Source organism: Fundulus heteroclitus, chromosome 20 (assembly GCF_011125445.2).
Source record: "Fundulus heteroclitus isolate FHET01 chromosome 20, MU-UCD_Fhet_4.1, whole genome shotgun sequence".
Taxonomy (NCBI): domain Eukaryota; kingdom Metazoa; phylum Chordata; class Actinopteri; order Cyprinodontiformes; family Fundulidae; genus Fundulus; species Fundulus heteroclitus.
In genome coordinates this window covers 21,439,400-21,542,564 of record NC_046380.1, presented here as the reverse complement: position 1 = coordinate 21,542,564, position 103,165 = coordinate 21,439,400, and the positions used below count along the sequence as shown (strand labels likewise).

At 38.5% G+C, this 103,165-nt stretch overlaps 3 protein-coding genes across 12 annotated transcripts in view; 1 reads left to right on the top strand and 2 right to left on the bottom strand.

Moving 5' to 3' along the window:
• Positions 1-8,663: 8,663 nt before the first annotated feature.
• Positions 8,664-22,910, top strand: il17rc (interleukin 17 receptor C). Of its 3 annotated transcripts, none has more exons than XM_012849620.3 (15): positions 8,664-8,817; positions 9,427-9,746; positions 11,180-11,402; positions 12,895-13,016; positions 13,114-13,222; positions 13,416-13,460; positions 13,544-13,662; positions 17,667-17,723; positions 17,816-17,876; positions 17,981-18,210; positions 18,552-18,605; positions 18,699-18,750; positions 18,914-19,009; positions 19,516-19,554; positions 19,641-22,910. In XM_012849620.3, the coding sequence occupies exons 2-15, from the start codon at positions 9,639-9,641 to the stop codon at positions 20,156-20,158; spliced, it is 1,833 nt and encodes a 610-aa protein (XP_012705074.2). In that variant the 5' UTR covers positions 8,664-8,817; positions 9,427-9,638; the 3' UTR covers positions 20,159-22,910. The 3 variants fall into 3 exon arrangements, with proteins under 3 accessions (XP_012705074.2, XP_012705076.2, XP_036008012.1); XM_012849622.3 differs by lacking the exon at positions 8,664-8,817 and adding an exon at positions 8,981-9,151; XM_036152119.1 differs by lacking the exon at positions 8,664-8,817 and having other exon boundaries at positions 9,681-9,746; positions 11,307-11,402.
• A 1,700-nt stretch (positions 22,911-24,610) lies between these two features.
• Positions 24,611-88,641, bottom strand: erc2 (ELKS/RAB6-interacting/CAST family member 2). 7 transcript variants are annotated; one of them, XM_036152115.1, is made up of 22 exons: positions 88,499-88,641; positions 80,263-81,075; positions 71,419-71,442; positions 66,636-67,070; positions 66,287-66,361; positions 62,247-62,402; positions 59,163-59,330; positions 57,791-57,958; positions 52,315-52,452; positions 50,743-50,883; positions 50,401-50,541; positions 45,886-45,921; positions 43,377-43,582; positions 40,484-40,606; positions 36,428-36,439; positions 36,028-36,151; positions 34,489-34,649; positions 32,622-32,769; positions 31,223-31,822; positions 30,380-30,441; positions 30,055-30,280; positions 24,611-29,202 (listed from the first exon to the last, which is right to left on the bottom strand). In XM_036152115.1, the coding sequence occupies exons 2-20, from the start codon at positions 80,932-80,934 to the stop codon at positions 30,415-30,417; spliced, it is 3,555 nt and encodes a 1,184-aa protein (XP_036008008.1). In that variant the 5' UTR covers positions 80,935-81,075; positions 88,499-88,641; the 3' UTR covers positions 24,611-29,202; positions 30,055-30,280; positions 30,380-30,414. The 7 variants fall into 7 exon arrangements, with proteins under 7 accessions (XP_036008008.1, XP_036008011.1, XP_012705067.2 ...); XM_036152118.1 differs by having other exon boundaries at positions 80,263-80,575; XM_012849613.3 differs by lacking the exon at positions 36,428-36,439.
• A 12,929-nt stretch (positions 88,642-101,570) lies between these two features.
• Positions 101,571-103,165, bottom strand: part of bsnb (bassoon (presynaptic cytomatrix protein) b) — a 140,859-nt gene continuing 139,264 nt past the window's right edge. For both annotated transcript variants that reach the window (XR_004933603.1, XR_004933604.1), the window contains exon 12: positions 101,571-103,165. This exon is cut by the window's right edge and continues 1,622 nt beyond it. The gene's annotated coding sequence lies outside the window, so the exon portion shown is untranslated.

Genomic DNA, 103,165 nt, shown 5'->3' with positions numbered 1-103,165 from the left:
TGGCCATGTTTTTTTTTTCATTCTTACAAATGACAAGGTACTGGAGGGAGGAGACTTATTAAAAAGCGGATAATTTTAGCACATTCCGAGTCTATTGGATTTCAAAAGACAGCTGAATCTGCTCTTATGGATCATGGAGGCCAGTGGGTTTGGTTGGTGTGCGACCGAAAAAGGTACGGTCTGATGATAAATGGAGAACCACAATCCAAGAAAACACAATGTGTATATTTCATCAACAGTTTTATAAAAAGGTGAAATTTGGAAATATACTTTTATGTTTATCTAATTATTTGCTTAGTTGTAATGAATAGAATTCTGTGTTAGATTTTTAAACAATGAGTTACGGACCTTTGCTCTTAAGATTGTTTAGCATTGATTTGTGGAGGACATGCACTGTGTGGACAAGGACACACTCTTGTCAAAATAAACTCTCTTACTGATTCCTTGTTTCCGTGGTTGCCCTTATTTCAGAGTCAATCCTCTTTCACTACGACGACTATATTAAAAATAACTTAACAACCTCAGGAGTTAAAAAATATATACATACTAAAATAAAACAAAAAGTCCCTTTCAGTTTAACAAATGAATCAACTCTTTGACAGAATTTGTTGGTGACCAAAGATGCGAAGATCCCAGCAATCCAAATGCATCGAAAAACTATTTTACATTCCCCGCCACTCTGAGAGAGCTCTGTGTTGCTTTAATGTTATTGTGTCAGAGATACAACAGGAATACTGCTAGAAGCTTGATAAGACAATCTTAGTGCATTTTTTTTTGTTCTTACCTAGGAATTTACCTAGGAGTGAATGTCTCTTCAAAAGGCCTTTGTATGCTCTCATGATGCCGTTTCAAATTGGAAACCTTTATCATAACTATGGTGTCCTGGCCAATCCAACGCAATGTTATGCTGCTGGATGGGGAGAGAATCACTACAGTGTTTTCTGTTCATTTGCAATTTTCCCTGTACACTTGCCATTTTGTTCCAATCAAGGCTCCTACTGCCAGTGAAGTATCAATTAGCAAACCACTCCAAAAGTAAAAAAAAAAAGTCCCAGTCACACCAGAGCAGTTATTTGAGAGTGTGATAGGCTGTTAGCACATTGTTGGCATGAAAATGATTGTCCATTTGCTCTGTTACGTAGAATGTGAACGTGGTGAAAATAAATCACAGCTTGGGAGCCGTAAAAAAGTGGCTTATAGGCCAGATGCGAACTGCAGGCCGCCTGTTAAATGCAGTTTGACTTTATTGTTTTATGAAGATTTTATATCTCTCCCTGTTTTTATGGATGATAATTCAGATTACAAAGTAGATGAAGTATCATAGATCAAGATCCCTGATCAAAATAGGATACAAAGGATTGCCTGCTCACACAGAAAGACTTCTTGTCATGTAACTGAATTTCTGTACATAAAACTATAAACAAATTTGTTTCATTGGTTGTCAAAGTGGGTATGAAACCCAAGGTGGGTGCCACTTACATATGGTCCACATTGGATATTACTGATGCAGCTTTGTCATGGGCATCGAGAAAACATTGTTAAACTAGGAATTGTCAAAGACGTGATCAGCATCCAAAGATGAGACTCTGTTGTGACTTTTTTTCTACTCTAGTGTTACAGTGACGATGCGAGGTCAGGAAATAGAGGTCATGGTGGAAGACATGCAAGTAGCTGTCTTAGTTCATCAGAGAGAAGGCAAGAAATGTCTCTGGCTTGTTTTAAGAAAGGCCAGTAATATTGATGGGATTATAGGTGAGTAAAGTATGTGTTTACATTTCATTTAATTTGTTTACATATTAAAATACAATTCAACAACTGTTATTTGACTGTACCCTATCATTTTGCCTCTGGTGGTGTGGTCACTAGCATGTGATCTGCATAATCAAGAAGGCACTTACCCCAAAAAAGTTTTTACTAACTGTTCTGCTCATTTTATAGACGCAAATTGTTTCTCTGTTACGAGGCAATTGTTTTATTTTGAATTACATTTACAAAGGCATGGCAGTGAAAATAAAGAATATTTAAAATATAACATAAATGTGATATGAGTATTCAGATTAAAAAAAGAAAAGTTATGTAAACATAAAAAGAAACTGTACAATTGTGAATTCACTGTGATTAAAGCCAAAACATATCTAGTTTCTTGACTTTTACTCGTCCTGTAGATGGCATCATGGTTCTATTTAATATACATGTATGTTCACAGTCAGAATTGTGGCTTATCTTCTTTAAAAGTACATTATGCAGTGCAATGAGAATTTGGCGTAAAAAGGTTAGTACCATGAATAACTAAATGATATTTATGCATCAAACACTGTATTTATCTTATCAGAAGTAAAGCTACCAATAATCAACCATAATCATTGAGATTTCATTGCAGACTTTGAGCTTTTTGTGTTATAATATATATAAAAAAAACACTCTAGTCAATATTGAAGGACTATATTAAAACTACTTACTACTAGAATCAAAGATCAATCTATCAGTAATCACAATAATACAATTTAACAATTAATTACGAAACATAAAACAACAACAAAAAAAACAAACATTAAATGTAATGACCTAAAAGAGAAATACCCATTAGAAATGAGCATAAACATATTTTTTTAGTTTTATTAGCTGTTCCAGGGTCTAATTTTCCTAATAGTTGTATTGTTCTCTCTTTTACAAATGTAAACATAAATAGTTATTCCATGTTCTAACAGCTTGACCACCACCAAAACGCCATAGTAAACCTGATAAGAGAACTTCTTACCTCTAAAATCAGACTGTTGCATTGTTTTCTGTTTTCAGACCAACTTTAAACCTCTGCAGTTGCAGGTTCCACACTCATTTTTGGTGTTACCAATGAAGAACATCTCAGTACACCAATCTTTTTCAAACAGGAAAGTCACCCTCAGACTGGCCAGTGGTCTGTCTTGGAATGTGTCGTTGGTAACTACACTCAAAATAATCTCGCTTTATAAGTTGGGGGTCGTCTCTTCAGCAGGCACATAGGGGCAACACAAAAACAACACCTGCGGAAGCTTCAAAGTAATGAAAAATATATATTCTTCTCTGATCCAGTATTATACATACAGGTCCCTGAAATTACCCGCTATGATGTCATGAGGTGAGCTGGTGCAGAGACAACAGCCTGATCCTTAACGTGGAGAAGACAAAGGAGATCGTCGATGACTTCAGGAAGAACTGGCGGTGGTGAGCAGCACCAAATTCCTGGGGTTGCACATCACAGACAACCTCACCTGGCCTGTGAACACTACGGCACAGGTCAAGAGGGCACAGAGGCGTTTGTACATCCTGTGGAGGATGTGGAGAGCCTACCTGCCCCCGCCCATCCCCAAGATCTTCTACAGAAGCACCATAGAGAGCATTTTGACCAGCTGTCTCTCTGTGTGGTGTGGAGGCTGCAGTGCCTCCGACTGTAAGAACGTGAGGAGAGTGGTGAGGACAGCAGAGAGGATCATTGGGGCTCCTCTTCCCTCCATTAAGGACATTTCATCCAAGCACTGCATATCCCGAGCCCGTAACATCATCAGGGACCCCTCACACCCCACCATGGACTGTTCTCCCTGCTGCCCTCTGGGAAGAGGTTATGCAGCGTCTGCTGCATGTCCACCAGGTTCTGCAACACCTTTTTCCCGATTGCCATCAGACTGTTGAACTGCTGAACTCTAAACTGGGCTCTTCATCACACATGCACAGAACTGAACTTTATGGCCATTTTGCATTTATATTTTGCACAGCCAACATTACTGAAATTTTATAATCCATTTAAATTTAAAAGTACACAACTGAACATTTACTGCATTTTTGCACCATTATTATCTTGCACTGCCAGCATTGAACTTTTCCATTGAATGCCTTTTTTTGCACCATTATTTTTGCACTATAAACATGGTTGTCCATTCTTCTGTACACCTTTTCAGAAACTGTTTTCTCCTGCACTGTACATTCTTATCACTGCTGCACTTTATATTGTAATGTTATCTTATTACAATTACAATCTCATTATATTGTCATAAGGTGTATGCAACCAAATTTTGTTTGATTTTGTATGCACTCTGTGCATACAAAATGACAATAAAGTTTGTCTAAGTCATCAGGTGCTGACCACATTAGCAATTTTCAATCTAATATAAGATGAAATTAAAATAATTGTTGATTAGCTTTAATTCAATTAAAGCTAATCAACAATTATTTTCTTGACTGTGATTTCTCCCATGTGGAGTGAAATTGTTAAATAATGCATCTGGAGCAACACATTAAGTACTTTTCTTTCATGCCAATACATTTTGGGCAAGTTCATACTTCCAACTCAGTGGGAACTACTAAACATTGTGAACATCCTGTACAGGAGAGTTAATTCTGCAATAATTCAAAGGATGGGCCAACATCATTTAAACCCTATATAGTGAGAAAAAGTTTTCTCTCAAGTCCAAATGTGTCTAAAGGCTGATGACCAAATACTTTTTACAATATAAAATACCCCCCTAATTCTGTTGGCTCAGTGACAGGTCATCCTGCTAGTCACCTTATGTCTCATCCCCTGCTTTTTTTTTTAAATGTTTTCCCCTTCTGTGTTCTCTGCAGTCTTCCATGTCTTTTTTCCTGGGTCATCATTAAAATATCTATTTTGACATGAATAGATATGTGCATCCACCAAAACAATCTTTGTGAGATTCCAGTTAAAATGTACCTCTTCCACATTTGAGAAGTTGTTTGCATGTCTTGATCCAAATTAAATGTACCTTTTCCTCATTCTTTTGGAGCTCCACTGATTGCAATGTTCCCTTTTGCATTGCACTCCTAGCTTTTACTGAGTGATATTGATCTGTTGGAACATCCCCAGAGAAGTTTCTCATTCTTCATATGTGCATATTTTAAGATTAACAAGAAAGGCTAAAAAGTCGTTGATTTTTTTAAATTATCTGAAGGAAGTATACTAAAGTAAATCTATAAAAGAAACAGCTTAAAAACAACAGCTCGAACCATAGCACACCAGTAACTGCCACAATTGTTGATAAAGTCCGCAATACAGTCAATGTTGAGGCTTCTGTGTTATTTACACTGGGTATCCTACAGTTTTCTTCTGAGATACACTTCATCAATGTTGAGCACCTACATATTTAAAGAATGCATACAATTTAACCCTTAACCACAAGCAGCAAACAGGCTGTCAATCCATGCTGTAGATCAAAAGTGAAACCAAAGGCAAGTTTCCGAGAACATGTCATGTTTGTTCTGAATGACAGCAGAACCCTCAGGTACTTATATCTCTATGTCTGAGAGACATTTAAACAATGAGGTGTTTGAGCAATACCTCACCATGCTCCTCAAACATGTTTTTGTCTCCACTCCCCTCTTAGCTTTGAGGAAATACAAAGTGTCAAATTTCTTAGAACAATTTTCTGAAGTCACAAACACACCCTTTCATTTCCACGGAATTTAGTGTAACTGGGAGGAGAAAGGAAAACTATACATGGTTTTTAAGTTGTTTTTTAATAAAAACAAAGTGAAATGTGTTGTGTGCAAATCATGTTCAGCTGCCATTGGTCCAGTACTCTTAAAATTAAAAGCAGATGTCGCCTAAGTAGTAAACAGAATCCCTATGAGTGTGGTTACATTTCACAGATTTCACAGTTACAGATGGTCTTTGAAGACCTCAGATGTTTGTTAGAGAAAATTAGTAAATCATCATAAAGCCCAAATGCTACAGCAGACAGTTCAGGAATGATGAAATATAAGGCAGAATTATGTTATAAAAATATTGCAAGCTTAGAATATCTGAAGTTGCACCATTCAACCCATCACCTGAACATGGAAAGAGTAACCATGAACTAGGGCTGGACATTGTGGCCAAAACTTTTGTCATAATATATTTAATTATTTTGGTTGATACAATATAATTACGATATCGATATAAACAAAATACAAGCTTCAGACAGACTGCCAAGAATACCCACAACAGATGCTTGTACAAACTTAGGACAATTGTTTTGGTATGTTTATAAAACTCCTCCAATATAACGTTTTAAAAATGCAACGCATAAAACTACATAAAACCCAGAAGCCCAGTCAGTGACAAATGCTGTAATCATAGACCATAATGTGTATTCAAGTATCAGAAATGTCATATCACCTTTATTGAATAAGGTTATATTGCGATATATAACCTTATTCAAGCTACGAAGAATGTGCTATTTTCAATTCTGACCTTTTCTGACCTTTTCTGAACAGTTGCAAGAAGAAACATGCTACTGAAAGAAAGGCAAAAGAAGTCAAAACTTTACACATACAGACAGAGCAAAAGAATGATTTAGATCAATATATTCATGTGTTGGAAAGGCCCAGATCAAAATCTAATGGAGGTCTGAGACACCTTTCTTTGGTGCCAGACACCCTGATCTTAAATTTTAATAATAAAAATGTATTTCTTTACTATTTTACATGTCAGCTGAAGTAATTTTAAAAAAATCACCTAGATTAGGCAAAGAAACATCCCTGCATTGCAGTTTCCTTGTGGGTTGAGGAGCAGCAGAAACTCAGGTCTTTTCCGACATGACTCAATTGCATATCAGCCACCTATAGACTTAGACTTACTTAGACTTAGACAACTTTATTGTCATTTTGTATGTACAGAGTGCATACAGAACAAAACTTTGTTGCATACAGCTTACGACTGTAATGAGATTGCAGTTGGAATACGATAACATTACAATATAAAGTGCAGCAGTGATCAGAATATAACAATGCAGGAGAAAACACTGTGCAAAACAATGTGCAGAAGAATGTTCAACCATGTTTATGGTGCAAAAATAATGGTGCAAAAGGCATTAATATGAAAAAGTTTGGTGCAGTGCAAAATAATGATGCAGATGTGATGCAGAGTCCAGTTAGAGTTCAACAGTCTGATGGTAATGGGGAAAAAGCTGTTGCAGAACCTGGTGGACCTGCAGCGGATGCTGTGAAGCCTCTTCCCAGAGGGCAGCAGGGAAAACAGTCCATGGCGGGGGTATGAGGGGTCACTAATGATGTTACGGGCTCAGGACACGCAGTACTGGGATGAAATGTCCTTAATGGAGGGAAGAGCAGCCCCTATGGTCCTCTCCGCTGTCCTCACCACTCTCCTCACATTCTTCCAGTCGGAGGCGCTGCAGCCTCCACACCACACAGAGAGACAGCTGGTCAGAATGCTCTCTATGGTGCTTCTGTAGAAGGCCTTGAGGATTGGCTGGGGCCGGTGGGCTCTCCTCATCCTTCGCAGGAAGTACAAGCTCTTCTGTGCCCTCTTGACCAGTGATGTGGTGTTCACAGACCAGATGAGCTTGTCTGTTATATGCAACCCAGGAATTTGGTGCTGCTGACCACCTCCACAACTGAGTTGTTGATGAGCAGTGGAGCATGGCGAGGCTGGTTCTTCCTGAAGTCAACGATGATCTCCTTCGTCTTCTCCACGTTCAGGATCAGGCTGTTGTCTGAAGTCTGAACTGAAGTCCAGGAAGGAGGAGATGGTGTCCTCAGTGGAGCGGTTCTGCTGGTAGGCAAACTGGAACGGGTTAAATGTTGGAGGAAGTCTGGAGGCGATTTGTTCTTTTACCAGCCTTTCAAAGCACTTCATCATAATGGGAGTCATTCAATGAGGTGACTTGGGTTTTTTTGGGCACCGGAATGATGGAGGCAGACTTAAAGCATGCTGGCACTGTGGCTTGGTCCAGCAAGGTGTTAAAAATCTCTGTGAAGACACCAGCCAGGTGACCTGCACATTCCCTGAACACTCGCCCAGGTATGTTGTCGGAGCCTGGGGCCTTCCGCGGTTTGACTCTTCCCAGAGTCTTCAACACATTGGGGCGGCTTTCACTGCTGGAGTGCTGTTTAGTGCATCCAACATCCAACATCTGTAATTGTAATGAATTGAAAGGGTTTCTACCTTATTTTATCAGACTTGTTGTGAGTAAGATCCAACACTATTATAACATTTAAAAAGTTGGCCTATATTATGTACATGTTACCTTTGCTCTCCATAGCTGTACAGTGACTGGTTAGATCACTGGGAGATATTTTTATGGAGGGAGTTGGACTTAACCAACTCGGATGTATAGGAAAGTGGGACAGAGATTTAGCAGTTATTTCTATTTATTTTGTGCTTGCTACTTAAAAAGTACAATAAGCTTGAACAGAAACTGAATTTTCTGAACTACAAGGTGTGATCAGATTACAGAGTAGAGAAATAAACAGCTTTTTTATTAAGATCTCCAGTGAAATGTTGGACAAACAGAAGCAGTTTGGTGATAGAGGAAGTGTTTGTTCTGCATAATGTCATTTGTTGCTCTGGGTAGTTTAAACACAGACCTTACCTTAAAGATGAAAATTACAGTGATCATTTGGAAGAATTCAATTCTCAACAACCTGGTATCACTGTATTAACCACCCCCCCCCCCCCCCCCAACCAACCACACACACACCCCATTGTCCTCCTACATGAAACTTCTAGACATCATAACAGAATAATAGTTTGCTTGGGCACATTTCCCAAGTGTAGAATATTGTTTTGAGTTTGATGCAAAGTGGTCAAACCAGTTGAGCTCCTCCAGGAGGTGTGTGCCGCTGTGCAATCTTCGGCACCCTCCCCACTCAGTGAACTGCCTGGTGAATTAGGGTCAAAGGTATGTGGCTTGTTAAGAATCAGGAAGATAAACGTGTTTGTCAAGAGACAGTTTACAGAGAGAGAAGATAATATGCCATCCCCTGTCCGCAAACCGCCATTGAGAAGCCAATTTCTGGAATGCGTCTTTTGGTACAGAGAAACTAAAGGTAGGATTCTATTGTTTACTGTTAAAGAGGCTTGTGGACTTTTACCCATGTAACCCATCGCGGTTACTCTGTAATGATAAAGACTCCAAACAGGAAGTTTCAGGATTAGGTGAGGCTCAATCAGAGACAGGTACACAAAAAGGAGAGAGAGAGAGGACGAGAAAGAGGTGGGAGAGAAAAGAGGCAGGGCATATCCTGAGTCAGGACACTGACGTTCTCTGTGGTGCAAGTTTTGTGTGAGTCATGAACTCGCTGGATCCTTTTACAAGGTGTAATAAGTTTGACAGGCTGTGGAAATAAAAAGCTCTGCGTAACTTATCATGGATTTAACACGGTAAGTAAACAAGAACATATTTAAACAAGATAACTTTTCTTTTATGAAAAGAGTTTAACATATAATTTTTTTTTAATCTTTATTCTCTTGTTTTTCCCATTTCTGCTTGTTGTTGGGATGATCTGTAAGCGTTTCAAGCGTATAAATAAACTAAGGTGGATGAACTGTAAACTTCATAAATGACACGTTATTTTAGAACAGCTTGTTAACCTTATCTTTGTGTGTGATAAAGTTAAAGTAACTGAGTTGCCTAATATGTCCCTCTTTTTTACCAGGCCGTAAACAGAGGTGAAACTCAGGAAACAAGCTAAGCCTGTTTGTTTCAGTTCACTGGCTCCATAGCAACTTGTGCCACGATAACAGCAAGTTAATCTCTTACCAAGAAAAAAAGAACAATATCACAAGGAGAGCATTAATGCACCTGCCTAACTAGGCTGCTGGAAAACAGAAAAAATGCTCTAGGACTTCTACGGAGCTCCAATAAGCAATGTTTTTCCCCAAATGGACCTTTTGGTGGATCTTTACCATTCTGTGCTCTTCAGCCTGCGGTTTGGAGTTCATAGAATCTAACAGCGATGCAGTCATTTGCCCACAGGTATTGTATGGCGTACAACTTGGATACTCTCAAAATGACATTCTCTTAGCAGCATTAAGTGCTGTTTTCCATGCCGTCTTTCACTTTTTAATTTCCTTTTACTGTTTGCATAGCCTTCTCTGCCTTTTAATATCCCTTGTCAAAGATTACATGTTTGATTCTCAAAATTTAATCAAAAACTGATCATGAGATATGACCATCTGGCAGCTTGTTGTTAACCTGACTCGCCAGATGGATTTCGTTCCACAGAGCTCCACACATCCGTCTGTGATTGATCCATTGGAGATGTATTTCAGAAGGAGGGGCCTAATCAAAAAACCTTGAATATGATTGGATAAACCACTTGTCCGTCATCTTTACCGACGTGCTACTTCAACCGCTCACATCAAAACCAAACCGTGAATCTTGCGAGAGCGACGCAGAGAAAACCAAAACAGAACAGCCGCCATCATGGATATAGCACGATGTCAGTAAATGGCCAGTGTCGGTGTTCTTTTAAAAAATTACCCTTACTATAAGGCACATTAAATATTCTTCACATATCAATCCGCCCCTCTGCAGACACACATACTACCGTAGCAGGAGAGCTATCCGTCTCTGTCGGGAGGACACCTGTCAGCGGGTTTCTGCGAGCAGAACTAAAATTGGCTCATAATCCTGCTGAACTGACTGCACAAATGAAGTTTAGAGGTGTAATTTCTCACCTAAAATCGCCTCAAAATAACTTTTTGTGATCAATTAAGGTTATGAAATTGATAGTTTTGTAAACTCGTCTCCTTACGTGCAGTAAGAAAATGGTCCACCTCAAGCGTGGACTTTGAGGTGGACCATTTTCTTACTGCACGCAACCCCGCCCCTTCAACAAGCCCTGAGAAAGCAGAGAAGTACTGGATTGGTTGGGGGACCAAAGCCCCAGGAAAGTAAAGTAAATTAAATTAGTTGAATAAATGTGTATGGAATCGCAACCCATGATTTGCAAAGCCACAGGCTTCTCAAAGGCCCCAGACGTTTGAGTGGCAATGGAAAAGGGGCTATTGTTGCGGCTTCCTTCCTCGTTGCGAGCCGCCATTGTTGTCTGAATCCAAACAGCCGCTTCTCTGTTATGTCATATCTACGAAAATTCCACCCGGCAATCCTGATTGGCTGGTCCTTTTTATGTGCTATTGAAATCCCTCCCATGGCAGCAAGTCCAGATGGACGTGTGGAGCTCAGCAGAACTACATCCTTCTGGCGATGGGTGTAGCTTGTTGCAGCACTGTTAGTGTATGTATGGCAGCTGTGGCTACTAACATAGCTCACCACCGTGAAGGTGTGAATGAATGATCGTAGTGTAAAGCATTTTGGGATTTATTTAGATAAAATAAATATTTGCTGTCTGTTTAGCTCTTACAGCAAAGTAAAACATGTCTTACTTTCAATTGTCTTTTTCCAAGGCATTCACTGACTGCACCATCGAAGATGCTATGTACAATGGAGAGGACACCATGGACATTTCATTTGAACCCTCTTTCAGCCTCTGCTGTAAGACCAAAAGTGATTGTGCCCTCTGTCTTGTGGTAGAGTCAGAGGTCAGCATCCCAGTGGATAATGAGGTGGAAAAGGAAAGTCACTCTGGCACTGACGAGGAAGAGGACGAGTACACGAGAAATGAAAAATGTAAGATCTTTTTACTTGATTAATGTACTTCTGTTTATTCTGAACAGGGTAAATTTTTCCTTTTAAAACAAATATAAATTCTTTATTCTTGATTCTTACTATAATTATACAATAATAATTATTATCATTATAAGAATAATGAGAATATGCTATATATTGCTTTTCTATACAAAGTATGTTAATCTGGATTACTATTTATTTAGATTACTATTTGCCTAATGCTTTTAAAGTTTGTTGAATGTTTCCAATGCATTACAGAGGCATTTCTAAACAAAGATTCTAAACACATTAACATGAAAAGCAGGCATAAATCCAGATAAGGCAATTTAAACATAAATAGTACAAAGCTGTAAAAATTGAGCTTTCAACAGGCAAAAATAATAACACACAAACACTTTAAAATCCGTTTTTTCTTTGTTTGGGACCGTTGAGATGTGAGAATGAGATACAGACAGTCTGTCTCCATAAATGGAATGAAATTAGGCAATACACAGCTACTTCAGTTACACATGTGAAAGGAGTGTTGCATCATTCTAAGGGTGACAGTACAAAGTTTATATGTCTTACTTATTTGAAGACAAAAGAAGGTGCATCCATTTATCCCTATGTCTATCTTGTATGGATAATGACAACTTGCACAAAAACAGAATGATCTATTTCTTATAGGATCCCCTCAGTCATAATCATCCCTGGAAGAGATGTGTGAAAGCATTGCTTTTAGGTCTTACTTACTGACCATTCACAGGACTTTAAATTATAGCTACATTCACAAATCTTAACTTATGACAGGGTAGCACTGGCATAAAACCAACAACCTTCTGGTTGCAAGATGCCTTCTCTACCCACTGAGTCACAGTCACCCCACAAGTCTTATGACATATTCTTAAAATTATTGCAGTACCTGTTTAGCATCAAGTGGCCCAGAAGGCTTAAATTATTTGAAGCCACAAATGTTGCAAAAACAGGTACACACCTGTTTTTGCAACACTTATATAGGTATATACATATATATATATATATATATATATATATATATATATATATATATATATATATATATATATATATATATATATATATATATATATATATATATATATATAATTTTAATGTAATTAAAGGAGTGGTTTCTATTACTGGTTCTTAGAAGCCAGTAATAAAGGACGCTGTCCTAAATGGTTTAGGTGTGTGCCTGGTTTTGCAACATTTGTGGCTTCAATTAATTTAAGCCTTCTGAGCCACGTGATGCTAAACAGGTACTGCAATCATTTAGATCAGGGTTGCTGGAGCAAAAACACATCTACAACATCAGGGACAGTGGGCTCTAGGGAGTAGGAAGGAGAACTACTGGAGTGACTTCTAAAGCTAAAGTGAAGCTTTTAGAAGTGATAAGATGCCAGTTTCATGACAGCTTTTTTTTTGCGTAGATGAGTCATTACAGTCTCAGTCCTTTCATAGCCTCACCAGTGCTGCAATTTTTCTGTTGTAACAGCTTCTATGACAGTATGTTACCAGCATGTAGCCAGCAATTTACCCATGTGCAAGAAGGTGGAGTTTACAGTGAATTACACAACTCTTGAACTCAACTATACAACTCACCAGAGCAAGAACAAGGTACTGTAAATTTCCATGCACTCTGTAACACTGATAAGTGTCTGCTCCCTTCCAAGCACCTCATTCCATATTTATTTCATGTGTTTGATCTTAACAGATTTCTATAGTGATCACAGAGGTGTTTCACTTCAGCAGCCAAATAGATGTCTATCCCAACAAATTAAATTTCCAAAGGCAAAGACTTGTTGCACCTTCAAAAGAGGATGGTAATAACTTTTTTGTTTCCACTTACATTTAACATTGAAAGAAACATCTCACATTTCTGCTGCAGAAACAGTTAGTCCATGACAATGATTGGAAGGGCATTTCTTTACCAAGAAGCTTCAGTTAGCATAGCATTTTAAACAACAGGTCACTACATGTACAGCTATATATCATACACATTCCTGTTTTCCACAGCGTGTTCCCAGGAACTCCAGCCGCAAAATATACCTATGTGTCCAGGTAAAAAAAGAACAATCATACACGTGTCAAACTGAGGGCTTTTTGATGCAATGTTGTTTTTTTTTTTCCTTTCTATTTTTCAGTGTCTGCATTCAAATTTATTCCAGTTTACAAGGAGGATTATATAGAGCTGCAGATCGTGGGCAACACTGAAATCCATACCTCGCTATGTGTCAAATACGAAAAGAATGGACACTGCCGGGTTAGTCCTACCTCCGTGAATTAGTGCAGATACAGAATGAATTGTCTTTGGGTGTATAAATGTAAAAATCTATTCATATGCAACAAGTAAAACATGGAAAACACTGACAGTAAAAGTAATAGTCAGCAAATATTTGCAATAATATACTTGGAAACAGTGCTTTAAGTGGACAAGAGTAAGTGCTGGTACTCCCCTTTTCTGGGGGGGGGGGGGGGGAAAAAGAAATAAATAAAATGTTAAAAGCACATTATTATATATAGGCAATACAAAAAGATTGACTCAAGAAAAAGATGGACATCTCTCTGGTCTCTCCTGTGGTACCACCCTCCATAATCCCAATATTTAATTAAGTAGTGAAAAATGGTAACTATGCTACATGTGATACTTGTAAAAGCATATTCCCAACCCCAGTAAAAAAAAATCAAAAATTTCCATCAACATGGGCAGGGATACACAGCAAAGCTTTTCAGGATGGGGGGAGAGCAGTAGCAAGCTTGATTCGCCATGTTGAATCATGGAGCCTGAGCAGAGTTACACTGGTAGTTACGCCACGATTCGGTTTTTTGAGGTGGAGGATTATCACCCCTTCGTTACCAGAGGCTGAGGAAGTCTTGGTGGAGCCCAGCAGGCCAGAGCCTTATTAGTTTGAGCTGCTGGTTCTAGGCAATGACTCAGCAATGTCCAAAGCCGGTGCTGTCGAGGCATTGGAGGACAGGATTTATTTCCTGGTTTGTAATCCAGGTGAGATTGCCGACAACTTTGCTCATGAATAATTCATTTGCAATGCGGAAACCAAGTGCGGTTGGCCTCCTCTTGGCTTTCCTTGCTCTGACTGACTTCAGGCGGCCAGGTTTCAGGACAAGGCAGCAGGTGTCTGCTTGTGAGACAGTTCTATGGCAAGACAAATAACATTTAACCGCTAAACTGGACGTTAATGATTGATATCTGCAACATAATTTTGCTTGTTGTGGATATATTATCTTAAATCAAACTTCATAGTAGTCACAGTAACATTACGACAAGTTAAAATTACATTACAAATATCTATAATGGTAATCCAGGATAATAAAAATTTACTGATTAAACGTTATAATGTTATTTCTCCAAATTACGTCACAAGCAATTTCGATCCAATAGCAATAAGTATTCGAAATTCAATGCAAGACCACCGTTTAACCCTAGGAGTGACGATTCTAGACACAAATGCGGGATTTCAACAAATGTGCACTAATTTGTCAAAAATAATGACCAGGATTTGTAGACAGTACTATAAAAAACCAATGTTAACAGTTTCTTGGCAAAAAAAAATGTTGATTTGGAGGTGAGTTACCGTTTAACCTTTTAAACACATCAGGCCCGATTCCAGCACTAGCAGAGCCACGCCTATTTTATCACGCTTTAAAAGTAGTCATGTTTTTTTTTTCCTAAATACCTCCAAGGAGGAAGCTTTAATGCTCATAAAACAAGTTCCTATTTGTTTCATAATAGAGCATTTTAAACACATAAAATGGCATTTTGTGACTCCCAGAAAAACGCTTCACTGCGCAGCCATTCTTAACTCCACTTCCATCCAAAGGTCAGTATCGATAAAAACTAGAGTACTACCTTTTAAACAAGATACAGTGCGTCTCTCTCCCAAATGTGCTAGGTTTGTAATCCCTGTGCAACAAAGCTTTTCTCACTCTCTGCTGCTGTGTGCACAGCGACGTAAAGGCAGTCTGTCACAAGATGCAGCTGTGACCAATTAACAATATGACTTTCTGCAGCGCTGTTTATTTTCTTCTCCCTCAACGTCTATCGCCATAGCAATGCAGAGGACTGAACAGATCGTTTTAGAAGTTTCTTAAAAATATTTGAATCATCAACACAGGGTACCTCTTAATACCAAAGGTTTTTTTCATCTGCAGAATGAGTCCTCCAATGGAAATCAGCCCTTTTATTTGACCTGCTTCCCTTTTATAAGGTGAAAAACACATTTGGAACAGTTTTGGCGTGTTTGGATTAATTGTGCCAAAATCACAGGCCAGTTTAGCACATAGAACCTTTGTGAAAAAAATATGCTTTAGTTAATTCAGTCCAGATTTACTGCAGCTATAGTCAAGATGTGGATATACAAAGTCTGAGGCTTCTACTATATTTTCATAAGGGTTTTCATGTAGTTTTGCGATGTCTATTTTAAAAATATTTAGGTGAGGCTAAGAAAATTGGATTTTTCTTTGGTTAAAACACCTGCAAATCAGACATAGTGACCTTTGTAATTGTGGTTCCACTTGAAAAATATCCTTTATTGTCTTAGTGTCATGCTAAACATTTTTTTACATTTACGCTTTATAAATTTGAAGCTGTACGTGATTTATATCAGATATATAATTTTAAGTGGAAATTGCTCCTAAAACCATCTGGGTTTAAAGGGTTAAAAAGGTCACAAGTTGATGAATGGAAAAAAAGTTGTCAACAGGAATGTTGAAAAAAACTTGCAAAAATAACTTTTTTCGACTGTTTAGTCAAAAAAAGGAACAAATCATCATTCACATGCAGTTTTTCCACTAAATCAACAGTAAAGATGTTTGAACAAATGAAAAACGTGAACGATTATAAATGCAAAAGTAATAAAGACAGGAAAATTAGGGTTAACCCTAACCCTCCACACAATATTTGTACTCAGGGCCCCAAAATGTTAAGCGCCACCCCTGTTCTTACCGAGGCGCTCGTGAGGCAGCAAGTTCCCTGTAGGATGCATTAATGCCAGTTGCGTTCGACCTCCCTTTTGTTGTGTAGTAAAGGACTGTTCTGACTTATTATTCAATTCTGCTGCAGTTCAGGTAAAAAAAAAAAACAAGTCCTGGTTCGCTGAGGGGTAAAATATAGAAGTGCCAGTACTGCATACCGGTGCATACCTGCCCACTCAAAGCACTGCTTGGAAAGAACAAAAACAGGCAAATGTTTGATATATTAAGTCAGGTTTGTTAAACAATGAGCAGAATAACACCACTAAAGTAAAAGATTTCAAGCAAAATGTTTATAATGTTTAGATGTATTTACATTTTAAGTGTTGCCTTCTTTGTTCACTTTCATTACAAAATTACAATAATTTAATCCTTTTATTATATATATATATATATATATATATATATATATATATATATATATATATATATATAAAACATTGTGACTTGACAAAGCAAGGTCAGTCTCTGAGAAGCTTTTATTTCACTGCCTTTCAATGTTGTGCATTTTTCAGTGAAATTGTCAAACACCTAGAAAGTCACAATAACACATGTTTAAGGCTCTTTAAAATTACCAAGCTGTTTAAGAATAATCTGGATCTATGTTTGTTAAAAATTTGAGGGGTTTGATACTTATTTGTTGTTGATGTTTTGCAAATTGAGTCCTGTCAGTGGTTTTAACCGACATCTTTGACAAAAGAATGACAAAAATCAAGGGGTCTTGAGAGGTTTACACCTTTCAGGCATCTATCAGTTGTGTCAGCCCCGGTGAGCACACCAAGTAAATTTACTGCAAACGTTGCAGTCAGCACCAGGTACTGAGCTACAGAGTAACACAGCTGCATGAGTTGCATACACATTTTGATCTTCTCTGCTTGATTTAATTTATCAACTCTAGTGCCTACCAAAATTATTAATACCATGCCGTCAAGCTTCATTGTATTTCATTGATGAAGATGTTTATAATTGTGTTGTGGAAGGAACAATGTGAAAAGTGTGGCTTGCATGTTTATTCAGCTCCCTGAGTCAACACACTATAGAGCTTCTTTCTGCTATTGCAGCTGCAAAACTCGTGACCTGTTATCTAGAACCTAAAAGCTCAGGCTCAGATAGACTGGAATGACAGAATCTGTGAACATCAAGTATAATTACTACTGATTATACATTGTGAATAATATGAATGGGCCTAAAATAATCATCATTAAATTATGTATGCCCATTGAAGCCCAGACTACACTAACAACTTTAATTATCATACCATGTTCTTTTTTTCCACAGAGACTGACCCAGACCACCATCCCTTTGTATTCTGTGGCCCACTGCATGTGTATACAGGTGCTTCCACTTTCCTACCTAAAAGAGGAAATATCCACACTTGTTCTTCTGATGGATGCAATGACATGCTTTGGTGTATTTCTGATCTTTAGGCATGGGATGAGAGTGATGAAAAATCCATCCGCTCTCAAAGTTGCCCCTTTGAAAGAACTGGTAATATATTTTTCTCATAGAAATGTGTCTCATTTCCTTAACAACATTAGACTGGAGAGGGTAAATCAGCTGTAATGTATTCAATATCAATTACTTTTTTTAAGGGTTACCATCTCATTTACAAAACCCTACGTGGAAGAATGTCTCGGTGAATGTGCGTCTGGCTCAACTGAACGACGGGAGCGCAGTTCTTTTATGGAACCTTACTGCCCCCTGCAGGCTGGATGGTGAAGTGTCGCTCCATGGGAAACCAGGCATTCCCAAAGGAGGAAATGAGCGCAAGCAAAGGTTTGCTGCTGTAAACCAGTGGAAACAAAACAGCGAGGACCTTTGGGTAAGAACAACTTTTAAATACATGTATAGTGCTGCAATTTTCTGTATTTATTTGTCTTTCTTGAGAATACAACATATTTTGCCCCAAAAGTAGACCTAATTACGTTCTGCTTTTTCTATCATTCAAGTGGAGTTTTAGGCTAAATTGGTTAAATACTTGTAGTACTATTTTTATAAAATTCTGATGGCAATTAGATGGTTACAGGATCCTCTGCACCATTTGTTGTATACTTCCTGAATCATCATATTTTAAACAAGTGGTAATCTTGTACTGTAAACAAAGCTTTGGAGCATTGTTGAAGTGCAGAGCATCAGCAATAATTTATCACTATATTCCTTTAGGAAAGACAAGGTGCATTTCAAAATGTTGATGAAAGGATTTCCCAGTGTGTGATGGTAAAGTATTTGTGAAAGCTCTTTAATCAAGTATCTGTTAATACAGCACACTTGTTAAATTACGATTATTAACTGTTTTATTTATATGTGCAGGTGAAAATAAATGGAACACATCAGAAATTTGGTCCATTCTGCGCTGTTGACAGTAAGTTGGGAAAGGTTTACAGTTAGAACTGTTGGTTTTGGTTACAAAACGTTTTCTTTTTTTTCTTTTTTTTTTTTTTTTTTTTTACATAAAATATAGCCTAACATTTGTTAATGGAACATTTTGTAAAGAGGTTTATTTTCTCTCTCTCTCTCTTTTCCAGATGGCAGATGGCACTGGACTCTTCTAGTTGTTGGCATTATGCTGCTTGTTTGTCTCACTACCCTAATGATTTATTTCCTTCGTGATTATGTCAAGAGTAAGTTTTCAACTTTTTTTTATCCCTCCTCTGCTGTACTTTCTGGTTCCTCTTCATATTGTTAAATTGGCTTGATAAACTCACTTCTTGAGGATATTCACATCTTTTAAATGTACATTGTTAAGAACAATCTGCAGAGATCAGAGGTGGTTAAATCTTGCATTCAGAAAGTAAAAACCATGCCTGGTTTTGTGTTTTTACTCTGCCCACTTCTGGCAGAAACATAAATGAGAAAGACAGTGCAAAGTCTAATTTACCCATAATGCATAGCAATTTATAACCAGTTCCTGATAAAACACTGATTGATTGCTAGTTAGAATTTTACCACAAGCACATTCCACAAAAGCTCCTTTCATTCTCCCCATAAACTATGTCATGTTTATTGGATCCTAAATTCTATTTGCCTCATAGCGTTTGAAACTTAAAATATAAGAAATATAAATATTGAATCAGTGAATTTGTTAAGCTGTCTGATATATTTACTTTACACACTCTTCTTTTTATAGAATGGGTGTGGAGCTGGCGACATGGTGGATTTGTAAAGAGTAAGTATATATCTTCCCTTGCAAAAACCTTGAATTTATAATGAATCAGAACATCTTTGAATTTAGTTTTCTTTCTCATTCTCAAGTTGGTAGGAAGGGTCATGTGGTGCTGCTTAGCCCCCCAGATGTGGATAACACGGTTTCGGAGATGGTTTGTCAGCTGGGCTCCCAGCTTTGTTGCCAAGGCTTCAGTGTGTCCGTGGACCAGTGGTGCAGGAAGGATCAATGCACAATGGGACCTCTGCCATGGCTCTACTCCCAACTGCAGAAGCTGGACAATATGGGTGGTCGAGTTGTACTGGTTATAACCCAGAAAGCCTTGCAAAAAACAGAAGAGTGGACCCTCCTGAATAACGATGGCGAAGTAAGGGAACCACAGCTGATGAGGTCGCCTTATTCAGATCTATTTACGGCCTTGTTGTTCATTATATATGCCCACAAGAAGCTGGGTAGGGCGGCCCAACGCTTTGTTCTGGTGAAAGTTGACTCCCACCAAACACAGAGTCACATCAGAGACAACAGACTTCCAGAGCTGCTTCAGGGGCTCCCTCTGTTTCTTCTCCCCTCTCAGGCCCAATCGTTCACAGCTGAGCTGACTGTATAGCGACAACGATGGGGTCAAGGGAAAAGACAAGCAAAGGTTTGAAGAGGAATATCTGAAGTAGATGGAAGATTTGAAAATCATTTTGCTAAAAAAAAAAACATTTAAAAACCTACAGATGTCATATTTAACTACTGCTGTAAGGTGGACATGAAGGGCATGTTCACCTGGACTGCGTATCACAAAGAAGAAGATCTTTAAGCACTGAGATTGGTAATTGAAGAAATACATCAGAATTTTACAAATGAGGTTCTACTAATACGTTTTAAGGATATGATATCTTCCCTCCATTGTATACCTCCCTTGGTTTCCTCATTTAATATAAAGCCAGCCTGGCCCCAATGCCAAAGCATGTGGTTAGTCCGACAGGGTCCAACTACAAAGCCGACTTTTGGCATCTTACAACTCAACTCAAATCTTTAAACTTTTTGTAACTGCAGTTTCATGAATCTTTAAAATCACCCTCATATTTGCATTGACCAGTTATTTACAAGAAAGCTAATGATTATTCAACCAGGAAGTGAAGGTTGGAGGCAGTACACCACAAATAATTTTCCTGTGAAGAAAGGGTACAAAGCAAAGTTTATTTATTTTATTTTATTTCGGTTCAAATAGTTGATTCATTATGGAGAAATGAAAGTGGTGTAAAAGGAGCATTCAGTATAATATTTATGCTTTTTGCTCTGCTTTACTTTTATATAAGACAGTTAATCTGACTGGAATGCTTCACGTTTTGTTTTTATTAAGTTTAGCACTGGACGATCTATGGTGGCACACGGCATCCTACTTTCAATGATAACCCTTTAACATAACTTATCTTCAAGTCCTGAACTGTGCCTTTAATAATATTTTTAGGGTCAGTAAATATTATAAAAAAGTCTGTGTTGGTATTGCTGTCAACCCTTTGCTAAAAATCAGAAATATTTTTTTTCTAAATAGGTAAAGTGCGACGATCATAACTAAACTTAAATAGTGATACGTATAAATATGAATTATAAAACAATGAACATTGTAACTTATCAAATCTGTTTTTATTGTAAATAAATTGTAAGGACATTATTTTACTCATTTACATGAGTCAGTAGGAATGAAAGCTATAAGTTTATCTGATGACATTTTTTTAGATAAACATGAATTTATTATCAGTTTACATTTAAGCGGTACAACTTTTAACTTTTAAACCTACACCCTTGGTTCATGTGCAGTATATGAACTAGGGAAACTAAATAAACTGAAGACATGGATGCACTTTTACCAGTGCAAGAAGGTAGAGCTTATTGGTTCAGCAAAGTGTCAGTTTACCAGGCTACGGTGAACTTGTAAAATATATTTTACAACAATCCAGGGCGGTGATGTTTGTACAGTTGGCTGCTAGCCACAGGCCCCACTTGGGTTTTTTCGTTCTAGTTTGCAGGCAAATAGAGTGTCGGGTGTCAGAAGCCCTTCTGTTAGATTGTATTGATGACATGTGCAACAAGAACGTAAACAGACGCAGTTCTCTAAAGTTTGTTTTTAAATCCACTTTTTATTGGCTGCATATGCTCTGTCACTATTAGTTTTACAGCAAGTTTTTTATTTTTTTATTGAGAAATTTAAACCAAGACATCATCTGAAAGATACTTGTTTATAGGCTTACTCAGTTTAAGAGTCTCTTTTTAAGCATACATATTTTTCATCCAGTTTCAAAGAAGTACCAAAGACTACTGATTTGTATTATTTTGTGGAGCTTTGAGGTAAAAGTAAATGCACAGTTTTATTGTTTACAGGTACTGTGTTACCACAGACAATATTTAGAGTGGTATAATTATATTTAAGACCTACCGGTACTTTGTAAGTAAAACTCTCCAAAAGGAAAGTGTTGAGGAAGCCTGCAATGGCTTGAAGTATTTGTATATTTTACACAGTGTTGATATTGATTGACTTTATGTACTTAATTACCTATAGTCATGGTAAAAAGAAGGTACACTTTCTGCCTAGACAGTATTTACAGTCATATTCAATAAATTGTATTATTGAAAAGTTTGTTTACTTGAAGAACTTGAATCACCAATTGAAACACATTACACACAACAGAATGCATATTCTAATTTATTGAATATGACTTTAAATATGAAACACATATGCATAACCATGGGCCCAATCAATGACCCCATTTATTTGTTTAGACATGTTTAATACTGGACATTGTTGGGTTAAAAGATCTTTATATGTCTTTATGTCTTGTTCAGTTTGAACTGATTTTCCTGACACCCACCTAAGACCTTCATAGTTTGTCCAACTGGTCCTTCTGATATTTTTTAATCAGACCAAGTATTGTCATAAATGATCTCTTTGGGCTCATATGCACTTGGTGGCTGGGTATTCATTTTGGGGTTTTCACAATGAAATCTAACCTCCGCTGTACAAAATATAAAATAAATAAGAAAATGGTGGAAAAAACAAGTTCACACTAATATACAAAAATATGTATTCAAAGGTAATTTTTTACATGACTGTATATGCAACTTTGAAATAGAAAAGTAACATCAGATGTAAAAATACAGGAAAATGTTATGTTAAGTGATAAGACTGAACAAGAAGTATATTACAAAAACAGTCATATGATCCTTTATGTCAATTAGAAATGATATCATATTTTATTGACCTTGTATTAAGACTGTATTAAAGGTAAATCCTGTTTTTACAATCCAGCGGTACTCTGCTGAGTGGATGCATTTGTTTCCCCAATTCTTAATAAACCCTAATTAGAAACTGTCATGCATAAGTAGCTATCGACTTAACGCACTGACTGTGTCATGGTTTTCAGATGTTTTGCCCACATGCAGATACGAACGGGAGACCAAACACAGTTTTAAGATGTTTATTTAAGAAAAGTGCAGACAACAAGGACAAGGCTGCAAGTAGCCTAGGCGAGGACTGTACGTCGAAGCGGGATCATAGAAATCAGTCACTGATGCTTCTTCATAAAGTGCTTTACCTGCTTTTATAGGAGGACGTCCCTACTGTCTTGGCCCATCAGTGCAACTTTTGTCTTCAAGACCTTTTAGAGCTGAGTCGAGTGTCCCGGTGACCCAGCCAGCGTCTCTTCTCTTTCTTCTCTAACCCCCAGTCAGTCGAGGCACATGTCCGATCACACTGAGACTGTTCTGCTGAAGGTTTTCCTTCCTGTTAAAGGGGAGTTTTCCTCTCCACTGTCGCTTCATGCATGCTCAGTGTGAGGGACTGCTGCAAAGCCATCAACAATGCAGACGACTGTCCACTGTGGCTCTACTCTCTTTCATGAAGAGAGAATGCTGCTTGTCAAAACTTGATGCAGTGTGCTGGGTTTTTGAGATAGGAAACTTTTTGACCAATCTGTATGATTTCATTGAATTTGACGTTGTAAAGTGCCTTGAAATGGCATGTGTTGTGAATTGGCGCTATATAAATAAAATTGAATTAAATTCATGAGTTTATTAATATTATCTGTGTACAGATATTCATTGCTATGTTATGTCTATGCACTTCAATGACTTGTTGAATATAGATTATATTTAGAGAAATTGCTGACAAGCCTTTGGCAGTCTAAGGAGCTAAGTTAAGGATGCAGTCATTGCATTTCAATGTAGTGAAGCCGTTGCTCTGTGGATTACAGAGAATCTCTTCCTTCTCACACTACTGACTGCATGTACAGACCAACCAGCAGATTTTCACATAAAGTACGGAGAATGCCAGCCATGTTCTTTTTTTTCCCCTGGGAGAAACTTTCTAGTCACATTACCGGATTACAAGCCAATGTAAGTGAATAGGTTAAATGATATTTAGAATTGAAACCTTTGACAAGTCACATTTTGACAATACAATTTCCCCCTATGGACCAATGTGGCTATTGTACGTTTTTCCGTGAGACTGGGTTGCTCTTCAACAAAGGGGATTGTGTCTTAGACACATTTCTGAAAGGGCATTAATGCTCCAAATCAGTACAAGGAAGCAGTAACATTTTACAATATTTTGTTGAGACACATGTCAAACTGATTTTGGATGCTGCTCATTTTCAGCTCGTTGCACTTTTTCAGGTACAATCAGAATCAGAATCAGATTCTGAATCTGGACAGACTGACAGAAGAACTTTCCCTGCAACAATTTGTAACCATGTTTGACACATTTTATTCCTGATTTGATAGTCAGCGATAACTTTGGCACAGTTTAGTGGAATGAAATGTGGATCTGTGTCTCGAAAGAGAAATCTCTAGCAGGATGAATGATTTGTTTAATTTACTGTCATAAGCTTTTATATTTCAAAACCTTTAAAATAAAATAGTCAGAACCCCTACGGTAAAGATGAGACAGATGAGATTTATAGAGTTGTTATGCTTTTTAAATACCCCATAATTGCCAAAAGAAATAAACTGATACGCAATTATGTATAAAATGGGTCAAACTGAATTTAAATCGGACTAGTAAATCACCAACAAAGACAGAAAGAAAGTCACCTTTATTTGATGGATATAAACAAGCTGGCCAACACTCAATAGTATTATTCTGATACAGCACAGACAATAGCAAACTGGGGCACTAAGGACAGCCTCCTATTGTTCAAAAAAGCAAACAAAACATTACATAGTATCCATGCGTCATTCTAAACTCGCCCACTTTTTTTTTTGTAATGACTGGCTGATAAAGTTCTCTTTTTTGTAAATAAATTAGTCTCTTTTGCATTATTAACACTTACACACACCCTGTTATCTGCAATCACACACATACACACACACATACACACACACATACACACACACACGCACACACACACTCTACTGGCTTTTTTCTGAATACATTTACACCAGCAACATCCACACATCTGAAAAAAAAAAACATGCTGCACTCTCACAAAACTGCACAGGCTGTCTACTAAGGGGACACAGTAAGTGAGACATACATCACTCTCCAACACAATGTCACACCGTCACAATGCGGATGCAAGTAATGGATGAGGACTGAACTGCATTGGCTCGCGTTCACACAGATGATCATTCAGCATGCTGGACACACATTGAATCTTGCTCATAGGTCTGTTACTGTACAGCTCAAAATGTTTTACTATACAAATAGTACTGTCTCCAACTGGTATTTTTAAATAAGTGTAAATCATAGAAAAAATAAAGTTCAACTTAAATACAAACTGAATGATTAAAAAAAGTAAAAACTCGACATTTGCTTTGTTGAATAAAAATATTTCTGGCATTGGTCACAGTGATTTGTTCAATCAAACAGTTTCAGCAACAAAAGAAAAAAAAACCTGTTTAGAGCAAACAAACAGAAAAAAAAAGTATGATTGGCTTTTCGTAGTTCTTTTGAAGGCCTTTTAAAAATGACTGGTGAATCTACACAGCTGCTTCTAGGCACAAATAAAGAATTGCCTTTTAGTTTTTAATCTGAGCACAGGAAACAATCCCCCCGACTTTCAAGTTCTGCATGTCCTCAGCTTTTAACAATAATTTCTTCAGATATTTTTTTGACACAACAATAGAGAAATCACTGCATAGAATACAGTAGATTAAACATACACCCTCACCTTATGTTGGCACATAATGTAAAAATCAGCATGGATGGGCACAATTAAAATGTTCAATGTTGTTTGCCATTTAAATCATATACGCTATATCATGGTAGGAAAACTCCCTACTTCAAGTATTCAGTATATAAGGACCTGAAAATGGAGGATTAGTACTCCACCCCCTGATGGTGAAGTGAGAGGATTTATGCTCCTCTGTCTGTTTGCGCGTTTTTTCCTAACAATAAAAAAGTCCTTTATATCAACATTTGTAAACAGAAACAACATATTTTATAACCTGTTGGTTCTTCTTCAGTGACAGGAGCTGCGTCTGTGGGAATCACACGTCTATAAAATAAAGAGTGGATCAACTTGGTTTGAGAAGATTCAGGCGAGATGGAGACACGTTTGTTTATAACACCCAACACAGACACCAGGAAGGTCAAGGAAAGAGGAGGGCATTAGTAACAGTCAGCTTCATTTTCTCATAATACTGTAACAACGTGATAGTTTTTCTACCTAAATCAGCTGTCACGGTCACGCACACATCACCACTTCAGTTCACATGACGACGGCAACAAATATACATAGGAGAAATGCATCCAGACAGAGTCACTGAAACCTCTCCTTGGAGGAAATTGTGATAGTCCTCATTTACAAGTGCAAGCTTCTGCCTGCTGAGCGCAGCAGAAGTAATCTCACTGCTACCCGTGAGAGCTACAAAAAATAAAAATACTTTTCTTTGTTTAAAGTTGTCACCACAGGATTGGTGGTCTTCAACTGAGTTGATTTAATGTTAAAGAAATTGTTAGGGATTATTTAAACACAATTCTGAACATTTGTTATCAGCAGTCGGATCTCAGTGTGCTCTCTTCCTTTTACAAATTACCTTTTTTTTTTGGTTTTTGGTTGCATAAAATTCATTGCAGATCAACAAATCTTACTATCAAATGAGAGAAACGTGAATCAATACAAAATGCTATTTTCAAATGTTAATTTCACTTATCACGTCAAATGATTACAGGGGAGAAAAAAAAGCTGTTCAGTTCAATATGCACCTTTTCGAAAAGCCATTGGCAGAAAAGTAAAAAACAAAACAAAAAAATAAATACTTGACCAAACTTCTTGTAAGAGTTGGGTCAGTCCCATCTTACAACCATGCTAATCTCAAAAAATGTATCACTGGTTCATGTAAGCACTGTTGTATAAACATTTAAATCACTGCCAGTTCAGTACCCACCTCAAGGGCAATGGTTTGCCCATGAAGCTTTGAAATCATGTGAAAACTAGATGAAACAATATAATTTTACTACTGAATCATGAACAGAAAGTTTGGCTAAACTTTATTATGTATAAAATTAGTTCTAGATTTACAGAGCTTCCCCTGGAAAAATCCTTTTGTCTCACACTTTTGGTATATTATACGTTATATTGATATTCATATTTTTTTAAGGGTCTTGCCAAAATTTCTTCTACAAATAGTTGTGTCTGTCCGCTTGCATCTAACACATTATATTTCATATGAAATACAATCATTAATGATCCTCAGGACAACACAACCTGCTGCATAAATAACCACAGACTTTTGCATAAAATATTGTTTAATATAGAAGCAATAACAACGCAAAAGTTCATAATATAGTGTTCACATTTTGAGATCCAAGTTATTCTGAGTGAAACGTTGTGGAACTGGACCCCGTCTGAGTTGTGATTTTGACTCTCCACTGGGAAACAACGTCCTTTGGTCCAAACTGAGATTATTTGGTCGGCAATGTATTGCAGATAAGCATCCGACTGCTGATATCAAATCCACAGAACCCCTTGTCAAAAATTCCCAACTCTCCCTTTAAAGGAATGTAATATTGACGTCTTTTCTAGACGGCTAGATAAATTTGGGTACACTTTCCCATAAACTACTGCTCTGAAGCTTATTCAATAATAATTTGTCTTCTTTTTAACTGGGCGGGTCTGTTTTTTTCAGACAGGGAATGTTAAATTGCTGCTGAAGGCTTTTATCACAGAGTATAAATCTGAGGAACATCTCATCATTCAACACTCTTAAATAAAATATCTCTGACCTCCAGCCAGTTAGAAAAATAACCATAAAAGAAAAAACATATAGTATATCTTATTAGTTTGAAACATTTTTATGACCACATATAGACACACTCTATAGATTTCTCTCTATATGTATAATATATGCATATCTATCTTATGTGTACAGATTTTACGAGGCACAGGCACCCTTATTGAGAAGGAGAAAACAAGTCACTATGTGTGGGGAGGTCACACGGGCTACTGCTGGAAGAATATGAAGGAGTAGGGAGAGGGCTTATAGAGGAACTGGAGTGTTACTGGAACCACATATGCGAAGAAAACGTCTACTTTGCTTCACAGTCTTTTCTTAGGGCTAATATTAGCCATATTTCTTGAGAAAATGTTTGATCGTTGTTCACCGAATCACCCCCGAAACCTGTATATACAAAGCAGTCTTGTACTGTTGATCATGAAGCCCATTGTGGGACCAAGTCCCTCTACTGTAAAAGGACAAAAAGATGCTCTAGTTAGATCTTCTGACACCATTTAGTTTGAGCACCAGCAGAAGCACCATTAGTGAAAGTTCCTGCTAAAACAGAGGAGGTGCATAGTTGCATAAAATCAAAAGAATCCAATGAATATCTTCTGACCACTCTCTTGGCAGCTCTGATTGGCCAAATACAATTTAAATTGATTTAAATATACATGGAAAAATAAAGATGCATTATCTCTATATTGATATCTGCATAGACTGATTTCTTTCTACTATGTCTCACTTAAATGAGGTAATGTGAAGAAAAAATAAATGCTGACAAGAGCCACCACTTTGAGGCTAAAACTAGACCCCAAAAAATCAGATGTTTGTGTGCAGTGAAGGAAACACTGCGGGGAAAGTCACTCAAGGTGCTTCATAAGTCAACAAAAAAGTGCTTCCTTGTGCCAAGAAAAAATGGCAACAGAAAACCTAAAGTGACTTAAATGTGTTGTTGACATGCTTGTCAAGATAGACATCATCAGAGGAAGAAATGCCTAACATGTGACCAGTGCTTTATGATAAATACAACTTCTATAGATGAAAAAAACAACAACTTAAAAGACAGTCTGAGGGTTGTTAGGGATAAGTGGAGGGGCCAGATGTCACTAGGTGAGTCACGAGGGCCGTGAGGATGAGAGTTAGACCTAGGAGCCAGTCAGAGCTTGTGGTCAGCCAGCAAGACAGCAACCATTCCAAAACAGTCAAAGCATGTTGTCTGATGGAAAACAAAACGTTACTGGCAGAATCATGAGTTTTCTGCTGCGAGGACGAAGAGGGGTCATTCAGCAGGTGATGGACAGGTGAGGTGACCTCGGTGACACCTTTGCTGCAGGTTTGCCATGGTAGTCATGTCTGTTAAAGCAGCCGTTTGTCTTCTGTGTCCCCATCAGCACATCATTTTAGGTCATTTGTGAACATTGTGGAGGATGGTCTTCCTCACCTCACCTTGTGAGGAACATAAAAAAAAAGTATGTAAGTAAGTCAATGTTTTTAATCACACAATATGGTCAAAACCATTGAAGTAATCAACACGTGCAAGGAAAATAAAATGATTTACTCAAAGTTATGTCAAGTGGAACAGCGCTGGAAATAACATCATGTGCATATGGCATAGAAAGCCATGTTATAGTTGAAACCTGTCAGTGCTTAGAAAGTAACCATGCACTCTATCAGTGCAAATGATCATCAGCTGGTTTTGTCCCAACTAATGGCCTATAGAAAGGTTTCTCATTACCAAGATGCCACACCAGGAGCATCTCATTGTGGGCGTAAGCAAGGAGTTCTTTAAATCTTTACAATGCCATGGTTGTAAATTATATAGGGATATTTCTAAACTTCTGAACGTTCCAGTAAACATAGGGTCATTATCCAGTATAATACACTCTAGTGTATTACTCCATTAAGTAAAAATATTCTTGAAAATAATCTAAAGATTACAGTTTCAGCATGAAAATAATACCAAACAAACAGCCAAGAAAACTGTCAGGTGGTTTCCAAAAAGGAAAATAAAGCTAGCAAGAATGTCCAGTCAGTGTCTCAGATCTATATTTGAATGAAAACATATTAAAATAACTTAAGGTGAGAGCACATAGAAGAAGGTTCTCAGAATGTTCTGGTTTTGATGATATGTTGTGAGAAAGAATGCACAAAAATCACACTTGAATGGGTAGCTGCCAACATCTGGTTTAAAATTCTGCCAATGGCTCATTAGAAAAAAAATATTTGCTGGGAAAGACACGGACATGTTCAGTACTTATTGTTTATTCTCACAAGAATGCTGTAGCAGATTTGAATTACCTGTTCAGTTGTCAGTCTCCATGCAGTACCTGAAAACCTGAGTAACTCCTCCTGTTCTTCAAAAAGAAAAACAAAATAAAAGAACAGAAAAAGAGACAGACAGAAAGAAAAAACAAACATAAAGGCCCCACTGCTCAGAAGTACAGATTCACTGAAGGTGATAAATGTTTGGGGGGTGTTTCAACATTTTAGGATGGCCATACTCCTCCAGTAGTGACTGAATCTCCTATATGAGAGAAATATTGAGATATGATAGTCAAAGTCATGATGTTGTTCAGTTTGTTGCATGCGTGTTGTGAACAGCTTGATAAAGGCATTGTCTTACCCCTCAAAACAACATTAGCGCTTTGGTTGTCTCAGCTATGCCCAAATGCCCTCCTCGTCATCCTGTTGCGTAAAAAGAAAAATGGGCTGGATTAATTTACCACAAGGTTGGTTCTGTTGACTTTGATGTTACCGTACTTCTTTGTTTTTTTCTAAGGAAGCCTCAGTTAGGGAGCAAAATATTTTATATATTATTTATATATTATAGATGCTGATTTGACCCACATTCAATGCAAAGTATTCATCGGCCAGCTTATGTGTTACCCACAAACATCAATGTATTGTAATAGGATTTTCTGTGCTAGACCAACACAAAGTAATTTTTAATTGTGAAGTAGAAGGGAAATGATACATTGTTTTCAAAATAGTGTAAAGTAAAAATCTGAAAAGTGTGGGGTGCATTTGTATTTAGCGGAGAGGATCCAAAAGATCATTGTTCTTTTGGTGCACCTACATCAAGACTTTTAAGGGAATATCTCTGTGTGAGCTTTGCACATCTAAAGACTAAAATTGTTCTTACTCTTTCTTTGAAAAACAACTCAAGCTCAGTCAGATTGTATAGTCACAAATACTCAGCTGTATTCAGGTCTGAACATTGACCTGGCGAGTCTTACATGCTTTAATCCTGACCATTCCCTTGTAAGTCTGGCTACATGTCTAGGGTTGTTTTCTTGCTGGAAATTGAATCGATTCAAGTCACAAGTCTTTTATAGCCAGTTAAACTATATCTTTCAGAATATTTGTTTTTGGTGGGGCTGGGGTCCGTTTCTAATCTTGATAACCGCTTTGTGTTGAGAAGCATTCTATAAATGGTGCTATAAATAAAGTTTACTGGCTTACTGACCTGGTCTGGAGAGGGACGGTGACCGGCATGTGGTGGTCCTCGGGCCGGGCCTCCGCGATGATGGGGTGATGGGTGGCGAGGATGCTGGGCATGGTGAGGATGTTGGGGATGCTGAGGGTGCTGAGGATGAGGATGCTGTGGGTGTGGTCCCTGTGGGGGAGGACCATGTGGATGCTGGGGGTGAGGGTGCTGTGGAGTCGGATGTCCATGTGGGTGCTGTGGCACATGCTGGGGGTGTTGTTGGTGGGGGTGCTGTGGTTGAGGGGGGCGTGGATGCTGTTGGTGTTGAGGAAGTGGTTGAGGATGCTGAGGGTGCTGTGGGTGCTGTGGGTGTTGTTGGTGTTGTGGGTGCTGAGGGTACTGGGGCTGTGGTTGTTGTGGATGTGGGGGCTGTGGCTGGGCTTGTGGGTGTTGTAGGTGCTGTGGATGTTGAGCGTGGGGGGCGTGTGGATAAGGAGACTGCTGAGCATGGGGAGGATGGGGGTACTGGGGCTGTGGCTGAGGCTGGGCATGTGTCGGCTGTGGCTGGTGATGAGGGGCATGTTGATGATACTGTTCATCCTCATAGTTGTCAGCTATCAACTTCATTCTGCTTTGTGTCTGTAACAAGAAAACAATATTACATCATTAGTTGCTGTTTGAAAATGCCATCCCTTAACATCAAGAAGTAAAAACTAGCACAAAAACCTACGTTTATAAGATAATGTACGTCCAACAGAGAAAACAAGGTTGCAAAATGTGCTACAATCTGGGTCTGGGTCAAAGTTACTCTTTTCAAACACCAGTAATAATAATAATAATAATAATAATAATAATAATAATAATAATAATAATAATAATAATAATAATACATGTTTTTTGTAACCGCATTGGAAACTGTTTCCCTTACTCCTAGCCGTTTTCCTGTAAACCTTGTCATATATGTATCATTATTAATTATTAACCTTGTGCAAATATTACACATCATAAATTTTATTATCAATGTAAATAAAGATATGCAAAAGCAGCCCTAGGCTTCTCTTCGATAATGCAGAGCAGCAGAAATATTCTCTCTCCGACACAAAATTATAGCATTTTAGCGCTGGGAACTGGCCTCTCAAACGAAGACTTTTCACCTTATATGAACAAGATTACATGAAATAACTATTTTGTAACACAACATGGCTCAGGGTATTTGCAACTCTGCACATTTTAATCATTAGCAAGATTCAAGAATCTTGGATTGCCTTAAAATAACCCTTAAGAGGCTGAATGGGCATTGAGTTGGATGATTTCAGTCCCACCAGTCAGTGTAACACTTAAGAAAGAACAAAGTTTGCTCCTAAAAAGAGCTTGTGGAGCAAGTTAATCCATTTGTTTTACAATGCTTCAAATGAGCTAGCTGTGCAGTGGTACTAACATGTTGTTTGAGTTGGTGCATTAGTTTGTCCCGCTCTCTTTTCAAGGCCAGCACCTCGTCCTGGGTCTTCTTTTTGTTGGAAGCAGACAGTTCCAGCAATGCAATATTGGCGTCTTTCTCACTAATGGCCGCCAGCAGAGCTTGTTGTCTGAAAAAAAAAAAGTTCCCATACATGTAGCCTATTAAAACCTGAATACAACGTATAACATTTGTCAAACTGAAAACTGCTACAAAACGTTTTAACTACATTTGTGGCAAATCCTGTTCATATCCAACACTGGTCCACTACTACCTGTGGGTAGTAGTGGAACAGTGTAATACAGCCTCAAAATTGAAGGGGCTGACAAATGCTCCAGGAGTCTTTTGAAAAGTCTTGTTTAGTAATATTGTAGCTTAATTAGTGTTTGTAGCTTATGTGTTACTGTAGTCTCCATTTAATGTAACACACTTGTGTGATCCTACTAGAAAACATAAAATGTATTTATTCATTATTAGTTTCTTACATATACCAGTTACATTAGGTAGTGCAAATGAAACCCTAGACAGCAATTATTTTATTCTATAATACTTCAAAATATGTTATTTATTAATGTGCAAGAAGACTGTTCAAGCTGCAAAGATAACAATCCTAACCATGCTGTGAGTTTTTTTTTAGGTCTGCAGACATAATCTGCTAAAGTTTTACAAGGATGCATCAGAATTTTTATCATGATAATTGTTTTGATAAGTGATGATAAAAAAATCAAATAACGTCCTTTCGCTTTAGCGGAAAACAGTGAGGTTTTCCACTATTAAACACACATAGACCTAGAAATGTCTTCAGTTTCAGATTAGAAGTCTTGTTGTTGTTGTTTTTTTATCGTTTTTGGATAAATCATATTGCTTTTTCCGCCTCTGAATAAGGATAATCTTAGGACACCACAGAACAAATACTTAAAATGATCTGTATTTGTTTACTGTGCTTCCAAGGAGCTGTCCAAAAAAAGGTTAAAAAATAAAATAACTTGACTTCTATTCTGAAGCAAAAGGGAAGACAAAATAAGAAATGCTAGGTCTAAAGAAATATCTACAGCAAACGAACAGTATCTGAAAGTCATGCTTTTAAAACTTCTTGTAAACTATTGTTGTGAATTCGCCTCCAACTATGCATGCACTCTAGTCATGCTGGTTAATGCATACTCTACACATATCTAAGACCACTGCAGCCAGTTGCCGTAATTCTGCAATCAGAATGATGCTCTGTTTTGCCTAACCTTCCAAATTTGCATGCTAAATATCTTAATTTAATATCAATTGCATGTGTTATATTTAAATGAATGATTTCTTCTTCATTTAGCACTAGCTTGACAGAAAAAACAAAAAAAAAAAAACATAACATACTTATGTAGTCACTGTAAATAAAGTAAAGCTGTAAGAGTTTATGAAAAAGTAGAAGAAAAAAAAAACACTCCAGCAAGGGACCTCTCAAGCATGGCTTGAGAGGTCAATCCTCCTTTAGCTAATCCTATGTGCTAAACATTAGCTATTTGGAAATCCCCTTATGGGTACTAAATACTGTTTTTGTCTGTCTGTATTTTCTCTAGTATTTTTTTATAGATTCAGCTAAAGAAAACAGAGCATAATTTAACTGACAACTTGTACATTTAAAATACAATAGATTATTTGCTAAGCTGTCTGTCCTGTTGAGCCAAGACTGGTTAATAGAGTAAATTTGGGAGCTCCCTTAAGTTTTTAACTTCGAGTTAAGTGGTTAGAGTAATTTAATTGAGTGTTCTGAGTTATCTTTGTAGTTAAAAATACAATAAATGAAATTGTATTTGAAATTTATTAGCCAAAGTGAAACTGTCAAGTTAGCAACAATACTGACTTCATTTCAAGGATCTCCTCCAGCTGCTTCCTGCGCTCTTGTCTCATGTTAGTGAGATGGGTGTCCCTCTCCTGTAAAGACTGCTGTGTGGAGGAGAGACGCTGCTTGGTGGCATCTAGCTCCTGCCTCGTCCTTTCCAGCGTGCTCATCAGCTCCTCCAGCTGACAGATAGCATTACATTGGGGTAAACAGAAAACACACAATGACTTAGTGCAAACACAGGAAGAGCTGCTGAGAAGTGGGCATAGACATACTCTATATATGAGTTTTAAAGGGGTGTCCAACTCCAACTCCCTCAGGGGCCGGTGTCTTCCAAGTTTTAGATTTGCCCCTGCTCCAACACATCTGATTTAAATGACTGAATTTCCTCCTCAGTATGTAATCGAGGTTTGCATTGGCCTACTAACTAAGCACTCATTGAGTCTGGTTTAGTTGAACAAGGACAACATCTAAAACATGTGTGTCGCTGGCCCTTGAGGACCGACATTGGACGCCACTGTTCAAAAGGCTCATTTGAAATGTTCATTTTCAAGGTGGAATGATTATACAGCAGCAACTTCAATGATGTTTAAAAAAGCAGAAGTGGATGCATCATTTCCAAAATGACGTGAAAGTTCTCCAGTCTTCACAGGTCACAATTACAGATAGTGTCCAAAATGTTTATACATACAAACCCATTTATATGTTTATAAATGTACCCAGTAGGTTTCAGAGAAAACACAAAAATGTTTTGTATCCATCAGGCTCCTGGCATAGTTTATTTAAATTGGTTTATTTACTTGTATTGACCCTTATTTTAAGAATATTCCTTAAATGATCAAAGGTCTTAAAAACCTCATTTTGACTCTGTCAAAGACACCACATGTGATTGTGGCCAAATAGCTTAATCTTCGTCTTGTCTGACCATTAAATCTTTGCTAAAAATAAATTTAACCTGTCCACATGGGCAGCTGCAGATTCCAGTTGAGCTTGAAGATGTGTTTTAGAGCAGACACTTCTTTCGAGATAGGGATGATCTCAGTCTATGTTATTGGTAAACTTTATGTGGACAGTGGTAGTGGTGTCCCAACAATTTCCAATTTATAATAGTCTCAATCTTGTTAATTATTTCTTGCCTATCTTTCTCTAGTCATGGACATACAGTAGTATGGACTGTGTTTTTTAGGAAACCAACCAGTTAAAATAATCTCTGCAAATTCTGCCATCAAGAGTGATTAAATATCTAACAAGAACTGTGCCAGAAGCTTGTTGATGGAAACAAAAATATGGTTTCCCTGACACCTGTTGGGGTCTTTAATCCAAACCATAGCAGCATGTATGTACATATTTAAGCTTCTTTTGATTAGAGTAAATTCACAATTCAAACTTGTGCACCCATATTTTGCCATTTAAAATCCTTGAAGTTGTTGACAACATAACCATCACACCCCGTATAAGGGATGTTTATGCCAACTCCGAGTGTATTTAAATTTCTCAATGATATTGTGGGTATTCACCAATCAGAGCTAACTGTTTCAGAAAAATAAATGAAATCCTAACCTTTAGGTGGTGACCACCTTCTAAAGAGCCTTCCTTACGGGGATCTTGTCCTAAGCCTTTCTTGTCCCCTTGGAGTCCCAGTTTGATGTTGGAGCCCTTCTTGGTCTGATCTTTACCTCCTTGCCTGTAATACCACACAATTTTAGAACTTCTGTGTACCAAAACAGCAAGCAAATCAAATCTAAGGGAAGCTAAGATGTGAGAAGGGCACATTACACAAAGAACAACAATGAGTACAAACGGAAAAAAATTGTCAGTCATGAGATCAGTAACAACGCATGAGTAATCCCACATGAACTGAGCCTCATATCATTGTTGAGGGGGCTGAAAGGTTTCAGTGCAGATGTTTGGATCAACATCGGTAGAGATGGATAACGAGGGGAGCAGGGAAATGTCTTACCTGGGAGCTAAACTGCAGATAGGTAGATTTAAAGGTAGAAGACAATAGGATTAAGGACATGTGAAGAAAACGTTGGAAGCAGGACAAAACACACAGAAGAAAACTAAAAGAAAAACATCCTTGGAAGATCACGTTGTGGTATAATCATCCAACAACATTACAGACACGCCGCTTATATACTGACGCAGCTTTAACAGGATGCACTTTCTCTGAACAACATGGAGCGCTGTGCATCTGCTGCCAAGCCTAGGAGTGGCAGACATGCAGTCAGTCAGGCAAAATCTTAGCCGGGCAAAAGATGAGGACGCAAAAGGGAGGCAGGGAAGGAAGGAAAGCTGATAACAGTTTGAGTAGGTGACAGAGTTTGGAAGAGCATTAGTTGAAAATGCAGGAGATTCATTAATAGAGCAGACTTGATCGGACTCGGGCCAGATCCAACAAAGTACAGCACCCCACACTGAGGGTGCAGCTTTTGTCATGCAGAACACTTTGCTGAGTGTTGTCTTCAGGGTCTATTAGGGTTAGCTAGAAAGGGCAGCTGGGGCAGACTGCGAGGTAGAAACTGGGAAAGAGAGAAGACGTTAGGTGAAGTTATTTTGATGAAAATGTCAATGGAAAGATGCAAGCGTCCCAGAATCGAACAAACAGAGACAAACATATAGTTTAAATGAAAAGGGATCAAATGTGCCCATAGGAAAGGGATGTCTAACATCTGAGGACATACTGTTTACAAAAGCATGAACAGACAGCCACCAAAACAAATATAATAAGAAATGGCGTGTGTGTGTGTGTGCACGTTTATCTTTGTGTATGTGTGCGTGTTGTTGTCCACGCCTATTCAACATGGTACATGAGTAGGGAAAGGATGTGCAGTGAAATCAATCTAAATGAAGATTAAAAGCTGCTGAAACAATCACACCATTGCCTTGTGCACACAGTGCCTTGCAAGAGTATTCAGTCCACATAACTTTATTCACATTTTGTCAAACCGCCTCCACAAACTTCATATTCTTTTTTTGTAGTGAATACCTGCGAAGTGGATTAACATATATACCTGATCTTATCTTTTAGTTTTACCCAATCAAAACTATGGCAAAGTATGACATGCATATGCATTCAGCCCCAATTACTCTGATACCCCTGAATAAATCTAGTGCAACTGATCTCATAATTCATATAATTAGGAAGTTAAGTTCCTGTGTGAAGTTTAATCTCAGTACATGTACAGCTACTGGGTAGGTCTGTTATAGGCTGCAAAAGAATTAAGAGTGGAGTGGAGGTTCACATTCAGCCAGAGCTAGGATGAAATGGACAGCTTTGTGAATCACATTTAAAATCTAGAACACCGTTGTACAAATGGTGTTTACCAATACACTAGAAGATGTGTCTCTATATGTGCTAAGCTGGTAGAGACAAACCCCAAAGGAACTGGAGTTAAACTACCAAAGAACTATCAAATATAATTTAAATAAGATACGCTCAAGTTTGAGGTGGCTAAGTGACAAAATGTGGAAATGTTTAAGACATGACAATAACAAACATAAGCATTTTTAATCAACATATTAATAATTGTTGGTCCCATAAATTGTAAAATGTGGTATCCGTGATCTGTAAAATGTGACTTTACTGTTCATCATTGCATATTCAAGCAAATAAATAAAACAAACAGAAAAATAAAGTAGCATTTGCTACTCAGTAAATCAAAGGAACACCACAACATGTTCCTGCCTAAATATACAGATTATTATATATGCACAATCCTGTGCAAATGTCTTTAGTCATCCATCTTTTCAGCTTGGTGCCAAGGAGCCAAACTTTCCTGTATTTATTTCATGTGTTCTTGATCAATAGTTCTTCAGGCTTTCTGGGGGTCTCACTATTTCAGTCAACAAAGGCAGCACCATTTTCAGTGAAAGTTTATTTCTTTATTTGTTAAGTGACTTAAGGTGCTCATAATTTTACTCCTCTTCCTTTTGTACTTTTGCACATTTGATCATTTAGATTTTTTCAGGGATGAAAATGACTATGCATATATCCTATGCATATATTTTAATCTACATTGAGGATGATTAATACCTTTGACAATAACTGACTTAAAGTACCATATTTTTTGGACTATAAGGTGTACTTATAATCCTTAAATTTTCTCAAAAATTAATGGTGTACCTTATAATCCTTGTGTGGCTTATATATGGTTACCGTTGTGCTTACTGACCGATTTTATGTGGTAAAGTGCGCTCAAAAATCTGTTAAAATGTGTAAGTACGACTTTGGTAAACAACGAAGCCGCTTTGCTCAATGGATATTCGGAGCATTACGGTACACTGTGTCACTACCTGATCGGACCCTTTAGCAGTCTACAAGACTGCCTGACTGTAAAGTGGAAACTTAAAGCGGGTTCATGTAAAGGCCCTCACATACTCGGATGTAGTTCACTCTGCGGAGGTCTCGAGGTGGACTCTGTGTGGACTCCACGCATTCAGTTATGCGTTACACTATAAACTTTGCGGTGGCAAGAAGTCTTTACATCGAACTGCTTTATATGTGACACCAAGCTTGATACACTGAGCTGCTCCAAGCAGGCGGTCACAAGGATGCGCAGCATCACAGTCCCTCTCTGTTCTCACTGACAGATATGAGGTGGGAGTCTGCTGGAAAAGAAACGGCTCTAGGTGCTCAGCTAAATAATCACACATTTTACTATCTGTTCCGCCACTTCGTCCCACTGGCAAAAAGTCTGGGAATTGTAGGAATTTGTCATAAGAGATGTAGGCAACAGTATGCTTGACTATGAAGGGTCAAACATCCGCGGAGAGTCAGTGCGGAGTTCACCAAGATCACAGTAAATGCGCAGTACGCCCGAGTATGTGGGGTCCTTTAGGCAGCCTGCGCCCGGAGTACGCACTAGCAACAATAAACCTAGTACGTTATTTCAATATAAAACTTACGTTTATTTTGACCTAATGTTAGAAACAGAGCAGTGTAGTCCAACTACTTTGTCCTCCTGACAGAGACAGATAGCTCTCTCTCTCTCAGGAGAGAGCTGTGTACGTGAAGGGATGGAGTTATATTACACACTTGGGAAGAATATTTAGTGTGCTTTATAATCTGGTGCACTTTATATAAGACAAAGACCCACACAGATAGGTTAATTCACTGTGCGCCTTATAATATGGTGCGCTTATGGTCTGAAAAATACAGTAATTTTCTGTATAGTACTTAAAGTCTACTGCAGGGATCATGTATGTCATATTTCATCCCTTTAATGGCAAGATCAGAGCCATAATCAGTGGAAATGCAGTGTAATCTTCAGAAAATCAAAAAGTATTAAAGAAAGGTCTTAAAGTCAAGGGAAGAACCAATGTTGTGTCTGCACATAACAGACAACTGTGTAATGACCAAATCTTAAACTTCATCCTTAGGAATTTTGCTAGAAGCAGTCTGTCACAAAGATTACATTTGTTCCAATTTCTTTGGTTTACCGGTAATAACACCCCATTTCGACAAACACAAAATATAACCTAAATGAGCAAATAGCACCCAGAATTTTTGACCACTTTAAGCTTAAAGAACTATTGGTCAAGATCACTCTTTCAAAAGAGAAATGCAAGAAAACCTGGGTCCTTAGGAGGAAAATAGGAATACATTAGAGATGGTTTTGTTCTTTTGCACAGGAAAATGCATCTTTAGCAATTAACTTTTGAACAAAAAAAAATGAACATGCAACATTTTACATGTCATGCACACCTCAAACAAACACATGCTCCATAACTAAGGTCCAAACTGATAAAATGCAATCAAAGAACAGATGCAGATAGTCGTTGAGAAATAAACAAAATTAACGGATCCAGGAGTCTTTGTATCATGTGCAGGAGAGAGTAATGAAAACATGGACATTAAACAAGCCTGCCACTGCGATACAAAGAGCTGTGCACCCTACAGAGAGCAGAGAGAACCAGGCCAATGGGTAAAACCAGATGCAGTTGGAGCAGTTGCAGTCCAAGATTTTAAATCAGGCAGCCGAGCTGAGTTGAAGTGCCAGGACAGAGCACTCACTTTCCCAGGAAATCCCACACCATGCCCCCTATCTGCTGAGGGGCGGCAGACACAGAAGGGAGCGGGTCAGGGGGAGCTCTCCCACCAGAACGAGGAGTATGGCGAGGGGCAGTGGATGGGGGGCTTTTAAAAAATTATTTAGAAAAGGAGGGCACAAGATATTTGCAAAAGAGGTGAAGGACAGATTGAAAATTAAGAATCAAATTTGTGAATGGATTAGGACGGAATTAACAGAGGTCAAGGTTGACCGATGATGGGAGGTAAAGATAGAGACAGAGGGAATACAGGAAGAAAAAAGTGGGTAAGAAAGGCAAAAAAGAACAAGAAAACTCAGTTAATCACATTTGGTGAAATACTTAACAAAGATGTCAACTGAATGGGCACTATCACTTATATGTAACATGTATCTTATCTAAATAATGAGTATGTGGCAGGAGAGAAGAGGAAGTCGCAGCAGGTATGTGTAGGTCTCAGAACATTCAACCAATGTAGATTTTTGAAGTTGCCCCACTCCATCAGCTAAACAACAAGTAAAGAACAATTTTAGTAAAAACTTTTCAAATATCCCATCTAAATACTGCACAAATACCAGACTGAAAAAAACACATTTACAGAAATCAATAAATCATGTGACAGGAGGGCTTCTAGTCTTTCCAAATAATGACAGAAACTGATTTTTCAAAGTCAAAGCCTAAAAAAGCCTATCTTATTCTGAAATGTATCACATGTAAACACTGCCATGTTGTGGTAGCATCCTTCTTTGGTGTGTCAGTTGTTACAAAAGGAAGAAGTCTCGGTTAACCCTCACTGATACCGTTTTCAGTATCAGTGAAGGGTTTAATATAAGTCAAAAGAAACATAAAAAGTGTAAGCTTCTAGGAAGCAACATGTACTTTCAGCAGGTAGGTTGTACATTCGGGCTGCCACAATGGCAAAATAAGTGTTTGTTTAAAATAATGAGCTGAACCTACTGCAGCAAAGTTGCTGTGTTATTCTTTTTAGAACTTATATTTCAGGTAATGTGGAAAATTTTCAACGGATCACTGACTGGCCCGGTACCAGGCCGAGAGGCGAGTGCTCATTTTTCGCATTCTTAAAAAGTAATTAAAACATGCTCATATTTTTATTCCTAAATCCCTTGACGGAGGAGGCTTTAATATTTCTAAAACATTTTTGCAGAAATATTTTTTTTTCTACATATACTATTGGATTTACAGCATTTTGAATACAGAAGATGCCATTTAAAGGTCTAACAAACATGGCGGACTCTTCTGAAAAAAATGCTTCAGGAGACAGATATGTTCTTGCTCCGTCCCTCGTGACTGGTATCCTTGGAAACAAGAGAGTTGCACCTTTCCAATAACCCATTGCAAATCTTTTTTCTGGTTATAAAAGTGGTAGTCACTTTTAACCTATTCAAGTGACCTATTAGTAACTTTGCCTTATAGTGCTAATTGCTACTACAAGCCGTTGAGGATTAAAATTAAAATGTATAAAATTTCAAATCCGCAATCATTTTTGCCACGGTGGAGCAGTTGTTAGCACTGCCTTGCAGCCGGAAGACCCTGGATCCAAACCTCAGCCTGGGACCCTTCTGAGTAGAGTTTGCATGTACTCCCAATGCATGAAGTTTTCCTCTCCAGGTCTGGTATCCTTGGAAGCTAAAGAGCCATACCTTTCCAACAACCTATCACAGGTTTTTGTCCGACGTTGTCAGGTGACACAATTTACATACGGAATGGAGGTTATAAAAAAAGGCTTCTGGAAAACAAGGCTTCTGTTTTTTCTTGGAACCTTGCAACAATTTTTTTATTCAAATGTACATTGTGTTGTGTGTGTGTGTGTGTGTGTGTGTGTGTGTGTGTGTGTGTGTGTGTGTGTGTGTGTGTGTGTGTGTGTGTGTGGTTGAAGGACAATCAAGTCTTTCTAAGTCTCTCTACAGTCCAGAAAAATGGAAATTAAGTTAATTGATAATTTCAGATCGAAATCTTTGTCATCGCAGTACATTCCAACAACATTTTTTCCACTTTTCCTCAGGGAGCAATGGGCAGTTTACAGTACCTGGGGAGCAATCTGGGGCTAAAGGTCTTGCTCAGGGAGTAAGGGAGTCTTTGGGGTTTAAACTGGGTACTTGCGGCCTTTTCAGTATGCAAGTGCACTGCTCTAACCACTAGGCCACCATGAGTGTTTGTGTGTGGCCCTGTTAAGGATCTGTGACTTGTCCAGAGTGCAGCCCGCCTCTAAACCAATGACTAATGGAGATCAACACCAGTACACCTAAACCCTACCACCCACCCCAGTCCTGAAGCAGACCAAGTACACACACCATGGTGGGCTCTCCCCAGGATAACAGCCCACAACATTGACCAGCAAATAAAAGAAGCTGTCCAAGAACAATAAGTTTGAAAAGCGAGACTCTGTGGCCTTTATCAGGCATTCAAACAAGTCCAACTCCATTCACGAACTTCAAGAATCAGAAGATGACTATCCTTGAGCAAACGGCTGGAACATAAGCATGGGCAAGTGGAACTAAATAGATTATAGCTTGATGTTAAAAACGCACCGATTACAAACAAACTCCACTGTGCCACAAAACCCAATAATTTGCAAATAAAAACTTCCACAATAACCAAATTATGAAAGCAAACAAGGTTACAGAGGGAGAATGGACAGAACAAACACAGAGGTAGAAAAAACAAGTGGCGTAGAGGATAAAACAGGAATAAAAACTAACTTTGCTTTCATTGAATAGGGTGATACAGATAATGGCAGCTAGATTTTCTTTGTATTTAATAAGATTGTCACAGATTATTAATATCAATTTTTGTACACTAAATCCTTGGTAACTGGTATGAGAGATGACGAACCCTACATAGTCAGAAATGTTACTCACCTTTCCAGCTCGGCAATCTTCTTGTCCTTGTCATTCTTCTCGGTCTCCACCTCTCGCAGGATGTCCAGGAGCCTCTCCACCTCCGACTGAGCCTTGCTTGCCTCGTCTTTGTAGTAGCTCACTTCCTTTTCCAGCAGCTTTACTCGGTCCACATAATCCGGGTTTCCTCGGGAACCTGAGTGTTGCTGCTCCACCTCATGAGCCTTCTGCATCCATGTAACAAGGACAGATACACAGAATTAGTTAATATTAACTTGCAATCAGAGCCATGAAAAGCAACTCACAGTGTTGTCCTGTGCTTTGTAGTCTTGTGGTAGATCCGTCTCTGTCTCCCTGTCTTTGTGAATGCAGTGTAATGCTAAGTAGAGTAAACATTGTGAACCAGGCCATCATTACTGGTGCTGGCTCATTAGCTTTAACAGAGCTATTATGTAGCTCTATAAATATGTCCCTCTGAGATTCCCAGTCATCTCACACTTAGTATGCAGAGTGCAGGACAGTGTTTGTTTGTCTTAAGTCTCAACAGAATAATAAAAATCAGTAAAAAAATCATGAAAGGAAGGAATAATCAAAATCAAGACTCTGTTTTGGCCATAAAAGACAAATCTCCTCACTACTTAAAATGAATTTTCCATTTGATTTACTACAAAGATACAAATCACCCTTGGGACACAAACAAACCCACGTAAGGTGCAAAGGTTTTACAGAGCCATCCGCCAAAACACAGCAGCGATCTCCACCCACGGCTCGTACAAACGCTACCAGCACCACACTGATAAAAACGAGAAGCGCCGCAACAATAACAACATGCAACAAAACATGCAAACCCAACAAAGCTGAAACAGTGTTTGCATTTCTCAATTGACTGTGCGCAGAAAGAGAAGCAAGAGCAGTTTAGCGCTAACATTTTCAGCATGTGGAACAACATTAAAGTGGGTTGAAAACAGAATTATGGCATTATTTTTCAGCTATAACCCTTAACTAGTGCCAGGCTAGTGTGCCTTGCAAAGCTATTTACAGCCCCTTAAAGTTTTTTCTCCATTTTGTCTCATTGTAACGACTAACCTTGCTATATTTAGTCAGATTTTATGTAACAGACAAACACAAAGTAATATATAATTGCAGATAATAGATAATCTGCTGAAAGGTAAACCTCTGCCACAGTCTCAAGTTGTTTTCTAGCCTCTCAAAGTTTTTTCTCTAGAACTGCTCTGTATTTAGGTCCACCCCTCTTCTACCTTTACCAGCTTCCAAGTCCCCGATGAACAAAATCCCCACAGCATGATATTATCCTCACCATCATTCATTATTGGGATGTTGTGTTCAGAGTGATATGCAGTTTTAGTTTTCCACTATGTAAAACAAAACGTTCAAGTCTGGTGTTGTCTGATCAGTATCAGAATATCAGTTTCACTTTATAATCGGTTATAGTCGGTTCATGCAGAATCTCTGGTGCCACACTAACCCCTCATAATTTCAAAAAAACATTTGAGTAATTTATGCTTTAATTTGTTATATTTTTGAGGGTGCTAAGTACCTTGCAGTACTCAATTCCGTCATTTTCCCATTTCTCTTGCCCACTCTTCAAAATGGAAAGATAAGAGGTTATGCCATTCAAGCGGGGCAGATTTGTGTTGATATTCATTGTTTAGGTTTTGTGTACTAGAAAATACTTTCTTACCTACACTTCATAATCTTAAGAGGTATGGAAATATTTGAAAGATCTAAAGTGACTGGAATTGTGACAAACAAGGTTGGACAATGAGACATGTTTAACTTGCCAACACTCACAACCAGGAAGAGGGTAAGGGAAATAAAACAATAACAAAAAAAATTCAAACCCATCTTCAGCAAGGGTGGCAACAGCAGTGGACAGTGCTAGAAAATATCCCACGAGTCTCTTTATTGTGGCTTGCTGCTCTCAAACAGTAGCCAAATTGTTGCGTTTTTATGACGCTCCTCGGGCTGTTTTGATTCTGTTAAATGCAACTTCGAACGCTTTCAAACATCTGCAGTGCCGAATGTTCTAGCTTGAATTTTGCTGAAGCTTACTGTTGTTGGAATAATCACGATTATAAAAAATGAGTTATAACTCACAACTAAATTAACACTTAGGTTTGAACAAAAAATGCAATAAATCCTAATAAATGTTCTTGAGTAATGTGGCAACAATGTAAATTTAAGCTGACAAAAATACAAACGATTCTCACTGTGTCACACGATTTTCACACATATACACACACACACATATACACACACACACACACACACACACACACACACACACACACATACATCAATCACGGCACAAGGACATTGCACAGGACTCTCAGTTTAGTTTGAAGCTCGTAATATCCGTACAGTGCAAATGGGCAACATGCATGCCGATGGGGGAAAGCAGTGCCTGTGCTTGGTCTCGCCATGATCACCATCTAGCATATTTCAAAGAACTTCTCAGTGTCCTCATGCTTTCAAAATGTGCGCCTCAGGCCTCAGGAGAGGGACTTACAGGATTGTTCATGTGACTGAATAGCTGCTCAGCTTGCTACATTGCCAACAGAGGGGGGTCGAGAAAGGGACATTAGAAAGGAGGGGTGAGGGGGGATTCAGGGAGAGTTAAGTGTTAGGGCTTAGTTTGAGCCAGAGCAGATAACAGTAGGATCAGACATAATAAAGGTTTGTGGCACAGAAAGACAGTTTCAGCACTGTACGTCTTGGTAAAGGTTAACAGCAGCCAAAACACTGACAACAGAGGCTGGGATGATCTGTGGATTATGGAGACAAAGAAGATGGAGGGACACCCTGTTCTGTGTAACACTGGAGCAAAGTATGGCAGCTTGAAGCAGAGGAGGAAACAGTGAAGGCAGCCAGGATCCTAAAGAGCTGTGATTTATATAGCGCTGGGTTGTTTCTTGTTCAGACAAGCTTTCAGTGACTTTTTCTTAACTCTCCCAAAAAAGAATTAACGTATCATACTCTAGCAGAGTTTTAAAATGTTAGACATCGTATTAAACCCACAGCAACTGTCAAATCAAGGTTATTTGTTTCTGGTATATTTGCAAAGGAGAAAGAAAAATATTTTAAGTTGTGTTCTTTAAAGGCATACTATGCAACATTTTTCAGTTAATTAATGTGTTCCATACCGATTTGGATGATTAAATGAGTCATTTCAGGTCGAACAAAGGTTTTCTCGGCCGCCCTGGGGGTCTGTGGGGGAAATACCGCACTTGCAATTGCAAGAGCTCACGGCCCGCACCCACAGAAGTCTCGCTTTACGGCGAGAACTCCATGTGTTTTTGCCCTGCCATTCACTATATGCACGCGCGAAAGCAACAACAAAGAACCGCGTGTTAACGTCAAATAAACATGCAAGCATATCGAGTTTTATTATTATTATTATTATTATTATCATTATTTTTTTTATTTTTTTTATGTTGGCGAGACACTACCGTGGCGGCGGCTGCGGCTTGGCGAGGCGGTGGCGGTAGCGTCTCGCCAACATAAAAAAAAAAAAATAATAATAATAATAATAATAATAATAAAACTGGCGAGGCGCAAGATAGCGCTGCGGGAAGCTTGATGTTCATACCTTCACTGTGTTAGTCATTGTTTGTACTGCCGTTTTTTCCACTTTTCGTTGCGTTCGCCTGTCTGCTAAGCTCAAAACAACCGCGCCTGGCTTGACGGAGGAACCAGAACAGCTGAGCATCTTTACAACAGTGCACTTTTACTTTCGCCCTCTGGGGGGAGCCTCGCTGGAAAATCAACCCCGGTTGCATAGTATACCTTTAAGTGCTTTTTCACATTTTTGCAATTCAAATCATAAACTTAAATGCAATTATCAACATTTTATGTAAGAAACCAACAAAATATTGTGCACAATTGTGAAGTAGAAAAGTTTTCTTATGTTTCTTTTCTTGTGTTATTATTATTATTATTTCAAAAATAAGAATGAAAAGTCTCCCATTCTAACACATGAACTTAATTTGTTTTAAAACACTCTGTTGTAGCTCTGGATGTTCATGGATGTTGTATTCCTGGAAGAAGAACCTCTGCCCCAGTTTCAAGTCTTCTGCTACCTCCAACAAGTTTTCTTTCAGGTTGACTATATTAACTGCCTCTATTTTTTAATTAATTATGGCCAGCTTTCTGGTCCCTGCTTAAAAAAAAGCTTTACCACAGCATGATGTTGCCAGCACCTTGTGTCTCAGCGGTCATGTTGTGTCAGTCATAATGTGCAATGTTAGTTTTCCTGCAAAAAGTAAATGGGACTCCTTGTTCCTTTCTTTTAATAATGGTTTTCTTCTTGCCAATTTTCTATTATGACCAGATTTGTGAATTAATAGTTGTCATGCTGACCGATTATTTCTCCCTGCTGCTTCCTCAGAGTTAGCATGGACGTCTAGGCTGCTTCGCTAATCAGTGAGCACTATGCCAAGTCTGTCATTTTAGGTGAGGGTCCATTCTTTGGTAGCCTTGCAGGGGATGGCTTGAACAGTGCCTTGTGAAGTGCTCAAAGAGCTGGGGTATTGTTTTATAACCTAACTCTGCTTTAAACTTCCCCATAGCATCCTCCCCGACACGTCTGGCACGAGCGGTTAAAAAATTAAAAAGTAATCTGCGCCCTAAAATCGTCAATTCCTCACTGTGTGCCGATACAGACGCCCTGCTTGCTGTGAGAAGATGCTGCAGCTTCTGCACAGAGACTGACAGCCCGGAGGCTTAAGAGACCAGGAAAGATCATGGGGAGGGACGGTTCACCTCTGGGTCTCTCAAATCAAATGGACCAGGAAACGGGGCTGCGGGAGATCCACTCTACAGTGCAATTGTCTAAAGGAATCAGTGGCTAAAGTCACCCACCCTAACCCAAGCCAGTAATAAAACACAGCCACATCAGGCTGAGTCAATCTAATATTTTAAACGGGACCTGATCATTAAAAAAAGCAAGAAACTGTGGCAAGTTAAAATAGCAAAGATGCTGGAAAAACAGGAGAAAGAAATGAGTGAGTAGAGAAAATGTCTGCAGGATCACCCTGTGTGCAAAATTACCAGTTACGTTTTTACCGCTGTTTTTGTTTTATCGTAGGACCGCAGTCATTTACTGGAGGGGCCGAGGTCAGCGTGATCCCAGTCAGCTAGGCCAGTAATGGACCAAGCAGCATGACTACAGGTTAGCAAACACTCCCTACATGGTACCATCCCATCCCAGACTTGGCAGATATTATAAGTGGGCTTAGGATGTGTTCAGGGCACACAGAGCATTAAAGCTTACACTATATGTGAATAAATAATTACTCTGCTTTATCAATTAAAATCAATGTCAATCCCTACTGGCAGAACAAGAAAATAAATGCATTACAGGAGAGAGTCTGTGTTCAAAGAATAATATTTTTCCTGTTTTCCAGTTGGGTTTCTACATTAACCATTTTTTACAAGCCAAAGAAAAATAGAAAGAAATTGAGTAATTCCCTTGCTGTGTTTGTATGTTTAGCCCTTTCCTTATTTTTTTTTATTGTATTTGTGTTCTAAAACTGTTAATTCTATAATGTTTATTATTGTTAGTTGTAGCTGAGGAGGCCAGTTTCCGTTGAGGGTGTGGAGTTGATGCAGAGGGACAGAATAATGCCAGTCATAGGAATGAGGAGGAGGTGGAGGAGGAGCAGGAACCACCTAGACAATGCCAGGTACAGGTGCAGGGCTGGGTTAGTAATGGGAGTTTGCATTGAGTCCTAAAAGACCCCCAAGGATTGCAGTCCAAATCAAGGCTTTTTAAACACAAAAGGACTGTAAGGAAAAATCACATCCCTGATAGAAAATGTTTCCCACACCATTCACGGAGCTGTTGCAGAGCTGGAGAGCTCCTTTAGTCATGGACTGCTGCATCCTTGATGCTCTAAGGAACATTTCCGCAGGTCATTCCTCACGGCTGCAGTCAGACTTTATAATCTCTGCTGCTCCCAACAGATATAATAACTGTTTACATCATTCTAATCGTTGCACAGGTTCTGATCCGATCATTAATTGTTTACACTGTTCCCAGATGCTAAGGTAACTTGCCTTAGCTAGGGATGATGCTGCACTATTATGCATTTTCTATTATCCAGTATTATGTAAATAGGCTGTGGAAAAAGTTTTTTTTTTTTTCCACTGTCAAATATTTTCCACTGTGCAATATTTAATTTGGTATTTACTTGTATCTTCTAGTCTTGGTGTTTCTTTAGAGCTATCGTTAGATTAGGTTAGTTTTTTTTTCTTTCTTATTCTCTTCTTCTTTTCATTGCTAAAAATTGTGTATAACTTCATGTGTGTTTGCCACTGTCATACTCAAATTTCCCCATTACAATACAATAAAGGAATTCTTATCTTATCTTCATCTTATCAAACAAACCTCTGAGGCATTCACAGAACAGCTGTTTATTACGAACATTTACTAATTAGGTGACTTCAAGACAATTGGCAACACTTTATTTTATTTAGGGCTATCAGAGTAAAGGGGCCACAAGGAAATTCACTTTTTAGATTTTTATTTGTAAAAATGTTTAAAAATCATATATCATTTTCATCTCACTTCACAATCATGCACTATTTTTTGTTGATCCAAAACACAAAAAAGGCATAAAATACATTGACATTTGTGGATGTAATCAAACAAAACTTAACAAAATTATATATAAAGAACAAAAAAAAATAAAAAAGCTGGAAAAGACCCTACCAAAAAAACAAACAAGGGGTATAAAAGTTTCGGGAATGTTCCTTTTATTCAGCTGTCTTCATATGATCTTTAATCATAAGTTTGACCCTACAGGTTTTACATGTAGGTGTCAGAGGATGGTGCTTATCCAGTTCATGCAAATCTATCATCTGGTGGCTATTTCTTGCAAGAAGGAAAAATTACACACCTTTAGCTACTCAACTAATTATGACATAAAAACTGGTAGCTACTGGTTTCATTAAACATAATACAAGAATCACCCACAAATGTCTTGATGAGTTATTTTACACTAATAGAACGACATAAACCTACCTTTTGCAACTGCGTCTCCAACTTACTACACTCCTCTTTTTTCTGCTCGATGGCGATTTCCAGGGACTTGAGCTTTGAGTCCTTTTTTAGGCCTGAAGATGCCAGGGATGATGCATGTTCTTTGAGATCGATGAGACTGGACTGCAAGTAGAGAATTAAAAGAGAAGTTGAACACATGTTTAAATCCAGCAACCTTGCACATGTAAGCAGATGTAAAAAGGTTACAGCATCAGAGAAGACGGCTCATGATGGCTGGTGAACAAAGAAAAACATAGAGAGGCATGTGGATCCACCCTGACCCCGTAGGAGAGGGGGTTAGGGTGGATCCACGTTCACACTTACCTCCTTGTCTGTTAACTCTATCTGCAGGCTGTTAACCTTCTCCTTTAGATCTTTGTTCTCTTTCTTATAGGACTCTACTTCTTCCAGACGTTCTCTATCTTCTCTCTCCCTTTGGTCTTTTAATCGCTCAATAATTCTCTCCTGAAGAATAGAAACAAGACACGGATACACACTAGTAAACCGTGTTGACTATATCTAAAATACTGAATAAATACGGTTCATTTCAACCATCTACAACTGTCAAGTAATAGCCTAAAAATATCAACTTAAAATTATAGTGTTATTAAAAGCAATCCATCCCCCCTTGAACGTTTCCTTTTCCCCCGTGGTAACAAACTTGAATAAAATATATTTTATTTGTACTTTTTTGGAATAGACCAAAAAGTAGTGGATAATTCTGATTAGAAGGTCAATGATAAATGTTTCTTTTTAAATACCTACAAAATGTGGCAACTATTTGTATTCTGTTTCCCTGAATCACAGCTTTATAGAAACATTTACTGCAACTGAAAGCATCTGTGAACATCACTTCCAAGTCTTTCTGGAGATTCCCAATATGATTTAGACCTAAACATTGTTTGGGTCATTATGATCCATGAATATACTTTTATCCCTGTTCCGATGAAAGGTAAAGCTCCATGCCAGTCCCAAGTCAGATTTTCTTCCATAATTCCCCTATATTTAGCTCTAACCATCTCTCCAAAACGCTGATATTTCTAAAATGTTTTGGAATCCTGCATCCTCATACTTGCACGTACTTTGTGTTGGTCTATCACATAAAATCCAAAAACAACATTCAGTTTGGGATATCATCCAACCAATGGCTATACCCGCTTATCCTTACACCTTGAACAAGTTGCCAGTCCATCACAGAGCGACATAAGGTTATGTAGGACAAGCAACCATTTGCGTACACTCACACCTAAGGGTAACTTTGGAGAGACCAATTAACCTATCAGTCTTTTTTTCAGACTTTAGGAGGAAGCTGGAGTACCCAGAAAGATCCATGGTGGGGTTTAAACCCAGCCTCAGTTCCCAACTTTCTTGCTGCAAGGCAAAGGTGGTACCAATTGCGCCATTGTGCAGCCTCCTTTGGCCGTGTGAAATTGGCAAAATTTGCAAAAGTTCAACAGATCTGATTATTTTTAGCATGGTGTTTTACCATGAATATTACAAACACGTTATCAAAGTAATATAAATGAGAAATACTGCAACAAAACTAATTCATGAGAAAATCTTAAAATATTTTTCAATGAAAGCCTAAAGCTGCACCAAAAAAAACTGAGGAACTGATTTGTTCTACTGTGCAATAAATACAATTGCTGTAATTTGCCAATAGATAAATAAAAATTATCCACTTTGATTCAAATCTTTTTTAGTATGTAATTCCTCATGTATTTAGACTCCAAAAAGCTTAGGTTCTACTACCAATATTATCATTTCCCCATAATCTCTGTTTCCAACATATTTCAATGTGCCAGACTGCAACACATAGGAATGTAAAAAATACAAACACAGGCAACAAATAAGATCTCACACTTGATCTAACTTGATCCCCATCATGTGTTATACCTTCTCTGACAGCGCCTCCTCCAGGGTGGCCAGGGCAGTGTCTGTGTTACTGGAGTCAGTCTGCAGAGATTTGATCCTGTCCTTGAGATTTCCCAGCTGCTTGTCTTTGTCCCTCAGCTGTTCCTGCAAGTTCTCAATCTAACTCATAGAAAAACAGAACAAAGCCGTATAAAATATAATATCAAAATTGGGCAAAGGATTGCTTCAGGTTTGAATAGTCACACTTAGTAAACATAAAGAATAAATAATGTTTTTTTAAACAATAAGGTCTTTAACATTTTAAAAAAAACATGCTGCAAATAGGTACTTAATACCTGAAATAAAACACACTTCTAAAAAATGCAGTAGATTTATTGTGAAAATTGTTTTTTTAAATCCTAAAGGTTTATGATTACATCTCAAATTGAACTGAGGATAACACTGTTGAGGTCGGCAGATTTTTATTTTGGATTTTGCTTTCATGTATAGTGTGCTAGTTAGTTTGCTTCCAATTTTTCCAATTTGTTTTTATAGAATTATAGACTTTTTAGTTCTTATTTCATATTTTGGATTTTCATTTTTCTATTGAATGTTTTCAGTTCAACAAATTTAGATAGCCCCAGTTCACAACAGCTGTCCTCTCATGGCACTTTACAACATTACATTAAAAAGTTAATTCATTGGAATCATATCAGCAAATTCAAAGTCAAGTACATACATTCCAAATGATTGTGGCTTTCAAACAATGCAGTCAAGTTCTGTTTATATAAACTATACCAGGGGTCGGGAACCTATGGCTCGCGAGCCAGTTGTGGCTCTTTTGATAATTTCATCTGGCTCGCAGATTAAACAAAATATCACCGCTATTGTTTTCATCCGGGTTTTTCGCGCATGCGCGCCGGACTGGAAGGCAGAAGGCGAACACAATGGCGGGCGCAAACAAAGGAAACGACGAGTTCTCAACGTATTTTTCTTCTTTAGATAACGTATCACAAGATCGTTTTAAGAGTAAGTTGATGGTTGATATTGCGACATAGGCACCAGAAACCCCCGCGACCCCATGAGGGATTAAGCGGGTCAGAAAATGGATGGATGGATGAATTGATGTTCACGGACACAGACTGCTCCTCAGCAGAGAGGAACACCCGCCCGGTAGGTTAAAAAAAATTGTTCACAAAGGATTATTTTGGTGTTTTTGTCTTATTAAAATAGGTGGAGGTGTCGGCGACGTTGCAGCGTAAACACAGACGTATAAGCGCGTGTGAACAAGGGCGTAATGCAGCCGCCGTCTGCTGCTGCTGCTGCTGCACCTACTCAGCTTCTCCCGGCCTCGTCTAGCGATCACCACCTCCCCTCCGCTGCTATTTCAGTAGAAAAATGACCAGTGCAAAATTTAGTTGTATTTACCGGAAGTGTAGACTGCACATTCTGTCGGGGTATGATGGCTCCCCCAGTCGATGTGCCTGGGTCCTTCTTCATTGAAAATATCCATTTCTTTTGTCTTTCTTCGGTAAACGAAAGAAACGTACATCCAACGAATTGGAATGCCTCTCTGTGCAACCGGGAGCACAAAAAGTCGTAGGCACTGTTTACATTTCGAAAATAAACTAACTAAAAGCATGCTCTAATTCACCCATTTTGTAATGATAGAATGCGAGAACAGTCCTGTTTTTGCATACAAGCGGGACCCGGAAGTAGCGCGGACGTCGCATGTGACGTCACACATGCAACGTCACATGCTCTCACTGAAATTGGCTCTCACTGAAATAAATTTCCAGATATTTTGCTTTCATGGCTCTCTGAGTCAAAAAGGTTCCCGACCCCTGAACTATACCTTCTGTAGTGAATTTAGATTTTTTTTAAAACGTAGTAACAGCATCCTGCCACCAGATGTCAGTTTTCCCACAACACATTAAAACAACCCAGAATGTCCAAAAGGAGAAAAAGTGATGCAGAATGATGAGTTTAAAGTGTAACTCACATCAAAATGAACTTTTGTTTTACAGATATCCTATAAACTGGACATAAGGGTGCTACTTTTATGTTACTGCGCATTGTTTTATATTTTTATGTGAACTGAAATGAAATTATGAAATCAAAAGTATCATGTATACACATGCTACCGGCCCTTTCAATGACTTCATGATGCTAAAGTGGCCCAATATAGAAATGAGATTGACACCCCTGATCTAGCAGATTGCAGCAAGTCACAGTGTTGCTGCAATTCCTTATACTGGGCTTGCATGTAGCAACAGCGGAAAGAGAAACTTCCCTTTAACAGGAAGACACCTCCAGCAGAACCTGGCTCAGTGTGAACAGCCATCTGCCACGACAGACTGGGGACCTTGAGATGACGGTACAGACACACACACACAAACACACACACACACACACACAAAAAATAAATAAACACACAAAAAAATATAGAAGTACTTATCCATGACTACATTCTATGTTGAAGAAAAGTTAAAGTGTAATGGCAATAGTAGCTCCATTAGTGGCTTCATCTACGAAAGAAACACAGCTAGGCAGAGACTGTAAGCCCTGAACCAATTTTCAAACCTAGAGGATGAAAGAGAGCAAATGGAATTTGTTTTAGTAAAATCTCAGTCAATAGCTATGTGTAAAGGAGAGACAGGGTTAAACATTGCAAGACAGAGCCAATTGTATCATCTATACAACGAGAACATGAAGTTGTTGGCAGCAGTGACCCAGCCAATGTCCCCTCAAGGAAGGTGTCATAGTTAAATAGAATGCCAGGCCACATGTAGCCTCTATGAAGAGGGAGAGAAGATAAAATTGAAAGAGCAGTAAATATACAAAATTGGAAAGCAGGCAAACATAGCAGAGTGAAGGAAAATTGTCATTATATCCTCCAGCAGCTCAACTCCCAGATTCCACATCCTCCTTAGATTTGAATTACATGTTTTAGTGAAAAATTACCTCAAGGTTCTTTACTTTATTGGCAAATGCCAATTTAATAACAATCAGGAATTTAAAAGCAGAAAAAAAATCCAGGTTTTTATGTATTCAAGAGATCCCTGTAATCTACCCAATTGATAAGATTCATTACAATCTATTGGCAAATATGAGGGACGGTCTCGGTCTCGGTCTCAGCCTTAGATGGTGATGCTTCAGTCTTGGGCTCAGCCTCGTATTGTTGGGCCTCGAAAAATTTGGTCGAGGCCAGTTCAGGACCCTGTGCATATTTCAAATACTAACCCTCCCTTTGATATCCGCCGCAAATGCATATCACAAGACAAAAAGCAAACTGATTGTACATGTCCCCCCGGCTCATAGTCACCCCGAGCCGCCCAAACACTGTGACTTTTGAACAACCCCTAAGTAGGCTATCCTGTGCCTGGTGCCTGTCGACTTTCCCAGATGTGGAAGATAATAAGATAAGATAATCAAATTTTATCTATTTATGGCACTTTTAAAAACAACTGCTGTTGGCTAAAGTGCTGCAAACAAAAACGACAACAACAATGCAAAGTTAAAAACATAAAAATTTAAAAAACATACGAATAAAACCAAAATAATATAAATAAAAACTTTACAAGACCAAATAAAACCATAAGTTAACTTATATGCTGCAATAAAAACCAGTGAGTACAAAACAATTGAACCTAAGAAGAAGAGTAAAACTGAAGAGTAAAACTCAGATTCAGAGACCCTGACCCTCGTTACAAATGTTGCATCAGTTTGCAAATATCCTTATTAGTTTACTATGATGATTATTGAATACCCAGAAGTTTAGTGTTTAGTCTTTTTAATTCAGCAGTTTGTGTGGTAAATTATTACTTTTTTGTTGTTGTTGTTTTTTAGAAAGAAAGACTAACCTAAAATATAAGTCTATTTCAAAAGATTCAGCCTTAGTCTTGACCTTGGCCTCCGAAGAACCGGTCTTGACTCCATTACTGGTAAATATAGCTGAGCATCATCAGTATAAAGGCACCACTTTATCTAAAATTTCCTATTATTGTGCTTTAAATAGACAATTCTTAATTAAACAGGGAACAAGCCTCCTATGAATAATTGCCCTATTTTTTTCATGGAGGCTACATTGTCTAATACATCTCAATCAGCAATTGAGACACTTTCTCAATTTGGTAATGGGACACATGGTGGTGGGTAACAGTACAGAAGGTGCAGACAGGTGCGTTAAGCTATGACTTTGCTTCCTGTTCTGGACATTGGGTTGCCACTATTTTGGCAATAAATTCAGCCAGATACCTAAGCAGAGGAGCTGCTCCGTTCAAAGTGGGATGGATGGCATCTCTCCGGATGAGACCAGGTTTTCCCCAAAATGTTTGCAAATTATCAATATAGCCCCAAATTGTTTTCAGGACAGCACCTAGACAACCAGCAGTTCTGCCTGGATTCATCTTCTTTATCCAACGAGGGGTAGCATAGTTAGGACAGAAAGTTTATCACTTCATAACACGTTACAAGTAACTTTTGTTTTGTCAGGCAAATCTCAATAAACATAACTCAAGAGAATTAACGAGCAGTGCAATAAGTTGTATATCTACTTAAGCAACAAAATATATTTTTTCCTGCTTTTAAGTGAATGTGACAGGGCGTAGAGATGGACTAAAATGCACCACAAGTTTATTTTTATCCTGATATTATTTGACAATAATTGCAATATATTGTCAAATGGAACAATGACATCAAATTATCCCTGTATACAATAACTGTAAAATCTGAGAAACTTTCAATTTCAAGTATCAATTTCAGTTAAAGCTATAAATCAACTAAACATATTTGAAACATCTTTGTTACCTAATTATTTAAAAACACCTTCCCAAATAGGAACAATGAGATTTTTTCTACAGTTTTAAAGCCTCAATCATGGACTTGATGGAGGCAATCAGCTCTTTGAAAATAGTGCAGAGAAGAAGCCGATAGCGAGCGCAAATGATTGGATAAAAGTTGAGCTGAACCCCCAGCTTTGTGAACTCTAGCCTTAGAATTGACAGCTGGTTAAAAACTTGAATAAAGTAGATAATATAAAGTATAACTAGTGAGTAGGTAACACTGCATCAGGATTTCTGGCTGGCACGTATCTTAAAGCTAACCCAGGCATTCGTTTCCTTTTTTTTTTTTTTTTTTTTCTTTCTGTGGACACTACACCCGTCAAGACACACTCTCACTTGTAATGGAGAGAGCAAGTACTCTGCCTTGTGTTTTCATTGAGTGACTTTTTTTTGTATCCTGCTTCTCGCCCAACAACTGCTGGAGATAGGCACCAGCTCCCCTGCAACCCTGCAAGGATATGCAGCTAGAGACGATGGATAAATGGACTATTTTAGTCCAGGAGACAATAGGTTGACTGAAATTACGATACAATCGTTATTTGTTTGAAAGTTCTGATGACTCCTAGAGTAAAAAGTACATCGTTCACCCACACACTATGCTTCAACATAATGTGTTCAGCTATTGTTCTCAACTTCAACCTTTAAAAAGCCTAGATCTTCTCCTTCCTTCTCACCTTTTTCTGCAGGACATTAATCTTTCTTTCCTTAACTTCCAGCATGTCCTTCATGTCCCTGATCTCTCCAGCGAGGGTTCCCTTCTCCTCTGTCAGATCCTGCAGCTGCTTCGTTTTCTTGTTCAGGAAGGACTCCTTTTCCTCCAGACGCAGACGTAGAGCGTCCACCTGAAGGATGGCACAACCACGACGTTTAAGTGATAATCCGATTGCTTTAAACGAACAGAGTTTTCTTAGTGCTGCTAATATTTTAGGAAAACTTCTTGCGGCTTTTAAACACTACTGCATATTGACAGAATGTTAGCAAGTTGTTTACATTGTTTACATTTCAATTGTTTACATAAATCGCTGCTGCATCTTTATCCTGAAATCATTTTACTGTCATTTTTCAAGCTGTATGCAAACAAAATTTCGTTCTGTACGCACTTTGTGCATACAAAGTGACAAATAAAGTTGTCTAAGTCTAAGTCTAAGTCTAACTACTTGTAGGAAAGATCTGCAAAATTTAACCTTGGGGTTAGTTACAGTGTTGCATGCAGCAAGCGACTGCTCGGTTGAGTCTTGGGTTTATGCAGTTGGGACAGATGTTGGGAAGTTTTAATCAAATATTTGGTCGTTGATTCCTACCCAGTTTGTTGGGTTGTTTACACAAGAGAATAAGTTGTTTAACTTTTTACTTGCTCAGTAGTTAGTGAAGAGGGTGTGCTTTTATAGCAGGATATGCAAGAACCTGTGATGCACTGTATATTCTGCCGTTTTTCAATCAGAGCCAGCAATAACGATTACAGCAAACTCAGATAATGTGTTGTATGGGGCCACACATGCCAGCCTTCACTCCCCACATTAGTGAACTTGCTTGTGTAGTCACAGGTTCTGATCAACCCACTCCTCGGTAGCCTTGATGTTGGACTTTAGTCACTTTAAACTACATTTTTCAGGATAATAACCAAGCCAGATATGCTGGGTGAAACCCATAACCCAATCCTGCGTTGTTAATATGAACTGACCCAGGACGGGATACATCCTTGCTTTACCCAGGACTTTGTGAGCAAAGGAATCCAACAATTTTCTCCAAGCAGTTGAATTTTTCTAAACTGAAAATCATGCTTTATCAATTAACGCTAAAACATAACATGAATTTGTGGAACTGGTTCTGTTGGCCCTTGGTGGAACCATAATCGGGGATCCAGGTCTCAGCTTTCAGACCCAGTAGAGGAATTAAGGGGAAAATGTAACTCTTACACCAACTATCTGATCGTTGTACAGATAATTGTAACTAGAATAAAAACAACAGATGTCTTTCCAATATATAGATATAGATCTTCTGTATTTTGTTTAGCTGACAAACAAGTGAAGGAGTTTTTTTTATTACCTCTGTTTGCAGGATGGCAGCACGTTGCTCTTTGGCAGTGAGAGACTCTTTGAGCACCTCAATATGCTGTTTGCAGTCTGAGTTCTGGTTGTTGAGGGTCTCTAGTTTTGTTTGCAGAGCCAATAGCTCTGACTCTTTCTTTGACAGCTCCTGCTTCAGTTGGTCAATCTGTACAATACACAAAAAACAACCTCTTGACTTCATGACTGACCCAAGATATCAGCAATATCAAGTTTTTACCAGCGCAATGTCCACGTGTGTGTATGTGTGAGGAAAAAGTCTTGTTGAACAGTGAGACCACTATCTTCATCAGCACGCCTTTTTTCTCATTAAAAATGCATTTTGGGCTGACTCCCCTCCATGTTTCATACATTATACATTGCCCCTATTCATGATTGATGAAAAGAAGTTTAAAAATAGAGCAACAAAACTGTGGCTTTGACTTGTATCTTATAGAGAGTTCTTTGTAAACACAATCGGAAACCTCTAAAAAGAGAGGTTTAGAGCAACACAGGACTATTGACTGGTGATGGTGATTTAACCTCCTTTAACATTTTGAACCTTTGAAGTTTTGGTCGTTTCATGCCAGAAAAGCTGACATAGAGGCTTCTGCCTTGGTACACTTTGTGCCAACCGTACGCCATTTTGTACCCACCAGATGTAATTATCTATATTGTACTTATCATGTAAATGTGGTTTTATGACTTGAAAAAATCTTAACTACCAGCAGGAGGGGAGATAATATGTAATTTTTCATAAAGGGCCGTAGTTATACAAGGGGTTAAGAACCAAAACAAATTAAAATAGAGTGAAATACAGCCTTTTAATAGATAATGAACAATTACATTATATTATATTTCAGGGTTTGAGGAGTTCTGGGCTGGACAGTGGCCTTAAATTGTAGCAAGTAAGTACTGGGTTTGGATCCCAGCCTGCGGTCTTTTTGTAGAGTAGGTTTTTTTTTTTGCATGTGTGGTTACTCTCTGGGTATTCTGCCTTCCTCTCACTGTCCAAAACCATAACCTTTAGGTTAACTGGCCTCTTTAAGTTTCCCCTAAAGTGTACCCTACTCCTTGCCCAGTGACTGCTGGATGTAGAAGCCACACCACTGTGGAAGAATAGGGATGGATGCATGTATATTTGGGCAGTTTTATGGCAATCTCCATAATTCATGAAAGAAAACTGCAAAGAAAAATAAATTCATGCCCAATGATTTCAGTATATGAGTACAATGTTTTTTTGTACACAGGTATGAAAAAGAAAGTGATAATGAAAATGAGTATATGAATAAGCGAAAAGGCAAATGGACCCGGAGCCACCACCGATCCCTACAAATGTTTCATGTATTGCACAAATATTAAACATACACATGTCCGATTTGACAACATACAGTTGGTCTCAAAAGTGTACACACCCTCTTGACATCTCATGACAAAACCTCTTAACAATGCAGTATAGTTCAAATGAACTACAAATAAATCTGTGGGAAGTAAAAAGGTGTCTTATTATCTATTAGTATGAAATCAGTATCGAATACTAAAGAAATACTTGGTGGAAGCATGTTTGGATTAAAGGTAGCTTCACTTTCTCCTTTGGGAGAGAATCTGTCTGCATCCCACATTTTGACTTGACAATATTTGGCTAATACATGCTACAGAAATTCTCCAAATCTATCAAATTGTGAGGACATATCTTCTTCACAGTGAAAACTGTGTTCCATCTGATGAAAAAGCACCCCAGAGCATGATGCCGTCAACATCTTTCACTGTGTATGTGGTGTTCTTTTGATGTTTGTTTGTGTGTGAAAAACACTTGGAACTGTGGCCCAGAAGCTCAAGTCTTGTTTTATCATAACATAGCATATTCTTCCAAACGGTTTTGGATGTTTTTCTTAGTTGAAAGAAACTGGGAACTGAATCAAAAAGTGGTTTAATAAAGTATTGGTTTAAGGGTGTGCAAATGTTTACAACCAGATTATTGCCTTTTATTTTTTATGTTTCCTCGAATAAATTTGCTTTTCACATGATTTGTACGAGCCGTGTATCACATTATATGTAACAAAGATTTTTAAATTATTCATTAAAGTCCATTAACATCACAGACACTTGGGATTATAACAGGGGGTGTGGCCACTTTTAAGCGAGACTCTGTAATGTTTACTTGTACTTTATGTGTTCATAATGTGGTACATGTTACAAACATACTACTGGTTCAACATGTTCTTGATCTGATGAGAATCATTTACTCTTACATGCTGATGTCCTTTTGCACACTTCAGTTTCTTAGGGCATGTCTGTTTGGACAGCCATGCAAATTACACAGTTCTGTAACTTGAAAATTTTAATTTAGTGCACAGTATTTTACTGTGTGCATAAATGTATCAAACGACAGAGTGTTTGTGTGATACATTCATGCAACTGCATAATAATCCATATCGTCTGTGGAGGGACTGCTATCTCACTTTTTGTCTTGGAAATTAATCCTATTAATTGCTAAGGACTATTTGCATGCATTAAGCTTCTTAGAAAGTGTGTTGGTTGATTCAATAAATTTATTTCATGGGGGGGTGGGCGGAGGTTTGCATTCTGAGCTGGTATCAGTCTCATCAAATATCTCATTATGGTGACACATAATGACAATAAAGATTCCTAAATCGTGATTTTAAAGTTAACTGTGATGATCAGTTATATTGAGCCCCTTGTTTTTTCTCCTCCTGTTTTCATTCAGATTTGTTGTGATCGGTTATTGTTCTCAATTTTTCAAATAGAATGAATAAAGAACAAAATAACATGTATAAAAGTTTCCATTATTAAAAGCAAGCATTTTCCTTTTTAAACCTTAACAGTTTAAGTTAAGTGCATGTGTGATTAAGGACCATCGTTCCAATTAAAAAAAGTAAAAAACAAAGCGACTGGACTTGTTTTCCGTAAAACAAGTCCAGTCGCTTTGTTTTTTACTTTTTTTTTGGAATAACCATGACCTGGATGACTGAGAATCTTCACCAGCATAAGGACCATGATCTTAGCTGAACTTAAAAAAACAGCAGAAAATTCACAATGTCTTTCTGAATCCACATGCCTCTACCTTGGTCTTCATAAACTTGGAGTGATTCTTGTAGACCTCCATCTGTTTGATCTCCTCCTCTCGGTCTTCTGTGTTAAGTAAACTGTTTGCCTTCAGCATCTGGATCTCATCCTCCAGATCTCGAATGTTGCGCTCCAGAGAGGCAATCTTGGTATCCTGCACACAAACATGCAAAGGAGTCACGCCTCAAAACTCAGAGCACTATTTCTGCTGGTTGCATTCTGCAAGTAAATCTGAACTACAGACAAGAGTCCAGGAATAAATATGAAGACTGAAATCAACCCAAACGACTTGAACAGACAGAGAGACAGAGGAGACATGAAAAGAGGAGATGCAGAGAGCTAAACAGTGAACGGAAGAAGCTTTTTGGTTTGGCTCGGAACAACTGCAGTATCTGTCAGTAAAATCAAAAGCTTTCTACCCAGCTCTTTGCAGTGGCTCAAAGGATTAATCACCATTGGGAAATATTGAGTGCACATCCAGCACAGACTGATCCTTCAGAAACAGAGAGAGACGTGCAAAAATAAAAAAGGAAAAAGAAGTAAAAAGCCTTAGCTTCAGCTGTGGAGGCTCACAGATAAATGCAGAATCAACTCTCTGGTCTGCAACGGAGAGACCAGTTTTAGCTTCACGGCTTTTTAAATAAATAATAATACTACGTCTTTAAGATTAGCCATGGTTCATCTCCCTCTCCAGCAGAGCACAGAGCAACCCTGCTTCCTCCTGGCTTTCTCTCTTTTTTTTAATATCCACCTTCCTTTTTCTTTGTGAACTTGTGAACTTATAGCCATTAGCAGGGTCAGTCACTGCCCGCCGCCGAACAACATGGGTGATGAGTTGTAATGAGAAATGAAGGATTGGGAGTTTAACGTCAATGCATGGAGTGCAGCCCGTGTGCATGCACTTCGCCCTGCTGCTGCATCTCACCTTACAAGAAGAATATCAATGAAGTGACAAGCCTGCAACAGACACGAGGCACCGTACCTTCAGAGAAGAGTGATTTTATCCCACGGACCTGGTCAGTGGATTGTTCTCGTTATCTGTTCCTGCATCTGTACATCCCTCTGTCTCTCCATCTCCCTGCATACTAGCCTCTCAGTGTCATAAACAACCACACCTGTTTCCATGGCAGCAGCAGGCAGGCTATATACGGTGCGCTGTCTCTGGTGAGTGAGGAAGAAGAGAAGGCGGGAGGGATGGAGACGGGAGGGAGGCAGGGAGGACGGATTATTCCTGCTTCCATCAGCATCAACAGAGAAGGGGAGAGAGGAGGGAAGCAGGGTCTTCCTCCACAGCAAAGGAGAAGGAGGAGGAGGCGGGACTTCCCTCACGCTGTATGATAATCAACAGGGTACTGAGCATCCTGAAGTCACATGACCGGCCCGTGGGAGGCTGGGCCGGTGCAGCCGAGCGAGAAGGGTTGTGTCAGCTCAGCGATGATGTCATGATTTATTTTTGAGGAAGTGATGTCAGGCCTCTGCAGTGAGGCTGGGGGTGTCTACAGCATTTCAGAAGCTGGATGGTCCCGATATTCTCCACTGTCACAGCGACATTAAATGCCTTTTGCAGCTACATTTCATCATTTTCTGCGTCTGTGCTGCATCTGTGTTCAGAAGTCAAACACAGATTTATGTGATTAAATGAACTTAAACTGAAAGCCCAAATTAGTTTTGGGTGGAGTCCTAAAACTGTGATGTATTCCTGTGTTATATAACATGTTTACATTTATCCCTGTATCACCATTTAAAAGCCGTGTTACAAAGCCTCACAGAACAGTTCACATCCCTTGAATACCTTTGCGTTTTACATTGTTACAATCACAAAGTTAAATTTGTTTTTATTAGGATATTAGGTGCATGATAAACAAAAATATTATAGTGCACAATTAAAAAGTGAAGGTGACACATTTTTCAAGGGAAAAAAATGCATTTGCATTTAGCTCTCCAGAGTCAATACTTGCAGAACAACACTTTGGGGCAAGTCTTTTGTGGTCCGACTCTACAAGCTTTGCACATAGAGACTGAAACTTTTGCCCATTTATGTATGCTAAATAGCTCAAGCTCAGCCCAAGCTATTTAGCAAAGGCTCAGCCGGATGGAGTGGATCAGTGACCATGAATCTTGCCACTGCTGAAAAACAAATAAACCACCAGCCCAGTTTACAGTCTGTTTCCATATTTACAAACCTGGTCCTGGTTTCACAGGTTCTTGATCCGTTTAAGGATGACTTGCACTTTCTCTCACATGCTAATGTAGCTGGAATGTTCCAGTTTTTGCTAATGACTATTTACACACTTTTTAACTTCTCAAAGCGTTTATCTGGTAGATTCATGCAAATGCACAGTAATTTACATTGCTCATCAAAGTGACTGCTATCTGTCTGATTGTTATCGGATGACAAGGACTATTTGCACACCTCAAGCTTCTCATAGACTGTTTGTTTGGAGCTCATGCAAATTGCCTAGTTCTGTAACATGTAATTTGTAACTAACGTAAGCATTTCAATTTACTTGATCATTACATTTTTTTCTACCTCTTAGGGAGTGTTCATCTGGTAGATTTATACAATTGCCAGTATTTTCATATAGTTCTTTAAACTGAATGCTAGCTGTCTTGAAAATGAAATTATTACCAGATTCTAAGGACTATTTGCACATGTTTTAGCTTCTCTGGAAGCGTTCTTGTTTGGTACACTGTATGTTTGGTACACTCAATTTGAACATGTATGCCTTTGATTTGTGTCTGACTGTGTATTACAGGTGACCTCTGAAGCGGTGTCTCACAAAAAAATTAATTATGGTTACATAATGACAGTAAAGATTTTGTATTGACTCTTAATTCTTAATTCTTTTTGAGGCCCTCATTTGGATGTAGGTCTTGCTTTTACTGGCCCGTTTTCAAAGACAGACATGACTTTAACTAAGCAGTTAAATTTTAACCTTGGATGTATGTTTAGAGTCATGCCATATGAAGGTGAACCTAAGCCCCAGTATGAAGTTTTTGGCAACCTTCCAGTTTGAGAAAACAATTCCAAAAACATGATGCTGCCATCACCATGTTTCACTGTGGATAAGGTGTGTTCAGGGTGATATGCAGTATCAGCTTTGCCATAAATAGGCTAGAAGTTAAATTCTGGTCTTATCTGACTAGAGCATCTTCTTTTATATGTTTGCTGTGTCCCCTAACATGACCTGTGGGAAAACCTTACATGGAACTACTCAATGGTTTCTTTAGACAACAGCCTTCATTTTGCAGCTGTTCCGTAAGGTCCAGACTAGAAGTAGCCCTGTTGGCAAATTTCCCTGCTGTGTTCTTTGGTCTTAATTGTGCTTTTCGTTATTCTCTAACAAACGTCTGAGACATTCACAGAACAGCTGTACTTACACTGAGGTTAAATTACACAAAGGTGAAATCCATTTATGAATGGGGTGACTTCTGAAGGCAACTGGTTGTACTGGATTGTATTTATAGAACATTAGAGTAAAGGGAGTTTAATAAATATGCATCAAATACATTTCAGATTTTTATTAGTAAAAACATTTTTTTTTAAATTGTCATTTTTGCTCTATTTCAAAATCTACCTTGTGTTGGTCTGTCACAATAAAATGTGAAATTTCTTTATTGTAACTTTGTAAAATGTGAAATTGTTTAACAGATATGAATATATTAGCTACGCTTTGCATAAGATGTGTATTCTTATTTAAATTCCAGTGCCTCCCTGAGCTCATTTAGATTAACATAACTTCCAAATTGTTCAATTCCAATGTTTAATTTCAAATGTTTACTCTTGGTCAACTTAGCACAAAGACTTTGAAAGCTGATACAGCGCTATTCCATGGGTCAGAAGGAGAGCTGTGACGGGGGGGCTGACGATTGACTCAGCTGCAGCAAATTGCAGTGACAACAATAGATTCAGCAGAACACACATCAGCAGAAGCCTCAGTGGGAAATGCAAAGGGAGGCTTGAGAATAGAAGCACATGAATACACAATATTAGCTTTCACACAAATGGTGAGCTGCTGTGAGCAGTCAAGTTCTTACTTTCATCTCTATGATGGTCTGCAAGGCCTTGGTTTTGCTTGGATCCTGGTGGAGCTGGTTTCTTCTGTGCAGTTCCTATTGGAGAACAAAACAAAAACTTATTCTCTAACAACAACAAAGAAATAAAATAGGATAAAAATAATCACACAACACAAAATATGCATGTGTACACACTAATGATAGTGTTACATTTGCATAATGTGCTCTGCAGTTTTTGTGTATTACATAAACAATGTGTCACAAGGAGCAGACAAGAGTTCACGGCACAGACAATACTCAGCACTGCCATCTAGTGACAACCAAACAAAAGACATGTATTCAATTTCAAATGCTGTTGGTCAAGCTGTACCTCTCGCAAATGGATATTTTCCTTCTCCTTCTGATCCAAAATGACTTCCAGGTGTCCAAGCTGGGCTTCTGCTTCGGCAATGCGCCTGGCTCTCTCCTGCTCTTCCTCCTCGGAGGCCCTGCCTGGCCCGGGAGGCAGCCCCTTGCTCTGCAGCATCTCCAGCAGCTTCTTAATGGACTCGTCCCTGGCACCGAGCGTTTGCTTCTGGGTCTCTATTCTTAGCTCCATCTCCTCCAGGGTTTTTCTGAGCAGGAAGAGCTCCTTGGCCTGCCTGTCGTGCTCGGCTTGCAGCCGGCGGAAGTTCTCCTCTGTCAGCTCGATGGTGGTGAAATGCTCCGAGCCAGATCGGTTGCCGCTCTCCTGCTGAAGCAGGTGGTTAAGGTCTCGCTGTGTGTGCAGCTCGTCTTGCAGAGCCTGGATGGTCATTTGGAGATGCTGCAAGTGACATGGACAGACATGGACGTGTACACACAGAGATCCAACGCATTTAGGAATAAAACACAGAATCAAGAGTCATTTAAAAAAAACAGATTTTTAAATAATTTTCTCCAAAGAGGTTTATTATTTATTATTCAAAGCCAGCGTTAGGGAGAATCTCTTGCAATACAGTAGATTTCTTTACCATGACACACATCATAAGAGACCGGGACACAAATAATGGGTTTCAAGCCTCTAAGGGCAGTTCTAAAACTGAAAGAACAACTCAAAAATATATAAATGCAAGACACTCCTTACTCATCATGTACATGTGCTGCCTAGTCTAGTGATGGAAACGCTCAAATTCTTAAACAGGTATTAATAAGTTACAATGTTCATATATGTTGTAGAGAGTCTAAGTCCTAGATGTGGAGGCTAGTAAATATGTCACTTCAGGGTGAAATATCACAAAAACATCTAAATACACATGAGTGACAAATTATAGTAAAGGCTTAATTTAATAAGAACAGAAGCTGGATAGATGCTGAGTGAAATTCATCCGATAATACAGTATTCATTCACTATTTCCATGGCTTGTATTTAGATGTCACAAAGGAAAAGATTATTGGTGCACTTGATAGCAGGAGCCCCAGGATCGATTACATAGTAGTAAAACACCTATTACGACATCTGCATTCAGGGAGTAATGTCAGCTTCAAACCAGTAAAAACATTGATCAACGATGCTCAGTTAATGGAATTACTGTGATATAATAATAAAATTGTAAGAACTCTTCCTAACGTGATTTAGGGAGTCTTTTAAAGACTCACAAAATAGTCACCATGAGCATTAAATCTATGATCAACAGAAAAATAGCATGATTCGTAAGATTTGGTGACTCAGTAAGTGCTAAACTGAATGCATAGTAAACACTCACTGCTATTTATTAACTACACATTGATCGCAATGGACCAGGCCTTTTTTTACCTTCAGAGCTGGCTACTTTATTTGTGGCTTTGTGGCATGGTGGCAGGAGACAAGGAAGGATTACATCCATGCTTTCATGTTGTTGGCACCTAACTTTGAGCTCATCTTAATGTTGAAGCTAAAGACATTTCATCAAATCAAGCAATGTTTGTACCACCTCTGTGTGAAGGTTTGGTGACCCTGTGGGAGTTGTAGCCTCAGTTTCATGTCATTGACTGACAGACGTGCAACCTGGTGTGGTCTTGTGCTAATGTAGCCCATCTGCCTCAAAGTTGGACATGTTCTCCCTTAAGAACTGATTTTCTAGTTATATTGCCTGGATAATTGATGGTCCATTCTCTGACTTCTGACATTAACCAGGAATTCCCTTCACACAACTGATGTGTATAGGATATTTTATTACTTTTGAACTATTCTCTAAATGAGACTGATGACTGGGCATGAAAATTACATTAGATAAGCAGTTTCTGAAATACTGAAACAAGTCATTGGGAACCAACATTCCTGCCACTTTCCAAGACATTTAGATACTCCTTTCTCTTTTATTTTGATACTTAGTCTGGACTTCATCAAGTTGTCCTCAACACATTAACTTGTAAATGGAATGAACTGCTGAAACAGGATTGACTGATTTGCTATTCTTCCTTACAAGCAATTGAACAAGTGTATCTCATAATGCACGTGTCAAGCTCAATCCCCGCGGGCCGAATCTGGCCCATCAAGGCAATTTATCTTGCCCTCAAGAGTCAAAAAAGGCATATCATAAAGCATATATCATTTTAAATAGTACAAAGTGACTAAAACTACCTCCTGTAGCGAATGTTGATTTTTTAAATAATGTAGTAACAGCATCCTGCCACTAGATGTCAGTTTTCCCACAACACATTAAAACAACCTAGAAATGTCCAAAAAGAGAAAAAGTGATGCAGAATTATGAGAGTTTACAGTGTAACTCACCACAATATAAACTTTTTTCCAGATAAACTGTATAAACTGGGTCTAAGGGTGCTACTTTTATGTTACTGTGCATTTTGTTATATTTCTATGTGAATTGAAATTAAATGAAATCAAAAGTATCATCTATACATGTCTAACTGGCCCTTTTAATGACTTCATGATGCCAGGACTGTCTGGACTGTTTTGTGACTCACTGCACGGCCCTCCAATCAGTTAGCCATGCTCACCTGTCTCTACCTAACTAGCTCCACTATGACTCTCCAGGATTTAAGCTTCTTCACAACTCGTCGGAGTTGTCAGATTGTCTGAAGCTCCATGTGGAAGAAATCTAGCCCTCTAAATTCAAGCCAAGCAAGAACTATCACGACCTAACTTTCTGCCTTCTGGACCCCAGCTCTTTGCTTGTTCCCAGCCTGGATTCTACTACTGTGACTGATTTAATGGTTTCTGACCCTCACCTGTTTTCACAACTCCTCTTTTCCTGCCGGACTTGTGTGTTTATGTGACCAGAGATTGGCTCCTGAGAACCTGGAACTGGACATGCAGCTCAAAAACCATCTCATATTTTAATTGTTCCTTCTGGATTCCCCCGACATGTTGGTTCATCTAAAAGCAAATAAGATGTGTCCATTCTGCCATTCCACAACCTCTAACCCTCCCTCTCTGCTCCTGATCTGTGGTGTTTCTGCAATCCAGTGTCCCGAGCTGCCTTTTTCCTGGGTTCTGAATAAAGACCATTAATTATTTCTTTTTGATGTGTCAACGAGTTTTTTGGGTCCAAAGTTTTGCTTGCCTGTTACATGTTGAGTCCTATTTATCAAGACGACAATTTGGGACTGAATATAGTTGCTAGTGTCTGGGTTCAGTAATCATTAAAGTATTTCTGATGTTACACTATTAGAATAAAGACCAACTTCAAATCAGTGCAAAGTTATTAACTGAACAACTTATTATATTTATGTCCCAATTCTGTGAAAACATTTTTGTTATGGTATAAGGGGAAGTCTAAAGGGTCAATCAAGGTAAACAGCCATAGCGAAATACTACATTGAGGATTGTTTTTGGAAAAAGTTGTCAGATATTCCTGCAATTGAATTTCAAGGACATGTGGTGAAGTTCTGTGCCACCTCCATTTTTATCGGCACCCCTGTTAAAGATGTGTAAAAAGCCTCTATAGAAATGTATTTTTCTTCTTGAAATAAAATGTAGAGTAGTGGACAAATGTATATTTCATATAGTCCCCAATGCCATAAGTTATCCAAGGCTTTAGAAGGAGAAACAAGCCCACAGCATCACTAAACTACATTTTGCTCCAGACCCATCCAGAGTTTTTTTTCTTTGCATAAAAGACAAATCTTAAACTTTTGTTACTTGGTTTCCTATCTGGTCATTTATATGTTGACAACAAAACATTTGTTACAAGAGTCTAAATGTTAAGATGAAGCTCATTTTGTCAAACATCAGCTAATGGTATGTATGAATGTATAGTTATTTATGGGGGTAAAGGGTGTTTGTTCAGCTGCATCATGACAGGGTATTTTACTTTCGCTGTTACATTGCTGTCTTGTTTGGAGTCATTGACTTGATCAATAATAAAAGGACTACATAGATGAGGTTCTGCAGCAGTTCCCTAAAAGTGAGCTTGGGAGATGATTGTCATAGTTTCTTGCAGCCATTTCCTGACAAGTCAGCACATGGGTCTTATTGAGAAGATGTTCTCTTTTCATCCCTGTTTTAACAGCTGGCAACCTGAAAGGGAAATATCCACCAGTGATTTGACATTTTCTCATGTGTATTTTATCTCAATGTACTCAAATTGAAGGTGTAATTTTTCTGCAATAAAATGATGAAGGCTTTGATTTGAAGGCTTTTCACACAAATTTACCAGGAGGTCCTATAAGGTTATATGGTAAAGGGTTTGCTCTGTAACACTAGTCCCCTTCCATTTACTTTCTCTCCCATGTGTATTTTATTGGCTGGAAATATATTTGTACAAGGTTTCTGGCAAGGGATTCAGTTTAACCAGAAGTACAACTTTCCTCCAACAGAGTGAATAAGAAAATGAAACTGAGATCCATCCAGAAAATAGCCCAGGTTTCAGGTTTTTAGCGAAGAAAAACATATTTTTTTCTCCTGAAATCATCCATGTTCCCAGGCTATAGTTGCATGGTTTGTATTCTTACAGTGGCATGGAGCAACAACATCACTTTGTTTTCCTGGTCCCTGTGTTGAAACATGTAAGGGTTTGAGGGGTAAAGAGGACGGCTGAACCGAGGGACTGAGGGGAAATCATTCAGTTCTTCAAGGAGGTTTAAAGGGTTCAGAGACAAAGGACTCGTCAGGTATCTGGAAAAAATACACGGCACACAAAAGGTGACTCTATGTTGTGCACACGACACACGGTGCAAACATAGGGACAAACCTTGGTTCTCCTGGCATCCAGCAGCTGCAGAGCATGAACAGAATGAACAGAAGAATACAGATGTGTGGTGAAAACAGAGCGTCAGAGCTTGATGCAACAGAAACGGATGACAAACACAAAGCAGAAAAATCCTAAATGAGAACTGCTAGTTTTTCAGCCTTGCAGGAAGCAAAGCAAATATACAACCAAACTTTTTTTATAGCACACTTTTTTTTCTTGTCATATTAAGAAAAAGGACAAAAATTGTTACATTTTTTAAATAATTAACCCAATTTATTTTAAGAAAGCTAAATCAGGGATTACCAATAGATTTAATCAAGCTGAGTATTATTATTGTTTTCTTTCATAACAAGCCTAAATATCTGCCATAAGAAACAGATTCCCCATTTACCAACTAAATATTGCTTAAGCTGAATAACCTTTCTGGAAAGACATCTTAAAAATAACTTGAAGTGGTTAAAGTATTTTTCCAAAAAAAAAACATAAAAATATATTTACTGATCCTAGGTTAAAAAATTAGAGATGAAATGAGTGGTAGAAGCACTAAGTTAAAATTAATAAAAGCAACAACTGAGTAAATTAAGTAGATTAACAGAAAATGAAACAGAAACATGAATAAATTATCATGTGCTCAAATGAAAATAATTTAGAATTGCTCTATAGTTTTATGTGAAGGGTAAACATTATTATTTAGGAGTATTTTTTAAACTTCTGTTGACTGAGCAAGACTTTAGAAGAACTTGGCCTTGGCTTTGACAGTTTATAGGAATAATTTTTTTTACAGGAGGATGTCAAAAATAATTAAACACTTTAAAAGTCTGACCTAAAGAAACAAGACAATCATTTGAACGTGTTTACCATGTGCTTGTTTAACCACCGGGGGGCAGTGTTTGCATTAGCAGTAAAAGCTGACGGAATTTTCTGCTGACTGCTACCATGACAGGCTGTTTCAGTCAACACCCCCTCTCTGAGTCATTGGCCTTTGGTACAGGCAGCAACAGAAAGTGATGCAGCACGAAAACGCTTGAGTCCTATTTTAACATTGAACGTCTCCTGGTCTAACTCTCATCACAAAAAAATATATGGAAGGATTCATACACAGACAAAACCCTAAAAATAAGAAATAAAAATTATTGGTCCCAAACAGGAATCTAAGATTTACAACAAATATTTTGTAAATGCAAAGAGAATACAATATATCAAACATTTATGTTTGTTGTTGATTGTTTTAACTACAAGCTAGTAATACTAATGCAGTCCAGCTTTTGATTAAAGTGTGCACAATTCAGAAGAAACCACAAATGTTCTCCTCTATTTGTCTCATTTTTAATCCCCATCCTTCACTGATCAATAAGCTCCTGTCTTGGAAACCAAACTGCAGGAAACAGTCCAGTGACTCCATCTGCATAATTGAACTGTGACTTAAAATCACTGTACAGCCATCCTTCCCGTTCCTCCACGTCAGCCGCAGTTGAGGTGTAGCTGTTTGTGTGAACTGGTCATGACTCAGCTGATACTGGCGTCGTGGTCACCCTGCCCTATGAGACTTCACTTTTTATTGCTGAACACCTTGACGGTAAGATCCCAGAGAGTTTCCCGGCACCGTGCATTGACGTTAAGCTGCTATGTCTCCTTATCTTACTGACACCTGGGCCAGCCAGGGGTAACTAGCTGTCATAAATCTTGTGGTGCAGAAACAGAGAAACCTTCCGAGGGTAACGTCACACCCTGAGTCAGGTTCTGGCTTCTGCCATATAAATGCCTTAACAAAACATTGTGGTAATTTAGCAGACGGGTTACTACGTCTGACTTGTAGGGGTAAGATTTACCTGGGCGAGTAGTGCACATAGAAGACCTTTAGCGTCTCCCTAGTCAATTACCATGAGAGATTACAAAGGGAAAATCAAAGGTAACAGAATGAATGATTGACATTGTCATTTTAAGACTAGGAGAGCATTATACACCTGGGTTAGTGTTAATAACTTTTATTTGTAGAAAAACTTGATCTCCCCTCTTTAATTAATTGAGCTTTAGAATGCAGCAAAATTATCTTTTTAGAGCAACAACAAGATTTATTTTGCCAAACAATCTGACACACCAAGCAACTAAACTATAATTTCAATACAGTTTTTAAAATTTCAATATATGCTGTACAAATGCAGGGGTGTGTATTAATATTTGGACCAAAGCACCAAATATTTCTCTTCTATTGATTGCAAAAATATTCAGACCTCTTGAATTTTTGTTCAGTTCCTCATATTAAAACCATTAACTCCTCTGTATTTATTGGGACACAGAATATGAACAGAAACATTATGTGGAAGGAAAATAATACATGGTTTTCTACTTTTTTCTGAAAGAAAATTTAAAAAAGCTAGTCTGTGCATTTGTATTCACTCCCTTTTACTCTGAAACCTTTAGATAAAAGCTGGTGCCTCCAGAAATAATTCTTAAATGCAATCAAATCTTATTTGAATGTACTTTAATCAGGGAACATCCATTGCAACTGAAACTCCTTTTACAGGAATACAGCTAAGAGATGTTTAGTCCAAGGTGTCCACTCCAAAAATCTAGCTTTTATGGAAGAGTGGCAAAAGAAAGGCCTTTGTTAAGAGTAAAACATGCTGTTTTTAGTTTACTACAAGACATGCAGGGGACACAGAGTGGAAGAAAGTGCTTTGGCCATATATGACCAAAGCTGGAGTTTCAGGCCTACATGGAAAGTGTGGTGGAAACTGACCCCAAACACATGATCCTCAGCATACCATCCTCACAGTAAAACATGGTGGTGGAAGCAACATATTTTGGGATGCTTTTTTTTGTAGTTGCCAGTTTAGAGCTAGATGGAGCTAAATACAGGGCAGTCCTAAGCGAAAACCTGTATAAGGCAGCAAAAGGCTTGAGACTGGAGCAGAGGTTCCATGTTCAGCAGCATGACAACCATACAGCCAGATTTAAAGCTGAATTTTTTAGATTCAAAGCATTTTCATGTGTTAGAATGGCCTAGTTAAAGTCCAGACCTATATCCAAATGAGAATGTGTGGCAAGAGTTGAGAACTGATGCTCACAGACGCCCTACATCCTGAGTTTCAGCTATTTTGCAATGAAGATTGGGTAAAGACATCCTAAAAGAATTACAGATGTAAAAATCAATGTACAACACACACTAAAGTTTTGTAGTTTATTTTTTTGTATTAAACCATGTATCAATATAATTTTAGTCCATAGTTATTTGGTAAATCATGTAGGTCTACCACAAAAGAAATTATTAAAAAATAAATTATATTGAAGCCTGTAGTTGCTATATGACAAAAAGCAGAAAACGTTTGCAAAGAATTAATACTTTTGGAAGGCCCTGTGTAATACTGTACACAGACTATGGCATTTCCCTACAGGGAAAATGTCTAACCTCATAATTTTGGGAGTTCAGGAATTAGATCACGACCCCTGCTCCAGAATTAACCATCAGGTGACACAGGAACAAACTGTGCTGCACGTAATGCTTTATATGCTTCGGAGATACTGTTTTTGTGAGAATAAATGAACAGCTCCACAGCTACTGCGCCGTAGAAGCCTACTGTTCACACCATTTCTAATCTCTGTGTAGTGTGTCGTGATGGCTGACAATACACAATTACACCCACACCACACAAGCAAATGCTGCATTTCATCACCTACACTCAGTTAGCACAAAGTTACAAGTGGTGTGACTGCAGAACTCGGAGAGTCTAAGAAGTTAAACAATGCAATCGTGTACACTGAAATAAACCCTCTTTTTAGATTTATACTACCTTTTCTGTTTTACTCGTATTTTATCCAAGAACCTCTGGCTGGGTCTGCCATGCTGGAACCGGTTTGTACAGGACAGCACCCACACACATTGCTAGGGATTTCTTCAACCATGAAAGACTACGCCTAAAAAAGATCTTCATGTTGTGAAACAAGCTATGGGGACCCTGTGATCCTACAACGATCCTAATACAACTCCCTGCATCCTTCCATACAGTTTCTTGACTACTGGTATATTTACTGGACTTTGGGTTCACTGCTCATTGCAGGTAGCATTTCTATTGGCACCATGAAGACACTGACTGAAGATGTGTGGCCTTGTATCATGTGAGCAATGAATCTAGGTTTTGGTTTCAGCACAGATCACCACCGGGGGTGCTTATGGTAGCATCAAACCCAGAGGGCTGCTTCTACTACTAATGTCGTTAATGTCGTTTCTTTCATTGTGCTGTGGGTAGACACAAGATATGGGTTCAGGTCACTTTTAGTTGTAGTTTCTACTGCATATGGCATTTTGTATATAGGGCAAAATGTTCAATATTGGTCCCATAGCTCACCAAAGCCCATTTTTTTGCTATTTTGCTACGTCTCCTACATACCTTGATACAACCTGCAAAGGTGATTTTTTTCTTGCTACTCATGGAGACCTATGGAGTGCATGATTAATACTTGTCTTGTCAACAGACCCCCCCACCCCCCCCTGCCTTGAGCAGGGGATCCCTGCAGTTTGTCCAGAATTGCCATGGGCTTATTCGCTTCTTGTCAGGTTAACTATATCATTAACCAGCCTGTCTGTTTATGCAGACGGTAGGTTTGTACTTGTTCCATAATATTTTTGCCCCAAGATTTTCATTGGTTAGAATTTATAAACTTTTGGAGTACAAGAGTACAAGGAATGGATAAAACAAATACACAATTCACTTTTCAGATTGTTGGCTGTGAAATACTTTGTGTTGTCCATTACATGCAATATCTACAAAATACATTGACATATTTGGTAAAACGGGGTATTAATACTTTTTCAAGGCACTGTAAGGCAAGCTAAAAGTTAAAGGTTGTTATCGGTGAAAAATGTATCATCATTTGCATGTGACGGCAATAGCTTCGACTGAAAATAGCCAAGTCAACTTGCAGTACTTTTCCCACCTGAATTATAAACGGTGTGTAAACAAAAAGCTGTGACGTCAACGCTCACACGTGAAGCACACTGGTCTGATTAAAGTGCTGCACATTCCAGCAAGGGAGCTACCTCTAATTAAATTTTCACCCTCACACACCACAGATAACCCTCAAATGAATAGAAGCATAAATGCTTTAGGCACGCCTTCAAACACAAAAAACGTTTTGGTGGAATGTGCATGCTTTACTACAATGTGCATGCTCTATTACAATCCTTGCATGCATGTGCAGAAGGAACAAAGTGAGCTCTATTTTTGTGAGGACCGTTGATCAGGGCTGACCGGGCAGCTGAGCAGCAGCGGCCATGGCTTAGTCAGATATGGTATGCTCTAGCTCACACACTCGCCTCCAGCAGCTTTCATACAGCTTCGGCATGACAACAAAAATTCTGCTCAATTTAACGAAAACAAAATCAGTTGTCCTGTACAATAAAAATCTACCGCATGAAAAATTATCCCGCAAATCATTACCGCTAGCCATCGCCTTCCCTGTTTAAGGCTGAGGTTCTGCAGGCAGTGGGTGGTGTTTACTCAGAAAATAATGCCTGAGCCTTAAACACTCTAATCGCCAAATGTCATATTAGAAGAGTTTACAAAAAGAACCACACACCCAGATCCTGATTTTCACATGATAAATGATGCATGGCATTTGTTCAAACTAACAGGGGCCTAAGGCACCTGATGCAATTGTAAAAAGTGGTGCTAGAAGACAGGCGCAATGACTGGCTTGAAATTCCTCCATTATTAATGAGGCAATTTGCTCCTCAGTCAGCCTCTCAGTAAGCCCAGTGGGTGTGACCAAACCAACAGACCGTAAGTATACACTTATGTAAGCACGCCTCAGAGCCCAGAAATCAAGTTAGAATGGACCAATTATAGCAACAAGGCACATCTGCCTTTTATTAGCTGCCATACTACATTATTGAACCCTACCAGGAGGAATATAAATATCACTCGACGTCGGGGGAGAGCAAACACCGAGTCCGCTCTTTGATTCAAGGATGAAGCCATGGAAACCCTCCGTGAATAGCTTTCATAATCTGCCGGACACATTCAGCTCCGAAACTCTATGAGTGCTAACTAAAAATATCACAGTGAAGATTTAACAGCTCTTTAGAAAGAAATGTGAAAAGCTGAACTGCTTTGGTCCTGTCAGTGACAGAGCAGAATCAGCTTTAACACTGAGTCAGATTTGTGCAAATCATGAAGATACAAAATAATTAAATTGCCTGTGGTCTTAATAAGTAAGACCAGAGGCAGAGACCAGACCAGAGCAGAGACCATAAGTGACTGCCTGTTATCAGTCCTGTTCCAAGGCATACACATCCAGAATAAAAACCGCTAGAGAAGTATTCATGCCCCCAGAAGTTGTTTACAAATTTTCACGTTGCGACACAACCTTCAATGTATTTTATTACATTTTATTTGACAGACCAACACAAGCAGCTCAAAACTGTGATTTAAGAGACAAAACAATATATGTTTTGTGTTAAACAAAAGAGAAGAGATAAATGTAAATATGTGCTACGCCAGTTTGTATTCTACCAACTTTTATAGCAATTTTGTCTGGAAGTATTTTGGGGTATGTCTAACAGTTTTTACTTCTAAACATTAAAGTTTTTGCTGTTTTTTTCTTTGCAAATTAGTTTTAGGCTCAGTTAAGATGGGATCGTCTGTGAACGTCAATCTTTTAAAGTGGACATATCATGGAAAATCCACATTTTAAGCCCTTCACTACATTTTGTTGTGTACTCTCTAGGAGTATAGAAATGTTTAATGTAGTCTCTCCAGGAGCTGCGTAGATTCCTTTACATTTTGTTTGAGTCATATTTTCAAGTTGTTCAGTTTTCTCTGTTCACTGTTATGGTTTTTGTTTTTTTACAATTATGACACAGTATTTGCTGCAGAACTACTAAACATGGTTATGGACTTCCTTCTAACCATTGTGAATCCACCATTTTTATTTTTCTGGCACAAAATTGTAGTTCAAGCTCAAGAATGCCAAAAGTGGATAAATGAAAATATTGGCTTGTTGAGTGTATTAACCCACACAAATCATTACAATGTCCCCCAGCATACAACAAAAATGGCCAAAAGGGGTGAAGTGGAGCACTCTGCAACCTGGAAGGGGGCAGAGTGTGAAGTGCTTCCCTTAGAGTTAAAGAGACCCTAATAAAACAAGTTGCTCTTAGGTGCACCCCTGAACAGAGGCAAAGGAGGGGCTGAGAGGCAACAATAAATCAAGGTTTGCCCTGCATTTAGCTCAGTCCATCCATTTCCACACGATTATTGAGCAGTGCCCTGTATGATGCTCAAGGCTAGATATGGTTTTGTAATTTAAGCTTCTTCACCACTTTACTCCTGGCCTGTCTACTGTGTTTCTTTGTCTTGATGGTGCTTTCACAGAACAGCTGCATTTATACTGAGTTCAAATTACACACAGCTAGAATTTCCTTACTAATAAGGTTACTTCTGAAAGTATTTGGTTGCACTAAAAATCGTTCATGGGTATCAGAGTAAACGGGGCGGAATCCAAATGCACATCACACATTTTAGATATTCATCTATGAAAAAATAGTTTTAAAGCTATGTATTATTTGTCTTCCACTTTTCAATTATGCATTGCTTTGCATTGTTATATCATATAAATCCTCCAACAAATGCACCAAAAATACAAAAACGGTAATGAAATGTTCAGAGTATGGTTATGTTTGCGATGCACAGAAGCAAAACATTGTCTTTTTTCCAGCACCCATGAGAAGATCAACAGGATCAAGAAGAAACTACTGATAGCATTAAGCTGGGACCTTGCAGGGTAGAGTAATGACTAATCTAGTGCCTGTTCAGTGTATGAAAACAAAACTGGAGCAGACACAGTGCCCTGTACAAAGCGCTTGACTTTAAACAGCTTAAAGCATTTTTCAGTATGATGTATCATGACCCAGACTTTTTTTATACTATATTGAAAATCTCACCCTAGCCACCATAGCAAGACCATACCCACATTCTACACAATCGCAATGTGTCATGCATTTCCCATTGCAGCTGATAGATCCCACTAAACCAAAGGCTTTGCGTTCAGTCTGCACCACCAGAAGGAAGACTATTAACAATCCAGCAGGTGAGTTCTGAAATGACACGAAAGGGATGCCCGGCTACCTTTACATGAGGATGATCAATTAAAATAGACAAATATATGATAAAGCATTTGTAGCAATGGCAAAATGAACTAAAGTAAACACTGTGAGATGATAAAAGTCAGAGCATATAAAGAGAAAGCAAAGGAAGACAGACGGGGAGTGTTTAAGTGTCCTTGACATTTGTCTCTGGGCCTTGTGCCTATTCCTGTCAGTAAGTGATTTAACTGGGTCATGACTACACCCCCACACTGAGGTAAGCAGAAAAAACCCTTTTGACATCTCCCCTCTTGGGGCCAATCTGCTGAACCTGTGAAAATAAACGAAAATTAAGCGATATCGGGGCCAGGCTGCGTTAGGTTCAATACACCTGTCAGCAGGGTCATCATACTTTTCTCTGAGCCATAAATAACTGAAAGTTCAAATTTCAGCTCTATTCCTGTTTAGTTTCAGTGTATTTTCTGTGGCTAAAGTGATTTTGAATCTTCACCAGATGATGAGATGTTTATGTGCTTAAAAGAACGTCTTTCCAGAAAGGTTTTGCAAATCTGTAAAAAACAGAACTAACTGTTGTTGTTGTTTTTTTAATATATAAGTGAGGATGGCTGTGGTTATTTGCAAAAAACAGGGTGGTGAAAGCAGAGATCAAAGCTGTGCAAAATGAGCAGACAAATAAGCAGCGAGTGAAATCCACTGCAGTAATAAGTGGATTATGACAGCTCAGAGAGGAGTGGTCTCACCTGATTCTCCTCGTGAGTGACTCTCATCTGCTCCTTCAGGATGGACGTGCGAGCTGCCTCCTCTTTCCTCATGATCCTCTCCTTCTTCAACTCGGGACTCCAGAAGCTCTTAATGCTGTTGGTGGACGATCCCAACTTACTCTCCTTCAGGTCAAGCTCTCGCCGCAGCATCTCATTCTCCCTCTGCATCTCCCTGAGCTGGGCCTGCATCTCCAGCAGCTCGCCACCACTGCTCCGCACGGCCTGCCTGAGCAGAGCCGAGGGCACCCCCTGGTGGTGGTGAGCGTGCAGCATGGAGAGGGAGCCCAGGTCACTGTAAGACAGAAGGTCAGCATGAGGCAGCCCCACTGAAGCAATATTGGGGCTGCTGCCCATGGCTGTGACGCGGCCCCCGTACATGGCCCGGCTGGTGGCGCGACCCAGAGTCATGGTGCCTTTTGGGTAGGTGGCAGTGGAGCCCACGCCCTCGTGGTCACTCAGGTACATGGGCCCTGAAGTAGCATAGGCAGCGTTGAGAGATTGGATGTTCTCCATGGAGAGGGTCTTGCACCCCGCACCACCCCCGCTCCCGCTGTGTGCCCTTCGATGGCCCAGTCTGGGAGACCTTGGAAGGCGCGGGGACCGAACAGGGCTGCTCTCTACATGACCTACAGCTCTGGCACTGCCGTACATGTCCCGTGATTCAGAGGGGTAGCCACCAGAGGGTCCTTTAACAGGGGCGTGCTCAAATGAGACTGCTCTGACTTTTTTCAGCCAAACATGGATGACTTATTTCATGTCTGAATCGTGGGTTTGGTCAGCTCAAAGTCAGATCTGAGGAAACAGGGGATAAGCATCTGTCAGAGAAACAACATTACTCAAAACAACATATTCCACACCTAACGTCAAGCTCTAGATGGAAAACGAAATGTTATATTAGCTTTAAGATTGTATTAGTCAATGCAGGCGACAAGCTGCCCCAATTTACGAGGTTCTAATTTCAAATAGCCTGCAGAAATCTCCACAACACCATCCATATGTCTCACAGACTAACATTTATCTGTAGTAGATCTCGACAATGATTAAAATATAGCTTTACAGGCTCACATTTCTCTGGTCTGAATCATGATAGCCAGTTTTATTTTATCAGAGTAAACAATGATTTCCATAGAAAGTGTATTAGATGTTAAAGAGCATGTTCTACTAAAGGTCAGTACATTTTTAATCACTTAAGAACCATCTGATTATTAATTATCAGATTCAGCACATCCAGCAGCATACAGCACAGATCCAATTAGCAGTTTAGCAAGTGATTTCAAACTCCTCAGCTCATTATCATCTGTGAAGTGTTGTCTCTCAAGTTACTTTTTTAAGTAGTTATCATATAAAGGATCAAACACATTTATTGGCACTCATTGAGATGTGGAGAAAGCCTTGAAGTAAAGTCAGCATTTGTTCCAGTAGCGTAATCTCACACCACAAAAATGTGTGTAGGAACCTTTAATTAGTGAGTCATAACTTCCCGTTTCCCTGAGATTTAAAAGTTACAGTTTCAATAGCCAGTCCTCAAAATTGGAAGGACAAGGGAACATGCCATTATAGACTACCAGATGGTTGCCACTTCCTGACTTCTTTACAAGTCAGGAAGTGGCTTCAAAATTCGGTATATGGCTTTAAAGTTAATTTATCTATAGTAAGAGCAATAATTCAAAACTTAAATACAACTAAAACTGTGACAAAAAAGGATGGATTTGGACAAAATCTAACAGTTGCTAACATGCATAGTTTAAAATGGGATGGAGGATGGAAATGGAGGTAAAGATAAATCTGCAATGAATCTGGTTGTATTGTTTGTGCTACTCCCAAAAACATAAACATGAAAACTTTGATCACTGCAGCTAGGACTTTACCTGTAATGGTACATCTTTTTCAGATGACACTGGCAACAGACACTGCATGTGGGCTTGGCTTGAAATAAAAAAAAAAATGAATGTTGATGAAAGCACCACTTTTTAGCATGGTGGAAAATCTGTGATACTGTGGGCCAGTTTTCACTCTAAATCCCCTGAGAATCTTCTTCGAGTGCAGTGGACAGTTAAAACTTTGAAATACGACAACATTCTATCTAGAAATCTGGTAGATTTGCGAAAACACTGAAGTGGAATAATCGCAGTTGGTTGTAAGACAAATAAGCGAATCGACATAGAAATGATTCACCAGGCATGGTGAAGGCACAGTAATGGTGCCATCGTGAGGTGAGGTCAGCTGAGGAAAAGAGAATAGAGAGGACTTAAGACAATCTAAAGAGATGCTACAAAGAGGCATAGTCAAAGTCAGGCTCTCACTGTATGCTCCTACCTTGTGAAATCTTATTGGAGAAGATTCAGTTCTATCCTACTGAAGCAAAATGCATGGCAAAAATTAAATTAATCTTTTTTTCCCCCACAGAAAGAATGTACTCAAACCTCAGTATGAGATTATGCTACTGTTATAAACACATATTTAGCTAAGCTATTAAATAGTTCCCCAAGATGCCAATTTTATGTGTTTGCAGAATGTTGTACATGGAAATACAAGGAAAAAAAGAAGGTAAGAAAATCCAGTAAAGATCAATAGGCCTGAGATATAGAGACATATTGAACAAGAAATTAAGCAACATTTCTGCACCACTGTCTTGTCTCATAAATGAACTGATAAATATTTGCTGATGCAGTTCTGCTCACAATATAACCGTAAGGTCGACTGGACCAAACGTGTCTTTGATCTGAGACTTACATTGGTTGTTAAAACACTCAAAGAAAAAGATCAGAAACCACCAAATTTATTCAACATACGTTTTTTTGACGAAGATAGGCCTAACAGGTGGGCTGTAGAACTTTTATTTATCTTTTAGACATAAAAAGTCAAATAAAGTTCTACAGCCCACCTGCTAGGCATATATTTTGCAGACATTTACAAGTTTTAAAAATTATGCTCTTCCTGTTGGGTAAAAAAAAAAATTATACAGGAGCCTTAATTTTTAATTATGTAATAATGCCTGGACCATTTAATGCTGTCCTGTGGCTTTAATATATCTCCAAATCTATCACAGGCTGTGATTTATTTAAACTGAGAGTATCATTAGTTCCCTGCGGTCGATATTTTTAGGGTAAAAACTGAAAGCTATTAAACACAGATGTCAAAGACAAAGACGCTAACCGAGGCTGTTAATTTTCCAAACTGTCTGAGGATGAAAAATAGTGACATAGCTAAGGGGTTAAAATGGGAGGTTAGTCATGTGTGTGTAGACATTTCCATCTTTCTCTCCTCCTGGTGACACTTCTCACACTCGGTTGCCATGGTGTTTCTGTCTAGGCTAACACAGGCAAGTCACCTGCCGCTTCACAGAAAAGGGAAAGAAATCTTCAAAATATCAATGAAAGAAACTGTGGCTAAATATAGCAATAGGGACAAGTTGAAGGATTTTGGTCTGTCCTACTTTTGTGGTCATTTGTGTATATCTTTACCTCAAGGGACGTGATTCATGCACAGAGGAATCCGTGTGTCAACAGGTCCCCTTGATGTGCACAATTCTCAAAAATTTCACATGACAGCATCGCTGAGCTGTACTAACAAATGCGTCATCTGAAGGGAATCACAACAAAGTTATTGCCATCTATAAGGTAAATAATGTTATAGGAGCACAGGCATGAAAATGCTAAAATATAAAATATACAAATTTTTAATTTGCAACAAGATGCAGATGGATATGCATATTTTTTTATTAATTGAATGCAGCTTAATATGTTATCTATCTTAATTCTTTATATTCCTCAAAAAACATGTACTTTAATGTTTTTAAATAAATAAAAAAACAACAGATAAAGGCTGGCAATATATGCTGTGATGCTTAAATGGGGATAATCTTGAATTTCCTTTGTTTTCTTCACCACCTCACAGGTCCATAATTGTTCAGCTAGGCAAGCTCTTGAACTAAGCCCTACTAAATACCTCCTTTCTGGGGGTCAATTCTCAATCTGGTATAAGTGTGCCAAATTATGGAATTCATACTCCTTGATAGCAACAAAAAAACTCCCAAAAGTTACAAAGGCAGTCATAAATATAATTTAATTCTCAGTTCTAGTTAAACGTATGAATGTTAATTAGGATACACACCTACTTTTGTTTTTCTCTTTATGCGCTCATATATCCTGACAACAATTACATTTGATCATATTTGTTAAAAATGTCCTTTTGCTCATCTCTATGCTCAGTTTCTTCTTTTGTACTGTGTAATCTATTATTAACCACAGGTGGAAGCACTTTATTAACTTAATGAATTTTTTGCCTCTTCCTGCACTGCCATTTATTTTAATTATTTATTTCACAACACTGGGAAATAAATAATAATTTAAAAAATGTATATCAAAGAATCTGCAGAGCGTTTTATAGTGACTGTAAAATTATATATGAGAATGAGCAGATCCGAGTTGAAAAAAGATGCCAGAGCAGATCATTGAGGTCTGGTGGGTAAATATATCAGTGGGAAAAACAGCAGCCAGCACAAGTTCCAGCCAGCTTGCTGCACACTTCTGAAGAAGCTAAACACATGTTTGTTTTTTGATCCACTGGTAGTGTAGATAAATCAGTTCATGTGTCAAGCTGCATCTCCTGTGGAGCATCTTTGAGTCAGGGTTTGTCAGCTTTTGTCTACCTAACCCCTGATGGATCATTGATTCGGCGAGTGACTCCACCATTGTTTTTGCCCCTTCGACAGCCCTTTCCATACCTCAAACAATTTCAATTCCAGACCCCATAATAAAGCAAACATTTTTTCTGCTTCCCTGTTTTGGCTATACTGTAAGGGTAACAGAAATATCAGGACAACTGTAACTAACTGGGAAATTACACCAGCAGTTTGTGGCTGCGGAGCCACTAATCTTGGATGTGACTACAACACTTTAGCTTAAAATTCCAGCTGGGTTATCTGTTTGCATGTTTTTCTCCAATTATTGCTAATTTTGCATTAGATGTCAGCTGCTTGACAAAGGCACATGCAGCACCCTCCACATTTACTGACACACCCATGCGTAAAAATTCTTGAAATAACTTCATGTCTTTGCTGTGACATGTTCTTACACTGACAACATTTATGTAGTGATGGTTTATAGGAAAAGATGATGTCAAGTTCTATGCAAAACTGTTTGAGTTCTTTGGGTTTCCTGGGCTTCTTGCACCCTCAGCTCATTTGAGACCTGCATGAAAGCAAAACTTTCCCATTTTTACTTTTTTAGCTATTTTTGTAGATTTTCAGGGCAGCTTAAAAACAACTGGTAATACAGATCATTGATGTTTTGAAAGGTTAACTTTATCTTAAATGATTGGTCTAAATCTGACTTCTATCATTTAAATACTCATTCCTAATTTTACATTAATTTAATTTTGTCTGCAATTTTACTGCACATTTAGTTTGGCTTTAAGTTCATTTAAAATCATTTTGTTCTCTACACTTATTGTGTTTAAATGTTGAGGTTCTTTAATGTTTACACCAGCTGTTTGCCTGCTGCCACCCCCCCCCCCCCCCTTGTTAAAGTACGTTTGTGTTCCCTTTGCATATGAAGGGCATTATTTAAATTAAACCATATCAAAAGTGATTATTATCCCCTAAATGTATTGTTACTCAACATACATTTTAAGCAGAAACAGGACGTTTATTTTATTTTATATGTTACCAAATGGTTTTTATGGAGACTCTGTGAGCCCAAGAACCCTTGAAGGCTCCACAGGAATCCTTCTTACTTTGAATGGCATGTTCTTCTGTCTTTCCCATCTTGAAGAGAGCCGATGTGTCTCCATGTCACAACTGCTTTTTTTTAAGGAAGTCATGGACTGGTCATGAAAATGTCCACAAAAGTTGTATCTAGTTAAAATCAAAAAGCCTAAACAACAAATGCTTCAGTTACATTTGGTTTCTAGGAATAGTCACTGGTTGGGAAAAACTATTAATTATGATGCAGGATTTCCCCTCAATAAACAAACTCAAATTAAAGCTTCACATTTTTTCATATATTTAACGGTTACTGCAATAGACAAAATTATTTAAAGACTTCTTTATGCTTTTTTCAGTAGGGGTTCCCATTAATGTGGAGGGTGCTATTATTCTCGAATGGTTTTCTTTTTATTCATTTCATAAAACAACTTTATGATGATAACCTCTACAGAAGCAAAAGCTTAATTGTATTATCTTGTTGCTGAAATGTGCTATACAAATAAACTTGCCTAGCCTTGAATTGCCTTTATAAACCAAAACTAAGATACATTCTTCTCATTTCTGACCTCTGCACAATTTTAGCCAGTGGAACATTTAGGTTTGTCAATGGTTCCCAGTGTTACACACTCCCATTAATTACCCTTTCAGTAGTAAAGAGACCTTTAGATAAATAATCTACTAATGTGGTAATTACTGCCGGACTGAGCAGAGGAGTTGGCATATTGGAGAATAATGTTTTAATTCTCCAGCAGTTTGCCTTTTACTTTCACTTCTCAGCACTTTTGTGCTGTGCTTCTTTTTTTGCTACCTCATTTGTTATTGAGCAGCGCAAAGGAATTTAATGATCTTTGCAACCAGTAACTATAAGAAACATTTGCAATCTGAGTTTGCAATAAACCTATTGGCTAATATTATTCCCTTTTGTGGTCGAAAAATTTAACTGTACAAATATATAAAATGAGAATCTTGGAAATGACTGGTTCTTAAATTTACAAATACTTTTTTTTTAAATGCCGGTGAACAATGACCTGAAGCCCTTCCAATAGGCTGATTACAGAAGCATTAGCAGTGAACTGTCAAAAGATGAAGGAGGATCTAGGCAGAATTTAAGTTGGTGTCTCACTTGCTGATAAGACAAGAAAAATTCTTAAATGATGACTTTACAAACAAAACTCTGATAATATGAAAATATGCCAGCTACTTCAATGAAATATATTTAGAAAATAGCCCCCTCTGAAACAAACTAGATCACAAACAACACAACAATGGCTCCATTATGCCCACAAGGCTATGCTACCCTGGGTTAAGGACCATATCACCTTTTAAACTTGTATAGGGGCCATAAGACCGCGCTGCCCAGGGCAATGAGCTATATTGCCTCATAACCTTGTGGTACTACCCCGGATCAATGAGTCGTATCATTCATTTGTTGATTCACTTCTCCAGTTTTATAAACCACTGCTCCAAGTGGCTAAATCCTGAGTTAGACGATTTTTATTAATTTATTTATTTTTAACCTGGATCACAATGTCCTTTTTTTTTTTTTTTGGTACACCCAGTTTTTGGAGGTGGGAGAGCTGCAGTAGCTTCATACATGTACTACTGATCAAAAAATGCCAGTGTGAAGGCAATGTGGAAATGATCTCAGGCAGTGCAGTTGTGCGGAGACAGCAGAGACGATACAGATGTCCTGAAACGAAGCTTTTTTTTCCACAGGGACTGCTCATGGAGAAGGAAGCCGGTTGCTCAATGAGGCAGTCATGACGTTTGAAAAGCCATCATCCAAATAACACCACATATGGGGTAGTACGACATAGAAGAACAGGAAACATGTAGGGTAATATTGGCGGATATTTATATGAACGAGCACAGGACCAACACATGCAGCCTCCTCATCAAGAATTCTACTACAGACAGAGCCTGACGCCTCCATGCTTCCCACAGACTTCAACGCTCGGCGGATTGGATGAGATGTTAATGTCTCCAAATTGGCCCATCCACTCACGCCATCACAATCCCAGCGTTAACAGACATCGCTGCTTTAGAAATAATAGCCCCAATAAATTTAAATATGTTGCCAGCTTTGATGTCCAGGCTGAATTGATGAAGACCAGGAGGGCACGACCGAGCAATTGACAGCTCACCGGGCCTACATGTTCGCCCGAAATAACACTCTAACCTGTCGTGTGAGGAGAACCTTTATTTAAAAAAAAAAAAAAAAACGGCACCCTGTCATCGCCATATCGCGACTCTGATAAAATATGATTTCCCAGGATTCATCTGGCTGGTATTGTCTCGGTTCAATAAACGTGCGGGGAAGGATTTGGTTAAATGGACACAGCCTGTGCTTTTTTTTTTTTTTTTTTTTTTTACCCCAGCTCATAAAAACGCGCACACACAAAAAAAACGCGAGCGGACACGTTACGCATTACAGGCCCCGTCCTTTCTAAGATTAATATAATGTATAATACCTTTTTGGTGATAAAACGTCAACAGATACAGATATACCTTTTCAGATGTCAATTGGTCTCCTTATGTTGCTCTGGACGGCATCTTGTCGCCTCCATTCAAGCCCAGCAGCCTCTCCCGGCATCCTGCGCTGTCATTGGGCAGCGGGCAGCCTCTCTCTCCTCCTCCACACGGCCGGGGGCAGCAGCGCTGCGATACGGCAAGTGGCAGCTGGCAGGAGGGGATGGGCGGATCACGTGCAGGGGCAGAGATGGGTGGGGGTGAGACCGGTCTGCCTTGCGCTCAGTTTCCCATCAGCTGTAGGTGCTAATGTTAACACCCATGGTTAGGTTGTAAAAGATGTATGACATCTTTTACACAGGCTATGCTACTTAATGTGGTCCTTAGAATCAACTCGTACAGGTGACCAAACACTGACGCCCCGCTTTCAACTTCTCCACAACTTGTTTTATTTGATTGGGATGCTCTGCCCACTGCCCAGTAGTATTTATATCCCTCTAACTTTGTTCCCATTTTGTATAATGCAATTTGGTTGTTTTGTTTTTATATATTGTAGGCCAACTCAAACAAGAGGATGATTAAACTTAGAAGAAAAGGGTGGATTTTTTTTAATATGATAAATCTGAAAAATGTGGTGTGTAGCCTAGATATTTTAGCCCCTGTGAGACAATGCGCTGTGGAAACACATTCCACTGCAATTACAGCTGGGAGTATTGAGGTATATCCTGAAAAGACATGTGCCTCTCTAGGTGGACATTGTAACAACTGGCTCAGTCAAACTAGATGTAGAAGATCTGTGAACATCAATTTTCAATTCTTAAGTGAATTTAGGTTAATATTTGACTGAACCGTTCTAACATTAAAATATATATATATTTTTTTACATAAACCATTGTTGTAGTTTGGTCATTGTGTATCTGGAAGTTGACTGTCCACCTCCTACTTGAGTCTTTTAGAACTTTGAACATGTTTTCTTCCTTCCATCCTTTCCATCAACTCTGACCAGCTTCCATGTTTCTATTGAACAAAAATATCCACACTCAACAATGCTGCAACCATGATTTACAGTGGGGAGGTGGAGGATTACCTTTGTATATTTGTGCTGTTCGCCCTACGTGGCTTATCACAAAGGATTTTTATTGCTTTCCTTCAAGAGTAGCTTTATTCTACCTGGTCTTCTATAAAGCAAGATTTGTGAAGTTGTTTTAATTCAAATCCCAACTATGCACCAGTTTGTGTTGTCTACTACATAAATTCTGAATATAATACATCTCAATTTTTTATTGTAACAGGACAACAAGTGTGACGTTCAAAATGTATGAATACTGTGGCGAGCCTGTAAAAAAACTAAAATGAGATTATCTTTTTCAATGGAACTTTAAGACCCAGTGGCAAATCACTGCATGTTCTGTGACATAACAAATGTTTGTTCTAAGAATTGGAAAAAGACTAAACTGAGGTGTAGATCCTTTCACTTAAACCAATTGGTTGCAGCAACAGCAGAAGCTGTGTCAGAGCTTTGGGGGCATAGTAAGAGTAGGGCATGATTCCAAAAAAAAGCTTTATTTTATCACACATCTTTGGCTTAGAAATTTGACCATGGGCAGGTTTCAACTGCAATAAGAAACCATACGCTGCCCAGGTGTAATCCAGTTTGAGGAAGATATAGGACATAAAAACAAATCCCAGTAGTATACTGTCTAGTAGGATACTGTTTTTAGATAAAAGTTAAATTATCTATGTAATTTAACATTTAATATTACACCATTCAGCATTTAATTCCATATATTTGTTATTATTTTATTAATACACCAGTACTAAAATATTATTTCAAATTCAATAAATAACAGAAAAACTTGGACATGGGCAGCGCTGGGCAATATGGTGTAACAGAGATCAACAGCTTTTCAAGACTTTACTGAGCAACTATGGGCAAGCTATTTCCAAATCTAACCAAAGTAATGAATTAAAAGTATAGGAAATCAGCTATCCATTAAAAAATGGTGTAACTTCCAGATAGTTTCCTATGCCCATGATATTTTAAAGCAGCTGAGCATCTATCAAACTTAAATATGGTCTGTCTATCTCTACTTGCTCTAGAGCATGGGCGGTTCTAGACAGGGGCCAACAGGGGCCAGTACCCTTGTAGAACTGGTCAGGGCCCCTGTTATGGTCCCTGTACTGAAGACAATACTGAATCAATTTCTTATGATGATGTGTCCTCCAACAGAAATCATAACTGGTTGGTCCCTTGGGCCCATTTCATTTTTTACCTTTACATTTTTATTTTAATAATAATTTTAAAATATATGTGTTACACTTCTAGCTTCAGCCATAGTGAGATCGCGTAACAGTTTTCAGGGGTCTGAACCCCCCAAGAGCATCACAAGGCGCCGCCGGAGGATGCCCTGAGGCCCCCCAAATCCTGCCCAGGTGGGGGCTGCAGACCCCGGAGCCGTACCCACCAGACACCCCACTCTGGGCACCCCCCAGAGCCCCAAGACCCAGGCACCCCCTGAATCAGTATTGACAATGTAAAGGTAAGCAGTGAGTGGGGGCTTAACTGGAGGCGGGTCCTTAAACAAAATTTTCCTTAGGGTCTCATACAACCTTGGTACTGGTATAGATCCTTTATCAGTGTGTGATTGGAAACCACAAATAATGCATTTATTGAGGAAATTTCATCATTTAAGTCAATCAGTCTGACCAAACATTTGCCTGTATGTAGCAGTCAGGTTTAATGTAAATCTAATCTTATGGTGTGTTCACACCAAACTTGTTTTCGGCGACCCGAGCGACCGATTTACGTGTTGCACCTATACATTCCTATATACAGGTGCAACACAGGAGCAATGTGACACAAAGTGATGCGTTTTTAGCAAAGCTAAAGTGAAATGACACCTGCAGTAGATGCAAAGTAACAGTCGCTGAAGTTGAAAAATCTGAACTTATGTGTCTTGTCGCGTCATGACAACCAATCAGGAACAGGATGTGGCTGTAATGTGGGGTGAAGGACTGCAGCAGACACAAAGCTGTTTTAAATCAACGTGATAGACAAGCTAATAGTGGTGGTCTGCGGTCGGCCTGAGACTCAACCTATTATTACTACCCAGACAAGTCCAGAACGGAGCAAACCCGGAGTAGAGAGTGTGTGGGGAGACTGGAGTAGCAGGTAAGTAAAAGTCTCACTAGATAGCACCATTGTACTACTGTATTTCTGGCTTGTTGCCAGCTGTGCAAATTGCTGGTGATATGTCAGGTGAGCATCATCATGCAGTGAAATTGGAGAGAAACCAGAGAACATTTTAGAAAATATGTACAGTTAACTCATAAGTGCAGGCTTGAGTGGATGTACTGAGTTACTTTAAACCACTGCCACAGGGGATGAGGCAATGGTCTGCTAAACCTGGCATGAGGAAGGAGTCTGACAGACTCAACTCTGGCCCCTAAACATGTTTTTGCATCCGCCCTTGGAGCCTGAGCAAAAATAAAACAATGAAACAATTTTGTCTGTATAAGAATAGACCATCAGCACATATCTACATACAATTAAAGCTTGAGGAGACAAAATAGTAAAATACTATCACGACAATTTTTTTAAATATTTTTATTTCCAACATTTCATGAGAGCAATAAGGCTTTCAGGTTTATATGATCAACTCGATAGTAGAAGCAGAAACTTTTCAGTTGTAATGCTTTTGAGATCAACCCCAAGAGAACAATGCCTTTCATTTTACTTGACAGTATAATGTGTGTATTCCACAGACAACACAGAAAAACTATGGGAAAAAAACACAAGATAAAAAAACAACATTGAATATATAGAACATGATAAAATATATGGGTCATGATACTGCCACCACCATGTGTAACTGCTATTATGGTCTCTATTTTTATTTTATCTATTGTTTTATGTCAAACTTATCTTTTGCAAAACCAACCCAAAGTTCAATGTTAGTTCTTTCAGACCATAACATTTTCAGAAGCTTTTGGAAGATTTTAACTGTGAAGGAAAAGTTCACGTTTTACGGCCCTACTCATTTGTCTAGACACAGAGAAAAAACAGGAGATACTGTATTGTTCACATGTAGAGGAATACCAGTGCTGGTCAGAAATCTATGCTGCTCCTTCAGTCTTGCTCTCAGCCCCTCTGACCAATTCCCATCTTGTCTTTTCATCTGTGTTGAAGGACCATCCAGTTTTTTTTATTTCATTGCTGTTCTGTATTTTCAAAAAAGTGTCATGACTGTCTGTTCTGTGTCCTAGTACTGTATTTAATACTGTAGACTTTATTAATTTGCTTCTTCTGACTGATTAATGCAATAACATAATTTTGATCCTTTGTATCATCTGTCCAAATTAAGGGTTTTGCTAAATTATGCTGGTGAGCCAATTGCCAGGAACATTCTTATAGATCAATTATACATAATTTCACATTTCCTATAACAATGTCATAAGGAAACTGAATGCTGAGATTAAATCAAAATATGCTTAAACAATTTTCAGCTTTTGTTATATTTTAAATCTATACCTACAAATTTGCAGGAAACATGTCACGACAAAGTTTAGAAAAAAAGTGAGGACCACTCAAAGCCTTGAAACGGAATTTTTTAAACAAATTTCCCAGTGTTTTACTGAAAAACTGATAGATCTTTATATGTTTATGCCTTGTTTTGCCTTTTTTTTGGGTTATGGTGTAAATAACCTTTTAACAACAACAAAAATAATCACCACAGCAATCATCTCCTTAAATTCAGTAATATGTTGTCCAAACCTGTTCAAATTTCAGAAAGATGGTATCTATGTTTTAAAAAGAAACAACTGCAGTAATCTTTTATCATGTAGTGGAATAAGCATGTTCCTGTAGTATTCAGGCTACCCTGAGGGTACAGTAACTGCCTCCGAGAAGCAACTTTTCGGTTGTAACATAAATCTGTCTGATCTCATGACTTCATAAGTGCCATCATGAGGTGAGTGTGTCCTCCACAATTGTGTGAAGAGACAGCCCAGCACACATTTCCAAAGCAGAACAACCCTCCTGGCTGCCGCTCCAGCTGCGATCTTACTCCTTCCTTCAGGCCAAATGAAATTATAGGTACTTTGTGCCGTTTTATAAACACTGACTATAAGTGTTACTGACAGGGCCTAAAGGAGAGGTGTCAGCATTTCTCAAACACACCAGCTCTCTGCTCTGTCAGGGTTTTTGTCATGTGCACAGAAAAGCACTGAAGGTGTGACTGAAGTACAGTTGGAACAAATATATCCACAATTTGACTGAGAAGCTCTCTGACTTTGACCCACTCTTGACTTTCAAATATGATATCACGTTTATATAAAAAAACACAAGTGGTCATATTTGGATTTATTTGCTCTTTAGGTGTAACTAACTGTCCATTTGATAAAAAAAGACAACTATGTATAAATGTACCGGATCCACAGTTTCAAAATTTAAGGTTTTGCTTCATTGCAGATATTTCTGTACATCGTAAAAAAAGAAGAAGAAAAAAAGAAAAGTTACCAGTTTCTTAAAATCACTATTCTTGGGGTTATCGCCTGTTTAAAAGACCCAGCCAGTTATTCTCATTAGGGTCTCTCCATGCCATGTTCAGCTTCCACTATGCACTCTGTGTTAACGAGTCATCTTCCCTCGGTTCTCTGCTCGGCACTGTCCCATAGCTGTATTCCTCTGGATGGCCTCTCCTGGTTTCTATGTCACTCTCCACTCCTCCTCAGCATTTAAGGTTTCAAGTTCCAATTTAAGCTTTGTTGTTCTTCGCTAGATTCTGTTTTGCTCTCTCCAGTTTTATGTCCTGTTCCTCTCATGCCATTAACTAGACGTTCTTGTGTTTCTTTGTTATCAAATGATTTTTCACATCATGCTGCTTCGGAACATTTTTCGAAAAAATAAGACCTTTATTCCTCAGTGTATATGCAAACTGTAATTTCACCTTGTTGTTTCTTTTAAAAAATAATGACTTCTACGTCTTCACAAGGTCTTTTTCCTTTAATTCTGGATTGAAACTCGTTTTCACCAAAACACGTTGTTTTCTAAGTCACAGAACCTGGGGTCTTCTTGAATGATATGAAGCCTGGACATTCCCACGCTGTTTATACTTGTTTGAACTTGTTAATTTGGCACATCTGTAAAATAGTGCCCAAGGGTATATCAGGTTTATGAAGGTTCACAATCATCTTCCTGACATCTTGCCTGATGCATTTTGATGTCACTCAAGGATGTGTTAAAACACATCCAGGTGTACCTCAATTTAACTCAAATGTTGTTATGTCAGAAGCTTACAGCATTACCACATGATTTTCTGAGCTTGTCCAGGTTTTTTAAAGTCATGATAATGTATGTGTAAACTTCTGATGCGGAAGAAAATAATACAAATAAAATATATCTAATTTCTCTGGCATTTTCCAAATCAGTACCAGGCCCCACTGGCCCCAAATGCAGAGACGCAACAGCATGTGCACAACATTACTTTTAAAACGCTGTGGACATGGCTACGATTATTCGAGATTATCGACATAGTTCATAATGAAAAATTGTCGACGCAAAAATTCATGTTTCGACGCATCAATTGAAAACATTTAAACAATGCTTCGGTCTCAACATTTCACTTTCAGTGGTAGACAGGTTAAATCATATGCAGTTCACTAAGGCTGCAGCAGAGGGCAGTATAGTTTTATAGTATATATTGCTGCTGAGACATTATGGCCATTTCAGGTTGTTGTTTACTTGCTTACCAGCTGTAATAAACAAACAAACCCTACAGAAACCTTAAAGTCCCAGTGAATGATTGTTTCATTATGAAATGGTTGCGTATCGACGGTGCCGTAGACAGCTTGGGACCGTGAGTGACGGGTAATGCTGGAAAACCTGATTTGGCAGCTCTCCTTCAGGCACATTAGCTTCATCATCCACTTCACAGCCTGCAGGATTCAGGGCTGATATTATGGATCTGCTTTGTGTGGCATGGTTAAGCCTTTTTAAGTAGATTCGTGATCACTTGTGAGATGTATTAGTTTACCCCACAAATGGTCCGCCTTGTAAATTTTGAAGGATGGAATTGTCTTAGAAAAGCTGGATTCACGTCATAAAATAATGGTGTAACAGGATGTTGATTGCCTTCCAATAAATCCAGTTAATATGAATACTAAATTCCAGTTATTCTTGTCGGTACTTTGATTGGAACAATGACAAATACCTAATTTGCAGGATAAGCATTGAGCTCCTAGCTCTTGTACTTCCCATCACTTAACGATGACTCATGAACTTCTCCTCGGAGGTCACCGTCGATGTTAATAACTGGTTAATCTTCAGAGGCATTGGCTCTCGTCACGGCTTTCAGGAAATGAATGAATGCAGGCACCCCAATTACAGCTTAATGACTTCACAATTATGCCTTTGATCTGAGGACAGTGAGGTCAAGCAACCTAGAACAGAAGACGGTAACAGGAATCTGTTAATCAATCGCCTTTATATAAGCAGTAACCTGCTCTGTCCATATAGAAATGTCTTAAAAGAGGGGGCTACCAGGTGACCACGGCCACCATGTTGGTGACCCCTGCTATAGAGTATTACTGAGTAAATAACATCAGTGATATTATATGGGGTACTGCTGTGGTGATATTCCAGGGTGGATACTTATGGTTCCTACAAATTTCATGTCAAAATGTCATACTTTGCTCAAGGGTTGGAGTTTATTTAAAAAAAAAATACAAAAAAATCACAATGAATAAGGGAAAATATTTAAACAATGCACAAAGAACCTGGTAAGAAAGGAAGAACAGAAAGAAATGAAGGAGACAAAAAGGGAAGGAAAATAACAGAGTAGGAAAGAACATAATGAAGGAAAGAAAAGATAGAACAACACGACAAACAAAGCGAAACGAAATACTGAAACAAAAACAGGGACAAAAAGAAGGACTGAGTGTAAAATGACATTTCGGACACTTAGCAAAGGTAGCTGACCCTTAGGATAGGGAATCAAATCTGGTAATACAAATAGGTATTACAATCTATTCCAAATAGAAGGAAGGACAGAAAGTCCTTTTCCAAGAAAATCTAGCTACATTTGTCATATATATATATATATATATATATATATATATATATATATATATATATATATATATATATATATATATATATATATATATATATATATATATATATATATATATATATATATATATATATATATATATATATATATATATGTATGACAAATGTAACTAGATGGTGAGCCTTCAATAAGTAGAAAAGGCAGAATTAATTTAAGACTGCCATTGATGATAAAGCAACCAAACTACAGACTTTTGTTTTTAACTATTTTTATAGAAGTGAATAGTACACTCCGTTTACATCTGATTTCCTATAAAGTTCGATATATATTGCATTTCTGACAGTAATATGTAACTAGATGGTGACCCTTTAATAATAATAAGTATATACTCTGGCTTATCCTTTTGGTTCTTACTGTAGTTTATCCGTGAAGTCGAAACAATTGCCATTGACCAGCACAGTGCGTTAATCAGCTTCAAGAAGACATGATGAAGAGTTTTAAGTCTTAGCCTATTTTGCATTTACTGGATTCCAACTGGCTAAATTACAGAAAACTGGTCCCCTGCACTGCTACTCTAAGAATATATTAGTACATGAGTAATGTTTAAATTAAGTGTAGTTTAAAGCTTTTAAAAACAAACGACAGAAGAGTTGAAAGATGTCATGATATGATGGATCACATTTTTATTACTTTAAAAGCAATCTTTTTTACCTATTTTATTTTTTATTTTTATATTAGTTATTTTTGGACTTGATATATCTACAGTTCTGTTCCAGTCCAGTAGAGGGCAATATTGTTCAGCAGATGGGAATATCAGTCACACTAAGCATCTCCGAAGTACTACTGTCTTAATATAAGTAAGCCAAGCTTACTTATATTACAATATGCTTACAATATGTGTTGTTGTACCAAGGTGTTGCTAGATGTTTAAACCTCTGCAAGAGCACTTCTGGAAATGCAAACACAACACTGGGACGTCTTTAGTTTAGAGCGTTGAGGATGTACAGCAGGTAATGGAACAACAAATATTGAACACAAGTGAAAATAAACCTAAAATGTTTCCCAACTGTATATAAAGGGTCCTGAACGATAGATTATACGACTGAATTTTATGGCCGCAGATAAACTTGTGTGAAGTTAATAATCCACAAAATCTAAAGGATGCTTAAAGACAAAGTAGAAAGACAAGTCAGAAGGAGTTGTACAGATATAAATAGACCTTATTGCCAAGATAATGTTCACTGATATCAAATGATAATGACTGGGACTGAAAATGATTATGCATTGTAGAAATTTAAACACGCCCATAGGATAACCAAAAGAAGCTGAGACATTGTGAAAATACAGCTTACACATGTGTTGCATTGTCTTCCTAGACCATAATCTATTTCTATGTTTTAATTCAGAATTATAATATCAATGCATAGGTTACACCAGAGATTCTCAAATAATAGGGGAGCACGCCCTTTGGAGGGGTGTGAAGGCATGACTGGGGTGGGAGGAAGGTTACAAGAACAGCTTTGCCTTTTTTTTTTGTCCATATATGTGTTACAAGCTTTGTTTTCACCCAGTTGTCATGAGAATTTTGTGAAAATGTGAAAACTAGTACTGGCAATGTTACAAGCTGTCCAGAGATGCGGAAAAAGAAATACAATTCTATGCACTTTATGGGAATGTAGATGCAGACAGCAGAAACAGCTGATCAGTCATGTGAGGTAAATGTTTGCTACATCAGAAGTTATTCGGCAAATTCATCTTAACATGTACAGAAAAGTTATGTTTAAGACCATATGAATAGTGCAAGTATTTGTAACAGCACGCAGTAAAATAGAGTTCACAGTGTCCTTATAAAATGACTAGTTTTGTATGCACGGGAAGGGGGGTTATTGGGAGTATAGCAGTTCTTATGATGTTTGCAATGAAGCTGTTGTGGAATCTGGTTGTTCAGCATTTGAAGCTCTTGAACCTCTTGCCAGAGTGCAGCAGGGAGAACAGTCCATGATGGGGTAAGGGAGGGGGGGGAGGTCTTTTATGGTTGACTGAGACCTGATCATGCAGCATCTGTGAGCAGTGTCATGGATGAAGGAAAGTGCTTTCCCAATGATTCTCTCCACTGTCTTCACCACTTTCTCTAGTCTGAGGCATTGCAGGCCTCAAACTAGAAAGAAATGCAGCTGGTCAGTATACTCTCTATGATCTCTCTGGAGAAAGTGTGGGGATGGGAGGGGAAGTTCTGCTCTGCTCAGCCCAAAAAATGTTTTGTGTGTGTGTGTGTGTGTGTGTGTGTGTGAGTGTATTAACTCAGCGACGTGGCAGCAAAACAAGATGGAGTATTAAAATAAAGTTTAATCAGGTACAGTCCAGTTATAAGTTATTCTTATGTTTAACCTTAAAGCATTAACTGGCTATAATCAACATTTGCAATTAATGATGTGATGGTGTGAATTATTGAAATAAATGTATATATGTAATGAATAGATGTTCATTAATTTTTTTTTTTCCAGGATTTGGCTTCACCCATCCTTCTAAAAATTAGTTCACACTGGTTTTCTTGTAGGTGTATAATTTTTTGCCAGCCTCACTTTATATAAATCATATAAGCTATATTTATATTTTAAGTTGAAGTAAAGGTGGTGTTATTTAAGTGAAGATATGTGCCGTGTTGGGGGAAATAACATCTGAACGGAAACTAAAATATATGAATGGAAAATTAGAGCTGGAAGTCTCAAAATTTGATACAGAATAAATTATTGTATTTATTCTGTGTAGTTCTTCAATTAATCCTGGGGTTCTCTGACTATGGAACAACATTCAACTTCGCTAAAACTGAGTGCAACAGTAACATTCCTGACAGTGCGACATACAGTCTCTTCTGAAAGATTTTCTGCATCACCTACGTTATTAAAAAGCTGCCCTGGGCATAAAACGAAGAGCAGCACAAATAAATTGTTCAGAGTTGAGAGCGTCCCCTCGTGGTGTTAGAAGAGTGATGTGCGGGCTGAGAATATTGAAATAAATCAACGACAGCGACGAGAAATGGTAACGCTTCAAAATATATTAATCCAGAAATGATAAGACAGTTAATCGTTGTCTGATCAGCCTCTTCTGACAGAGATTTCTGTGGAGTATTTGCACTCCAGCACACAGGCTCCTCCAGAAAAGGACACAGCTTTTGCTCAAAGTTGATACTACTGGGAAAGTGGCATCAATTCTGTTAGACAATTGTACTGTAGTTGATCCCTCGCAGTCCTGTTACTGGGGGTCCATTTGAGAGACCCAGAGGTGAACTGCTCCTCCTCATGGCCTTTCCTCCAGCCTGTCAGCCTCTGTACATTGCAGGGCAGCAGCCTCTTACTTACAGCAAGCAGAGCGCCTGCAGCTGGAACTGGTTTGAGGGAAAGAAATGTTTGGAAAGATTATGTCTTGCCGTGTATGCATGTTATGTATACTCTGTGTGCATTCTGAGCCTTTGTCTCGTCAAAAATTTCATTAAAGTAACACATAATAATAATAATAAGGCTTCTGGATTCTTGTTTAGAGTTAGAAGATTAACCTTCACCCAACATCCCAAGTGTTTTAATTTCCTAACATGTTTTCTTTAAATGTTCGTGTTCATTAAATATAAAGAAATTGTTGGACATCTACCAGCATACCATCTAAGCTATATTTACAAAAAAATAGGCATGTTGCATATATGAAATAGATAACAAAATATAGGGATGACTGAGATTATGCATTCCGCTCACAGATCGACTGCCTGCCTTCTTACAGTCTCAAAGGTCTGGACTCAAGTTGAAAAAGAGCCTTTTTAATTTGCAGCTTCATCCTCCAGGAATTATTTGCAGAATGTGTCCAGGAGCTGGTGTCCCTGAACACTTTTAAAGACATTGAAATAGGTACATCTTGTTGCAAATGCTTTTTAAACTTCGTTTTAATTTTATTATATGCAATAATGTTTAAAATTCTGTCTAATAATGTGCTTCTGCCTTGGCCAAGGCCATCTCGAAAGAGTATTTTGAATCTCAATGAGTGCTTCCTATGTGAGTAAAGGTGAAGTAAAATGTACTAATTAGGTGACCTCCAAAGGCAGTAGTTTCTATTCACGGGTATCTGAGTATATGGGAGATTGATGCATATAAATGCCACAATTTGGCAAAAATGATTCTTATTTACAAAAAAATAGGACTGTATCCACACTCATCCATTTAACAATTATCCACTGCCATGTCCCTCTCTATTATATAAAATTTAAATTTTATAAATAAGGGATTTTCGGAAAGCCATCGACAATGCAGATGAAAATACAGGAGTGAATGCTGCTTGTCAAGACTTGATACAATCTGCTGGGTTTCCTTAGATAAGAAACATTTTGACTAATCTGTATGATTTGATTGAATTTGACTTTGTAAAGTGCCTTGTGATGACATGTGTTGTGAATAGACGCTATATAAATAAAATCCATCCATCCATCCATCCATCCATCCATCCATCCATCCATCCATCCATCCATCCATCCAAATAACATGTAATTGGATAAAATAAAATTAAACAAAAAAGTTTGCAGTTGCTATGTGACAAAATGTATGCGACTTCACCGGGGTGTGAACACTATCCCATACTGTAGTTACAGTACATGTTTCCACAGTTAAAACGTTATAGTAAGAATAAGCATCTTCAGTACTGTGCATTTACAAATACAAGAGCAACAGACGGAAGAGTCTGATTTTTCTCTCATACTCACACCTCCATCTCCCTGAGCACGTTGCCAAACACTGCTCTTCACACTTCTCGCTCTCTCTTTCTGCCACCCACACTGGGATAAATCATCACCACCTCTGCAAGCAAAGCCCGCTCTTATCTGAACAGTCTCATAGCTGTCGAGGTCTTATTCTTGATCTCTCTTCTGCATCAGCGCCAAGCCGTGTACAAAACCCGCCTTGCTGCAACCAAGTGTAAAACAGACTCTCTCTCTCTCACACGCACACACACACACAGGCACACACATGCCTTTACACAGAGTCTGCACACAGAAGTCACAATAAACTTTTTTTTCTTTTTATTCGTTTCTCCGTTTGGAAATTGCAGGGTCAATATTTTCACATTACTTGACATGATGCACCAAAATGTACTCTATCTGTTTACAGGAATACACTGAATAAAACACAAGGGTTTCACAATGGATACACGATTGACATTTTGCCCATTGCACTTACAACAGTGAATGACATTTTCCAGATTTGTAGTTTCTTTTTTTTCTCCCCCATGTCTCAGCTCGCAGATCGTATCCATAAAAACTGATAACCTTCTGTTTTTGCCTGATAAAGGGCTTCCTGCTGCAGGTTTTCTTAGTACAATATGTAGAGAAACTCTACACGCACTGGATGGATGGATATGTGCATGAGTTTTGTTCCACTGTTGTAAAGAGTCAGTACAAGTTAGCCACATTCACTAGGCTTATGCAATAATAATAATAACAATAATAATAACCATCATTATAGGTTTCTTCATCATCATCATCATCATCATCATCATCCTTATTGTGGTCATAATAAATATTTTATACACAAAAGTTGGCAGCAAATACGGCATGGGGATGCACATGACAGCCGTACTCCAAACTGAAAAGCTGTACAGAGGAATGAGGTTGTATTTACAGTAAGGAATGTGAGAATGTGTCCGTCTGCCTGAAGGCTGTTTTCATCTCGTATCGACCACACTGCACCTCCGCTTGGTTCTGCCGCACATCTTAAGAGAGGCGCCGTTACGCAACCTTTGCTCCTGTGCTCCGCTGAGCAGCGAGCACCACCAGTCAGGCTTGTGCTTTCCAAATGACATGCCCTGATTTGTGAATGACTGGCTAAACAATTTAACTCACTGATATTCTCATCATTGGCCGGTTAGACTTAGAGTCAAGTTCTTAAAAATCATGCCTCACTTTTCTTTTTTCTTTTTTTTTAATCATTATTTCTACGACAACGTCCAAGAATAATCTAATCATGCACCTTTCACATGGCTTGGCTGTAGTGGGTTGAGTCAACAATGACGTATATCCAATATAAACATTCCATTCACCCCACAAGTTATACTGACACCCAATATGTACACTGACACAAATTGATGAGAAGTGCTCGACCATCTGCGTTACAGGTTCATAGCAGCACAGACAGTCACTGCAAGCCAAACAGGTCAGCCAAAATGCACAATGACTGAATGAGGGCTTACAAAAAACAACTAATTAAAAAAAAAAACAACAGCCAAATGAAGCCAAGCAATACCCCATGCTTCAAAAGCAACATGATGGTGGACATTCATAAAACCGACAGTCTACACAAGTTTACCCTTTGGCAACGAGTCCCCGCCTTTCCCCACTGTGTGGGGAGAGAGAGAGGGTTAAGAACATGCCGCGAAAATAAAAACAAGTCTAGATCAATACTCAGTATTCAAATTCATACAGACAAGATTCCAAGTAAAAACATTTTCAGTTCAAGTTTTTTTTAACCTTTTTTTTTTGTTGTTGTTGTTGTTCATGATTCTAATGTTTTGTTGTGAATACAGCGATGGTGATAAACCGCTTTCGAGTGAATCACTTCCACGTTTCAAAATGAGTCATTGCATAGAACGTTTGACTTTGATA

What these genes read in the sequence shown, in the direction of transcription:
- il17rc (XM_012849620.3), top strand. Translation starts at nt 9,639, where the DNA reads ATGTTTTTCCCCAAATGGACCTTTTGGTGGATCTTTACCATTCTGTGC. An exon ending in CCCACTGCATGTGTATACAG is followed by an intron (nt 17,724 to 17,815) that starts GTGCTTCCACTT and finishes TCTGATCTTTAG; the next exon opens with GCATGGGATGAGAGTGATGA. An exon ending in TTGCCCCTTTGAAAGAACTG is followed by an intron (nt 17,877 to 17,980) that starts GTAATATATTTT and finishes ACTTTTTTTAAG; the next exon opens with GGTTACCATCTCATTTACAA.
- erc2 (XM_036152115.1), bottom strand. Translation starts at nt 80,934, where the DNA reads ATGTACGGCAGTGCCAGAGCTGTAGGTCATGTAGAGAGCAGCCCTGTT. An exon ending in TCACTCACGAGGAGAATCAG is followed by an intron (nt 71,443 to 80,262) that starts GTGAGACCACTC and finishes CATGCTCTGCAG; the next exon opens with CTGCTGGATGCCAGGAGAAC. An exon ending in TCAGTCACATGAACAATCCT is followed by an intron (nt 43,583 to 45,885) that starts GTAAGTCCCTCT and finishes ACATGGATGCAG; the next exon opens with AAGGCTCATGAGGTGGAGCA.